This window comes from Agelaius tricolor, unplaced genomic scaffold (assembly GCF_023055355.1).
Source record: "Agelaius tricolor isolate 1412-34295 unplaced genomic scaffold, bAgeTri1.0.p SCAF_88, whole genome shotgun sequence".
Lineage (NCBI taxonomy): Eukaryota > Metazoa > Chordata > Aves > Passeriformes > Icteridae > Agelaius > Agelaius tricolor.
In genome coordinates, this window is record NW_027269348.1 from 214,338 (window position 1) to 336,233 (window position 121,896).

General features: G+C 55.0%; 5 protein-coding genes and 1 long non-coding RNA gene across 25 annotated transcripts in view; 4 read left to right on the top strand and 2 right to left on the bottom strand.

Moving 5' to 3' along the window:
- LOC139585704 (uncharacterized) overlaps positions 1-8,308 on the top strand; it is a 9,349-nt gene extending 1,041 nt beyond the window's left edge. The window contains exons 1-4 of one of the 12 annotated variants that reach the window (XR_011677213.1): positions 1-1,311; positions 2,385-2,944; positions 6,330-7,742; positions 7,777-8,308. The exon at positions 1-1,311 is cut by the window's left edge and continues 1,041 nt beyond it. Coding sequence is in view for 6 of the 12 variants with exons in the window: in XM_071418549.1 (XP_071274650.1) it covers positions 1-1,311; positions 2,385-2,944; positions 5,711-6,115 (2,276 nt within the window). In the remaining 6 variants the exon portion in view is untranslated. Of the gene's footprint in view, positions 1,312-2,384; positions 2,945-5,710; positions 6,151-6,329 lie in introns of those variants that run through there. The other 11 variants (XR_011677215.1, XR_011677216.1, XR_011677217.1 and 8 more) reach the window with 11 other exon arrangements.
- A 2,593-nt stretch (positions 8,309-10,901) lies between these two features.
- LOC139585699 (A.superbus venom factor 1-like) lies at positions 10,902-43,566 on the top strand. Its single transcript, XM_071418545.1, has 40 exons — positions 10,902-11,299; positions 12,097-12,289; positions 14,435-14,594; positions 15,196-15,266; positions 15,388-15,482; positions 15,566-15,648; positions 15,747-15,837; positions 16,149-16,251; positions 16,826-16,946; positions 17,539-17,654; positions 18,502-18,648; positions 20,038-20,250; positions 20,932-21,126; positions 21,690-21,848; positions 23,150-23,279; positions 24,024-24,095; positions 24,809-25,009; positions 26,529-26,643; positions 27,195-27,280; positions 27,860-27,999; positions 28,081-28,293; positions 29,322-29,388; positions 29,766-29,852; positions 29,946-30,149; positions 30,950-31,025; positions 31,108-31,267; positions 32,920-33,015; positions 33,104-33,254; positions 33,783-33,946; positions 34,517-34,675; positions 36,007-36,157; positions 36,273-36,324; positions 36,850-36,937; positions 37,322-37,408; positions 38,119-38,224; positions 39,424-39,513; positions 40,022-40,108; positions 40,624-40,707; positions 41,449-41,584; positions 43,065-43,566. Exons 1-40 carry the CDS (start codon positions 11,193-11,195, stop codon positions 43,204-43,206), a joined length of 4,998 nt encoding a protein of 1,665 aa, XP_071274646.1. The 5' UTR covers positions 10,902-11,192; the 3' UTR covers positions 43,207-43,566.
- Positions 43,104-43,933, bottom strand: LOC139585700 (uncharacterized). Its single transcript, XR_011677209.1, has 3 exons — positions 43,341-43,933; positions 43,290-43,307; positions 43,104-43,242 (listed from the first exon to the last, which is right to left on the bottom strand). It is a non-coding gene; the product is annotated as an uncharacterized lncRNA (long non-coding RNA).
- Positions 43,934-44,847: 914 nt separating this feature from the next.
- Positions 44,848-50,468, bottom strand: LOC139585710 (S-antigen protein-like). The gene is made up of 3 exons (XM_071418563.1): positions 49,557-50,468; positions 48,456-48,489; positions 44,848-46,675 (listed from the first exon to the last, which is right to left on the bottom strand). The coding sequence occupies exons 1-3, from the start codon at positions 50,466-50,468 to the stop codon at positions 46,224-46,226; spliced, it is 1,398 nt and encodes a 465-aa protein (XP_071274664.1). The 3' UTR covers positions 44,848-46,223.
- Positions 50,469-54,506: 4,038 nt separating this feature from the next.
- Positions 54,507-88,507, top strand: ILVBL (ilvB acetolactate synthase like). 3 transcript variants are annotated; one of them, XM_071418578.1, is made up of 17 exons: positions 54,507-54,589; positions 57,909-58,018; positions 61,279-61,480; positions 63,302-63,429; positions 65,369-65,507; positions 69,589-69,700; positions 76,057-76,156; positions 76,934-77,031; positions 78,270-78,406; positions 79,055-79,189; positions 80,836-80,950; positions 82,610-82,722; positions 83,564-83,620; positions 84,908-84,978; positions 85,492-85,563; positions 86,756-86,861; positions 88,154-88,507. In XM_071418578.1, the coding sequence occupies exons 2-17, from the start codon at positions 57,917-57,919 to the stop codon at positions 88,408-88,410; spliced, it is 1,944 nt and encodes a 647-aa protein (XP_071274679.1). In that variant the 5' UTR covers positions 54,507-54,589; positions 57,909-57,916; the 3' UTR covers positions 88,411-88,507. The 3 variants fall into 3 exon arrangements, with proteins under 3 accessions (XP_071274679.1, XP_071274677.1, XP_071274680.1); XM_071418576.1 differs by lacking the exon at positions 83,564-83,620 and having other exon boundaries at positions 82,610-82,779; XM_071418579.1 differs by lacking the exons at positions 83,564-83,620; positions 86,756-86,861 and having other exon boundaries at positions 82,610-82,779.
- A 7,994-nt stretch (positions 88,508-96,501) lies between these two features.
- On the top strand, positions 96,502-120,678 carry LOC139585718 (C-type lectin domain family 17, member A-like). Of its 7 annotated transcripts, none has more exons than XM_071418581.1 (10): positions 96,548-96,832; positions 101,095-101,183; positions 103,901-103,951; positions 105,710-105,784; positions 108,741-109,058; positions 111,363-111,425; positions 112,693-112,761; positions 115,763-115,927; positions 118,480-118,589; positions 120,454-120,678. In XM_071418581.1, the coding sequence occupies exons 1-10, from the start codon at positions 96,642-96,644 to the stop codon at positions 120,637-120,639; spliced, it is 1,317 nt and encodes a 438-aa protein (XP_071274682.1). In that variant the 5' UTR covers positions 96,548-96,641; the 3' UTR covers positions 120,640-120,678. The 7 variants fall into 7 exon arrangements, with proteins under 7 accessions (XP_071274686.1, XP_071274684.1, XP_071274682.1 ...); XM_071418582.1 differs by having other exon boundaries at positions 96,550-96,832; positions 115,758-115,927; XM_071418580.1 differs by having other exon boundaries at positions 96,550-96,832; positions 112,698-112,761; positions 115,758-115,927.
- Positions 120,679-121,896: the final 1,218 nt, after the last annotated feature.

Sequence of the window (121,896 nt, forward strand, 5' to 3'; positions counted from 1 at the left end):
CCTGGTCCAGCGCCGTTCCCATCCCCGGTTCCTCCCCGTTCCCATCCCTGTTACCCCCGGTCCATCCCCGTTCCTATCCCGTTCCTATCCCGTTCCCCCCGGCCCCTCCCCGTCCCCTCTCCCTCCCTCCTTCCCGATCCCCTCCCGGTCCCTCCCTGGCTCCAGCCCCGGTGCCTCTCCCGGTTCCTCCGCCCATCTGCCCCCCGCGCCCTCTCCCGACCCCTCCTCGTCCCCTCCGCTCCTCTCCCGGTCCCTCCCCGGTCCCTCTCCGGTCCAGCCCTCTCCCCCTCCATCTCTCGCTTCCTTCCCGGTCCATCCCCGGTCCGTCCCCGGTCCAGCCCTCTCCCCCTCCATCTCTCGGTCCATCTCCGGTCTCTCCCCCGTTCCATCCCCGGTCCCTTCCCGCTCCATCCCCATCCATCCCCGCTCCATCCTCGGTCCCTCCCCGGTCCTTCCCTCTCCCTGTCCATCCCCGCTCCATCCCCACCCATTCCCCGGTTTTTGCCCGGTCCCTTCGAGGTCTCTCTCCAGTCCCTCCGCGTTCCATCCTCATCCATCCCCGGTCCCTTCCCGCTCCATCCCCATCCCTCTCTCCATCCATTCCCGGTCCTTTCCCGCTCCATCTCCATCCATCCCCATCCATCCCCGGTCCCTCCCCGGTCCTTCCCCGGTCCCTCCCCGGTCCCTCCTCCGGTCCATCCCCGCTCTATCCCCAGTCTCCGCTCCATCCCCGACCCTCCCTGGTGCCTCCCCTGGTCCATTCCTCTCCCCCGGTCCCTCCCCGCTCCATCCCCGGTCCCTCCCCGATCCCTCCCACTCCCTCCCCGATCCCTCCCCGCTCCATCCCCATTCCTCCCCGTCCCTCTCATCCCTCCTCGGTCCCTCCCCATCCCTCCCTCTCCATCCCGGTCCCTCCCCATCCCTCCCCATCCCTTTCCATCCCTCTCCATCCCTTTCCATCCCTCCCCATCCCGGTCCCTCCCTCCCCATCCCGGTCCCTCCCCGGTCCCTCCCCGTCCCCCCCCGCCCCTCGGGGCTCCCTCCCCGTGCCCGTCCCGCGGATCCTCGCCGTGCCCGGTGCCAGAGCAGCGGGGGCGGCCATGGGCAAGGATTATTACCGCACGCTGGGGCTGTCCCGGGGGGCCTCGGCCGCCGACATCCGCCGCGCTTACCGGCGGCAGGCGCTGCGCTGCCACCCGGACAAGGACCGATCCCCGGGGGCCGAGCAGCGCTTCAAGGAGGTGGCCGAGGCCTACGACGTGCTCAGCGACCCCAAGAAACGGGAGATCTTCGACAAGTACGGGGAGGAGGGTGAGCGGCGGCACCGGGGGGACGGCCCGGGGGCAGGGCACGGGGTTGGGGGGCACGGGAGGGGTGAGGGGGTAGGTGGGGAGAGGGTCCGGGGGGCACGGGATGGGCAGAGGGGACGAGAGGGTCTGGGGTAGATGGGGAGGGCGCTCGGGGGCAGATGGGGAGGGGGTCTGGGGGGCACGGGAGGGGCAGTGAGGGGGTCAGGGGGTCCAGGGTTAGGTGGGGAGGGGTCTGGGGGTCACGGGAGGGGCAGGTGGGGGGTGAGGGTGGGGGGCTGAAGGGGAGATTGGGGGGAGAGTGAGGGGTGGGGGGGGCTTGGGGGTGACAGCAAGGAAGGTGAGGGGGTGAGAGGGTGGGGACAGGTGAGGGGGGCAGGTGACAGGGACAGGTGACAGGGCCAGATGAGGGGGACAGATGAGGGGACAGGGGGTGAGGACAGGTGACAGGACCAGGTGAGGGGGATGGGGCGTGAAGACAGGTGAGGGGGACAGGTGACAGGGACAGGTGAGGGGGACAGGTGACAGGGACAGGTGAGGGGGACACGGGGTGAAGACAGGTGAGGGGACGGGTGACACAGACAGGTGAGGGGACAGGTGACACAGACAGGTGAGGGGACAGGTGACACGGACAGGTGAGGGGGGCAGGGGACAGCGAGGACAGGCGCCAGTGCCCGGTGCCAGTGCCAGGATCGGCGGCTGGGGGCGGTGGGCACACACGGGAGGGTGGGCTCAGGGCTCGGGTGGCACCGAGAGGGGCACACGGGGAGGGGGCTCCGGGCCGGGCGCCCCGCGTGGCCCGGCGGGGCCGGCAGTGCCCGGGGGGGGCCGGGAGGGCGCCGGGGCGGTGCCGGGGGGGACCCGCTGGAGCCGGCTGGGCCTGTTGGGGCCCGTCCGGGACCGTCAGCGGCGTCGGCGCCACGGGCAGAACCGGTTCCCCACGGTTCCCCACGCCCTGGCCCTGCCCCACGCCCGGGCCCTGCCCTGCCCTGCCCGCGGCTCTCCCCGCGGCCGGGGGCGGGGAGGGGCTGATGGGCGCCTTCCCCACCTTCCTCCCAACGCCCCAAAATCCGCCAGGGCTGAAAGGGGGAGCCCCCACGCCCGGGCCGGGGGGCTCCAACGGGCCCACCTTCACCTACACGTTCCGCGGCGACCCGCACGCCATGTTCGCCGAGTTCTTCGACGGGCGCAACCCCTTCGACACCTTCTTCGTGCAGCGCAACGGCGACGATGAGGACGGCGACGAGACCTTCAACACCTTCCACGTGGGGGGATTCGGCAGCGTCAGCTTCCCGCGGGGCCGGGGCGGCGAGGGCCGCAAGCAGGACCCGCCCGTGCTGCACGAGCTGCGCGTGTCGCTGGAGGAGATCTACAGCGGCTGCACCAAGAAGATGAAGATCTCCCACAAGCGCCTGGGCCCCGACGGGAAGACGGTGAGGAACGAGGACAAGATCCTGACCATCGAGGTGAAGAGGGGATGGAAGGAGGGCACCAAGATCACCTTCCCCAAGGAGGGCGACCAGACGCCCAACAACATCCCGGCCGACGTGGTGTTCGTGCTCAAGGACAAGCCGCACGACGTGTTCCGGCGCGACGGCTCCGACATCGTCTACCCGGCCAGGATCAGCCTGCGCGAGGTCAGCGCGGCCCCGGGGCACCGGGGACATCGGCGTGGGTGGGATTGGTGGGGACCTTGGAGATGGGTGACAGTGGGGACACGGAGGGTGGGTGGGCTTGGTGGGGACATTGGAGATGGGGTGGGCTTGGGGACATCAGGGAGTGGGTAGGATTGGTGGGGATCTTGGAGATGGGGTGGGCTTGGTGGGGACATCAAGGAGTGGGCAGGCTTGGGGACATCAACAGGTCAGTGGGTTTGGTGGGGACATTGGAGATGGGTGACAGTGGGGACATCAGGGTGGGTGGGCTTGGTGGTGACATTGGGGTGGGTGGGCTTGGTGGGACATCAGCACTGGGTGGGCTTGGGGACATCAAGGGGTGGGTGGTGGTGGGGACAGTAGAGATGGGTGACAGTGGGGACATCAGGGAGTGGGTGGGTTTGGTGGGGACGTTGGAGATGGGGTGGTCCTGAGGACATCAGGGTGGGTGGGCTTGGTGGGGACGTTTGAGATGGGGTGCACTTGGTAGGGACATCATGAGCGGTGGGTGGTGCTGGGTGGCAGTGGGGACGTTGGAGATGGGGTGGGCCTGGTGGGGACATCAAGGAGTGGGTGGGCTTGGGGACATCAACAGGTCAGTGGGCTTGGTGGGGACCTTGGAGATGGGGTTGTCTTGGTGGGGACGTCAGGGAGCAGGTGGGTTTGGTGGGGACATTGAAGATGGGGTGGTCTTGGTGGGGACATCAGGGTGGGTGGGCCTGGTGGGGACGTTGGAGATGGGGTGGGTGACAGTGGGGACATCGGCATGGGTGGGTTTGGTGGGGACGTTGGAGATGGGGTGGTCCTGGGGACATCAGGGTGGGTGGGCCTGGTGGGGACGTTTGAGATGGGGTGCGCTTGGTAGGGACATCATGAGCGGTGGATGGTGCTGGGTGGGAGTGGGGACATTGGAGATGGGGTGGGCTTGGTGGGGACATCAAGGGGTGGGCGGGTTTGGTGGGGAGGTTGGAGATGGGTGACAGTGGGGACATCAGGGTGGGTGGGCTTGGTGGGGAGGTTGGAGATGGGGTTGTCTTGGTGGGGACATCAGGGTGGGTGGGCCTGGTGGGACATCAGCACTGGGTGGTCTTGGTGGGGACGTTGGAGATGGGTGACAGTGGGGACATTGAGGGTGGTTGGCAGGGGGACATTGGACATGGGGTGCGCTTGGTGCGAACATCAGAGGCTGGTGTTGGTGGGAACGCTGGAGATGGGGTGGTCTTGGTGGGGATACTGGAGATGGGGTGGGCTTGGGGACAGTAGAGATGGGTGACAGTGGGGACATTGAGGGTGGGCTTGGTGGGGACATAAGGGCTGGGTGGGCTTAGGGGGAATGTCAGGGGTTGGTGTTGGTGGGAACGTTGGAGATGGGGTGGGCTTGGTGGGAACATCAGGGGGAGGGTGGGCTTGGTGGGGATGTTGGAGATGGGTGACAGTGGGGACATTGAGGGTGGGCTTGATGGGGACGTCAAGAGATGGGGTGGTCTTGGTAGGGACATCAGGGCTGATGGGCTTGGTGGGGACATCAGGAGGTGGGTGGGCTTGGTGGGGACATCACGAGTGGTTGGGTGGTGCCGGGGTGGCAGTGGGGACATTGGAGATGGGGTGGTCTTGGTGGGGATGTCGGGTTGGTGTTGGTGGGGACATCAGGGCTGGGTGGGCTTGGGGGGGGGGGACATTGGAGATGGGGTGATCTTGGGGACATCAGGGCTGGGTGGGCTTGGGGGGACATTGGAGATGGGGTGATCTTGGGGACATCAGGGCTGGGTGGGCTTGGGGGGACATTGGAGATGGGGTGATCTTGGGGACATCAGGGCTGGATGGGCTTGGGGGGACATTGGAGATGGGGTGATCTTGGGGACATCAGGGCTGGGTGGGCTTGGGGGGACATTGGAGATGGGGTGATCTTGGGGACATCAGGGCTGGATGGGCTTGGGGGGACATTGGGGTTGGGGTGGTCTTGGTGGGGGCATCAAGGGTGGGTGGTAGTGGGGACATGGGGTGGGTGGCAGTGGGGTCGTCAGATGGGGACATCAGGACTGGGCTGGGTGGTGTTGGGGACGTCAGGGTTGGGTTGGTGGCAGTGGGGACACGGGTGGGCTTGGTGGGGATACCAGGGGGGACGTCACAGGTGGGACAGCTTGGGTGGGGGGACACAATGGGTGGCCAAGGGGTCACTCTGGGGTCACTCTGGGGTCACTGTGGGGGTCACTGTGGGGGTCACTCTGGGGGTTACTCTGGGGGTCACTCTGGGGCCATCCCAGGGGTGCCCCTTGGCCCAGCGCTGACATGTCCACCCTGTCCCCTGTCGGTGACCTGTCCCCCGTGTCCCCTGTGTCCCTGACCTGTCCCCATGTCCCCCGTGTCCCCCGTGTCCCCCATGTCCCCCATGTCCCTATGTACCTGACCTATCCCCGTGTCCCCCGTGTCCCTATGTGCCTGACCTGTCCCTGATGGGTCCCTTGCGTGCCCTGTGTCCCTGTGTACTTGATCTGTCCCCGTGTCCCCTGTGTCTCCCTGTCCCTGACGTGTCCCCCTGTCCCCTTCCCTGACCTATCCCTGTGTTCCCTGTCCCTGACCTGTCCCCATGTCCCTGACGTGTCCCCCTCTCCCTGATCTGTCCCTGTGTCCACCCTGTCCCTTGTCACTGACCTGTCCCCCCGTGTCCCCTGTGTCCCTGACCTGTTCCTGTGTCCCCTGTCACTGACCTGTCCCCGTGTCCCTGACGTGTCCCTGACGTGTCCCCAGGCTCTGTGTGGCTGCACGGTGACTGTCCCCACGCTCGATGGCTGCTCCATCCCCATGGTGTTCCATGACATGGAATGTCCCCCGTGTCCCTCTGTCCCTGACCTGTCCCCATGTCCCCGTGTCCCCCCAGGCTCTGTGTGGCTGCACGGTGACCGTCCCCACGCTCGATGGCCGCTCCATCCCCATGGTGTTCCAGGACATGGAATGTCCCCTGTGTCCCCATGTCCCTCTGTCCCTGACCTGTCCCTGACCTGTCCCCATGTCCCCGTGTCCCCAGGCTCTGTGTGGCTGCACGGTGACTGTCCCCACCCTGGATGGCCACTCCATCCCCATGGTGTTCCAGGACATGGAACGTCCCCCATGTCCCTGACATGTCCCAGTGTCCCCATGTCCCTCTGTCCCTGACCTATCCCCATGTCCCCATGTCCCCATCATGTCCCTGACGTGTCCCCAGGCTCTGTGTGGCTGCACGGTGACCGTCCCCACGCTCGATGGCCGCTCCATCCCCATGGTGTTCCAGGACGTGGAATGTCCCCATGTCTCTCTGTCCCTGACGTGTCCCAATGTCCCCTGTGTCCCCATGTCCCTGACCTGTCCCCGTGTCCCCGTGTCCCCCCAGGCTCTGTGTGGCTGCACGGTGACCGTCCCCACGCTCGATGGCCGCTCCATCCCCATGGTGTTCCAGGACGTGCTCAAGCCGGGGGTCAAGCGCCGCGTCCCCGGGGAGGGGCTGCCCCTGCCGCGCTCCCCGGAGCTGCGCGGGGACCTCGTCATCGAGTTCGAGGTCAAATTCCCGGACCGGATCCCGCCCGCCTCCAAACCCCTCCTGGAGCAGATCCTGCCCCCATAGGGACCCCCCAAACCCCCCCGGGGGTGCGGACTCGGGGGGGACCCCCTGGAACAGCCCCTGGCGCTGGGGGGATCCCGCTGGGCTCCTCCTCCTCCTCCTCCTCCTCCTCGGGGGGTTTGGGGTGTCCCTGTCCCTGATCTCAGGGGGGTTTTGGGGTCACCCCGCTGTCCCGGGGGGTTTTGGGGTCACCCCGCTGTCCTGGGGGGTTTTGGGGTCACCCCGCTATCCCGGGGGGTTTGGGGTGTCCCTGTCCCTGATCTCAGGGGGGTTTTGGGGTCACCCCACCATCCCGGGGGTTTTGGGGTGTTCCTGTCCCCAGTCTCAGAGCTCCAAGGGGTTTTGGGGTCACCCCGCTGTCTCGGGGGGTTTTGGGGTGTTCCTGTCCCCAGTCTCAGAGCCCTGAGGGGTTTTGGGGTCACCCCGCTGTCCCGGGGGCTTTGGGGTGTTCCTGTCCCCGAGCTCAGGGCGGTTTTGGGGTCACCCCACCATCCCGGGGGTTTTGGGGTGTTCCTGTCCCCAGTCTCAGAGCTCCAAGGGGTTTTGGGGTCACCCCACTGTCCCGGGGGGTTTTGGGGTCACCCCGCTGTCCCGGGGGTTTTGGGGTGTTCCTGTCCCCGAGCTCAGAGCTCTGAGGGGTTTTGGGGTGCTCTTGTCTCCAATCTCAGAGCTCAGAGGGGTTTTGGGGTCCTCCCGCTGTCTCAGGGGGTTTTGGGGTCACCCCGCTGTCTCAGGGGGTTTTGGGGTGTCCCTGTCCCCATTCTCAGGGGTTTTGGGGTGTCCCTGTCCCCAATCTCGGAGCTCCAAGTGGTTTTGGGGTCACCCCGTTGTCTCAGGGGGTTTTGGGGTGTCCCTGTCCCCGATCTCAAGGGTTTTGGGGTCATCCGCCTGTTCCCAGGGTTTTGGGGTCACCCCGAAGGTGTCCTGGGGGGTTTTGGGGTGTCCCTGTCCTCCCATCTCTGCTCTGGGTGTCCCTGTCCCCCAAATTCGGGGTGTCCAGGTCTCCAGGTGTCCTTGTCCGTCCCCCCCCCCATTTTGGGGGTCTCTGGGTGCCTCTTTCCCCCCCATTTTGGGGGTCCCCAGGTCTCCTTGTCCCCCCCAATTTAGGGGTCCCCACTTCCCCCCCCCCCCCCATTTTGGGGGTCTTTGGGGTGTCTCTGTGCCCCCCATTTTGGGGGTCCCCAGGTGTCCTCGACCACCCCAATTTTGGGGTCCCCAGGTGTCCTCGACCACCCCAATTTTGGGGGTCTCTGGGTGTCCTTATCCCCCCCATTCTGGGGGCCAAGGACACCTGAAGACCCCTCCCCATTTTGGGGGTCCCCAGGTGTCTCTGTCCCCCATTTTGGGGGTCTCTGGTTGTCCTTGACCCCCAATTTTGGGGTCCCCGGGTGTCCTTAACCCCCCCCTCCCAATTTTGGGGGTCTTTGGGTGTCCTTGTCCCCCCCCCAATTTGGGGATCTTGGGGTGTCCTTGTCCCCCCCCAATTTTGGGGTCCCCACGCCCCCCCCCCCCATTTTGGGGTCCCCCCCTGTCCTTGCCCCCCCTCCCCCCCCAGGGCTGTATTTAGGGGAGGGGTCCCCACATCCCCTCCCCCCCTTTTTGGGGTCCCCCCCCTCATCCTTCATTGGGGGGGGGGGCGGGGGGGCCGCGGGCGGCTCGGGGGGGGGGGGGAGGGGAGGGGCGGGGCCCTCGCGGATTTTTGGGGTGAAACCGCCCGGAAAAGGGGCCGAGATTAAAAAACCCTAAAACCCAAGCGGGGTCTGCTTTATTTGGGGAGGGGGCGTCGGGGATTTGGGGTGGGGAGGGGCACAGAGGGGGGGGGGCCACATTTGCCCCCTCCCCAAATCACACAGGGACCCCTCCCCACCCCAGGGTGTGCGGGACCCCAAATGGGGGCTGAAAACCCCCAGAAATGGGCATGGGGGAGACCCCTCCCCAAATGGGGGCTGGGACCCCCAGAAATGGGCATTGGAGACCCCTCCCCAAATGGGGGCTGGGACCCGATACCGTGTTTGGGACCCCTCCTCAAATGGGGTTTGGGACCCCAAATGGGGTTTGGGACCCTAAATCGGTTATGGGACCCCTCCCCAAATCGGGTTTGGGACCCCTCCCCATATGGGGTCTGTGACCCCTCCCCAAATCGAGTTTGGGACCCCTCCTCAAATGGGGTTTGGGACCCCAAATTGGGTTTGGGACCCTAAATCGGTTATGGGACCCCTCCCCAAACGGGGTTTGAGACCCCTCCTCAAATGGAGTTTGGGACCCTAAATCGGGTCTGGGACCCCTCCTCAAATCGGGTGTGGGACCCCTCCTCAAATGGGGTTTGGGACCCCCAGATGGGGTTTGGGACCCCTCCTCAAATGGGATCTGGGACCCCTCCGGAAATTGGGTTTGAGACCCCAAATCGGTTATGGGACCCCTCTCCAGATGGGGTTGGGACCCCTCCCCAAACGGGGTTTGGGACCCCCAGATGGGGTTTGGGACCCTTCCTCAAATGGGGTTTGGGACCCAAAATCGGTTATGGGACCCCTCCTCAAATGGGGTTTGGGACCTCAAATTGGGTTTGGGACCCCTCCCCAAATTGGGTTTGGGACCCTAAATCGGTTATGGGACCCCTCCCCATATGGGGTCTGTGACCCCTCCCCAAATCGAGTTTGGGACCCCTCCTCTAATGGGGTTTTGGACCCTAAATTGGGTTTGGGACCCTAAATCGGGTGTGGGACCCCTCCCCAAATGGGGTTTGGGACCCTAACTGGGGTTTTGGACCCTAAATCGGGTGTGGGACCCCTCCCCAAATGGAGTCTGAACCCCCCCTTTTGGGGTCTATTCCTGCCCCCTCCTCAAATGGGTGTGCCCAGGTGTCCCCATGTGTCCCCAGGTGTGTCTGAGATGTCCCCAGGTGTCCCCAGGTGTCCCAGGTGTGCCCAGGAGGGGTCCAGGTGGCCTGGACACGGTGGCTGTCCCCGCTGTCCCCTCAGTGTCCCCCAATGTCCCCCACTGCCATCTCAATGTCCCCAATGTCCCCCAGTGTCTCCCAGTGTCCCCAGTGTCCCCAATGTCCCCAGTGTCCCCTCAATGTCCCCAATGTTCTCAATGTCCTCAATGTCCCCAATGTCCCCAATGTCCCCAGTGTCCCCTCAATATCCCCAATGTCCCCCAGTGTCCCCTCAATGTCCCCAATGTCCTCAGTGTCCCCAGTGTCCCCTCAGTGTCCTCAGTGTCCCCCTGTGTCCCTCGTGCCACCCCGAGTGTCCCCCAGGGCCCCTCCACTGCCATCCCAGTGTCACCCAATGTCCTCTGGCTGTCCCCAGTGTCTCCCCAGAGCCACCCCAATTGTCCCCCAGTGTCCCCAATTGTCCCCCAGTGTCCCCAATGTCCCCACTTCTCCCCCAATGTCCCCAGTGCCACCCCAGTGTCACCAATGTCCCCTCCCCGTCCCTCGGGCCATCCCCAGCTCTCTCCCCGCTGTCCCCTCCCTGTCCCCTCCTGTCCCTGTGTCCCCCTCTGTCCCCGCTGTCCCCTCGTGTTCCCCACATCCCCCACTGTCCCCGCTGTCCCCTGGTGTCCCTGATGTCCCCTGTCCCTCTCTGATGTCCCCACTGTCCCCGCTGTCCCCACTGTCCCCGCACTGTCCCCCACTGTCCCCCACTGTCCCTCACTGTCCCCTTCTGTGCCCCACTGTCCCCGCTGTCCCCTCCTGTCCCTTGTGTCCCCTCTTGTCCCCTCTGTCCCCTCCTGTCCCCGCGCTGTCCCCGCTGTCCCCGCGCTGTCCCCGCGGTGTCGCAAGCCCCGCGCTGGCCCCGCGCCCGCTCCTTCCCCGAAATGAGGAGCGGCCGCCCCGCCCCTCCCCCACCGCGCCCCGCCCCTCCCCCACCCCAACCGCTGCCACCTCCCCCACCCCCCCCACCCCCCCTTTGTCACCGGGGTCCCCAAGGTGTCACACCCAGACCCACAACAGGCGGCCGCAGGTGACAGAAAGTGACCAAAGGTGGCCGGGAGTGACCAAAGGTGGCCGCAGGTGGCCGGGGGTGACCAAAGTGTCCGGGAGTGGCCGCAGGTGGCCGGGAGTGGCCGGAGCCACCCCCACTCCCCCTTTGTCACCAGGGTCCCCAAAGTGTCACCCCCAGACCCACAACAGGCGGCCGAAAGTGACCAACAGTGGTCGCAGGTGACCAAAGGTGTCCGGAGGTGGCCGAGGGTGACCAAAAGTGACCAAAAGTGGTCGGGGGTGACCAAAGGTGCCAAAAGTGACCAGAGGTGGCCGGGGGTGGCCGCAGGTGGCCGGGGGTGGCCGGAGCCCCCCTCCCCCACCCCCCCACCCCCACCTTGACCCCTCCCATGGGTGGGGGCGGGGCTCGGGTTACCCAATAACCCCCCCGGGGCCGCCCCCATAAAGGGACAAGGGACCCCCCCCCCCCCCCCCCGTGTCGCCGTCCCCGTCCCTGTCCCTGTCCCTGTCGCTGTCGCCGTTCCTGTCCCCGTCTCCGTCGCTGTCCCTGTCGCCGTCGCTGTCGCCGTCCCTGTCGCTGTCGCTGTCGCCGTCGCCGTCGCCGTCGCCGTCCCTGTCGCTGTCGCCGTCGCTGTCGCTGTCGCCGTCGCTGTCGCCGTCGCTGTCGCCGCCCCCTCCCTGCGGCCATGGGGGCTCCGGCGCTGCCCCCTCCTCACCCTCCTCATCCTCGTCCTCTCCTCTTCCTCCTCCTCGGATTCCTGGCGCTGCTCGGGACCCCCGCCCGCGCTCAGCTGTGAGACACTGGGGACCCCCACCCATGGGACCCCCACCCATGGGACCCAAACCCAAACCCACCCATGGGACCCTCATTGGGACCCCCACCCATGGGACCCCCACCCCAAACCCCATCCCCACCCATGGGAGCCTCATTGGGACCCCCACCCCAACCCCAACCATGGGACCCTCACCCCAAACCAAACCCACCCATGGGACCCCCACCCCATTGTCCATGGGACCCCCCAAACCATGGGACCCCCAACCCCACCCATGGGACCCTCATGGGACCCCCACCCCAACCCACCCCTATCCATGGGACCCCCACCCATGGGACCCCCACCCACCCATCCGTGAGACCACCAAACAATGGGACCCCCATGGAAGCCCCTTTTCGGGACCCCCCCACCCATGGGTGCTGTGGGGACAGATTTTGGGGTTTCTGGGTGCTCTGAGGTCACCAAAGGTTTATGGGGTCCCCAAGTTGATATCAAGACAGATGTTGGTGTTTCTGAGATGCCTGAGGTGTTTTGGGGCAGATTTTGGGGTTTCGGGGCAGATTTTGGGGTTTTTGGGGCAGATTTTGGGGGTTTCGGGGCAGATTTTGGGGTTTTGGGGCAGATTTTGGGTGTTTTGGGGCAGATTTTGGGCTTTCGGGGCAGATTTTGGGGTTTTGGGGCAGATTTTGTGGGTTTCAGGGCAGATTTTGGGGGTTTTGGGGCGGATTTTGGGGTTTCGGGGCAGATTTGGGGGTTTTTGGGGCAGGTCCCTGTGCCCCGTGCCCCCCCAGCCCCGGCCAGCCCCGGCTGTCCCCAGGGTGACCATGGTGACCCCGGCCGTGCTGCGGCTGGAGACGGACGAGCGGCTGCTCCTGGAGGCCCCCGGGGTGACCGCGGCCACCCAGGCCCTGCTGCTGGTCCAGGACTTCCCCCAGAAGCGCCAGGTCCTGTTCCGGAGCCACGTGGAGCTGAGCCCGGAGCAGGGCATGATGGCCACGGCCACCATCAAGGTACGGTCACTGTCACCGTGTCCTGGTCACTGTCACCGTGTCCTGGTCAGTGCCACCATGTCCTGGTCAGTGTCACCACCCCCTGGTCAGTGTCACCATCCCCCCCTGGTCAGTGCCACCATGTCCTGGTCACTGTCACCATGTCCTGGTCAGTGTCACCATCCCCTGGTCAGTGCCACCATCAAGGTACAGTCACTGCCACCATGTCCTGGTCAGTGTCACCATCCCCTGGTCAGTGCCACCATCAAGGTACGGTCACTGCCACCATGTCCTGGTCAGTGTCACCATGCCCTGGCCACGGCCACCATCAAGGTACGGGGTCACCTCCCTCTGGTCACTGTCACCGTGCCCTGGTCAGTGCCACCAGCCCCTGGCCACGGCCACCATCAAGGTACGGTCACTGTCACCATGTCCTGGTCAGTGCCACCATGTCCTGGTCACTGTCACCATGCTCTGGTCAGTGCCACCATCCCCTGGCCACGGCCACCATCAAGGTACGGGGTCACGTCCCCACCCTGGTCACTGTCACCATGCCCTGGTCAGTGCCACCATGCCCTGGTCACTGTCACCATGTCCTGGTCACTGTCATCATGTCCTGGTTAGTGCCACCATCCCCTGGTCACTGTCACCATCCCCTGGTCACTGTCACCATCCCCTGGCCACGGCCACCATCCCCTGGTCACTGCCACCATGCCCCGGTCAGTGCCACCATCCCCTGATCAGTGCCACCATCAAGGTACAGTGTCACCTCCCTCTGGTCGCTGTCACCATGCCCTGGTCAGTGCCACCATCAAGGTACAGTGTCACCTCCCCTTTCTGGTCAGTGTCACCACCCTCCGGTCACTGTCCCCTTCTGGTAACTGCCACCACCCCTTTCTGGTCACTGTCACCTCCCCCTGGTCACTGCCATCCCCCTGGGCAGTGTCGTCCCCCCCCCCGGTCAGTGCCACCCCCCTGGTGACCAGCACGGGTCACTGTCCCCTCTCTGGTCAGTGTCACCCCCTGGTGACCAGCACGGGTCACTGTCCCCTCTCTGGTCAGTGTCACCCCCCTGGTGACCAGCACCGGTCACTGTCCCCTCTCTGGTCAGTGTCACCCCCCTGGTGACCAGCACCGGTCACTGTCCCCTCTCTGGTCAGTGTCACCCCCCTGGTGGCCAGCACGGGTCACTGTCCCCTCTCTGGTCAGTGTCACCCCCCTGGTGACCAGCACGGGTCACTGTCCCCTCTCTGGTCAGTGTCACCCCCTGGTGGCCAGCACGGGTCACTGTCCCCTCTCTGGTCAGTGTCACCCCCTGGTGGCCAGCACGGGTCACTGTCCCCTCTCTGGTCAGTGTCACCCCCCTGGTGGCCAGCACCGGTCACTGTCCCTGCGGTCACTGCCCAGGACGGGAAACGGGAACTGACCCTGAGCGGGGGTGGGGAATGGCCAGGGGGGGGACAGTGGTCACTGCTGGGGACAGAGGGATGGTCAGTGCTGGGGACAGTGGTCAGTGCTGGGGACAGTGGTCAGTGCTGGGGACAGAGGGATGGTCACTGCTGGGGACAGTGGGATGGTCACTGCTGGGGACAATGGGCACTGCTGGGGACAGTGGGATGGTCACTGCTGGGGACAGTGGTCAGTGCTGGGGACAGAGGGATGGTCACTGCTGGGGACAGTGGGGTGGTCTCCTCCAGGTGACCCCACAGATGTCCCCAGTGTCGCCAATGTCCCCAATGTCCTCATTGTCTCCTGTCCCCGTGGATGTCCCCAGTGCCCCCTGTCCCCAATATCCCCAATGTCCCCAGTGTCCCCAGTGTCCCCATGTCCCCAATGTCCCCCCTGTCCCCAATGTCCCCCCTGTCCCCCCTGTCCCCAATGTCCCCACTGTCCCCACTGTCCCCAGTGTCCCCATGTCCCCAATGTCCCCAATGTCCCCCCTGTCCCCATGTCCCCAGTGTCCCCCCTGTCCCCATATCCCCAGTGTCCCCATGTCCCCACTGTCCCCAATGTCCCCTGTCCCCAGTGTCCCCATGTCTCCCCTGTCCCCAATGTCCCCACTGTCCCCACTGTCCCCCCTGTCCCCATATCCCCAGTGTCCCCCATGTCCCCACTGTCCCCAATGCCCCCCCAGTGTCCCCATGTCCCCTGTCCCCCTGTCCCCAGGTGCCAGCCAAGGCGCTGCCGCAGGCGCCAGGGAAGCCGTTTGTGGCGGTGACAGCGCGGGTGGGCGCGGTGACACTGGAGAAGGTGCTGCTGGTGTCCCTGCAGAGCGGCCACATCTTCGTGCAGACCGACAAACCCATCTACACCCCGGGCAGCACCGGTGAGGGACACCTGGGGACACCTGGGGACACCTGGGGACAGCTGGGGACAGCTGGGGACACCCTGGGGACAGTGCGGGGACAGCTGGGGACATTGGAGAGGATGGGGACACTGAAGGGATTGGGACACCCCCGGCAGCACCAGTGAGGGGGACACCCTGGGCACACTCTGGGGACACCCTGGGCACACCCTGGGGACACTCAGGGACGGGTGGGGACATTGGAGGGGATGGGGACACCAAGGAGATGGGGACACTGTGGGGACATTGAGGAGATGGGGACACCAAAGGGATGGGGACACCCTGGGCAGCACTGGTGAAGGGACACCCTGGGGACACCCTGGGGACACTGCGGGGACAGATGGGGACACTGCGGGGACAGCTGGGGACACCCTGGGGACAGCTGGGGACATTGGAGGGGATGGGGACACTGAAGGGATTGGGACACTGTGGGAACACCTCACGTTGTCACCTCACCTTGTCCCCTGTGTCCCCTCTCAGTCCCCTGTGTCCCCTCCCAGTGCTGGCTGTCCCCACATGTCCCCTGTGTCCCCTGACCTTGTCCCTTGTGTCCCCTGACCTTGTCCCCTGTGTCCCCTCCCAGTGCTCTGCCGCCTCTTCACCGTGAACCACCTCATGCAGCCGGTGGCCAAGACGGTCACCGTGGAGATCAAGGTGGGTGCCCTGGGGTGGCACGGGTGGGTGACACAGGTGGGTGACACGGGTGGGTGACACGGGTGGGTGACACGGGTGGGTGACACGGGTGTGACACGGTGCCACCCGCGTGTCCCCTCAGACGCCCGACAACGTCATCATCAAACAAGTTCTGGTGTCATCCCCGACCAAAAACGGGATCCTGTCCCTCACCCACAACCTGCCCGAGGTCATCAGGTGGGTGTCACCGTCCCCCGCGGTGGCCTGGGGACACCCCCGGCACTGTCACCTCCCTGTCACCTCCCTGTCACCTCCCCCAGCTTGGGCATGTGGACGATTTCGGCCAAATTCGAGGATTCTCCGGATCAGGATTTCAGCACCAAATTCGAGGTCAAGGAATACGGTGGGTGAGGGGTGAGGGTGGCCTTGGGGACATCGGGGGCTGTCCCCAGGGGGTGGCGGTGTCACCGTGTCACCGATGTCACCAATGTCACCCCGCAGTGCTGCCCAGCTTCGAGGTGTCCCTGGTTCCTGAGAAGAAATTCCTCTACATTGACCGCCAGCAGGACTTCAAGGTGTCCATCCATGCCAGGTGACACCAAAATGTCCCTTTTTGGGGACAATAGTGTCCCCTCCGGGGTCACAGCTGTGTGGGGGGACAGGGGACAGCTGGGCTTGGCTGGTGGCCCTGGGGGTGGCACGATGGGGACACGGCGTGGCTTGGGGACATCGGTGGTGGTGGCAGGGATGGGGTGGCAGAGATGGGGTGGCAGCATGGGGACACAGTGACACAGTGACAGGGTGACACGGTGACAGAGTGACATGGTGACACAGTGACACAGTGACATGGTGACACAGTGACACAGTGACAGGGTGGCACGGTGACACGGTGGCTGTCCCCAGGTACCTGTATGGGAGGAAAGTGGATGGGATGGCCTTTGTCCTGTTTGGGGTCATGGTGGACGATGAGAGGAAGAGCATCCCCCAGTCCCTGCGGCGCGTCCCGGTGAGCCTGGCACTGCCACTGTCCCTGTCCCCAGCGCTGCCACTGTCCCTGTCCCCAGCCCTGTCCCGGTGAGCCTGGCACTGCCACTGTCCCTGTCCCCAGCGCTGCCACTGTCCCTGTCCCCAGCCCTGTCCCTGTGAGCCTGGCACTGCCACTGTCCCTGTCCCCAGCGCTGCCACTGTCCCTGTGAGCCTGGCACTGCCACTGTCCCTGTCCCCAGCCCTGTCCCGGTGAGCCTGGCACTGCCACTGTCCCTGTCCCCAGCGCTGCCACTGTCCCTGTCCCCAGCCCTGTCCCGGTGAGCCTGGCACTGCCACTGTCCCTGTCCCCAACGCTGCCACTGTCCCTGTCCCCAACCCTGTACTAACCCTGTCCCCAACCCTGTCCCCATGTCCCCAACCCTGTCCCCAGGTGCAGGACAGTGACACCGAGGCCATGCTGTCCCCTGCTGTCCCTAACCCTGTCCCCAGTGTGTCCCCAATGTGTCCCCAGGTGCAGGACGGTGACGCTGACGTCCTGCTGTCCCTAACCCTGTCCCCAATGTGTCCCCAATGTGTCCCCAATGTGTCCCCAGGTGCAGGATGGTGACGCTGATGTCCTGCTGTCCATGGCTCAGCTGCGCGAGCGCTTCCCCAAGCCCCAGGAGCTGGTGGGACACTCCCTCTATGTCACTGTCACCGTCATCACCGAGTCGGGTCTGTGCGGGGACACGGGGGGACACGGGGGGACACGGGGAGACAGGGACAGCAGGGGGACATGGGGGGACACGGGGGAATATGGGGAGACAGGGACAGTGAGGGGACACGGGGGGACACGGGGGGACATGAGGGGACAGGTACAGCAGGGGGACCCAGGGGACAGGGACAACGAGGGGACAGGGACAGCTGGGGGACATGGGGGGACACAGGGGGACATGGGGGGACATGAACAGCAGGGGGATATGGGGGGACATGAGGGGACATGGGGGGACAGGGACATCGGGGGACCCAGGGGGACATGGGGGGACAGGGACATCAGGGGGACCCAGGGGGACAGGGACAGCAGGGGGACACAGGGGACAGGGACAATGAGGGGACAGGGACAGCAGGTGGCAGGGGGACAGTGAGGGGACAGGGACAGAGAGGATGTGGGACACCTGGGACAGGGCCCGGAGGTGACACGGCCGCCGCGGTGTCCCCACAGGAGGGTGGTGGGGGGACATGGGGGGACAGGGACAGTGAGGATGGAGGGACACCTGGGGTGGGGACAGGGCCCGGAGGTGACACGGCCGCCGCGGTGTCCCCACAGGCAGTGACATGGTGGAGGCCCAGCTTGGTGACATCAAGATCGTGACGTCCCCCTACAGCATCCACTTCACCCGCACCCCCAAGTACTTCAAGCCGGGGATGCCCTTTGACCTCATGGTTGGTGACATCCTGGGGACAGCGGTGGCCCAGGGTGGTGGCACGGGGACCCACGGGGTGTCCTGGGGTGGGGACAGGGCACAGCTGGGGCTGGAGGAGGAGTCGGTGCCTGGGTGATGTCCCCGTGTCACCTGAGAGGGGCTGGGGACCAAGAGCTGTCCCCGTGTCCCTGGGGTGGCACTTGCTGGTGCCAGTGTCCCTTTGCAGTGCCACCGCCCCTTCCCGGTGTCACCGCCCCTTCCCGGTGTCACCGCCCCTTCCCGCTGTCCCCTCCCAGTGCCACCACCCCTTCCCGGTGTCACCACCCCTTCCCACTGTCATTGTCCCCAGTGCCACCACCCCTTCCCAGTGTCCCTTCCCTCACTCCCACATCCCCCCATCCCTCAGTGTCCCCTCCAAGTTTATGTCACCAATCCCGGTGTCCCCTCCAGGTTTATGTCACCAACTCTCAGTGTCCCCTCCAGGTTTATGTCACCACCCCTGGTGTCCCCTCCATGTTTATGTCACCAATCCCAGTGTCCCCTCCAGGTTTATGTCACCAATCCCAGTGTCCCCTCCATGTTTATGTCACCACCCCCGATGTCCCCTCCAGGTTTATGTCACCATCCCCAGTGTCCCCTCCAGGTTAATGTCACCACCCCCAGTGTCCCCTCCAGGTTTATGTCACCACCCCCGGTGTCCCCTCCATGTTTATGTCACCAACCCTCAGTGTCCCCTCCAGGCTTATGTCACCAATCCCCGTGTCCCCTCCAGGTTTATGTCACCAATCCCGGTGTCCCCTCCAGGTTTATGTCACCCCTCAGTGTCCCCTCCAGGTTTATGTCACCACCCCCGGTGTCCCCTCCAGGTTTATGTCACCAACCCTGATGGGTCCCCGGCGCCGCGTGTCGCTATCGAGGCCGATGGCTTCCAGGGCCAGGTGTCCACGCGGGGCGATGGCACGGCCAGGCTGGTCCTCAACATGCCGGCCACCAGGGACAGCGTCCCCATCACCGTGAGTGGGGACACCGCTGTCACCTCACCAGGGTGGCCCAGGGCTGGGGAGGTGACCGGGCCTTGGGGTGGCTGAGGTGGTGATGACCATGGCTCAGGACAGCAGGACTGGACATTGGTGATGGTCAGTGCACTGTGGTGGTCAAGATGTCCAGAGACCTCCATAGTGGCCAAAATCTCCATAGTGGCCAAAATCTCCATGATAACCAACAGACTTCCATGATGGCCAAGACCTCTATGGAACCTCCATGGTGGCCAAGGCCTCCATGATGGCCAAGCCCTTTGTGGTGGCCAAGACCTCTATGGAACCTCTGTGGTGGCCAAGCCCTCCATGATGGTTCCTCTATGGAACCTCTCTGGGGGCCAAGCCCTCTATGATGGCCAAGCCCTCCATGATGGCCAAGCCCTTTATGGTGGCCAAGACCTTTATGGAGCCCCTATGGTGGCCAAGGCCTCCATGATGGCCAAGATCTCTATGGTGGTCAAGACTGCCATGATGGCCAAGCCCTTTATGGTGGCCAAGCCCTTTATGGTGGCCAAGACCTTCATGGAACCTCTATGCTGGCCAAGACCTCTATGGAACCTCTCTGGTGGCCAAGCCCTCCATGATGGACCTTTATGGAGCCCCTATGGTGGCCAAGATCTCCATGATGGCCAAGATCTCTATGGTGGCCAAGTCCTCCATGATATCCAAGACCTCTATGGTGACCAAGACCTTTATGGAGCTCCTACGGTGGCCATGCCCTCCATGACTGCCAAGCCCTCCATGATGGCCAAGACTTCTATGGAACCTCTCTGGTGGCCAAGACCTCCATGATGGCCAAGCCCTCCATGATGGCCAAGGCCTTTATGGTGGCGAAGGCCTCTGTGGAGGCTACAACCTCAATGGAACCTCAATGGTGGCCAAGCTCTCCATGATGTCCAAGGCCTTTATGGAGCCCCTATGGTGGCCAAGCCCCCCCATGATGGTTCCTCTATGGAACCTCTATGATGGCCAAGCCCTCCATGATGGCCAAGCCCTCCATGATGGCCAAGGCCTTTATGGAGCCCCTATGGTGGCCAAGGCCTCTATGGAACCTCTCTGGTGGCCAAGGCCTCTATGGAACCTCTCTGGCGGCCAAGGCCTCCATGATGGCCAAGCCCTCCATGATGGTTCCTCTATGGAACCTCTCTGGTGGCCAAGCCCCTCCATGATGGCCACGGCCTCTATGGAACCTCTCTGGTGGCCAAGGCCTCTATGGAGCCTCTCTGGTGGCCAAGGCCTCTATGGAGCCTCTCTGGCAGCCAAGGCCTCTATGGAGCCTCTCTGGCAGCCAAGGCCTCCCCGCTGCCCCCAGCCCGGCCCGTGTCCCTCCCCGCTGACCGAGTGCCCCCGTGTCCCCCGTGCCAGGTGCGGACGGCGCAGGAGGGGCTGCCCCCGGAACGCCAGGCCTCGCGGCAGATGACGGCCCAGGCCTATCGCAGCCAGGCCGGCTCGGGCAACTTCCTGCACCTGGCGGTGGCCGCCACCGAGCTCCAGCCCGGGGACAACCTGGCCGTCAACTTCCACCTCAAGACCAGCGACAACAACGTCCGCAACTCCGTCCCGTTCTTCACCTACCTGGTGGGTACCCGCGGTTGATCGGTGGTGCCCCCACCTTGGCCATCTGGACGTCCACGGACCTGGAGGACATTTGGATGAGCCTGGGGGGTCCTTGAGGGACTTGGGAGGTCCTTGAGGGGTTTGGGAGGTTCTTGAAGGAACTGAGCAGTCCTTGAGGGGTTTTAGGAGGTTCTTGGGGGTTCTGAGAGATCCTTGAGGGGTTTGGGAGGTTCTTGAGGGGTTTGGGAGGTTCTTGAGGGATCTGGGAGGTTTCACCTACCTGGTGGGTACCCGTGGTTGATCGGTGGTGCCTCCACCTTGGTGACCACCTGGACATCCAGGGACCTGGAGGACATTTGGAAGGTTCTTGAGGGGTTTGGGGGGTCCTTGAGGGGTTTGGAAGGTTCTTGAGGGAGCTGAGAGGTCCTTGAGGGGTCTGGGAAGTTCTTGAGGTGTTTGGGAGGTCCTTGGAGGTGTTTGGGAGGTCCTTGAGGGGTTAGGGAAGTCCTTGAACGTTTTGAGAGGTTCTTGAGGGGTTTGGGAGGTCCTTGAGTGGTTTGGAAGGTTCTTGATGGAACTGAGAGATCCTTGAGGGGTTTAGAAGGTCCTTGAGGAGTTTGGGAGGTTCTTGAGGGGTTTGGGAGGTCCTTGAGGGGACACTGAGGGGCGTCCAGGTGGTCACCAAGCCTGGGTTCCTGGCAGATCATGACCAAGGGCCGCATCCTCCGAGCCGGCCGGCAGCGGCACGAGCCCGGCCAGAGCTTGGTGACCATGACCCTGCCGGTGACGCCCGAGCTCATCCCGTCCTTCCGCATCGTGGCCTTCTACTACGTCCTGCCCGGCGAGATCGTGGCCGACTCCGTCTGGGTGGACGTCAAGGACACCTGCATGGGCTCCGTCAGTGTCCCCTGGTGGTCCCAGGGGGGTCCCAGGGGGTCTTGGAGACGTTGGAAGGGCCTTGGTGGTGGTGGAGTGGTCCTTGGGGTGGCCCTGGAGGCACCTGGGAGGTCTTGGAGGTGTTTGGGGGGTCCTTGAGGCACCTGGGAGGTTCTTGAGGGGTTTGGGAGGTTCTTGAAGGAACTGAGAGGTCCTTGAGGTGTTTGAGAGGTTCTTGAGGGGTTTGGGAGGTCTTGGAGGTGTTTGGGGGGTCCTTGAGGCACCTGGGAGGTTCTTGGAGGGGTTTGGGAGGTCCTTGAGGGACCTGGATGGCCTTGAGGTCCTTGAAGTGGCCCTTGAGGGGTCTGGGAGGATTTGGAGGTGCTTGGGAGGTCCTTGAGGGATCTGGAAGTTCCTTGAGGCGTTTGGGGGCCCTTGAGGGATCTGGAGAACCGGTGGCCCTGGTGGCCCTGGTGGCCCAGACATGAAGCCCATGTCCAAATGTGGTGTCTCCCGTGGTGGGGGGAGGACAAAAGTGTCTTTTGGGGACATCCTGGGGACGTCACCTCCTGTGTCTGTGGCAGCTGGTGGTGAAGGGGGCGACAGAACGTGACAACCATGTCCAAGAGCCGGGGGCACGGATAGGGCTGCGCCTCGAGGGCGACCACAAGGCCTACGTGGGGCTGGTGGCCGTGGACAAGGGGGTCTACGTCCTCAACAAGAACAAGTTCACCCAGGCCAAGGTGGGTGGCCCTGTCCTCCATGTCCCCTGGTGGTGGCCACCATGGTTGTCCCTGATGTCCCATGGTGGTGGCCACCATGGTTGTGCCTGTCCCCATCATCTCCTTGTGGTGGCCACCATGGTTGTGCCTGTCCCCATTGGTCCTTGGTGGTGGCCACCATGGTTGTGCCTGTCCCCATCATCTCCTTGTGGTGGCCACCATGATTGTCCCTGTCCCTGCTGTCCCTTGGTGGTGGCCACCATGGTTGTCCTTGTCTCCATTGGTCCTTGGTGGTGGCCATCATGGTTGTCCTTGGGCCTGCTGTCCCTTGGTGGTGGCCACCATGGTTGTCCTTGTCTCCATCATCTCCTTGTGGTGGCCATCATGGTTGTCCCTGTCCCCATCATCTCCTTGTGGTGGCCACCATGGTTGTCCTTGGGCCTGATGTCCCATGGTGGTGGCCACCATGGTTGTCCCTGTCCCCATTGTCCCTGGGTGGTGGCCGTGGACAAGGGGGTCTTTGTCCTCAACAAGAACAAGCTCACCCAGACCAGGGTGGGTGGCCCTGTCCTCCATGTCCCCAAGGGGTGGCCATGGCCATCCCCAGCATCCTTGGGTGGTGGCTGTCACGGCTGTCCCTGTCCCCATCGTCCCCTCCTGGTGGCCATCATGGTTGTCCCTGTCACCCCTGGTGGTGGTGGTGGCTGTCACGGGTGTCCCCCATCCCTGCCATCCCTGCGTGGTGGCCGTGGCCGTCACAGCTGTCCCCATTGTCCCCAGGGTGGGGTGGTGGCCATCACAGCTGTCCCCATCATCCCTGGGTGGTGGTGGCAGTGTCACAGCTGTCCCCATCACCCCTGGGTGGTGGCAGTGTCACAGCTGTCCCCATCATCCCTGGGTGGTGGTGGCAGTGTCACAGCTGTCCCCATCATCCCTGGGTGGTGGCAATGGCCATCACATCTGTCCTGTCACCTCTGGGTGGTGGTGGCAGTGTCACGGCTGTCCTGTCACCCCTGGGTGGTGGCACTGGTCACAGCTGTCCTGTCACCCCTGGATGGTGGCAGTGTCACAGCTGTCCTGTCACCCCTGGGTGGTGGTGGCAGTGTCACGGCTGTCCTGTCACCCCTGGGTGGTGGTGGCAGTGTCATGGCTGTCCTGTCACCCCTGGGTGGTGGCAGTGTCACAGCTGTCCTGTCACCCCGGGTGGTGGTGGCAGTGTCACGGCTGTCCTGTCACCCCTGGGTGGTGGTGGCAGTGTCACGGCTGTCCTGTCACCCCTGGGTGGTGGTGGCACTGGTCACAGCTGTCCCCTGTGGGCGCAGGTTTGGGACACGGTGGAGAAAAGTGACATCGGCTGCACGGCGGGCAGTGGCCGGGACAACGTCGGCGTCTTCGCGGACGCCGGCCTGAGCCTGGCCACCAGCGTCAAGGTCACCACGCCCCAGCGGTCAGGTGGGGACAGCTGTGGTGGCACCGCGGGGACAGGCGGGTGGCACCTCAGGGAGGTGGCATCTTACAGAGGTGGCACCTTGGGGATGGAGCAGGGGACGGGGATGGTGGAGGAGGTGGCACCTTGGGGATGGAGGAGGAGGTGACACCTCAGGGATGGTGGAGGTGGTGGCACCTTGGGGATGGGGATGGTGACACCTCAGGGATGGGGATGGTGACACCTCAAGGATGGTGGAGGTGGCACCATGGGGATGGAGGAGGTGGCACCTTGGGGATGGTGGAGGTGACATCTCAGGGATGGTGGAGGAGGTGGCACCTTGGGGATGGAGGAGGAGGTGACACCTCAGGGATGGTGGAGGTGGCACCTCAGGGATGGGGTAGGTGACATCTCCGGGATGGTGGAGGTGGTGGCACCTTGGGGATAGGAGAGGTGACATCTTGGGGATGGAGGAGGTGGCACCTTGGGGATGGAGGAGGTGGCACCTTGGGGATGGTGGAGGTGGCATCTCAGGGATGGTGGAGGTGGCACCATGGGGATAGTGGAGGTGGCACTTCAAGCATGTGGCACCTCAGAGACAGGAGAGGTGACACCTTGGGGATGGTGGAGGTGACACCTCAGGGATGAGGGAGGTGACACCTCAGGGATGAGGGAGGTGACACCTCGGGGATGGTGGAGGTGACGCTGAGCTTTGGGATGTGACACCTGGGACACCTTGGGGTCCTGACCAGTGTCCCCTCTGTCCCCAGAGCTCCTGTGTCCCCAGCCTGCCAAACGCAAGCGGCGCTCGCTGGCACTCGCCGAGTACAAGGGCACCAAGGGTGGGTGGCACTGGGGTGTCCCTTGTCCCCAGGGGTCACCAGGGTGTCCCTGGTCCCCAGGGGTCCCCAGGGTGTCCCTTGTCCCCAGGGTCCCCAGGGTGTCCCTTGTCCCCGAGGTCACCAGGGTGTCCCTTGTCCCCAGGGGTCACCAGGGTGTTCCTTGTCCCCAAGGTCCCCAGGGTGTCCCTTGTCCCTGAGGCTGCCAAAGTGTCCCAGACCCTGAGGGTCACCAGTGTCCCATGTCCCACAGCAACCCCTGTCCCAAAGGCCACCAGAATGTCCCACACCCCGAGGTCCCCATTCCCGAGAGCCACCAGAGTGTCCTACACCCCCGAGGGCCACCAGTGTCCCATGTCCCTGAGGGCCACCAGAGTGTCCCGTGTCCCAAAGAGCCACCGGAATGTCCCACACCCCGAGGTCCCCATGTCCCTGAGGGCCACCAGAATGTCCCACACCCCTGATGTCCCCATCCCCAAAGGCCACCAGAATGTCCCACACCCCGAGATCCCCATTCCAGAGACACCAGAGTGTCCCACACCCCTGAGGGCCACCAGAATGTCCCACACCCCGAGATCCCCATTCCAGAGCCACCAGAGTGTCCCACACCCCGTGGTCCCCATGTCCCAAAGAGCCACCAGAGTGTCCCACACCCCGAGGTCCCCACTCCCTCGAGCCACCAGGGCCTGTCCCATCCCACTCCTGGTGTCCACCAGCGGCCGAGTACTCGGACAAGCTGGAGAGGAGGTGCTGCGAGGACGGGATGAAGGACAACCCGATGGGACACGGCTGCGAGCAGAGGAGCGAGTACATCCTGGAGGGCGACGCCTGCGTCCGCGCCTTCCTCGACTGCTGCAGATACATCAAGGCCAAGCGGGACCAGCAGAACCTCTCGCCCAGCGCCGGCCTGGCCAGAAGCAAGTGTTGGGTCACGGAGGGTGGGAGAAGGTCGGGGAGCTTGGAGGAACCTCGGGTGGAGGTTGGTGGAGTGTCCTGGGTGGGTTTTGGGTGTTCCTTGGTGGAACTCAGATGAAGGTGAGCTTGAGCAGAGCTTGGGTGAAGGTTGGGTGTTCCTTGGTGAAGGTGAGGCGAAGCTTGGGTGTTCTTTGGGTGTTCCTTGGATGTTCCTTGAGTGTTCCTTGGTGAAGGTCAGGTGAATGTTGGGTGTTCCTTGGGTGTTCTTTGGGTGTTCCTTGGGTGTTCCTTGGTGAAGGTGAGGCGAAGCTTGGGTGTTCCTTTGATGTTCCTTTGATGTTCCTTGGATGTTCCTTGGATGTTCTTTGGATGTTCCTTGGATGTTCCTTGAGTGTTCCTTGGTGAAGGTCAGGTGAACCTTGGGTGTTCCTTGGATGTTCCTTGGGCGTTCTTTGGAATTTCCCTGGGGGAAGTTCAGGTGGAACTCAGGTGGAGCTTGGGTGAAGGTTGGGAGGGTCTTGGCTGGGTTTTGGGTGTTCCTTGGTGGAACTCAGGTGAAGGTGAGCTTGAGCAGAGCTTGGGTGAAGCTTGGGTGTTCCTTAGTGAAGGTCAGGTGGATCTTGGGTGTTCCTTGGGTGTTCCTTGGTGAAGGTCAGGTTTTGGGTGTTCCTTGGTGGATCTCAGGTCAAGGTGAGCTTGAGCAGAGCTTGGGTGTTCCTTGGGTGTTCCTTGGTGAAGGTCAGGTGAACCTTGGGTTTTCCTTGAGTGTTCCTTGGTAAAGGTGAGGCGAAGCTTGAGTGTTCTTGAGTGTTCTTTGGATGTTCCTTGGATGTTCTTTGGTGAAGGTCAGGTGAAGCTTGGGTGTTCCTTGGGTGTTCCTTGGTGGAATTCAGGTGAAGGTGAGCTTGACCAGAGCTTGGGTGAAGGTTGGATGTTCTTTGATGAAGGTCAGGAGAACCTTGAGTGTTCCTTGGGTGTTCCTTTGATGTTCCTTGGGCGTTCTTTGGACTTTCCCTGGTGGAAGGTCAGGAGAACCTTGAGTGTTCCTTGAGTGTTCCTTGAGTGTTCCTTGGGTGTTCCTTGGGTGTTCCTTGGGTGTTCTTTGGGTGTTCCTTGGACTTTCCCTGGTGGAAGGTCAGGAGAACCTTGGGTGTTCCTTGGGTGCTCCTCAGGTGGAGCTTGGGTGAAGGTTGGGAGGGTCTTGGGTGGGTTTGGGGCATTCCTTGGGTGAAGGTCAAGTGGCCCTTGGACAACCCATTGGGCAACGCTTGGGTGACAGGTGGGTGACCTTGGGCAAGACAAGGGGTGACACTGGGGTGACACTGGGTGACACTGGGTTGAGACTGGGTGGTGCTGGGTGACACTGGGGTGACACTGGGTGGCACTGGGTGACACTGGGTGGCGCTGGGTGACACTGGGTGGCGCTGGGTGACACTGGGGTGGCATTGGGGTGATACCGGCTCCACTCAGGGGTCTCAGCCCTGAGGCCACGTTCGAGAGTTCCGATGCCACCACCCCCAGGCTTTGAGGACGAGGATCCCTTCTTGGAGGAAGATGAAATCACCTCGCGGACCCTCTTCCCCGAGAGCTGGCTGTGGCAGGTGGAGCAGCTGACGGGGGATCCCAACGAGCTGGGGTGAGCCTGGACCTCCTGTGCCACCACCCTCCTGTCCCACCACCCTCCTGTGCCACCACCCTCCTGTGCCACCACCTCCCTGTGCCACCACCCTCCCACCCCACAGCCCAGCCTGGGCACCCTGTCCCCATCCAGCTTGGACATCTCTGGAGAGCAGTTATGGTCACCCCAAAGCCACACAAAGGTCCCTGCTAAACTCCTGATCCAGCTCAGGGGTTCTTGGTCCTCTCAGGGGTCATCTCCAAGCTCCTGGTCCTGCTTGGGGGTCCGTGGGGTGGGGACATCTCTGGGGACCAGGGAGGTGCCACTGTGGGTTTGGGACATCTCTGGGGACCAGGGAGGTGCCACTGTGGGTTTGGGACATCTTTAGGGACCATGGAAGTCCAGCTGTGGGGCTGGGACATCTTTGGGGACCAGGGAGGTGCCACGGTGGGTTTGGGACATCTTTGGGGATCAGGGAGGTCCCGTTGTGGGTTTGGGACATCTTTGGGGACCAGAGAAGTCCCATAGTGACACCCCCTGACCCCCTTGGTCACTCCTGTCCTCTCCAGGATCTCGGCCAAGACGGTGCCCGTGTTCCTGCAGGACTCCATCACCACCTGGGAGATCCTGGCCGTCAGCCTCTCCCCCACCAAAGGTAGGGGGTCATGGAGGACAAGGGGGTTCCTGGGGCCAGCAGAATGTCCCCAAACCTCGTGGGGGGTCCCTGAGACCTGAAGGGTCCCCTAAAGCCTGGAGGGGTTCACCAGGATTTGAGGGATCTCCAAAATCTGAGGGGGAGATGCCCCAAAGCCTGGTGGCCATCCTTGGGATTTGAGGGATCTCCATGGAACTTGAGGGATCTCCTAAACTTTGGGATTCAAGGGGTCTCCTAAACCTTGGGAGGACTCTGTGGGTCTTGATGGATCTCCCAAACCTTGGGAGGATCCCACAGTTCTTGATGGATCTCCTAAACCTTGGGAGGACTCTGTGGGTCTTGATGGATCTCCCAAACCTTGGGAGGATCCCACAGTTCTTGATGGATCTCCTAAACCTTGAGAGGATCCCACAGTTCTTGATGGATCTCCCAAACCTTTTGAGGGCTCTGTGGGTCTTGATGGATCTCCCAAACCTTTTGAGGACTCCCTGGCCTTCCAGGGACCTCTGAAGACCTCGGGGCTGCCTTGGGGGCACGAGGTGTCCCCAACCCCAAGGCCTCACGTGTCCCCAACCCCAGGGCTGTGCGTGGCCACCCCCTACGAGGTCACGGTGATGAAGCAGTTCTTCATCGACCTCCGCCTGCCCTACTCGGTGGTGAGGAACGAGCAGGTGGAGATCCGCGCCATCCTCTACAACTACATGCCACAAGACATCACGGTCAGCTGGGGACATTTTTTTTGGGGACGCCAAAGGTCACCCTGTCCAGACCTCAGGTGTGACCTCCTTGTCACCGTCCAGGTGCGCGTGGAGCTGATCTACAACCCCGACCTGTGCAGCCCCTCCACGGCCAAGCGGCGCTTCCAGCAGGTGCTGCGGGTGAAGGCCGAGTCCTCGCGCGCCGTGCCCTTCGTCATCGTCCCCCTCAAGCTCGGCCAGCTGGACGTCGAGGTCAAGGCGTCCGTCCGCGACCGATACATGGGTGATGGGGTCAAGAAGAAGCTCCGGGTGGTGGTGAGTGGCCAAGAGTGGTGGCATCTGTGTTCTTGAGATGTTCCCAGCATGGTGGCATCCATGGTGTTCTCCTTCAGTGTTGGGCGGCCACCATGGGTGGGCCAGGTCCACCACGGCAGAGGTGGGGGGTGGGTGGTGGCACGTCCAGTCAGCCGTGGTGGCACCAAGGGGTCAGCGTGTGTGGCCAGTTTGGTTTGGTTGCATCATTGATTTGGTGTTTTCAATCAATATCTTCATTGATCACCTGGATGGGGTCAGGCTGACCATGGGACTTGATGCTTGTAATCAATATCATCATTGGTGATCTGGATGGGGTCACCAGGGCCAGGCTGACCATGGGACTTGATGCTTTTAATCAATATCTTCATTGGTGATCTGGATGGGGTCAGGTTGACCATGGGACTCGATGCCCTCATTGATTTGATATTTTTAATCAATATCTTCATTGGTGATCTGGATGGGATCACCAAGCTCAGGATGACCATGGGACTTGATGTTTGTAATCAATATCTTCATTGGTGACCTGGATGGGATCACCAAAGCCAGGATGACCATGGGACTCGATGCCCTCATTGATTTGGTATTTTTAATCAATATCTTCATTGATGAGATCACCAAGCTCAGGATGACCATGGGACTCGATGCCCTCATTGATTTGGTGTTTTCAATCAATATCTTCATTGATGATCTGGATGGGGTCACCAGGGTCAGGCTGACCATGGGACTCAATGCCCTCATTGATTTGATATTTTCAATCAATATCTTCATTGATGATCTGGGTGGGGTCACCAAGCTCAGGATGACCATGGTGGCCACACAATGAAGTTGACCAAGACACAAGAGTGACCTTGGGGTCTCCAGGACCTCAGCGACCTGTGTGACCCGGTGTGGCCTCCTGGGGCTGTCCCCATGTGTCGCTGGGGGTACTGGTTTATACTGGGAGGCCTCTCCCAGTGGTCCAGAGGGGTTGGGACAGGGAGGACCCCAGAGCCAAGCCCACCTTCAGTGCCGGACTCTGCCCTGGACAGCCCGAGGGGATGCGGCTGGAGAAGACGGTGAAGATCGTGGAGCTGGACCCGCAGAAGAAGGGAGTCAGTGAGTGACATCTCTGGGCAGGTCCCACGGTGGCTTTGGGACATCTCTGGGGACTGAGGAGGTCCCACGGTGGCTTTGGGACATCTTTGGGCTCCATGGAGGTCCCACGGTGGGTCTGGGACGTCTTTGGGGACCAGGAAGGTCCCGTGGTGGGTTTGGGACATCTTTGGGGTCCATGGAGGTCCCACTGTGGGTTTGGGACATCTGGAGGGATCAAGGAGGAACCTCCAAGCTCAGGTTTGGGACAGCTTGGAGGACAGGGGACATCCCACCAGAGAACTGGGGCATCTCAAGGGACAAGGGACACCCTGATGTGGGGTGGGGCTGGGTCACCTCAGGGGAGGTTTTGGGGTCACCACCGCCACCCCACCCCACAGACGGCGTGCAGGAGGAGCGGGTGAAGTCTGCCGACCTCTCGGACATCGTCCCCAACACCGAGTCGGAGACCAAAGTCAGCATCCAGGGTGAGCACCACGGAGAAGACACGTGGGGACAAGCTGGCTGGGGAGGGGGACAGGTGGGACATCTTGGGCGTGACACGTCCTCTCCTGGCGCAGGCAACCCCGTGTCCATCATCGTGGAGAAGGCCATCGATGGGGCCAAGCTGAAGCACCTGATCGTGACCCCGTCGGGCTGTGGGGAGCAGAACATGATCGGCATGACGCCCACGGTCATCGCCGTCCACTACCTGGACAACACCATGCAGTGGGAGAACTTCGGCATCGACCGCCGGGCCGGCGCCATCGAGCTGATCAAGAAAGGTGGGAACGGCCCCAGAAGGGAGGGGATGTCCTCAAAATGGTGGGAATGGCAACAAAAGTGGTGGGAATCTCCTCAAAATGGTGGGAATGGCAACAAAAGTGGTGGGAAAGTCCTCAAAATGGTGGGAATGTCCTCAAAATGGTGGGAATGTCCTCAAAATAGCGGGAACATCCTCAAAATGGTGGGAATGTCCTCAAAATGGTGGGAACATCCTCAAAATGGTAGGAATGTCCTCAAAATGGTAGGAACATCCTCAAAATGGTGGGAACGTCCTCAAAATGGTGGAATGCCCTCAAAATGGTGGGAATGGCGCCAAAATGGTGGGAACGGCCCCAAAAGTGGTGGGAATGTCCTCAAATAGTGGGAACGTCCTCAAAATGTGGGATGGCAACGAAAGTGGTGGGAACTGTCCTCAAAATCGTGGGAGCAGCCTCAAAATGGTGGGAATGGTACCAAAATGGTGGGAAAGTCCTCAAAATGGTGGGAACATCCTCAAATTTGTCATTGCATTGACCAATGGTTGGAGAACGTTGTTGGCTTGAAGTCATCACTGGCCATCCCTTGCATTGACCAACGGCTGGAGAACGTTGGTGGCCCGTGGCCACCGCTTGCGTTGACCAACAGTTGGAGGCCATTGGTGGCCTGAAGCCCACCCAGGCCACCCCTCATGTTGACCAATGGCTGGAGAACATTGATGGCCTGAGGCCACCCCTCCTGTTGACCAATGGCTGGAGGGCACTGGTGGCCTGAAGCCCACCCAGGCCACCCCTCACGTTGACCGATGGCCATCTCCTCGCAGGTTACACCCAACAGTTGGCCTTCCGCAAGCCCGACAGCTCCTACGCCGCCTTCACCAGCCGCTCCTCCAGCACCTGGTGAGGGACCTGCTGCCACCACTGCCACCACCCAGCCCAGGTGACAGGGCCAGGTGTGACCCTCAGGTGTCCCCATGCCCAGGCTGACCGCCTACGTGGTGAAGGTGTTCGCCATGGCCAGGAAGCTGACGGACATCGAGCACAGCGAGATCTGCGGCCCCATGAAGTGGCTCATCCTCAACAAGCAGAAGCCGGACGGGGTCTTCCAGGAGGACGCGCCTGTCATCCATAAGGAGATGGTGGTAGGGGGACCCTGTCCCAGTGACCTCAACCCTGTCACTGCTGGTGGCCAAAGCTTGGGGGACCTCGGGTGGAGGGTGGGAGGTTTTGGGTGAAGGTCTGGTGAACTTTGAGTGTTCCTTGGACGTTCCTTGGGTGAAGGTCAGGTGTTCCTTGGGTGCTTTTTGGGTGTTCCTTGGGTGAAGATCAGGTGAGCATCAGGAATTCTTTGAGTGTTCCTTGGTTGAAGTTCGGGTGGGTTTTGGGTGTTCCTTGCCTGAAGGTCAAGTGTTCCTTAGATGGTTTTTGGGTACGTTCCTTGGGTGAAGGTCAGGTGTTCCTTGGGTGCTTTTTTGGTGTTCCTTGGGTGCTTTTTGGGTGTTCCTTGGGCGTTCCTTGGGTGAAGATCAGGTGAACCTCAGGAATTCTTTGAGTGTTCCTTGGTTGAAGTTCGGGTGGGTTTTGGGTGTTCCTTGGGTGGTTTTTGGGTGTTCCTTGGAGTTTCCTGGGGTGAAGGTCAGGTGAAGGTCAAACATTCCTTGGGTGCTTTCTGGGTGTTCCTTGGGTGTCCCTTGGGTGTCCCGTGGGTGTCCCTTGAGTGTTCCTCATGTGAAGGTAGGTGAAGGTCAGATATCCTTTGAATGTCCCTTGGGTGACATTTGAGTGTCCACTGGGTGTCCCTTGAGTGTCCCTTGGGTGTTCTTTGGGTGTCCCTTGATTGTCCCTTGAGTGTTCCTCACCTGAAGGTCAGGTGAAGGTCAGATATTCTTTAGATGTCCCTTGGGTGACGTTTGGGTGTCTTTGGGTGTTTCTTGATTGTCCCTTGGGTGTTCCTCACGTGAAGGTCAGATATCCTTTGGATGTCCCTTGGGTGAAGTTTGAGTGTCCCTTGGGTGTTCTTTGGGTGTCCCTTGGGTGTTCTTTGGGTGTCCCTTGGGTGTTCCTCACATGAAGGTCAGGTGAAGGTCAGATATGCTTTAGATGTCCCTTGGCTGTCCCTTGAGTGTTCCTCACCTGAAGGTCAGGTGAAGGTCAGATATTCTTTGGACACCCCTTGCGTGTTCTTTGGGTGTCCCTTGGGTGTTCCTCACATGACGGTCAGGTGAAGGTCAGATGTTCTTTGGGTGTCCTTTGGGTGAAGTTTGGGTGTCCCTTGGGTGTTCTTTGGGTGTCTCTTGAGTGTTCCTCACCTGAAGGTCAAGTGAAGGTCAAATATTCTTTGGGTGTCCCTTGGGTGTCCTTTGGGTGTCCCTTGGGTGTTCCTTGGATGTTCCTTGGGTGTTCCTCACCTGAAGGTCACATGAAGGTCAGAGACCCTTTGGATGTCCCTAAGGTGAAGTTTGGGTGTCCCTTGGGTGTTCTTTGGGTGTCCATTGAGTGTTCCTCACATGAAGGTCAGGTGAAGGTCAGATGTTCTTTGGGTGTCCTTTGGGTGAAGTTTTGGTGTCCATTGGGTGTCCCTTGATTGTCCCTTGAGTGTTCCTTACATGAAGGTCACAGACCCTTTGGGTGTCCCTTGGGTGAAGTTTGGCTGTCCCTTGGCTGTCCCTTGGCTGTCCCTTGGGTGTCCCCTCGGACCAGTCAAGGACACATCTTTGGAATGAGCTGCTGGTGGACCACTGAGCTCTTGGAAAACCCCAATCCCGAGGTTTTTTCCCTCTTTTTCATCCCGCAGGGAGGCTACGCCGGCGCCGAGCCCGAGGTGTCCCTCACCGCCTTCGTCCTCATCGCCCTGCAGGAGGCACGGGACATCTGCAAGGACCACATCAACGTGAGTGACCCCACAGGTGACATTCCTGAGCTTCCAGACCGTCGTGGAAGCCACCTGAGATGCCAAATTCTCCATCCTTGGTTCCCAGAGCTTGGACGACAGCATCAACAAGGCCGCCGGGTTCCTGGCGCGGCGCTACGAGCAGCTGGCCCGGCCCTACACGGTGGCCCTGGCGTCCTACGCGCTGGCCCTGGCCGGGAAGCTCAAGAGCGAGAGGGTCCTCATGAGGTTCTCCAAAGGTGACGTCTCAAGAGGGGTCAAACTGGGGTGAACGGAGGTGGGTTTGGAGGTTCTCAAAGGAGACACCGCAAGAGGGGTCAAATTGGGTTGAAAGGAGGTGGGATTGGGTCCTCATGAAGTTCTGCAAAGGTGAGACCTCAAGAGGGGTCAAAATTGGGGTGAAAGGAGGTGGTTTTGGGTCCTCCTGAGCTTCTCCAAAACTGTATCCTCACCCAGGGTTGGAATTTGGGGCCAGGGGAGGTGGTTTTAGGTCCTCCTGAGCTTCTCCAGAACTGATCCTCACCCAGGATTGAGATCTGGGGTCAGAGGAGGAGGTTTTGGGTTCTCATGAGGTTCTCCAGAACTGAATCCTCACCCAGGGTTGGAATTTGGGGTCAGGGGAGGTGGTTTTGGGTCCTCCTGAGCTTCTCCAGAAGTGCTTTAGGACCCTCCTGAGATAACGCCTCACCCGGGGCCATCATTTGAGGCCGGGCTGAGGTGGCCGTGGGGGTCCCTGGTGGCCGAAGGTGTCCCCGGTGTCCCCGCAGGCGGGGCCAGCTGGGAGGAGAGCAACGCCCGCACCTACAACATCGAGGGCACGTCCTACGCGCTGCTGGCCCTGGTGCAGATGGAGAAGGCCCAGCTGGCCGGGCCCGTGGTCCGGTGGCTGGCCCAGCAGAACTACTACGGAGGGGGCTACGGCTCCACCCAGGTGGGACACGGGACAGCCCCGGCCACCGCGGGGACAGCCCCGGGACCCCCGGCGGCGCTGGGGGTGACAGGGAGGGGCGTGGTCGTTTTGGGGACGTCCTGGGTGGCGCAGGAGCCAAAGGGCGCTCGGAAGAGTTTGGGGAGCTCCAGGTGATGTCACCAAGGCCTGGTGACACTGGTGTCCCCTCAGGCCACCCCGGAGCCCTTGTGGGTTCTCCACCAGTGTCCCCAAGCCCTGGTGACCCCAGTGTCCCCTCAGGCCACCCCAGAGACCTTGTGGGTTCTCCACCCAGTGTCCCCAAGCCCCGGTGACCCCGGTGTCCCCTCAGGCCACCATCCTGGTGTTCCAAGCGCTGGCCCAGCACCAGGTGGACACAGAGCTGGTGTCCCCAAGGCCTGGTGACCCCAATGTCCCCTCAGGCCACCCAGGAGCCCTTGTGGGTTCTCCACCAGTGTCCCCAAGCTCCAGTGACCCCAATGTCCCCTCAGGCCACCATCCTGGTGTTCCAAGCTCTGGCCCAGCACACACAGGTGGTGTCCCCAAGCCCCGGTGACCCCAATGTCCCCTCAGGCCACCATCCTGGTGTTCCAAGCGCTGGCCCAGTACCAGGTGGCCGCGCAGGCCCAGGAGCAGCTGGAGCTGGACGTGTCGGTGCTGCTGCCGCGCCGCGCCAGCCCCATCAAGTACCGCATTGAGAACCGCAACGCGCTGGTGGCGCGCTCCGCCGAGGTAACGCCCCTGGCACCTGTCCCTGGCACCTGTCCTCGTCACCTGTCCCTGTCACCTGTCCTTGGCACCTGTCCCTGGCACCTGTCCCTGTCCCTGTCCTTAGCACCTGTCCTTGGCACCTGTCCCTGGCACCTGTCCTTGTCACCTGTCCCTGTCCTTGGCACCTGTCCTTGGCACCTGTCCCTGGCACCTGTCCTTGTCACCTGTCACCTGTCCTTGGCACCTGTCCCTGGCACCTGTCCTTGGCACCTGTCCCTGTCCCTGTCATTGGCACCTGTCCCTGGCACCTGTCCTTGGCACCTGTCCCTGGCACCTGTCCCTGTCCCTGGCACCTGTCCTTGTCACCTGTCCTTGTCCCTGTCACCTGTCCCTGTCCCTGTCCTCGTCACCTGTCCTTGGCACCTGTCCTTGGCACCTGTCCTTGGCACCTGTCTCTGTCCCTGTCACCTGTCCTTGACCTTGCCTCCTGTCCCTGTCCTTGTCACCTATCCCTGTTCTTGTCTCCTTGTCACTTGTCCCTGTCCCTGTCCTTGCCACCTGTCCCTGTCACCTGTCCCTGTCCCCTGTCCCTCTCCCTGTCCCTGTCCCTGTCCCCTGGCATTGTCACCTGTCCCTGTCACCCCTGCATCTCCTCGTTGGACAATCCCCTCCCATCACCATGGCCACCGTTGTCCCTTCCGTGTCCCCTCCTGTCCCCTCTGTGGCCTCTCAAGGTTTGGGATGTCTCAGGCCCTTGTCACCTGTCACTTTGTCACCCTGTCCCCTGGCATTGTCACCTGGCGCTGTCACCTCTGGGTCTCCTCGTTGGACGATCCCGTCCCATCACCACGGCCACCGTTGTCTTTGTCCCTTCCCTGTCCCCTCTGTGTGCTCTCAACTCTGTGGACATCCCTGGTTCCTATCTCCTCCCAGTGTCCCCTGTCCCTCCTGGGGACGTCCCCTGCCTCCTTCCCAATGTCCCCAATGTCCCCTGTGCCCTCCCAATGTCCCCTGTCCCTCCTGGGGACGTCCCCTGTCTCCTTCTCAATGTCCCCAGTGTCCCCTGTCCCCTCCCAATGTCCCCTGTCCTTTCCCAATGTCCCCAATGTCCTCTGTCCCCTCCCAATGTCCCCTGTCCCCTCCCAATGTCCCCAGTGTCCCCTGTGCCCTCCCAATGTCCCCTGTCCTTCCCAACATCCCCTGTCCCTTCCCAACGTCCCCTGTCCCATCCTGATGTCCCCAATGTCCCCAATGTCCCCTCCCAATGTCCCCTCCCAATGTCCCCTCCCAATGTCCCCTCCCAATGTCCCCAGTGTCCCCTCCGATGTCCCCACCGTCCCCTGTCCCCTCAGACCAAGCACAACGAGGACTTCACGGTCAAGGCCGAGGGCGTGGGCAAGGGGACAATGACAGTGGTGACCGTGTACCACGCCAAGGTCCCCGAGAGGGAGGACAAGTGTGACAAGTTCCACCTGAGCGTGGACGTGGAGGAGGTCAACAAGGGTGGGTCCCCAACTGTCCCCTCCCTGTCCTGGCGGTGTCACCGCCAGCCCCTCCCCGCGTCCCCTCTGTGAGCGCCCCGTGTCACCTTCGATGTCACCTCGGTGTCCCCACCCAGGCAGGGAAGAGGAGGATATCATCAGGACGGTCAAGATCAACATCTGCACCAGGTGGGGACACTGGGGACACTGGGGACACTGGGGACAGGGAGGAGAAGGGGAGGAAGGGACACTGGGGACAAGGAGGAAAATGGGGACATTGGGGACATCAGGGACAGGGTGAGGACATTGGGGAGATTGGGGAGAGGGAGGAAAATGGGGACATTGGGGACAGGGACAGCTGAGAAAGTATGGGGACACTGGGGACACTGGGGACACTGGGGACAACGGAGACAGAGAGGGGATGTTGGGGACAGGGACATCGGGGAGAGGATGGGGACATTGGGAACATTGGGGACATTGAGGACATTGGGGACCATAGGACAGGGACATCAGGGAAAGGATGGGGACACTGGGGACACTGGGGACAGGGTGGGGAATGGGATGGAGGGACACAGGGGACATTGGGGACAGCGGGGACAGGGATGGTGACACTGGGGACAAAAAGCACTCACCTTGTCCCATGGGGGCGTTGGGGACATCGGGAGGGACAGGGGGGTGGGGACAGGCGGGGTGGCCTCAGCTGTGTCCCCACAGGTACCTGGACACCGTGGATGCCACCATGTCCATCCTGGACGTGTCCATGCTCACGGGATTCACACCGGACGTGCAGGACCTCAGGAGGGTCAGTGAGGGGACACGGGGACACCACAGGGGACATGGGGACACCACAGGGGGACATGGGGACACCACGGGGACATGGGGACACCACGGGGACACTGGGGGGACATGGGGACACTGGGGGGACATGGGGACACCACGGGGACATGGGGACACTGCGGGGACACTGGGGGGACATGGGGACACCACGGGGGGACATGGGGACAAAGACAAGGGACCCCAAGTCTTTGTGCCATCATGTGCCACCATGTCCCCTCGTTGCCACACGTGCGTCCTTGTGTCCCCACATCCTTGTTGTCCCCATGTGTCCCCACGGTCCTGGTGTCACACTGTCCCCAGTGTCACACTGTCCCCAATGTCCCCAATGTCACTGTGTCCCTGTCCCCAGCTGTCCGAGGGCGTGGACAGGTACATCTCCAAGTTCGAGCTGGACCAGGACAAAGAGCGGAGCAACGTCGTCATTTACCTGGACAAGGTGGGGACACTGGGGACACTGGGGACACTGGGGACACTGGGGTGGGGATGGGACTGGGATGGTGACAGGGACAAAGTGGGACAATGACAAGGTGGGACAGGGATAGGACGGATGGGGACACAGGGGTGGGGACATGATGGGACAGGAACAGGGACAGGGATGGGGACAGGGGCGGGGACAGGGACAGGGACAAGGGGGGACAGGGATGGGGACAGGGGCGGGGACAGGGATGGGGACAGGGGCAGGGACAGGATGGGACAGGGACAAGGTGGGGAGACAGGGACAGGGACAGGGACAATGTGGGGGGACAGGGATGGGGACAGGGGCAGGGACAGGGACGGGATGGCACAGGGGTCAGGATGGAGTTGGGGACATGGGTGGGGACAGGAGGGGGACAGGGCTGTGACAGGGCTGGGGACAGGGGTGGTGACAGCAACAGTGTCAAGGTGGTGACAAGGACAGGGATGGCTGGGGACAGCACGGGGACATGGCTGGGGACAGGACCGGGTGCGCTGGGGAGGTGGCTCGCAGCCTGTCTGAGTGCCACCCCCCTGTCCCTGTCCCTGTCCCTGTCCCCTGTCCCTGTTCCCTGCCTGTGTCCCCTGCCTGTGTCACCTGTCTCCCGTCCCTGTTCTCATCCCCATGGCTGTCCCTGTCCCCATCAATGTCCCCGTTCCCTGTCCCCGTCCCTGTCCCCGCGCTGTCCCCAGGTGTCACACAGGGCCCAGGAGTGTTTCGCCTTCAAGGCCCACCAGAGGTTCCAGGTGGGGCTGATCCAGCCCGCGGCCGTCAGCGTCTACAGCTACTACAGCATCGGTGTGTGACTGTCATTGTCATTGTCACTGTCACTGTCACTGTCACTGTCCCTGTCACTGTCATTGTCTACAGCTACTACAGCATCGGTGTGTGACTGTCATTGTCATTGTCACTGTCACTGTCACTGTCACTGTCACTGTCACTGTCTACAGCTACTACAGCATCGGTGTGTGACTGTCATTGTCATTGTCACTGTCACTGTCACTGTCACTGTCACTGTCCCTGTCACTGTCACTGTCTACAGCTACTACAGCATCGGTGTGTGACTGTCCCTGTCACTGTCACTGTCACTGTCACTGTCACTGTCTACAGCTACTACAGCATCAGTGTGTGATTGTCACTGTCACTGTCACTGTCATTGTCACTGTCACTGTCACTGTCCCTGTCACTGTCTACAGCTACTACAGCATCGGTGTGTGACTGTCATTGTCACTGTCACTGTCACTGTCACTGTCTACAGCTACTACAGCATTGGTGTGTGACTGTCATTGTCATTGTCACTGTCCCTGTCACTGTCACTGTCCCTGTCCCTGTCACTGTCTACAGCTACTACAGCATTGGTGTGTCCTTGTCACTGTCACTGTCCCTGTCCCTGTCACTGTCCCTGTCCCTGTCCCTGTCATTGTCACTGTCTACAGCTACTACAGCATCGGTGTGTCCTGGTCACTGTCACTGTCCCTGTCCCTGTCCCTGTCATTGTCACTGTCTACAGCTACTACAGCATCGGTGTGTCCTGGTCACTGTCACTGTCCCTGTCCCTGTCATTGTCACTGTCTGCAGCTACTACAGCATCGGTGTGTCATTGTCATTGTCACTGTCACTGTCCCTGTCCCTGTCCCTGTCCCTGTCACTGTCTACAGCTACTACAGCATCGGTGTGTGATTGTCATTGTCACTGAGCCCATCCCTCTCCCTGTCCCCAGTGCCTCCCAGGTCACCTGGGTCACCTCTGTCACCTGTGTCGCCATCTCCTTGTGTCCCCCTGCCTGATGTCCCCCGCTGTTCCCATGTCTCCTGCTGTCCCCGCTGTCCCAGCTATCCCCAGCTGTCCCCTGTTGTCCTCACTGTCCCCACTGTCCCTGCTGTCCCCCCCTGTCCCCCGCTGTCCCCTGATGTCCCCCGCTGTCCCCTGATGTCCCCCCCTGTCCCCCGCTGTCCCTGCTGTCCCCGCTGTCCCCTGATGTCCCCGTGTCCCCGCAGATGATCGCTGCACCCGGTTCTACCACCCGGACAAGGAGGGAGGGAAACTGAACAAGATCTGCCAGGGGGACGTTTGTCGCTGCGCCGAAGGTGACACGGGGACACGGGGACACGGGGACAGGGTGGGACACGTCATGGCCATGGTGGGGACGTGTCACGGTCATGGTGGGACACGGGGACAGGGTGGGACATGTCCTGGCCATGGTGGGGACACGTTGATGTGATGGGACACTTCATAGCCATGGTGGGACACGTCATGGCGATGATGGGGACATGTCATGGTCATCGTGGGACACATCAATGATGAGATGTCACATGTCACCGTGGTGGGGACATGTCATGGTCATGGTGGGACACGATGTGATGGGACACTTCATGGTCATTTTGGGGACATGTCCTGGTCATGGTGGGACACATCACGGCCATGATGGGGACACGTCCCTGCTGTGGTGGGACACGTCATGACCCTGGTGGGGACACGTCACTGATGAGATGTCACATGCCATAACTGTGATGGGGACACGTCCCTGCCACAGCTGACCTTGTCATGGCTGTGTCCCCGTGATGTCCCCACGATGTCCCCATGATGTCCCCACAGAGAGCTGCTTCAAGCGCCAGGAGGAGGCCAGGGACATCACGGTCAACCAACGCATCGAGAAGGCCTGCGAGCCCGGGGTGGACTTCGGTGGGACATGGGGACAGTGGGGACACTGGGGACAATGGGGACATTGAGGGCATTGGGACAATGGGGGCAATGGGGACATCAGGGATGTTGGGGACAATGGGGATACTGGAGGACAATGGGGACATTGAGGGCATTGGGGATGTTGGAGGCATCAAGGATATTGGGGACAATGGGGACATCAGGGACATTGGGGGTGGACATCAGGGACATTGGGGACATAGGGGACAATGGGGACATTGCAAGCATTGGGGGCAACAGGGACATTGGGGGACACTGAGGACATCAGGGACATTGGAGGACACTGGGGACATTGGGGACATTGGGAGTGGTCATTGGGGACACTGGGGACATGGGGTGATAAGGGATCATGGCGGGTGGCGTTAGGGACATCAGGGACATTGGGGACATCGGGGACATGGCAGGAGCAGGGAGGGACACGGTGGGGACAGGGGACACGGAAGGGCCACCCTGGCGGGGGTGACTGTCCCCATTGTCCCCAATGTGTCCCCTGGCAGTGTACAAGGTGAGGGTGCTGGCACAGGAGGAGACCCCGGCCTACGACAATTACATCATGGAGGTGCTGTCGGTCATCAAGATGGGTACGGCCACCACGGGGGGGACAAGGCCACCACGGGGGGGGGACAAGGCCACCATGGGCTGGGGACAAGGCCACCATGGGGGGGGGACAAGGCCACCATGGGCTGGGGACAAGGCCACCATGGTGGGGACAAGGCCACCATGGGGGGGGACAAGGCCACCATGGGCTGGGGACAAGGCCACCATGGGGGAGGACATGGTGGGGGTCACCTGGAGATGGGGACACTCAAGTGCGCTGGTTGGGGACAGCCAGGTGGGTCAGTGTCACCTGGGTGGGGTTGGTGTCACCCAACTGGGGTTGGTGTCACCCAACTGGGGTCGGTGTCACCCAGCTGGGGTCAGTGTCACCTACAGGGGGCTGGTGTCACCCAGCTGGGGTCGATGTCAGCCAAGAGAGTTTGGGGACACCCAGGTGGGTTGATGTCATCTGGGTGGGGTTGGTGTCACCCAGCTCTGGTCGGTGTCACCCAAGGGAGTACAGGGACACCTGGGTGGGGCTGGTGTCACCCAGGTGGGGTCAGTGTCACCCAGCTGGGGTCGGTGTCACCCCAGTACGTCGGGGACACCAAGGCTGCTGGCAAAGCTGGAGGCACCCGGTGCCACCACAGCTGGTGCCACTGTGGGGGTGCTGCCACCACGGCTGCCCTGTTTGGTGGGTGGAGGTGACACGGTGCCATCACGGTGCCATCACGGTGCCATCACGGTGACACCACGGTGACACCACGGTGACATCACGGTGCCAGGCACGGACGAGAACCCGGCCGGCAGCAACAGGACCTTCGTGAGCCACCAGCAGTGCAGGGACAGCCTGAGGCTGCAGAGGGGACAGGACTACCTGGTCTGGGGACAGGCCAGCGACCTCTGGGCCAGCGGCAGACAGTAGGACACGGGCACAATGTCCCCAATGTCCCCTGGGTCCCCTGGGTCCCCACTGACCCCATTGTCCCCTGGGTCCCCACTGTCCCCATTGTCCCCACTGACCCCATTGTACCTCTATCCCCACTGTCCCCATTGTCCCCCTTGTCCCTGGTGTCCCCATTGTCCTCTATATCCCCATGGTCCCCATTGTCCTCTGAATTCTCAATGTCCCCATTGTCCCCATTGTCCCCAACATCCCCTGAATTCCCAATGTCCCCATTGTCCCCACGGTCCCCACTGTCCCCATTGCCTCTATATCCCCGTTGTCCCCTGTGTCCCCAGTGTCCCCTACTGCCCCCATATCCCCACATTTGTCCCCATGTCCCCATCATCCCCATGTTTGTCCCCATGTCCCCAGCTGTCCCCATTGTCCCCTGAATTCCCAATGTCCCCATTCTCCCCTGAATTCTGGATGTCCCCACTGTCCCCATTGCCCCTCTATCCCCATTGTCCCCTGAATTCTGGATGCCCCCATTGCCCCATTGTCCCCTGTGTCCCCAGTGTTCCAACTGTCACCACTGTCCCCATGTCCCCATTGTCCCCTGAATTCCCAATGTCCCCATTGTCCCCATTGCCCCCTGTGTCCCCAGTGTCCCAACTGTCACCACTGTCCCCATGTCCCCACATCTGTCCCCAGCTGTCCCCTGTGTCCCCACTGGCCCCATTGTCCCTATTGCCCCTATATCCCCATTGTCTCCATTGTCCCCTGAATTCCCAATGTCCCCATTGTCTCCATTGTCCCTGCTGTCCCCTATATCCCCATTGTCCCCTATATCCCCATTGTCCCCTATATCCCCTTTATCCACACTGCCCCCACTGTCCCCACTGTCCCCATGGCTGTCCCCATTGTCCCCATATCCCCATTGCCCCCATTGTACACTGAATTCCCAATGTCCCCATTGCCCCATTGCCCCCATTGTCCCCATTGTCCCCTGTGTCCCCATTGTCTCCACTGTCCCTGTGTCCCCATGGCTGTCCCCTGTGTCCCCATATATCCCCTATATCCCTATAATCCCCACTGCCCCCATTGTCCCCATTATCCCCATGACTGTCCCTGCTGTCCCCCCGGCTGTCCCCACGTCCCCGGCTGTCCCGATGTCCCCCGCTGTCCCCATGTCCCCACGGCTGTCCCCATATCCCCATAGTTGTTCCAATGGCTGTCCCCATGTCCCCAGGGCTCTCCCCTGTGTTCCCATTGCCTGTGTATCCCCATTGTCCCCATGTCCCCCTGTCTGTCCCCGTGTCCCCCTGTCTGTCCCCAGGTACAGGTACCTGATGGGGAAGGACACCTGGCTGGAGCAGTGGCCCTCGGAGGCCGCCCCTATATCCCCACTGTCCCCACTGTCCCCATTGTCCCTATTATCCCCATTGTCCCCGTGTCCCCTGTCTGTCCTGTGTCCCCCTGTCTGTCCCGTGTCCCCAGCTGTCCCCGTGTCCCCAGGTACAGGTACCTGATTGGGAAGGACACCTGGCTGGAGCAGTGGCCCTCGGAGGCCGCGTGCCAGGACGCGCCGCTCCAGCGCCGCTGCCAGGACTTCGTCGAGTTCTCCGAGAACATGGCGTTCTTCGGCTGTCCCACCTGAGTCCCCGAGGTGCCACCACCCTGGGGTGCCACCACCCTGGGTGCCACCAACCTGGGGTGTCACTATCCTGGGGTGCCACCAACCCTGGGGTGCCACCAACCCTGGGGTGTCACCAACCCTGGGGTGTCACCAACCTGGGGTGCCACCACCCTGGGTGTCACCAACCCTGGGGTGTCACTATCCTGGGGTGTCACCAACCCTGGGTGTCACCACCCTGGGGTGTCACCAACCCTGGGGTGTCACCACCCTGCTGGTGGCACCCGGTTCTGGGGTGTCACCGCTCTTGTCCGGTCACTTTTTGTCCCCTCCCCGCCTTTGTTTGTTTGTTTGTTTTTGGTTAAAAAAGTCATTTCTGAGCAATTGGCTTTGGTGTGTCCTTGAAGGGGGGGACATGGCAGGGGACATGGGGACACCAAGGGGACATGGGGACATGGCAGAGGACATGGGGACACCAAGGGGACATGGGGACATCAGAGGGGATGTGGGGACATCACAGGGGTCACAGGGAGTCTGTAGGGGACAGGGGGACACCCACAAGGGACATGGGGACACCCTAGGGGATGTGGGGACATCACAGAGGACATGGGGACATCAGAGGGGTCATGGGGGCACCACAGGGGACACGGGGACATCACAGGGGATGTGGGGGATGCCATAAGGGACATGGGGACACCAAGGGGACATGGGGACATCATGGGAGATGTGGGGACACCATAACGGACGTGGGGACACCGGAGAGGTCATGGGGGCATGGTAGGGGACATGGGGACACCATGAGGGACATGGGGACATCACAGGGGAACACACATGGGGACATCCCCATAGAGGTCATGGGGACACCACAAGGGTCACGGGGACACCACGAGGGACATGGGGACACCACAGCAGTCAAGGACCCCAAACTCTGCCCCCCAAATTTCCCAACCCAAACCCTGCACCCCAAATTCTGCACCCCGGATTTCCCACCCCCCAAATTTGCCCCAGACCCCCCCCCAAATTTGCCCAAGACCCCAAAAATTGCCCCAGAGTCCCCAAAATTTGCCCCAGATTCCTCAAAATTTAACCCCATGATCCCCAAAATCTACCCCAGATCCCCCCAAAAATTGCCCCAGGTGCAGAGTGTGGGGTGGGAAACGTGGGGTGCAAAATTTGGGATGTGGGGATTGTGGGGTTCAGGGTTTGGGATGCAGAATTTTGGGTGCCAAATTTGGGGTGCAGAGTTTGGAGTCCCCACACCCTGGGGCAAATTTAGGGGTTCTGGGGTTAAATTTGGGGGTTTGGGGTAAATTTTGGGAGATCTTCAGCAAATTTTGGGGTTTCTGGGGCAAATTTTGGGGGACTCCAGAACAAATTTTTGGGGATTTTCAGCAAATTTTGAGGGGGTTCTGGGGTAAATTTGGGGGTTTGGGGTAAATTTTGGGGGACTCCAGAACAAATTTTCAGGGATTTTCAGCAAAATTTGGGGAGTTCTGGGGTAAATTTGGGGGTTTGGGGCAAATTTTTGGGGAGTTTTCAGCAAATTTTGGGGGGTCTGGGGCAAATTTTGGGGGATTTGAAGGTGGAGACCCCCCCCAATGTCCCCTCAGTGCCACCCCAGGGTTGTCACCCCCGCTTTTTTGGGGACAATCGAGGCGGTAAAAAGAATCTATAAATAAATTTATTCATGAACTAATAAATAATTAATTAAGGAGCATAATTAATAAATAATTAATTAAGAACAATAATTAATTAAGGACGAAAATTCGTTAAGGACAGCAGGGACCTCCCTCCCAAAAGTGTCCCCAATGTCCCCAAGGAGCTCCCAAGTGTCCAGCACCAGGTCCCCAAGTGTCCCCAAGTGTCCCCAAATGTCCCCAAGTGTCCAGCACTGGGTCCATGAGGTCCCCAAATGTCCCCAAACACCAGATTGGGGGGGGGTCAGTGATGTCACTCAATGTCCCCAAATCTTCAGGTCCGGAGGTCACCGATGTCACTTGGCGCCCCCAAGTTTCTGGGGACAGGGTTTTGTCACCCAAATCTTCGGCCATGAACGTCACAGGTGTCACTTGATGTCCCCAAATCTCCAGCCTTGGATGTCACCGATTTCCCCTGATGTCCCCAAATCTCTGAGCATGGGGGTCTTGTCCCCAAACCTTGGGGTTTGGACGTCACCAATGTCCCTTGATGTCCCCGAACCTTGGGGTTTGGAGGTCATCATTGTCCAATGTCCCCAAATCTCTGGCATTGTCCCCAAACCTCCAACCATGGATGTCACCGATGTCACCGATGTCCCTTGTCCCCAGATTTCTGAGCATGGGGGGTCTTGTCCCAAAACCTTTGGCTTTGGACGTCACCGATGTCCTTCAATGTCCCCAAACCTCCAACCATGGACGTCACCGATGCCCCTTGATGTCCCCAAACCTCCAACCATGGACGTCACCCATGTCCCTTGATGTCCCCAAACCTCCAACCATGGACGTCACCCATGTCCTTCAATGTCCCCAAACCTCCAACCATGGACGTCACCAATGCCCCTTGAAGTCCCCAAACCTCCAACCATGGACGTCATTGATGTCCTTCAATGTCCCCAAACCTCCAACCATGGACGTCACCGATGTCCTTCAATGTCCCCAAACCTCCAACCATGGACGTCACCCATGTCCTTCGATGTCCCCAAACCTCCACAGTCGGGACTCCCAGATGTCCCCAAGCCCCACCTCGGCTGGTGACCAACAGGACACGAGGCCCTCATCACCACCCCAGTGCCACCACCCTGGTGCCACCACCTGGTGCCACCAGCAGGACACGAGGCCCTCATCACCACCCGGTGCCACCACCCAGACACGAGGCCCTCATCATCACCCCGGTGCCACCACCCAGACACGAGGCCCTCATCATCACCACGGTGCCACCAGCAGGACACGAGGCCCTCATCATCACTGCAGTGCCACCACCCGGTGCCACCACCCGGTGCCACCACCCGGACACGAGGCCCTCATCATCACCCCAGTGCCACCACCCGGTGCCACCGGCCGCTGTCACCCCCCTGCGATCCGCAGCAGCCCCACGAAGTTCCCCTCGCGCTCCTCCTGCTCCAGCTGCCACCCACCCGTGTCCCCAGCGGTGTCCCCAGCGGTGTCCCCAGCGGTGTCCCCAGCCAGCTCGAGGCTCAGGACGTCCCCAGGCCGCAGCTGCCCCACGGCCTGGGCCAGCGCTGACCGCTGGCGGTGGCCGCCGGCGGCGGGCGGCAGGGACAGGGGCACGGCCAGCAGCGGCCGCGGGGCCGCGGCGCGGCGCAGCCGCAGGGTGATGGCGCCTTGGGGACAGCTGGCGGCCGTGCAGGTGACACCCAGCTGGCCGTAGAGCAGGTAGAGGCCGCCGGACGTCACCAGCAGCGAGGTCCCCGAGGCGTCCGGCCGGATGTCACCGCTCTGGAAAACGCCCTGGACGCCGTCCTGGTAACGCCAGCGGGGGGACGGGGACAGCGAGCCTGGGGACAGAGGGGACACGGTCAGGGGGACACTGGGGACACTGGGGACACTGGGGACACTGGGGACAGAGAGCCTGGGGACAGAGGGGACACAGTCAGGGGGACACTGGGGACACTGGGGACACTGAGGACATGGGGACAGCGGGGACAGCGAGCCTGGGGACAGAGGGGACACAGTCAGGGGGGGACACTGGGGACACTGGGGACACTGGGGACACTGGGGGACACTGGGGACACTGGGGACACTGGGGACAGAGAGCCTGGGGACAGAGGGGACACAGTCAGGGGGGGACACTGGGGACACTGGGGACACTGGGGACACTGGGGGACACTGGGGACACTGGGGACACTGGGGACAGAGAGCCTGGGGACAGAGGGGACACAGTCAGGGGGACAGCGGGGACACTGGGGACACTGAGGACATGGGGACAGCGGGGACAGAGAGCCTGGGGACAGAGGGGACACGGTCAGGGGGACAGCGGGGGACACTGGGGACACTGGGGACAGCGAGCCTGGGGACAGAGGGGACAGCAGTCAGGGGGACACCGGGGGACAGGGGGGACAGTGGGGACATTGGGGTCATGGGGACAGAGGGGAGGAGGGAGCCTGGGGACACAGGGGACACTGGGTGGGGTTGGGGACACTCTGGGACACTCTGGGGACCACAGGGACACCCTGGGGACATTCCAAGACAGCCTAGGGACATTCCATGACACCCTGGGGACACTGAAACCTTGGGGATGCTCCGTGACACCCTGGGGACACTCTGGGACACCTTGGGGACATTCCATGACATCCTGAAACCTTGGGGATATTCCGTGACATCTTGGGGACATTCCAAGTCATCCTAGGGACATTCCGTGACACCGTGGGGACAATGACACTGTGGGACAATGACACCCTGGGGACACTCTGGGACACCTTTGGGACATTCTGTGACACTGTGGGGACAATGACACCATGGGGACAATGACACTGTGGGGACACTCTGGGACACCTTCGGGACATTCCGTGACACTGTGGGGACAATGACACCGTGCTGACACTCTGGGACACCTTAGGGACATTCTGTGACACTCTGGGGACAATGACACCGTGGGGACAATGACACCGTGGGGACAATGACACTGTGGGGACAGTCTGGGACACCTTAGGGACATTCCGTGACACCGTGGGGACAATGACACTGTGGGGACACTCTGGGACACCTTAGGGACATTCCGTGACACCGTGGGACAATGACACCGTGGGGACAATGACACCGTGGGGACACTCCGTGACGCCGCCTTTGCCACCGCCGGATGTGGCGGGAGAGGTGACAGGGGGGAGGGGACATCAGGAGGTGGCACTTCCTCTGCGAGGAGCCCGAGTGACAATTTCGAGATGAGTGCGGGGAGGGAGAGGAGGGGACATGGGGGGGACAGGAGGGGACATCGGGGGACAGTGGGGGACATCAGGGGACATGAGGGGACAGGAGGGGACATTGGGGACATCAAGGGGACATCAGGGGACATCAGGGACAGGAGGGGACATCAGGGGACATGAGGGGACAGGAGGGGACATTGGGGACATCAAGGGGACATCAGGGGACATCAGGGACAGGAGGGGACATCGGGGGACAGGAGGAGACAGGAGGGGACATTGGGGGACATCAGGGGACAGGAGGGGACATTGGGGACATGAGGGGACATCAAGGGACATCGGGGGACATCAGGGGACATTGAGGACAGGAGGGGACAGGAGGGGACATTGGGGACATGAGGGGACATTCAGGACTTACCGGGGCTGAGCAGGATGTGGGCAGCGGTGGCAGCCTGAGGGGACAGGAGGGGACAACGTCAGCAGGAGGGTCCCCAGGGTGTCCCCAATGTCCCCAGGGTGTCCCCAGGGTGTCCCCAAGGTGTCCCCAATGTCCTCAAGGTCCCCAAGGGGTCCCCAATGTCCCCAAGGTGTCCCCAGTGTCCCCAATGTCCTCAAGGTCCCCAGGGTGTCCCCAAGGTGTCCCCAATGTCCCCAGTGTCCCCAATGTCCTCAAGGTGTCCCCAAGGTGTCCTCAAGGTCCCCAAGGTGTCCCCAGTGTCCCCAAGAAGGGAAGGTGGCAAACACAGGAAGGACCCCTGGATGGACAGACGGACACCGGAAGGGACGGACACCCGGACAGACGGACAAAGCCCAGGGCAAGGAGGGACACCAGGACGGACAAACACCTGGACGGACAGCTGGACACACAGCCGGACGGACGGACAGACGGACACCTGGACAGCCCCAGGCTGGTCACTGGACACACGGACAGATGGACACCTGGAAGGACAGACAACCAGACGCTTGGACAGACGGACAACCGGACACCAGGGCGGACAGAGGGATGGACACCGGGACACACGGACAGCTGGGCAGATGGACAACCGGACACGTGGGCAAGCAAACAGCAGGACAGACGGACACCTGGACAGACGGACACTGGGACAAACGGACACCGGGACAAACGGACACCGGGACACACGGACACCGGGACACACGGACACCTGGACAAATGGACACTGGGACAAACGGACATTGGGACAAACGGACACCTGGACAAACAGACACCGGGACAAACGGATGCCAGGGTAACTGGATAACCAGACACTGGGACAAACGGACACCGGGACAAACGGACACTGGGACAAACAGACACCGGGACAAACGGACACCAGGACAAACGGACACTGGGACAAACGGACACCTGGATAACTGGATAACCAGATACTGGGACAAACGGACACCAGGACACCGGGACAAACGGACACCGGGACATCCCGACCCCAGGACAAGTGGCCACCCGGCCCCCAGGAGGGACGGACAGACGGACAGACGGACAGACCCCTCCCCTCGTGCCCACCTTCGCCGGGGGCGGCCCCCGGAGCGCGGCCAGGGCGGCGGCGGCGGCTCCGAGCGCGGCCAGGGCGGCGATGGCGGCGAGCGCCGGGAGCAGGCGGCGGCACCGGCACCGGCACCGGCAACGGTCCCGGCCCTGCTCCGGGTCCCGGCTCTGGTCCCGGTCCCAGTTCTGCTCTCGGTGCTTTTCCCGGTTCTGGTCCCAGTTCTGGTCCCGGTTCTGGTGCCGGTTCATGTCCCATTTCTGGTCTCGGTCCCGGTTCACGTCCCGGTCCCAGTTCCCGTCCCAGTTTTGGTTCTGGTCCCAGTTCTGGTGCCCGTTCTGGTCCCGGTTCATGTCCCACACCCGGTCCCGGTTCCGGTCCCAGTTCTGGCTCTGGTGCGGGTTCTGGTCCCAGTTCCCGTCCCGGTTCCGATCCCAGTTCTGGTGCCCGTTCATGTCCCGGTTCTGGTGCCCGTTCATGTCCCACACCCGGTCCCGGTTCCTGTCCCAGTTCTGGTGCCCGTTCTGGTCCCGGTTCTGGTCCCGGTTCGGGTCCCGGTCCCAGCCTCGGTTCTGGTCCCGGTTCGGGTCCCGGTTCTGGTGCCCGTTCTGATCCCGGTTCTGGTCCCGGTTCTGGTCCCGGTCCCAGCCTCGGTTCTGGTCTCGGTTCTGATCCCGGTTCTGGTCCCGGTTCTGGTCCCGGTCCCAGCCTCGGTTCTGGTCCCGGTTCTGGTCCTGGTCCCAGCCCTGGTTCGGGTCCCGGTCCCAGCCCTGGTTCGGGTCCCGGTCCCAGCCCTGGTTCGGGTCCCGGTTCTGATCCCGGTTCTGATCCCGGTTCTGATCCCAGTTCGGGTCCCTGTCCGGCTCCGGGCAGAGGCACCGGCAGGGCCGCGCGGCTGCCGCGGGATTCTCGGGGTCGGCGAGCGGCGACATCGCGGCGACATCGGCGACAGAGCGGAGCGGGGCCGCTTTTAACGGGACGGGAACGGGGAGGGGACAGAGGTGACAGCGGGGAGGGGACAGAGGTGACATCAGGGAATGCACCGGGGATGTCGGGGAGGGGACTGGAACAACGGGGAGGGGACACGGGGACATCACGGAGGGGACATCGGGGAGGGGACCGGGGACAGCGGGGAGGGAACTGGAACAACGGGGAGGGGACAGGGACAGCGGGGAGGGACAACGGGGAGGGGACAGAGGTGACATCAGGGAATGCACCGGGGACAGCGGGGAGGGAACTGGAACAACGGGGAGGGGACACGGGGACATCGGGGAGGGACAGGGGACATCAGGGAATGGAGCGGGGACATCGGGGAGGGGATACGGGGACATCGGGGAGGGGACACGGGGACATCAGTAAAGGGACATCGGGGAGGGGACAGCGCGGGGGGGACATCAGGGAAGGGACAGCGGGGAGGGGACACGGGGACAACGGGGAGGGGACATCGGGGAGGGGGCGGCGACAGCGGGGAAGGGACAACGGGGAGGGGACAGAGGTGACATCAGGGAGCGGGACGTGGGGAGGGGACCGGGAAGGTGACATCAGGGAATGCACCGGGGACAGCGGGGAGGGGGCGGCGACATCAGGAAGGGGACAGAGGTGACATCGGGGAATGTCGGGGAGGGAACCGGAACAACGGGGAGGGGACAGCGGGGAGGGGACACGGGGACATCGAAGAGGGAGCGGGGACATCAGGGAATGGAGCGGGGACAGCGGGGAGGGGACAGAGGTGACATCAGGGAATGCACCGGGGGTGTCGGGGAGGGGACACGGGGACATCAGGGAGCGGGACATGGGGAGGGGATCGGGAAGGTGACATCAGGGAATGCACCGGGGACAGCGGGGAGGGGACAGCGACACCGAGGGGACATCGGGGAAGGGCTGGGGACATCAGGGAGGGGACAATGACACCGATGGGGGGGACACCAGGAAGGGGTTGGGGACACCGAGGAGGGGACAATGACACCGAGGGGACATCGGGGAGAGGCTGGGGACATCAGGGAGGGGACAGTGACACCGAGGGGACACCAGGGGTGACACTTTGGGGACACCTTGGGGTGACCGAACAGACCCCTCGGGGACAACGGCGACACCAGGGAGAGACAAACCCAACCCCGGGGGTGGCACCGGCGACAAAAGCGACACCGGGGGTGGGGACAAATCCGAGCGGGGGAGGGGGGAGGTGACAAAAGCGACAGCGGGGGCGGGGACAGAGGCGCGAGGAAGCGGCGACACCGGGGGAGGGGGGAGGGGAGGTTTTGGGAACCCTCCCGGCCGTGACGTCACGGATGGGAATTGTCCCCGAGTGTCCCCGAGTGTCCCCAAGCGCCACCCACGGGGGTTTCCTGCGGGGACGGAATTTTTGGCGCCTCCTTGGGGTTTTTGGGTTTTTTTGGGGGGGGGGAAGGGACAAGTTTGGGGACAGCCTTGGGGGGAGAGACACCCCCAAAAAAAGGGGATTCCCAAAAAACCCCAAATACCCCAAAAATAAACCCAAACACGTCCAAAAAAACCCCAAACTCCCCCAAAATGGGACCCCAAAAAACGCCAAACATCCCCCCAAGAAACCCCAAAACCTCCCCCAAAGACTCTAAAATGGGACCCCAAAAAAACCCAAAATGGGACCCCAAAAACCCCCAAACCCCTCCAAAAGGAGATCCCCAAAAAACCCCAAACTCCACCAAAATGGGGCACCCCAAAAAACCCCAAACATCCCCCCAAGAAACCCCAAAACCCCCCAAAGACTCCAAAATGGGACCCCAAAAAACCCCCAAACCCCTCCAAAAGGGGATCCCCAAAAAGCCCCAAACTCCACCAAAATGGGACCCCCTAAAAAACCCCAAATCCCCCTACAATGGGACCCCCAAAAAACTCAAACCCCCCAAAAATCTCCAAAAAAATCCCAAAGCGGGACCCTCAAAAAAACCCCAAATGCACCCAAAATGGGACCCCAAAAAACCCCAAAACAACCCCCCAAAAAACCCCAAACATCCCCCAAAATGGGACCCCAAAAAAACCCAAAACAACCCCCCAAAAAACCCCAAATCCCCCAAAAATGGGACCCCAAAAAACCCAAAATGGGACCCCAAAAACCCCCAAACCCCTCCAAAAGGGGATCCCCAAAAAACCCCAAACTCCACCAAAATGGGGCCCCCAAATTCCCCCAAATCCCCCCCAAAAACCCCCAAATCCCCCTAAAATGGGACCCCCCCCAAAAACCGCCAAATTCCACAAAATGGGACCCCCAAAAAAACCTCAACCACCCCCAAAAATGGGACCCCCAAAAACCTCCAAAAAAACCTCAAAGTCCCCAAAAAACTCCAAAAAAATCCCAAAACGGGACCCTCAAAAAAACCCCAAATGCACCCAAAATGAGACCCCAAAAAATCCCAAAACAACCACCCAGAAAACCCCAAATCCCCCAAAATGGGACCCCAAAAAACCCCAAACATCCCCCCAAGAAACCCCAAAACCTCCCCCAAATGGGACCCAAAACCACCCCCCAAAGCCTCCAAAATGGGACCCCAAAAACCCCAAAATGGGACCCCAAAAAAACCCCAAACCCCTCCAAAAGGGGATCCCCCCAAAAAACCCCAAACCCCTCCAAAATGGGGCACCCCAAAAAACCCCAAATTCCCCCCCAAAAAAACCTATATCCCGCAAAAAACTCCAAAAAAAACCAAAACGGGACCCTCAAAAAAACCCCAAATGCACCCAAAATGAGACCCCAAAAAATCCCAAAACAACCCCCCAAAAAACCCCAAATCCCCCAAAATGGGACCTCCAAAAGAACCGGAAATCCCCCAAAATGGGACCCCAAAAAGCCCCAAACATCCCCCCAAGAAACCCCAAAACCCCCCCCAAAATGGGACCCAAAACCCCCCCCAAAGACTCCAAAATGGGACCCCAAAAAACCCCAAAATGGGACCCAAAAAACCCCAAACCCCTCCAAAAGGGGATCCCCCCAAAAAACCCCCAAACTCCACCAAAATGGGGCCCCCCAAAAAACCCCAAAACAACCCCCCAAAAACCTCAAATCCCCCCCAAAAAAACCCAAATCCCCCTAAAATGGGACCCACAAAAAACCTCAAAGCCCCCAAAAAACTCCAAAAAAACCCAAAGCGGGACCCTCAAAAAAACCCCAAATGCACCCAAAATGGGACCTCCAAAAGAACCGGAAATCCCCCAAAATGGGACCCCAAAAAACCCCAAACATCCCCCCAAGAAACCCCAAACCCCCAAAAATGGGACCCCAAAAAAACCCAAACATCCCCCAAAATGGGACCCTAAAAAACCCCAAATCCCCCAAAATGGGACCTACAAAAAACCCCCAAAATGGAACCCTAAAAAGCCTCAAAATTCCCTAAAATGAGACCCCAAAAACCCCCAAAACAACCCCCCAAAAACCCCAAATCCCCCCCTAATGGGACCCCAAAAAACCCCAAATCCCCCAAAATGGGACCTACAAAAACCCCCCAAAATGGAGCCCTAAAAAGCCTCAAAATTCCCTAAAATGAGATGCTGAAAAATCCCACAACCCCAAAAAAACCCCAAACCTCCCCAAAATGGGACCCCCAAATTAGAGCCCCCTCCTCAAATAGGAAACTTTTAAAGTTTAATTTATGTTAATTTAATCTAAATTCAATTTTTATTTTATTTTATTTTATTTTATTTTATTTTATTTTATTTTATTTTATTTTATTTTATTTTATTTTATAATTTTTTTGTATTCCCCTCCTTGCCCCGCCAATTGGGAGCCCCCAAGGGGGCGTGGCCTCTGCACAAAGCCACGCCCCTTCCCTTTCGCCCCGCCCACTACCCGCCCCTCACCCTTAACCCCGCCCCCTTTCACAACCCACCAATCACAGCGCCGCGCCGGGGGCGCGAGCCCATGACGTCATCGCGCCGACCCGGAAGCGAGGCGAGCTCTGAGGGAACGGGGCGGGGAAAAGGCGGCGCGCGCGTCACGTGACCGCGAGGGGGCGTTCGGATTGGGCGGGGCCGGCAGGTGTGGGCGGGGCCACGGCGAGCGCGGCGCTTCCGGGAACGGCAGGTGAGGGGACGGGGAGGGGGTTGGGGACATTTGGGGACATTTGGGGACATTTGGGGACACCTGAGAGGGGGTCCGGGACATTGGCGGGGTCCTGGGGGGTTTTGGGGATATTTGGGGACACCGGGGGTGGGGGGGGCGGCGTTTGGGGACATCGGTGGGGGGGGGGGGGGTGTTGGGGACATTTGAGGGGGTTTGGGGACACTGAGGGGGCTTGGGGACACTTGGGGGTGTTTGGGGACACTTGGGGACACCTGAGAGGGGCGTCCGGGACACTGGGGGGGGGTTTGGGGACACCTGAGTACACCTGGAGGAGGTCCCGGCCATTGGGGTGGCTCTGGGGACAAAGGTGACAATCGGGGACCGGGGTGGCCTTGGGGACAGAGGTGACACTGAGGGACCAAGGTGGCTTTTGGGGACAGAGGTGACAAAAACCCCAAAACTGCCGGGACTGAGCTCCTGTGTCCCCTCATTGTCCCCTCATTGTCCCCTCATTGTCCCCTCTGTGTCCCCTCATTGTCCCCAGCCGGTACCAACCCCCCGGAAATGCCACAAAATTGGGAATTTTTATCCCCAAATTCGGAGATTTTCGCCCCAAATTCGGAGATTTTTGCCCTAAAATTGGGATTTCGAGCCTCAATTTGGGATTTATTTTTTTTTAACCCAAATTTGGAAAACTTGCTCCAAAATTTGGGATTTTTGCTCCAAAATTCAGGAATTTCATTCATAAATTGGGGGTTTTGCTTCGCAATTTGGGATTTTCACTCCAGAATTTGGGATTTTTGCTCAAATTTGGAGATTCTTGCCCCAAATTTGAGGAATTTTGACTCAAATTGGGGATTTTCTCTCAAAAATAGGGATTTTTGACCTAAAATTGGGATTTTTTTTGCTCCAAAATTTCAGAATTTAACCCCAAATTTGGGGGGTTTTGCCCCAAATTTGAGGATTTTTGCTCCAAAATTGGGATTTTTTTTTTGCTCCAAAAATTTGGGAATTTCACCCCAAATTTGAGGAATTTCGCCCCAAAATTTCTGATTTTTTTGCCCCAATTTGGGCCCTTTTGGCCCCATTTGGGCCCAGGGAGGGAATGCCAGGAATGTTTGGGGGAGGGGCGAAACCTCGTTAGGGGTAATTAAGCCTTTGCTGATTATGCAAATGAGCTGTGTGATTATGCCTGCATATGCAAATGAGCCCCGATTATGCAAATGAACGTGGGCGGGTGGAGGAATCTGGATAAACCAGGACTGGTTAAACTGGGACTGGTTAAACTGGGTTTAATTAATTAATTAAAGTTTAATTAATCCAGCTGAATTAATTGAACTGGGCCTAAATAATCCCAAGTTTAATTAATCCAGTCTAATTAATTAGGATGGGTCCAAATAATGCAGAGGTTAATTAATCCAATTGAATAATTAAACTGGCTTCAATCAATGCAGAGTTTAATTAATTCTGCCTAATTAATTAAATTGGGTTCAATTATTCCAGAATTTAATTAATCCAGTCTAATTAATTAAACTGGCTTCAGTTAATCCAGAGTTTAATTAATTCAGTCTAATAATTAAACTGACTTCAATTAATGCAGAGTTTAATTAATTCAGTCTAATTTATTAAACTGGGTCCAATTAACCCGAAGTGTGATTAATCCAGTCTAATTAATTAGGATGGGTCCGATTAATCCAGAGTTTAATTAATCCAATCTAATTGATTAAACTGTGTCCAATTAATCCAGAGTTTAATTAATCCAATCTAATTGATTAAACTGTGTCCAATTAATCCAGAGTTTAATTAATCCAATCTAATTGATTAAACTGTGTCCAATTAATCCAGAGTTTAATTAATCCAATCTAATTGATTAAACTGTGTCAAATTAATCCAGAGTTTAATTAATCTGGTCTAATTAATTAACCTGGCTTCAGTTAATCCAGAGTTTAATTAATGCAAAATAATTCATTAAATGGGGTTCAATTAATTCCTGGCCATTCCTGGTGTCCCCAGGGGTTCCCAGGGTGTCCCCAGGGGTTCCCAGGGTGTCCCCAGACCATTCCTGGTGTCCCCAGGTGTTCCCACAGTGTCCCCAGGTCATTCCTGGTGTCCCCAAGCCATTCCTGGTGTCCCCAAGCGGTTCCTGATGTCCCCAGGTGTTCCCAGGGTGTCCCCAGGCCGTTCCTGGTGTCCCCAAGCCATTCCTGGTGTCCCCAAGCAGCTCCTGGTGTCCCCAGGCCATTCCTGGTGTCCCCAAGCAGCTCCTGGTGTCCCCAGGGGTTCCCAGGGTGTCCCCAGGCCATTCCTGGTGTCCCCAAGCAGTTCCTGGTGTCCCCAGGGGTTCCCAGGGTGTCCCCAGACCATTCCTGATGTCCCCAAGCGGTTCCTGATGTCCCCATGTGTTCCCACGGTGTCCCCAGACCATTCCTGATGTCCCCAGGGGTTCCTGATGTCCCCAGGTGGTTCCTGGTGTCCCCAGGTGTTCCTACAGTGTCCCCAGGTGGTTCCTGGTGTCCCCAGGTCATTCCTGGTGTCCCCAGGCCGTTCCTGGTGTCCCCAAGCGGTTCCTGATGTCCCCAGGCCGTTCCTGGTGTCCCCAGGGGTTCCCATGATGTCCCCAAACCATTCCTGATGTCCCCAGGCCATTCCTGATGTCCCCAAGCCATTCCTGGTGTCCCCAAGCAGTCCCTGATGTCCCCAAGCAGGTCCTGGTGTCCCCAGGTGCTCCCAGGGTGTTCCCAAGCAGTTCCTGGTGTCCCCAGGCCGTTCCTGATGTCCCCAAGCAGTTCTTGGTGTCCCCAGGGGTTCCTGGTGTCCCACAGGTGGAACAAGGGGGACATGTGGCACAGGTGGCACTGGTGGCATGGAGGACACTCGGGACAGGTGTCACCGGTGTCACCACTGACCCCGTGGTGACCCTGTGGTGACACACGTGGGACAGGGGACATGGGCTCAGGTGGCACCGGTGGCACGGAGGACACTGGGGATAGGTGGCACTGGTGTCACCACTGAGCTTATGGTGACCCTGTGGTGGCCCTGTGGTGACACACGTGGGACAGGTGGGACAAGGGACAGGTGGCACTGGTGGCATGGAGGACGCTGGGGACAGGTGTCACTTGTGTCACCACTGACTCCATGGTGACCCCATGGTGACCCCATGGTGACACAGGTGGGACAGGGGACATGGGCTCAGGTGGCACCGGTGGCACGGAGGACACTTGGGACAGGTGGCACTAGTGTCACCACTGAGCTTATGGTGACCCTGTGGTGGCCCTGTGGTGGCCCCATAGTGACCCTGTGGTGGCCCTGTGGTGACAGAGGTGTCCCCGTTGTTTTGCAGCTCCTGCCATGGGTTTGGTGACCGTCCTGGTGGCCCTGGTGGCCTTGGTGGCCCTGGTCCTGCTGGTGGTGGCCCAGCGCCTCGGGCTCCTCTACCGCCTGCGCCACAAGGTCTGGGGACATGGGGACACATTGGGGACACTGGGGGCTGGGAGGACACTGGGGACATGGGGACACATTGGGGACATTGGGGGGGGAGGTTGGAGATGTTGGGGACATGGGGGACAACACTGGGGGCTGGGGGGACATTGGGGACATTGGGGGGACATTGGGGGCTGGGGGGAGGTTGGAGATGTTGGGGACATTGGGGACAATGTGGGCACACTGGGGACATTGGGGACATTGGAGATGTTTGGGACATTGGGGATGAGGAGCTGGGGGGACCTTGGGGACTGGTGGGACACTGGGGACATTGAAGACACTGGGGGGACATTGGGAGCATTGGGACATTGGGGACTGGGAGGACACTGGGGGGACACTGGGGACCTTGGGGACTGGTGGGACACTGGGGACACCAGGGGCTGGGGGTACATTGGAGATGTTGGGGACACTGGGGACATTGAGGAGACATTGGGGACTGGGAGGACACTGGGGACACTGGGGAATGGAGGACATTGGGGACATTGGGGATGTTGGGGACATTGGGACACTGGGAGGACATTTGGGACATTGGGGAATGGGGACACTGGGGACGTTGGGGACATTGGGGGGACATTGGGGACAGGTGACGCCCGTGGGATGGAGGACACTGGGGACAGGTGTCACCTGTGGCACTGGTGGGACAGGTGGAACAAGGGGGACATTGGGGACAGGTGGCACGGAGGACACTGAGGACAGGTGTCCGTGTGTCCCAACAGTGTCCCCAGGTGGACACTGGTGGCATGGGGGACACTGAGGACAGGTGTCACCGGTGGCATGGAGGACACTGGGGACAGGTGTCACCGATGTCCCCGGTGTCCCCCCCTGTCCCCTTGGCGTCCCCAGGTGGACATTGGTGGCATGGAGGACACTGAGCTCAGCTGTCACTGGTGACATGGGGGACACTGAGCTCAGCTGTCACCGGTGTCCCCAGTGTCCCCCTGTCCCCTTGGTGTCCCCAGCTGTCACCAATGGCATGGGGGACGCTGAGCTCAGCTGTCCCAGTGTCCCCACAGTGTCCCCAGGTGGACACTGGTGGCATGGAGGACACTGATTCAGCTGTCACCGGTGTCCCCGGTGTCCCCCCTGTCCCCTTGGTGTCCCCAGGTGGACACCGGTGGCATGGAGGACACTGAGCTCAGCTGTCCCTGTGTCCCCGCGGTGTCCCCAGGTGTCACCGGTGCCATGGAGGACACTGATTCAGGTGTCACCAGTGCCATGGAGAACATTGAGCTCAGCTGTCACTGGTGCCATGGAGGACACTGAGTTCAGCTGTCCCTGTGTCCCTGCGGTGTCCCCAGGTGTCCCCGGTGCCATGGAGGACACTGAGTTCAGGTGTCCCCGGTGTCCCCCCGTCCTCATGTGTCCCCAGGTGGACACTGGTGGCACGGAGAACATTGAGCTCAGCTGTCACCAGTGGCATGGAGAACATTGAGTTCAGCTGTCACTGGTGGCATGGAGGACACTGAGCTCAGCTGTCCCTGTGTCCCCGCGGTGTCCCCAGGTGGACACTGGTGCCATGGAGGACACTGAGCTCAGCTGTCCCCGGTGCCATGGAGGACACTGATTCAGGTGTCACCAGTGCCATGGAGAACATTGAGCTCAGCTGTCACTGGTGGCACGGAGGACACTGATTCAGCTGTCCCCGGTGTCCCCATGTGTCCCCAGGTGGACACTGGTGGCATGGAGGACACTGAGTTCAGGTGTCACCAGTGCCATGGAGGACACTGATTCAGCTGTCCCCGGTGTCCCTGTGTCCCCGCGGTGTCCCCAGGTGGACACTGGTGCCATGGAGGACACTGAGCTCAGCTGTCCCTGGTGTCCCTGTGTCCCCACAGTGTCCCCAGGTGTCCCCGGTGCCATGGAGGACACTGATTCAGCTGTCCCGGTGTCCCCGCGGTGTCCCCAGGTGTCACTGGTGGCATGGAGGACACTGAGTTCAGCTGTCACTGTGTCCCCGGTGTCCCCCCCATCCCCTTGGTGTCCCCAGGTGGACACTGGTGGCATGGAGGACACTGATTCAGGTGTCACCAGTGCCATGGAGGACACTGAGTTCAGGTGTCACCGGTGGCATGGAGGACACTGAGTTCAGCTGTCCCTGTGTCCCTGCGGTGTCCCCAGGTGGACACCGGTGGCATGGAGGACTCTGAGCTCAGCTGTCACCAGTGCCATGGAGCACACTGAGTTCAGCTGTCACTGTGTCCCCGGTGTCCCCCCCATCCCCTTGGTGTCCCCAGGTGGACACTGGTGGCATGGAGGACACTGATTCAGGTGTCCCCGGTGCCATGGAGGACACTGAGTTCAGGTGTCACCGGTGGCATGGAGGACACTGATTCAGGTGTCCCCGGTGTCCCCGCGGTGTCCCCAGGTGTCACCGGTGCCATGGAGGACACTGATTCAGCTGTCACTGGTGGCACAGAGGACACTGAGTTCAGGTGTCACCAGTGCCATGGAGGACACTGATTCAGGTGTCACCGGTGCCATGGAGGACACTGAGTTCAGCTGTCCCCGGTGACATGGAGGACACTGAGCTCAGCTGTTCCTGTGTCCCCGCGGTGTCCCCAGGCGTCACTGGTGCCATGGAGGACACTGAGCTCACCTGTCACCGGTGCCATGGAGGACACTGATTCAGGTGTCCCCGGTGCCATGGAGGACACTGATTCAGCTGTCACCAGTGCCATGGAGGACATTGAGTTCAGCTGTCACCGGTGACATGGAGAACATTGAGTTCAGCTGTCCCTGTGTCCCCGCGGTGTCCCCAGGTGGACACTGGTGGCACGGAGAACATTGAGCTCAGCTGTCACCAGTGCCATGGAGAACATTGAGCTCAGCTGTCACTGGTGGCATGGAGGACACTGATTCAGGTGTCCCCGGTGTCCCCGGTGTCCCCCCTGTCCCCTTGGTGTCCCCAGGAGGACACTGAGCTCAGCTGTCACCAGTGCCATGGAGGACACTGAGCTCAGCTGTCCCTGTGTCCCCAGGTGTCACTGGTGGCACGGAGGACACTGAGTTCAGGTGTCACCAGTGCCATGGAGGACACTGAGTTCAGGTGTCACCGGTGGCATGGAGGACACTGATTCAGGTGTCCCCGGTGTCCCCGCGGTGTCCCCAGGTGTCACCGGTGCCATGGAGGACACTGAGTTCAGGTGTCACCGGTGGCACAGAGGACACTGAGTTCAGGTGTCACCGGTGGCACAGAGGACACTGATTCAGGTGTCCCCACGTGTCCCCAGGTGGACCCGGCGAGTCCCCGGCACGGTGGCGAGCTGGTGGCCGAGGTGCTGCGGGCGCACGGCGTGCGCTTCCTGTTCACGCTGCCCGGGGGACACATCTCGCCCGTGCTGGTGGCCTGCGAGAAGATCGGCATCCGCGTGGTGGACACGCGCCACGAGGCCACCGCCGTCTTCGCCGCCGACGCCGTCTCGCGCGTCTCGGGTCAGCACCGGGCCCCGCTTGTCCCCAGCTGTCCCCATTTGTCCCCATTTTGTCCCCATTTGTCCCCATTTGTCCCCAAGGGATGGAGGTGGCCCCATGGCCAACATCTGCAGAGGGTTTTGGGGTGTCCCTCCTTGGTGGGTCTTGGGTGACTTCAGAGGGCTCCAAGACTTTGGGGTGTCCAGGGTGGCGTTTGTCCCCATTTTGTCCCCATTTGTCCCCATTTTGTCCCCATTTTGTCCCCAAGGGATGGAGGTGGCCCCATGGCCAACATCTCCAGAGGGTTTTGGGGTGTCCCATGTTGGTGGGGTCCTAGGTCACCTGAGAGGGTTCAAGGACTTTGGGATGTCCAGCGTGGCATTTGTCCCCATTTGTCCCCATTTGTCCCCAGTTTGTCCCCATTTGTCCCCATTTGTCCCCATTTGTCCACAAGGGATGGAGGTGGCCCCATGGCCAACATCTCCAGAGGGTTTTGGGGTGTCCCACCCTGAGGCCGTCTGTCCATCTTGAGGCCACCTTGGCGCCATTTTAGAGCCACCTTGGTGCCACCTTGATGTCATCACGATGTCACCATGGTGTCATCTTGGTGCCATTTTGGCTCCACCTTGGTGCCATCTTGGTACCACCATGATGTCACCTTGGTGCCATCTTGATGTCATCTTGGTGCCATCACAATGTCACCATGGTGTCATCTTGGCGCCATTTTGGAGCCATCTTGGTACCACCATGATGTCACCTTGGTGCCACTTTGGCTCCACCTTGGCGCCATCTTGATGTCATCTTGGTGCCACCATGATGTCACCTTGGTGCAATCTTGGGGCCATCTTGAGGCCATATTGGAGCCATCTTGATGTCACCTTGGTGCAATCTTGGTGCAACCTTGATGCCACCATGGTGCCACCACAATGTTACCTTGGCGCCATCTTGGTGCCGTTTTTGTGCCACCTTGGACGCATATTGATGCCACTTTGGTGCCACTTTGGTGTCATCTTGAAGCCATCTTGGTGCCATCTTGAGGCCACCTTGGTGCCACCTTGATGCCATCTTGCAGCCATCCTGAGGCCACCTTGGTGCCATCTTGAAGCCATATTGGTTCCATCTGGGTGCCACCATGGAGCCATCTTGGTGCCACCTTGATGCCACTTTGGTGTCACCTTGGCACCATTTTGAGGCCATATTGATGCCACCTTGTGCCACCATGGAGACATCTTGGTGCCACTTTCGCTCCACCTTGGTGCCACCTTGGCGCCACCTTGGCACCACCTTGGTGCCGTATCGGTGCCACCATGGAGCCATCTTGAGGCCATCTTGGTGGCACCTTGAAGCCATCTTGAGGCCATGTTGGTGCCACCTTAGCACCATCTGTAGGCCACCATGGTGCCACCATGGTGTCACCTTGCCACCACCTTGGTGCCACCTTGAAGCCACCTTGGTGCCACCTTGGCGCCACCTTGAAGCCATCTTGAGGCCATCTTGGTGCCACCTTGGCACCATCTGTAGGCCACCTTGGTCCCACCATGGTGTCACCTTGGTGCCACCTTGAAGCCATCTTGAGGCCATCTTGGGGCCATCTTGGTGCCATGTTGGTGCCACCTTAGCACCATCTGTAGGCCACCTTGGTGCCACCTTGGCGCCACCTTGGCGCCATCTGTGGGCCACCTTGGTGCCACCATGGTGTCACCTTGCCACCACCTTGGTGCCACCATGGTGTCACCTTGGTGCCACCTTGGTGCCGTCTTGGTGCCACTGTGGAGCCGATACGATGCCCCCGTGGTGTCCCCTTGGTGTCCCCGTGGTGCCCACCCCGCGCTGTCCCCGCAGGCCGCATCGGCGTGGCGGCGGTGACGGCGGGTCCCGGTGTCACCAACGCGGTGACGGCCGTCAAGAACGCGCAGATGGCCGAGTCCCCGCTGCTGCTGCTGGGCGGCGCCGCCGCCTCCCTGCAGAAGGTGGGCACTGCCCCAGGATGTCCCTCCCGGCGCCCATCCCGAATTCCCGACACCGATCCCGAATTCCCGGTGCCCCTTCCCGAATTCCCGACACCGATCCCGAATTCCCGACGCCCAATCCCGAATTCCCAGTGCCCATTCCCGAATTCCCGGCGCCCATTCCCGAATTCCCGCTGCCAATCCCGAATTTTCCATGCCCATTCCTGAATTCCCACTGCCCATTCCTGAATTCCCACTGCCCATTACCAAATTTTTGATGCCAATCCCAAATTCCTGGTGCCATTTTGAAATTCCCAATGCCACACAATGCCCATTCCCAAATTCCCAAATTCCCAAATTTTCAATGCCATTCCCAAATTCTCGATGCCAATCCCAAATTCCCAATTCCCTTGCCCAATTCCCTTGCCCATTCCCAAATTTTTGATGCCATTCCCAAATTCCCAAATTCCCAATGCCATTCCGAAATTCCCTGCACCATTTTGGATTTCCCTTTGCCATTCCCAAATTTTCGATGCCATTTTGGAATTCCCAATGCCCGTTCCCAAATTCCCAAATTTTCAATGCCATTCCCAAGTTCTCAATGCCAATCCCAAATTCCCAATTCCCTTTCCCAAATCCCTTTCCCGTTCCCAAATCCCCGATGCCATTCCCAGATTCCCAGTGCCATTTTGGATTTCCCAATGCCTATTCCCAAATTTTTGATGCTCAATCCCAAATTCCCACTTCCTTTCCTGAATTCCCAAACTCCTGATGCCCATTCCCAAATTTTTGATGCCCATTCCTGAATTTTCAATGCCATTCTCAAATTTCCACAATTTTGATGCCATTCCCGAATCCCCGGTGCCATTTTGAAGTTCCTGATGCCCATTCCCAAATCCTTGGTGCCATTTTGGAATTTTCGATGCCCATTCCGAAATTTTTGATGCCATTTGCAAATTCCCAAGGCCATTCCCAAATTCCCAGAATTCCCAGATTCCCAAATTCCCTCATTCCCTCATTCCAGGGCCATGGGGCTCTCCAGGACATCCCCGCAGCTGCCGCTGTTCCCAAATTCCCAGTGGCCATTCCTGAATCCCTGAGTTCCCAAATTCCAAATCCCCTTTGCCATTCCCGAATTCCCAAATTCCCGGTCCCCATTCCCCAATTCCCGGTCCCCATTCCCAAATTCCTTGCGCCATTTTGGATTTCCCTTTGCCATTCCCAAATTCCCTTTGCCATTCCCAAATTTTCGATGTCACTCCCAAATTCCTGGTGCCATTTTGGAATTCCCAATGCCCATTCCCAAATTCCCAAATTTTCAATGCCATTCCCAAGTTCTCGATGCCAATCCCAAATTCCCAATTCCATTTCCCAATTCTCTTTCCCGTTTCCAAATTCCCAATGCCTTTCCTGAATTCCTGAATTCCCAAACTCCTGATGCCAATTCCTGAATTTTCGATGTCCATTCCTGAATTTTTGATGCCATTCCCAAATTTCCACAATTTTGATGCCATTCCCGAATCCCCGGTGCCATTTTGAAGTTCCTGTTGCCCATTCCTGAATTTTCGATGCCATTCCCAAATTTTCGATGCGCATTCCCAAATCCCTGATGCCATTCCCGAATCCCCGGTGCCATTTTGAAGTTCCTGATGCCCATTCCCAAATCCTTGGTGCCATTTTGGAATTTTCAATGCCATTCCCAAATTCCCAAGGCCATTCCCAAATACCTGAATTCCCAGAATTCCCAGAATTCCCTGAATTCCCAGAATTCCCGGAATTCCCAAATTCCCTCGTTCCAGGGCCGTGGGGCTCTCCAGGACATCCCCGCAGCTGCCGCCGTTCCCGAATCCCCTTTGCCATTCCCAAATCCCAGAATTCCAGATTCCCCAGAATTCCCAGATTCCCCAGATTTCCCAGCATTCCCAGAATTCCCAGAATTCCCAGCATTCCCTCATTCCAGGGCCGCGGGGCTCTCCAGGACATCCCGCAGCTGCCGCTGTTCCGGTCCCTGTGCAAATCCGCGCTCTCCGTGCGCGCCGTGCGCGACATCGTCCCCACCCTGCGCCGCGCCATCGCCACCGCCATGGAGGGGACACCCGGTGAGCAGGGACCTGAATTCCCTCAATTCCCAAAAAATTCCCCAAAATTCCCCCAAAATTCCCCCAAAATTCTCCAAATTTCCTTGGAATCGGGAATTTCCATCCCCACCCTGCGCCATCGCCATGGAGGGGACGCCCGGTGAGCAGGGACTGGAGATCCCCAAAAATTCCCAAAAATTCCCCAAAATTCCCAAAAATATCCCAAAATTCCCCAAAAATTCCCCAAAAATTTCCAAAAATTCCCATGGCTCGGAATCAGGAATTTCCATTCCCACTCTGCGCCATCGCCATGGAGGGGACACACGGTGAGCAGGGAACGGAGTTCCCAAAAATATCCCAAAAATATCCCCAAAATGTCCCAAAAATATCCCAAAAATATCCCAAAAATTCCCCACAATTCCCATGGCTTGGAATTGGGAATTTCCATTCCCCACCCTTTGCCATCGCCATCGCCATGGAGGGCACGCCCGGTGAGGAGGAACCGGAGATCCCAAAAATTCCCCAAAAATATCCCAAAAGTATCCCAAAAAATATCCCAAAAATTATCCCAAAAATTATCCCAAAAATTCCCAAAAATATCCCCAAAAATCCCCAAAAATTCCCCAAAAATTCTCCAAATTTCTCTTGGGATTGGGAATTTCCATCCCCACCCTGCGCCATCGCCATGGAGGGGACACCTGGTGAGGAGGGACCGGAGATCCCCAAAAATTCCCCAAAAATTCCCCAAAAATATCCCAAAAATTCCCAAAAATTCCCTAAAAATTCCCCATAATTCCCATGGCTTGGAATTGGGAATTTCCATCCCCACCCTGGTGCCTGCGCCACGGCCATGGAGGGGACGCCCGGTGAGGAGGGACCAGAGATGCCCAAAATTCCCCAAAAATTCCCAAAAATCCCCCAAAATTCCCCAAAATTTCCATGGCTTGGAATCCCAGGGACCAGAGTTCCCAAAATTTCCAAAAAATTCCCCAAAATTCCCCCAAAATTCCCCAAAAATTCTCCAAATTTCCTTGGGATTGGGAATTTCCATCCCCACCCTGCGCCATCGCCATGGAGGGGATGCCCAGTGAGGAGAGACCAGAGATCCCCAAAAATTCCCAAAAAATTCCCCAAAAATTCCCAAAAATATCCCCAAATATATCCCAAAAATTCCCCAAAAATATCCCAAAAATTCCCCAAAAATTCCCCAAAAATATCCCCAAAAATATCCCAAAAAATCCCCAAAAATTCCCAAAAATTCCCCAAAAATATCCCAAAAATTCCCATGGCTTGGAATCAGGAATTTCCGTTCCCCACCCTGCGCCATCGACCATGGAGGGGACGCCCGGTGAGCAGGGACCAGAGATCCCAAAAATTCCCCAAAAATTCCCAAAAATATCCCAAAAATGATCCCAAAAATATCCCCAAAATTCCCCAAAAATTCCCCAAAAAATCCCAAAATTTCCTTGGGATTGGGAATTTCCATCCCCACCCTGCACCATCGCCATGGAGGGGACGCCCGGTGAGCAGGGACCAGAATTCCCAAAAATTCCCAAAAATATCCCACAATTCCCATGGCTTGGAATCCCAAAATTCCCATGGGTTCGAATCCCAACATTTTCTGGAATTTGGGGTTCCAATATCAGCCCCAGGATGGGGATTTGGGATGGGAGGAATCCCAAAATTTCCCTGCTTGGATCCCAAAATTTTCAGGGATTTGGGATTCCAAAAATGGCCCCAAAATGGGAATTTGGGATGGGAGGAATCCCAAAATTTCCTTGGGTTGGATCCCAAAATTGGCCCCAAAATGGGAGTTTGGGATGGGAGAAATCCCAAAATTCCCATTGGTCAGAATCCCAAAATTCCCATGGGGAGGAGTTTTGGGTTGGAAATCCCAAAATTTTCTGGGATTTGGATCCCAAAATCGGCCCCAGGATGGGGATTTGGGATGGGAGGAATCCCAAAATTTCCCTGGGTTGGAATCCCAAAATTCCCATTGGTCAGAATCCCAAAATTTCCTGGGATTTGGATCCCAAAATCAGCCCCAAAATGGGGATTTGGGATGGGAGAAATCCCAAAATTCCCATGGGTTGAAATCCCAAAATTGGCGCCAAAATGGGAGTTTAGGATGGGAAAAATCCCAAAATTCCCATGGAGAGAAGTTTTGGGTTGGAAATCCCAAAATTTTCTGGGATTTGGATCCCAAAATCGGCCCCAAAATGGGAATTTGGGATGGGAGAAATCCCAAAATTTCCTTGGGTTGAAATCCCAAAATTCCCAATGGAGAAGAGTTTTGGGGTGGGAATAATCCCAAAATTTCCCTGGGTCAGAATCCCAAAATTTCCTTGGGTTGGATCCCAAAATTGGCCCCAAAATGGGAATTTGGGATGGGAATAATCCCAAAATTTCCTTGGGTTGGAAATCCCAAAATTTCCTGGGATTTGGATCCCAAAATCGGCCCCAAAATGGGAATTTGGGATGGGAGGAATCCCAAAATTCCCTTGGGTTGAAATCCCAAAATTCCCAATGGAGAGAAGTTTTGGGATGGGAATAATCCCAAAATTTTCTGGAATTTGGATCCCAAAATCAGCCCCAAAATGGGGATTTGGGATGGGAGAAATCCCAAAATTTCCCGGGGTCAGAATCCCAAAATTTTCTGGGATTTGGATCCCAAAATCAGCCCCAGGATGGGAGAAATCCCAAAATTCCCATTGGTCAGAATCCCAAAATTTTCTGGGATTTGGATCCCAAAATTGGCCCCAAAATGGGGATTTGGGTTGGGAGAAATCCCAAAATTTCCTTGCTTGGGATCCCAAAATTTCCTTGGATTTGGATCCCAAAATTGGCCCCAAAATGAGAATTTGGGATGGGAGAAATCCCAAAATTTCCCGGGGTCAGAATCCCAAAATTTTCTGGGATTTGGATCCCAAAATCGGCCCCAAAATGGGGATTTGGGATGGGAGGAATCCCAAAATTTCCCTGGGTTGGAATCCCAAAATTCCCATTGGTCAGAATCCCAAAATTTTCTGGGATTTGGATCCCAAAATTGGCCCCAAAATTGGAGTTTGGGATGGGAGAAATCCCAAAATTTTCTGGGATTTGGGTTCCAAAAGTGGCCCCATTTGGGATTCCAAAATCAGCCCCAAAATGGGGACTTGGGCTGGGAGAAATCCCAAAATTTCCCGGGGTCAGAATCCCAAAATTTTCTGGGATTTGGATCCCAAAATCGGCCCCAAAATGGGGATTTGGGATGGGAGGAATCCCAAAATTTCCCTGGGTAGGAATCCCAAAATTCCCATTGGGAGAAGTTTTGGGTTGGAAATCCCAAAATTTTCTGGGATTTGGATCCCAAAAGTGGCCCCAAAATGGGGATTTGGGTTGGGAGAAATCCCAAAATTTCCCTGCTTGGGATCCCAAAATTTCCTTGGATTTGGATCCCAAAATTGGCCCCAAAATGAGAATTTGGGATGGGAGAAATCCCAAAATTTCCCGGGGTCAGAATCCCAAAATTTTCTGGAATTTGGATCCCAAAATCAGCCCCAGGATGGGAGAAATCCCAAAATTCCCATTGGTCAGAATCCCAAAATTTTCTGGGATTTGGGATTCCAAAATCGGCCCCAAAATGAGAATTTGGGATGGGAGGAATCCCAAAATTTCCTTGAGATTTTTGGGGATTTTTGGGGATTTTTTGGGGATTTTTTTTGGATTTTTGGGGATTGTTTTGGGGTCTTTCTGTGGGATTTGGGTTCTCAACTCCCTTGAAGGGATTTTGGGGTGATCCCCTGGATTTGGGATTTTTTTGGGGTTTTTTTGGTTTATTTTGGAGGGGATTTTTGGGGTTTCTTTTCTTTATTTTGAAGTGGATTTTGGGGCTTTCTTTTGTTTATTTTAAGTGGATTTTTGGGATTTTTTTCTTTATTTTAAGTGGATTTTTGGGGTTTCCTTTCTTTATTTTGGAGAGGATTTTTGGGGTTTTTTTGGTTATTTTGGAGGGGATTTTGGGGTTTTTTTGGGGTCCTGCTGTGGGGTTTGTTCTCTCCCCCCCTCGCAGGGGTTTTGGGGTGCCCCTGATGGATTTGGGGCCTTTCTGGGCTGTCCCCAGGCCCCGTGTTCGTGGAGCTGCCCATTGATGTCCTCTACCCCTTCCACGTGGTCCAGAAGGAGCTGGGGGGCTCCAAACCCGCCCGGGGGCTGCGGGGGAAACTCGTCCAGTGGTGAGAAAAGAACCCCAAAAAACACCCTAAAAACACCCTAAAAATACCCTAAAAACAGCCTAAAAACCACCTGAAAATAACCCCAAAAAACACCCTAAAAATACCCCAAAACCAGCCCCAAAACAACCCCAAATGACCCCAAAAACCACCTGAAAATATCCCCAAAAAACACCCTAAAAATACCCCAAAAACACCCTAAAAACACCCCAAAAACCACCTGAAAATAACCCCAAAAAACACCCTAAAAACACCCTGAAAATACCCCAAAACCAGCCCCAAACGACCCCAAATGACCCCAAAAAACACCTGAAAAAAACCCCTAAAAACACCCTGAAAACACCCTAAAAACAACCCTAAAAACAGCCCCAAACGACCCCAAAAACCACCTGAAAATATCCCCAAAAATACCCCAAAAATACCCCAAAAACAACCCCAAAAACCACCTGAAAATAACCCCAAAACAACCCCAAATGACCCCAAAAACCACCTGAAAATAACCCCAAAAAATCCCAAAATAACCCCAAAAAACACCCTAAAAACACCCCGAAAACACCCTAAAAACAGCCCCAAAACAACCCCAAAACCACCTGAAAATAACCCCAAAAAACACCGTAAAAATACCCCAAAACCAGCCCCAAAACAACCCCAAATGACCCCAAAAACCACCTGAAAAAAAACCCCTAAAAACACCCTGAAAACACCCTGAAAACACCCAAAAAACACCCTAAAAACAGCCCCAAATGACCCCAAAAACCACCTGAAAACAACCCCAAAAAATCCCAAAATAACCCCAAAAATACCCCAAAAAATAACCCCAAAAACCACCTGAAAATAACCCCAAAACAACCCCAAAAGACCCCAAAAACCACCTGAAAAAAAAACCCAAAAAACACCCTAAAAACACCCTAAAAATACCCCAAAACCAGCCCCAAAACAACCCCAAATGACCCCAAAAACCACCTGAAAACAACCCCAAAAAACACCCTAAAAATACCCTAAAAACAACCCCAAAACCACCTGAAAATAACCCCAAAAAACACCCTAAAAATACCCCAAAACCAGCCCCAAAACAACCCCAAATGACCCCAAAAACCACCTGAAAATAACCCCAAAAAATCCCAAAATAACCACAAAAAACACCCTAAAAACACCCCGAAAACACCCTAAAAACAGCCCCAAGCGACCCCAAAAACCACCTGAAAATATCCCCAAAAGTTCCCAAAATAACCCCAAAAAACACCTTAAAAACACCCTAAAAATACCCTGAAAACACCCCAAAAACCACCTGAATATAACCCCAAAAAACACCCTAAAAACAGCCTAAAAACAGCCTAAAAACACCCTAAAAACCACCTGAAAAGAACCCCAAAAACACCCTAAAAACAGCCTAAAAACACCTTGAAAACACCCTGAAAACACCCCGAAAATAACCCAAAAAAATCCCAAAATAAGCCCAAAAATACCCCAAAAAATAACCCCAAAAAACACCCTAAAAACACCCTGAAAACCATCCCAAAACCACCCTAAAAACAGCCCCAAAACAATCCCAAACGACCCCAAAAACCACCTGAAAATAACCCCAAAAATACCCCATAAAATAGCCCCAAACAACCCCAAATGACCCCAAAACCCACACCAAAATAACCCCAAAAAACCACCCCAAAACCAGCCCCAAACGACCCCAAATCCCCCCAAAAACCACCTGAAAATAGCCCCAAAAATACCCCAAAATAACCCCAAAAATACCCCATAAAATAACCCCAAAACCCACCTGAAAATAGCCCCAAAATTCCCAAAATAACCCCAAAATCCACACCAAAATAACCCCAAAATAACCCCAAAACCACCCTAAAAACAACCCCAAACGACCCCAAATCCCCTCAAAAACCACCTGAAAATATCCCCAAAAATACCCCAAAATAACCCCAAAAACCACCCCAAAACCACCCTAAAAACAGCCCCAAATGACCCCAAATCCTCCCAAAAAACCCACACCAAAATAACCCAAAAAAATCCCAAAATAACCCCAAAACCACCCTAAAAATACCCCAATGATACCCCCAAAAACACCCCAAAATAACCCCAAAAACCATCCCAAAACAGCCCCAAAAATACCCCAAAATAACCCCAAAAACCACCCCAAAAACAACCCCAAATGACCCCAAATCCCCCCAAAAACCACCTGAAAATAACCCCAAAAAATCCCAAAATAACCCCAAAAACCGCACCAAAATAACCCCCAAATAACCCCAAAAATACCCCATAAAATAACCCCAAAAACCACCCTAAAACCACCCTAAAAACAACCCCAAATCCCCCCAAAACCCACACCAAAATAACCCCCAAAAAATCCCAAAATAACCCCAAAAATAACCCAAAAAATAACCCCAAAAAATCCCAAAATAACCCCAAAAACCACCCCAAAACCACCCTAAAAAATACCCTAAAACCAACCCCAAATCACCCCAAAAACCACCCTAAAATAACCCCAAAAAATCCCAAAATAACCCCAAAAACCACAGCAAAATAACCCCAAAAATACCCCAAAAAAATAACCCCAAAAACCACCCCAAAACCACCCTAAAAACAACCCCAAAAATCCCAAAATAACCCCAAAAACACCCCAAAAAAACCCCCAAAAACCACCCTAAAAACAGCCCCAAATGACCCCAAATCCTCCCAAAAAACCCACACCAAAATAACCCAAAAAAATCCCAAAATAACCCCAAAACCACCCTAAAAATACCCCAGTAATACCCCCAAAACACCCCAACATAACCCCAAAAACCATCCCAAAACAGCCCCAAAAATACCCCAAAATCACCCTAAATCCCTCCCAAAAATTCCCCCAAAACCACCCCAAAACTTCCCCAAGTGCCCCCCAAAAATACCCCAAAAACCACCCCAAAACTGCCTAAAAAAAACCCCAAACCATCCCAAAATAACCCAAAACCCCCCAAAATAACGCCAAAACCTGATAAAAACCCCACAAAAACCCCAAAAATCAAACAAAAAACCCCAAATTCTCCCAAAACCTCAAAACCCCCCAAAAACCCCCTAAAATCCCCAAAAATCAACCAAACAAAAAACCCAAAGCCCATAAAAACCCCAAATCCTATGAAAACCCCAAACCCCACAAAAACCCCCAAAAAACCACCAAAAATCAAACAAAAAACCCCAAAATTCTCCCAAAAACCCCACAAAAACCCCAAAATCAGAGAAAAAAAAATGCCATAAAACCCCACAAAACCCCCAAAAATCAAACAAAAAACCCCCAAATTCTCCCAAAATCCCCTAAAATCCCACCAAACAAAAATCCCCAAACCCCATAAAAACCCTCTAAAACCCACCAAAAACCCCAAAATCCAATAAAAAAACCCCAGAAAACCTCACAGAAAACCCCACAAAACCTCCAAAAATTAAACAAAAAACCCCCAAATTCTCCCCAAATCGCCCCCAAACCCCAAAAACTCAACCAAACAAAAACTCCAAACCCCATAAAAGCCCCAAATCTCCCCAAAAACCCCCCCAAACCCCCCAAAATCCAACAAAAAACCCCCAAAATTCCCCCAAAAACCCCCCCAAAAAAACCCCATAAAACCTCACAAAAGCCCCAAAATCAAACAAAAAAACCCCAAAATTCCCCCAAAAACCCCACAAAATGCCCCAAAACCCAAACAAACAAAAACCCCCAAACCCCATAAAAACCCCAAACCCCCTAAAAACCCCAAAAATCCCCCAAAAAAGCCCCCAAATTCTCCCAAAATCCCCCCAAATCCCCCCAAAAATCCCCCAAACCCCAAAAAAGTCCCCAAAACCCCAAAATCAAAGAAAAAAACCCCATAAAACCTCACAAAAAACCCCACAAAAACCCCAAAAATCCAACCAAAAAACCCCCAAAATTCTCCCCAAATCCCCCCAAAACCAAACAAAAAACCCCAAAATTCCCCCCAAAAACCCCCTAAAATCCCCCAAAACCCAACCAAACAAAAACCCCCAAACCCCATAACAGCCCCAAACCCCCCAAAATCCCCAAAAAGCCCCAAAAATCCCCTAAAATCCCCCAAAACTGAACAAAAAAAACCCAAAATTCTCCCAAAACCCCATAAACCCTCCCCCAAACCCTCAAAAATCCCAAGGAAAAAAAACCCAAAATTCTCCCCAAATCCCCCAAAACCCAACCAAAAAGCCCCAAAACCCCTAAAACCCCAACATCAAACCAAAAACCCCATAAAACCTCACAAAAACCCCAAAAATCCCCCCAAAACCCCAAAAACCAAACAAAAAACCCCAAATTCTCCCAAAACCCCATAAAAACCCCTCAAAAAAACCACTAAAATCCCCAAAAATCCAATGAAACAAAAACCCCCAAACCCACCCAAAAACCCCAAAAATCAAACAAAAAACCCCAAATTCTCCCAAAACCCCCGAAAAAACCCCACCAAACCTCAAAACTCGAACAAAAAAACCCCAAAATTCTCCCAAAAACCCCCCAAACCCCCCCAAAATCCCTCAAAATCCAACTAAACAAAAACTCCCAAACCTCATAAAATCCCCAAAAAAGCCCCAAAAAGCCCCAAAATCCCATAAAAGCCCCAAACCTCCTAAAATCCCCCAAAATTCCCCAAAAGCCCCAAACCCCCCAAAAACCCCAAAAATCAAACAAAAAACCCCCAAATTCTCCCAAAACCCCATAAAATCCCCCAAAACCCAACCAAACAGAAACCCCCAAATCCCATAAAAGCCCCAAACCCCCCAAAAACCCCAAAAATTAATCAAAAAAAGCCCCAAAATTCTCCCAAAATCCCCCCCAAATCCCCCCCAAAAAAATCCCCAAAACCCCAAAAATCAAACAAAAAACCCCAAAATTCTCCCCAAATCCCCCAAAACCCAACCAAACAAAAAACCCCAAACCCCACAAAAACCCCAAAAATCCCCAAAAAATCCCCAAAATTCTCCCAAAATCCCCCCAAATCCCCCCCCAAAAATCCCCAAAACCCCAAAAATCAAACAAAAAACCCCCAAAAACCCCACAAAATCCCTCAAAAACCCAACCAAACAAAAACCCCCAAACCCCATAAAAGCCCCAAACCCCCTAAAATCCCCCAAAATCAACCAAAAAAAACCCATAAAACCCCCCAGAAAATCCCACAAAAACCCCAAAAATCCCCCCCAAAAACCAAACAAAAAACCCCAAAATTCTCCCAAAACCCCCTAAAATCCCCAAAACCCCAACCAAACAAAAACCCCTAAAAGCCCCAAATCCCATAAAATCCCCTAAAAAGCCCCAAAAAGCCCCAAAAATCAAACAAAAAAAACCCAAATTCCCCCCAAAAGCCCCCAAAAACCCCACAAAATCCCCAAAACCCAACCAAACAAAAACCCCCAAACCCCATAAAAACCCCAAACCCCATAAAAACCCCAAAATTCTCCCCAAATCCCCCTAAAATCCCTCAAAATCCAACTAAACAAAAACTCCCAAACCCCATAAAATCCCCTAAAAAGCCCCAAAATCCCTCAAAAACCCCAACATCAAACCAAAAAAACCCCATAAAACCTCACAAAAAACCCCCACAAAAACCCCAAAATCAAACAAAAAACCCCAAAATTCTCCCAAAAAGCCCCACAAAAAACCCCATAAAACCTCCCAAAAACCCCACAAAATCCCCCAAAACCCAACCAAACAAAAACCCCCAAACCCCATAAAACCCCCAAACCCCACAAAAACCCCAAAAAGCCCCAAAATCCCCAAAATTCCCCCAAATCCCCCCCAAAAAACCCCACAAAACCCCCACAAAAACCCCCAAATCAAAGAAAAAAACCCCATTGAAACCTCACAAAAACCCCAAAATCAAACAAAAAACTCCATAAAACCCCCCAAAATCCCCCAAAACCCAACCAAACAAAAACCCCCAAACCCCATAAAAGCCCCAAACCCCAAAAATCCCCAAAAAAGCCCCAAAAAGCCCCAAACCCCCCCAAAACCGCCCCCAAAACACCAAAAATCAAACAAAAAAACCCCAAAATTCCCCCAAAATTCCCCCCAAAACCCCCTAAAATCCCCCAAAACCCAACCAAACAGAAACCCCCAAATCCCATAAAAGCCCCAAACCCCCAAAAAACCCCAAAAATTAATCAAAAAAAGCCCCAAAATTCTCCCAAAATCCCCCCAAAAAAATCCCCAAAACCCCAAAAACCCAACTAAAAACCCCCAAAATTCCCCCCAAAATCCCCCTAAAATCCCCCAAAACCCAACCAAACAAAAACCCCCAAACCCCATAAAACCCCCAAACCCCACAAAAACCCCAAAAATCCCCAAAAATCCCCAAAATCCCCTAAAATCCCCCCAATTTCAGGTACCTGGGCCAGTACGTGGCCGAGCTCTTTGCAGGGGCCTGGGAGCCGCGGGAGCTGAAACCGATGGGGCTGAGCATCCCCAGGGCCACCCCACAGCAGGTGAGGGACAGCAAAAACCCCAAAAAAACCCCAAAAAATCCCAAAAGGGGGAAAACCCCAAAAATTTGGGGAAAAAACGGAAATTTGGGGGGGAAACAGAGAAATTTGGGGGGAAAAAGCTCAAAATTTGGGGGAAAAAACCGAAGGTCCAGCAGTGCTCAGAGCTCCTAAACCGGGCTCTGTTGGGTTAATCCTGGGTTAATCCCGGGTTAATCCCGGCTCTGTTTGGTTAATCCAGGTCCAGCAGTGCTCAGAGCTCCTAAGCCGGGCTCTGTTGGGTTAATCCCGGGTTAATCCCAGGTTAATCCCGGGTTAATCCCAGGTTAATCCCAGGTTAATCCCGGCTCTGTTTGGGTTAATCCAGGTCCAGCAGTGCTCAGAGCTCCTAAACTGGGCTCTGTTGGGTTAATCCTGGGTTAATCCCGGGTTAATCCCAGCTGTATTTGGTTAATCCAGGTCCAGCAGTGCTCAGAGCTCCTAAACCGGGCTCTGTTGGGTTAATCCCGGGTTAATCCCGGGTTAATCCCGGCTCTGTTGGGTTAATCCCAGGTTAATCCCGGGTTAATCCCGGCTCTATTTGGTTAATCCAGGTCCAGCAGTGCTCAGAGCTCCTAAGCCGGGCTCTGTTGGGTTAATCCCGGGTTAATCCCAGGTTAATCCCGGGTTAATCCCGGCTCTGTTGGGTTAATCCCAGGTTAATCCCGGGTTAATCCCGGCTCTGTTGGGTTAATCCCAGGTTAATCTCGGGTTAATCCCGGCTCTGTTGGGTTAATCCAGGTCCAGCAGTGCTCAGAGCTCCTAAGCCGGGCTCAGCGGCCGCTGCTGCTCGTGGGCAGCCAGGCCCTGCTGCCCCCAACGCCCGCAGAGGAACTGAGGTGAGAGGGACTGGGAGGGACTGGGATAAACTGGGATGGACTGGGATGGGATTGGGTTATACTGGGATGGACTGGGAGGGACTGGGATGGACTGGGATGGACTGGGAGGGACTGGGAGGGACTGGGATAAACTGGGATGGACTGGGATGGACTGGGAGGGACTGGGAGGGACTGGGAGGGACTGGGATGGACTGGGAGGGACTGGGAGGGACTGGGAGGGGTTTGGGGCCAAACCCAGGCAGTTTGGGCTCTGGATGGAGCCGCTTTTAGGGCCAAATGGGGTCTGGATTGAGCCATTTTTGGGGTCAAATGGAGCCAGTTTGGGGTCTGGATTGAGCCAGTCTGGGACCAAATCCAGCCAGTTTGGGATCTGGATTGAGCCATTTCTGGGGAAAGGCTTCAAATGGAGCCAGTTTTGGGGCCAAACTGAGCCAGTTCAGGTGCCCAATTGAGCCATTTCTGGGGCCAAACTGAGCCAGTTTGGGAGCTGGAATGAGTCACTTGTAGGGCCAAACTGAGACAGTTTGGGGACCAAATCAGACCAGTTTTGGGACCAAATCAGACCAGTTTGGGGCCAAATCAGACCAGTTTGGGACTCTGAATTGAGCCATTTTTGGGGCCAAATGGAGCCATTTTAGAGGCAAATGGAGCCGGTTTTGGGGCCAGTCTGGGGCTGAACGGAGCCAGTTTGGGGCCAGTTTGGGTCCGAACGGAGCCGGTCTGGGGCCAGTCTGGGGCCGAATGGAGCCAGTTTTGGGGCCAGTTTGGGGCTGAACAGAGCCAGTTTGGGGCCAAATGGAGCCAGTTTTGGGGCCAGTTTGGGGCCAAATGGAGCCGGTTTGGGGCCAGTTTGGGGCCAAATGGAGCCGTTTTGGGGCCATTTTGGGGCCGAACGGAGCCGGTTTTGGGGCCATTTTGGGGCTGAATGGAGCCAGTTTTGGGGCCAGTCTGGGGCTGAACGGAGCCAGTTTGGGGCCAAATGGAGCTGGTTTTGGGGCCAGTTTGGGGCCAAATGGAGCCGGTTTTGGGGCCATTTTGGTGCCGAACGGAGCCGGTTTTGGGGCCAGTTTGGTGCCGAACGGAGCCAGTTTGGGGCCAAATGGAGCCAGTTTGGGGCCATTTTGGGGCCATTTTGGGGCCAAATGGAGCCAGTTTGGGGCCATTTCTGGGCCAAACGGAGCCGGTTTTGGGGCCATTTTGGGTCCAGCTGTTGCCACCGCCCCCTCGCGTGTCCCCAGCTCGGCGCTGCAGTCCCTGGGTGTCCCCTGCTACCTCGGGGGCGCGGCGCGGGGGCTGCTGCCCCCCGAGTGTCCCCTGCTGCTGCGGCAGAACCGCCGCGACGCCCTGCGCGACGCCGACCTCGTGCTGCTGGCAGGTACCCCCAGTGTCCCCGCGTGTCACCCGTGTGTCACCCCTGAGCCACCCTGAGGCCCCCGTGTCACCCCCTGAGCCCCCCGTGTCACCCCTGAGCCCCCCGTGTCCCCCATGTCCCCCCCTGAGCCCCCCATGTCCCCCTAAGCCCCCGTGTCCCCCTGTGTCCTCCCCTGAGCCCCCCCATGTCCCCCTGAGCCCCCCTGAGCCCCCGTGTCCCCTCCTGAGCCCCCCATGTCCCCCTAAGCCCCCGTGTCCCCATGTCCCTCCTGAGCCCCCCTGAGCCCCCAGTGTCCCCCGTGTCCCCTCCTGAGCCCCCGTGTCCCTGTGTCCCCCCTTGAGCCCCCCGTGTCCCCTGTGTCCCCCTGTGTCCCCCTGAGCCCCCCTGAGCCCCCCATGTCCCCCCCTGAGCCCCCCGTGTCCCCCTGAGCCCCCCATGTCCCCCCCTGAGTCCCCCCCGTGTCCCCCCCTGAGTCCCCCCCGTGTCCCCCTGAGCCCCCCTGAGCCCCCTGAGCCCCCTGTGCCCCCCCTGAGCCCCCCGTGTCCCCCTGACCACCCCTGAGCCCCCCCTGGCCCCTCCTGAGCCCCCCATGTCCCCGTGTCCCCCCCCCTGAGCCCCCGGTGTCCCCCCATGTCCCCCCGGTGTCCCCAGGCACCGTCTGTGATTTCCGCCTGTCCTACGGGCGCCTCTTTGGCCGCGGCACCGCCGTGGTGGCCGTGAACCGGGACCGGGAGCAGCTGCTGAGGAATTCGGACGTGTTCTGGAAACCCCGGCTGGCCGTGCAGGGTGAGGGACAAATGGGGACATTGGGGACACAAATGGGGATGTTGGGGACACAAATGAACCGGTTTGGGGTTGGAATGGGGCAGTTTTGGGGTGAAAATGAAGCAATTCTGGGTCAAACCATCAACCTGACATCTTCTGGAAAGCCCGGCTGGCTGCGAAGGGTGAGGAGCTCTGGGGACACAAATGGGGACACAAAGGAACCGGTTTGGGGTCAGAATGAGGAGATTTGGAGTCAGAATGGGGCAGTTTTGGGGTTAAAATGAGGCGGTTTTAGGTCAAACCACAGCCCAGCGTTTTCTGGAGACCCCGGCTGGCCGTGCAGGGTGAGGGACTCTGGGGACTCTGGGGACACAAATGAGGCAGTTTGGGGTCGGAATGAGGCGGTTTGGGGTCAGAATGGGGCGGTTTGGGGTCGGAATGGGGCGGTTTGGGGTCGGAATGAGGCGGTTTGGGGTCGGAATGAGGCGGTTTTGGGGTCAGAATGGGGCGGTTTGGGGTCAGAATGGGGCGGTTTTGGGGTTAAAATGAGGCGGGTTTGGGTCAAACCATGACCCGATGAGTTCAGGAGACCCCGACTGGCCGTGCAGGGTGAGGGACACTGGAGACACAAATGGGGATGTTGGGGACACAAAGGAACCGGTTTGGGGTCGGAATGAGGCAGTTTTGGGTTAAAATGAGGGGGGTTTGGGTCAAACCATGACCTGATGACTTCTGGAGACCCCGGCTGGCCGTGCAGGGTGAGGGACAAATGGGGACACAAATGGGGACACAAATGAGGTGGTTTGGGGTCGGAATGAGGCGGTTTGGGGTCAGAATGGGGCGGTTTGGGGTCAAAATGAGGCGGTTTGGGGTCGGAATGGGGTGGTTTTGGGTCAAACCATGACCCGATGAGTTCTGGAGACCCCGGCTGGCCGTGCAGGGTGAGGGACACTGGGGACACAAATGGGGACACAAATGGGGGCATTGGGGACACCAATGAACCGGTTTGAGGTCAGAAGGAACCGGTTTGGGATCAAATGGAGCCGGTTTGGGGTGGGACTGAGCCGGTTTGGGGTCCCTGGTGTCCCTCGGGGTCCCTTTAGGTGACCCTGTGGTGTCCCCAGGTGACCTCATGTCCCTGCTGGTGACACTCTGGGGTCCTTTGGTGACACTGTGGTGTCCCTTGGTGGCACTCTGGGGTCCCTTGGGTGACACTGTGGTGTCCTTCCCTTGGGTGACACTTTGGGGTCCCTTTGGATCACACTTTGGGGTCTCTTTGGGTGACACTCTGGGTTCCCTTTGGGTGACCCTGTGGTGACCCATTGGGTGACCCTGTGGTGACCCCGTGTTGTCCCCAGGTGACCCCACATCCCTGCTGGTGACACTCTGGTGTCCCTTTGGTGACCCTGTGGTGTCCCTTTGCTGTCCCTTGGTGACACTCTGGTGTCCCCAGGTGACCCCGTGTCCCTGCTGGTGGCACTCTGGGGTCCCTTGGGTGACCCTTGGGGTCCCTGTGTTGTCCCTTTGGTGACACTCTGGTGTCCCCAGGTGACCCCGCGTCCCTGCTGGTGGCACTCTGGGGTCCCTTTGGGTGACACTGTGGTGTCCCTGTGGTGTCCCTTTGGTGTCCCTGTGGTGTCCCTTTGGTGACACTCTGGTGTCCCCAGGTGACCCCGCGTCCCTGCTGGTGGCGCTGTCCCGGAGCCTCCCGGGCTTCTCCTGCCCCCGGCCGTGGCTGCAGCGGCTGCGGGAGGCGGAGACGGAAAAGGAGCGGCTGAACCGGTGAGGGACGGACAGACGGACAGGGGGACACTGGGACACGGGGACAGGCTGAACCAGTGAGGGACGGACAGACGGACACGGGGACAGGGGACAGAGGGACAGGGGGACAGGGATGGGGACTGTAATGGGGACAGGGAGCGGCTGAACCAGTGAGGGACGGACAGACGGACAGACGGACAGGGGGACAGGGACAGAGGGACAGGGATGGGGACAGGGATGGGGACAGGCTGAACCGGTGAGGGACGGACGGATGGACGGACAGACACGGGGATGGGGACAGGGGGACAGGGATGGGGACAGGGATGGGGACAGGGAGCGGCTGAACCGGTGAGGGACGGATGGACGGACACGGGGACAGGGGGACACTGGGACACGGGACAGGCTGAACCGGTGAGGGACGGACAGACGGACAGAGGGACGGGGACAGAGGGACAGGGGGACAGGGATGGGGACTGTAATGGGGACAGGGAGCGGCTGAACCAGTGAGGGACGGACAGACGGACAGACGGACACGGGGACAGGGGGACAGGGATGGGGACAGGGAGCGGCTGAACCGGTGAGGGACGGACAGACGGACACGGGGACAGGGATGAGGACAGAGGGACAGGGATGGGGACAGAGGGACAGGGATGGGGACAGGGACACAGGGACAGGGGGGAATTTTGGGGGATCCCGTTCCCCATTTTGGGGCCACCGCAGCCCCTTCCCAACCGGCCCTGGGGGTGGGGGGGGCTTGGGATTTTTGGGCTCATTCCCCCTTTTTTGGGCATTTTTGGGGTCAGACCCCCCCATTTGGGATTTTTGGGGTCATTCCCATTTTGGGGGGGGGTCATTCCCATTTTTTGGGAGATTTTTGGGGAGATTTTTGGGCTCAGACCCCCCCCAATTTGGGATTTTTGGGTTCACAATGCCCAAAATTGGGATTTTTGGGTTCATTCCCTTTTCTTGGGGATTTTTTGTGGGGATTTTTGGGCTCATTCCCCCCATTTTGGGATTTTTGGGTTCAGAATCCCCCAGTTTGGGATTTTTGGGTTCAGAACCCCCATCCCCTTTTATTTTAGGATTTATGGGGTCAGACTCCCCTCAATTTGGGCTTTTTGGGTTAATTCCCCTTTTTTTGGGTTCATCACCCCAATTTGGGATTTTTGGGCTCAGACCCCCCCCTCACTCCCCTTTTTTTAGGAGTTTTGCCCCCATCCTCTCCCAGTTTGGGATTTTTGCCTCCATTCCCTCCCAGTTTGGGATTTTTGCCTCCATTCTCTCCCAATTTGGGTTTTTTGGGTTCTGACATCCCCAATTACAGATTTTTGGGTTCTGTCCCCCCCTCACTCCCCTTTTTTTAGGAGTTTTGCCTCCATTCTCTCCCCATTTGGGATTTTTGCCTCCATTCTCTCCCAGTTCGGGATTTTTGCCTCCAATTTGGGATTTTTGCCTCCATTCTCTCCCAGTTTGGGATTTTTGGGTTCAGGCCCCCCAAATTTGGGATTTTTGGGTTCAGACTCCCCCAGTTTGGGATTTTTGGGTTCAGGCCCCCCAAATTTGGGATTTTTGGGTTCTCACATCCCCAATTTGGGATTTTTGCCCCCATCCTCCCCCAGTTTGGGATTTTTGCCCCCATCCTCCCCCATTTCGGGATTTTCGGGTTCTGTCCCCCCGCAGGGCCAAGGCCTCGGTGCCCCCCCCGTGCCACCTGAACCCCCTGATGCTGCTCCAGGCCCTGGACCGGGTCCTGCCCCCCCAGAGCCTCCTGGTGGCCGACGGCGGCGACTTCGTGGGGACAGCGGCGTACACAGTGAGGCCCCGGCAGCCACGGGGATGGATGGACCCAGGTATGGGACAATGGGGACATTGGGGACACATTGGGGACATTGGGGACACACTGGGGACATTGGGGACATTGGGGACACACTGGGGACATTGGGGACACATTGGGGACATTGGGGACATTGGGGACAGCGGCGTACACGGTGCGGCCACGGCAGCCACGGGGATGGATGGACCCAGGTATGGGACATTGGGGACATTGGGGACATTGGGGACACATTGGGGACATTGGGGACACATTGGGGACATTGGGGACATTGGGGACACACTGGGGACATTGGGGACAGCGGCGTACACAGTGAGACCCCGGCAGCCACGGGGATGGATGGACCCGGGTACGGGGACATTGGGGACATTGGGGACACATTGGGGACATTGGGGACAGCGGCGTACACGGTGCGGCCCCGGCAGCCACGGGGATGGATGGACCCGGGTACGGGACACATTGGGGACATTGGGGACATTGGGGACACATTGGGGACATTGGGGACACATTGGGGACATTGGGGACAGCGGCGTACACAGTGAGACCCCGGCAGCCACGGGGATGGATGGACCCAGGTACGGGACACATTGGGGACATTGGGGACATTGGGGACACATTGGGGACATTGGGGACACATTGGGGACACATTGGGGACATTGGGGACACACTGGGGACATTGGGGACAGCGGCGTACACAGTGAGACCACGGCAGCCCCGGGGATGGATGGACCCGGGTATGGGACATTGGGGACATTGGGGACACATTGGGGACATTGGGGACACACTGGGGACATTGGGGACATTGGGGACAGCGGCGTACACGGTGCGGCCACGGCAGCCACGGGGATGGATGGACCCGGGTATGGGACAATGGGGACATTGGGGACACATTGGGGACAGCGGTGTACACAGTGAGACCCCGGCAGCCACGGGGATGGATGGACCCAGGTACGGGACAATGGGGACATTGGGGACACATTGGGGACATTGGGGACATTGGGGACACACTGGGGACATTGGGGACAGCGGCGTACACAGTGAGACCACGGCAGCCACAGGGATGGATGGACCCGGGTATGGGACATTGGGGACAATGATGGGACATTGGGGACATTGGGGACACATTGGGAACAGCGGCGTACACGGTGCGGCCACGGCAGCCCCGGGGATGGATGGACCCAGGTATGGGACACATTGGGGACACATTGGGGACATTGGGGACACATTGGGGACATTGGGGACATTGGGGACACATTGGGGACACATTGGGGACATTGGGGACATTGGGGACATTGGGGACAGCGGCGTACACAGTGAGACCACGGCAGCCACGGGGATGGATGGACCCAGGTACGGGACAATGGGGACATTGGGGACACATTGGGGACACATTGGGGACATTGGGGACACACTGGGGACATTGGGGACATTGGGGACAGCGGCGTACACGGTGCGGCCACGGCAGCCACGGGGATGGATGGACCCAGGTACGGGACACATTGGGGACACACTGGGGACATTGGGGACACATTGGGGACACTTGGGGACACAGCAGCGTGCACCGTGAGACCTCAGCAGCCCCGGGGCTGGATGGACTCAGGTGTGGTCATCTGGGGACACATTGGGGACACATTGGGGACGCAGCCACCCCTGCCTGGGGACAGCCTGGGGACACGGCCAGAGCGCATGGGGACATGCAGGGACACACAGGAACACATGGGGACACGGCCAGCGCGGTGGCACTGATGTCCCTGCTGTCCCCGCTGTCCCCAACGTCCCTGGCGCTGTCCCCGGTGGTGGCACTGATGTCCCCACTGTCCCCAATGTCCCCTGTGTCCCTGCTGTCCCCAGTGTCCCTGCTCGTGGCACTGCTGTCCCCATTGTCCCCTGTGTCCCTGCTGGTGGCACTCTGATGTCCCCATTGTCCCCATTGTCCCCTGTGTCCCTGCTGTCCCCGGTGGTGGCACTCTGATGTCCCCATTGTCCCCTGTGTCCCTGCTGTCCCTGCTGGTGGCAGTGCTGTCCCCATTGTCCCCTCTGTCCCTGCTGTCCCTGTTGGTGGCAATGCTGTCCCCATTGTCCCCTCTGTCCCTGCTGTCCCTGCTGGTGGCACTCTGATGTCCCCATTGTCCCCATTGTCCCCTCAGGTCCCTTTGGCACTCTGGGCGTGGGCGGAGGATTCGCGCTCGGGGCCAAACTCTGCAGGCCCGAGGCTGAGGTGACACCGGGGGACACTTGGGGGGTGGGGACACCGGGGGGGTGGGGACAGCGTGGGGGGTGGGGACACTTGGGGACACCTGGGGACAGCGGGGGGGGATGGGGATGATGGGGGTAGGGGGGCATTGGGGGCACTGGGGACATTGGGGGATGGGGAGGGATGGGAGCAGTGGGGACATGGGGAGACACTGGGGAATATTGAGGGGATGGGGACATTGGGGACACTGGGGACACTGGGGGGGATGGGGGAATTTGGGGACACTGGGGGGGGACAGGAGCAGGGGGGACAATGGGGACACTGGGGATGTGGGCAGCATGGGGACATTGGGGACATCGGGGACAGGGGGGTGTGGAGGGGATGGGGACATTGGGGACATTGGAGGGGCCAGAGAGTCCCCAGGGCCACCCATGGGTGACACTCGGTGACCCCGGGTGACCCTGGGTGACATTTGGGGACTGTCCCCAGTGTGGGTGGCCCTGGGTGACACTTGGTGACATTTGGGGACACTCCCAGGTGTGGGTCCTGTTCGGGGACGGCTCCCTGGGCTTCAGCCTGATGGAGTTCGACACCTTCGTGCGCCACAAGGTCACTGCCACTGTCACTGTGTCACTGTCACTGTGTCACTGTCACTGTCACTGTCACCGTGTCACTGTCACCGTGTCATTGTGTCATTGTCACCGTGTCATTGTGTCACCGTGTCACTGTCACTGTCATTGTCACTGTGTCATTGTCACTGCCACTGTCACCGTGTCATTGTGTCACTGTCATTGTCACTGCCACTGTCACCGTGTCACTGTCACCGTGTCACTGCCACTGTGTCACTGTGTCATTGTCACTGTCACTGTCATTGTCACTGTGTCACTGTCACTGTCACTGTGTCACTGTCACTGTCACCGTGTCTGTGTCACTGTGTCACTGTCACTGTCACGTGTCACTGTCACCGTGTCTGTGTCACTGTGTCACTGTCACCGTGTCATTGTGTCACTGTCACCGTGTCACTGTCACTGTGTCATTGCCACTGTCACCGTGTCATTGTCACCGTGTCATTGTCACCGTGTCATTGTCACTGTGTCACTGTCACTGTCACCGTGTCATTTTCATTGTCACTGTCACTGTCATTGTCAGCTATGCTTCTCACTGTCATTGGCACTGTCCCTGTCCCTGTGTCCCATTTGTGTCCCTTTGTCCCCTGCTGTCCCCAGGTCGCTTTGTCTCTGTCCCTGCTGTCCCTGTCCCTGTGTCCCATCCTTGTCCCTGCTGTCCCCAGGTCCCTGTGTCTGTGTCCCATCCGTGTCCCATCTTTGTCCCCTGTTGTCCCCAGGTCCCTGTGTCCCATCTTTGTCCCCTGTTGTCCCCAGGTCCCTGTGTCCCATCTTTGTCCCCTGTTGTCCCCAGGTCTCTGTATCTCTGTCCCTGTGTCCCATCCGTGTCCCTGTTGTCCCTTGTCCCATCCCTGTGTCATTGCCACCCCTGTGTCCCCGTGTCCCATCCCTGTCCCATCCCTGTCCCTGCTGTCCCCAGGTCGCTGTGTCCCTGTTGTCCCTGTGTCCCTGTCCCTGTGTCCCCGTGTCCCATCCCTGTCCCTGTTGTCCCTTGTCCCCAGGTCGCTGTATCTCTGTCCCCGTGTCCCATCTCTGTCCCTTGTCCCCAGGTCGCTGTGTCCCTGTTGTCCCTGTGTCCCTGTGTCCCTGTCCCTGTGTCCCCAGGTCGCTGTGTCCCTGTTGTCCCTGTTGTCCCTGTGTCCCTGTGTCCCATCTCTGTCCCCTGCTGTCCCCAGGTCGCTGTCATCGCCCTGGTTGGTAACGACGCGGGTTGGACTCAGATCAGCCGCGAGCAGCTCCCCCTGCTGGGCAGCGCCGTGGGCTGCGGGCTGCGCTACAGCGGTGAGCGACCAATGGGGAGAACTGACCAATGGGAGCTGAGGGACCAATGAGAACTGACCAATGGGAGCTGAGGGACCAATGAGAACTGACCAATGGGAGCTGAGGGACCAGGGACCAACTGACCAATGGGAGCTGAGGGACCAATGAGAACTGACCAATGAGAGCTGAGGGACCAATGAGAACTGACCAATGGGAGCTGAGCGACCACTGAGAACTGACCAATGAGAACTGACCCCTGAGAACTGACCAATGGGAGCTGAGGGACCAATGAGAACTGACCAATGGGAGCTGAGGGACCACTGAGAACTGACCAATGGGAGCTGAGGGACTAATGAGAACTGACCAATGGGAGCTGAGCGACCAATGAGAGCTGACCAATGAGAGCTGAGGGGCCAATGAGAGCTGACCAATGAGAGCTGAGGGGCCAATGAGAACTGACCAATGGGAGCTGAGCGACCAATGAGAACTGACCAATGAGAACTGACCAATGGGAGCTGAGCGACCAATGAGAACTGACCAATGGGAGCTGAGCGACCAATGAGAGCTGACCAATGAGAACTGACCAATGGGAGCTGAGCGACCAATGAGAGCTGACCAATGAGAGCTGAGGGGCCAATGAGAACTGACCAATGGGAGCTGAGCGACCAATGAGAGCTGACCAATGGGAGCTGAGCGACCAATGAGAACTGACCAATGGGAGCTGAGGGACCAGGGACCAACTGACCAATGAGAGCTGACCACTGACCAACTGACCAATGAGAGCTGAGGGACCAATGACCAACTGACCAATGAGAACGGACCAGGGAGTGACCAAGGAGTGACCAATGAGAACGGACCAGGGACCAATGAGGGACCAATGAGAGCTGACAACTGACCAATGAGAGCTGACCACTGACCAATGAGGGACCAATGAGGGACCAGGGACCAATGACCAACTGACCAATGAGTGACCAATGAGAACTGACCAGTGACCAGGGAGTGACCAATGAGAACTGACCAATGAGGGACCAGGGAGTGACCAATGAGGGACCAGGGAGTGACCAATGAGAGCTGACCAATGAGTGACCACTGACCAACTGACCAATGAGAACTGACCAGTGACCAGGGAGTGACCAGGGAGTGACCAATGAGAACTGACCACAGAGTGACCAATGAGTGACCTCTGAGTGACCACCTCCTTTTCCCCCTGATGACAGTGCCACCCCTTGGTGACAGTGCCACCCCTTGGTGACAGTGCCACCCCATGGTGACAATGCCACCCCACGGTGACAATGCCACCCCTGTGTCCCCAGATTACCACGCGGTGGCGGCGGCGCTGGGCGGGCGCGGCTTCGTCCTGGACAGCGCCGGGGACAGCGGAGGGGACAATGGCGGGGACAATGGAGGGGACAATGGAGGGGACAATGGAGGGGACACTGCCGGGGACACGGAGGCGCGGGTGGTGGCCGTGCTGAGGGCGGCGCAGGCCGAGTGCCACCGGGGCCACCCCGTGCTCGTCAACGCCCTCCTGGGGCCCAGCGACTTCCGCCAGGGCTCCGTGTCCGTCTGAGGGACACCAGGGGACACCGAGGGACACCAAATGTCACCGAGTGTCACCGAGTGTCACCAAATGTCACCAGAGTGTCACCAAATGTCACTGAGTGTCATTGAGTGTCACTGAGTGTCCCCAAAGGTCGTTAAGGGCCACCAAGGGTCCCCAAGGGTCCTGAGTGTCACCAAGGGTCACCAAGGGTCATCGAGTGTCCCTGAGGGTCACCAAATGTCACCTGGAGTCATTGAGTGTCCCCAAGTGTCCCCAAGTGTCCCCAAGGCCACCCCATGCTCGTCACCGCCCTCCTGGGCCCAGCGACTCCCGCCAGGGCTCCGTGTCCGTCTGAGGGACACCAAGGGACACCAAATGTCACCAAATGTCACTGTCATTGAGTGTCCCCAAAGGTCATTAACAGTCACCAAGGGTCCTGAGGGGTCATTGAGGGTCCCCAAGCAGCCCCGAGTGTCACCGAGTGTCCCCAAATGTCACCAGAGTGTCACCAAACCCCAATGAGTGTCATTGAGCGTCATTGAGTGTCCCCAAAGGTCGTTAAGGGTCACCAAGGGTCCCCAAGGGTCCTGAGGGGTCATTGAGGGTCCCCAAGCGGCCCCGAGTGTCACCAAGGGACACCAAATCTCACTGAGTGTCATTGAGTGTCCCCAAAGGTCATTAAGGGTCACCAAGGGTCCTGAGGGGTCATTGGGTGTCACCGAATGTCACCAAGGGTCACCAAGCGGCCCCGAGTGTCCCCAAGGGTCGTCAAATCTCACTGAGTGTCATCGAGTGTCACTGAGTGTCCCCAGGGGTCCCTGAGTGTTCCCAGGTGTCCCCAAGGGTCATCGAGTGTCCCTGAGGGTCACCAAATGTCACCTGGAGTCACCAAGTGTCATCAAGTGTCCCCGAGTGTCACTGAGTGTCCCCAAGGGTCCCCAAGAGTCAGCAAAGGTCCCTGAATGTCCCCAGGCGTCACCAAAGATCATTGAGGGTCCCCGAGTGTCACCAAATGTCCCCAAGGGTCATTGGGGGTCTCCAAGGCTCACCAAGGGCCATCATTTGTCACCAAGGGTCACCGAATGTCCCCAAGGGTGCCAGAGTGCCCCCAAGGGTCACCAAATGCCATTGAGGGTCATCAAGTGTCCCCAAGTGTCCCTGAGTGTCACCGGGGCCATCCTGTCCTTGTCACCGCCTTCCTGGGCCCAGCGACTCCCGCCAGGGCTCCGTGTCCCTCTGAGGGACACCAGAGCGTCCCCAAATGTCACCAAGGAACACCAAATGTCACCAGAGTGTCACCAAATCTCACTGAGTGTCATTGAGTGTCCCCAAAGGTCATTAAGGGTCACCAAGGGTCACCGAATGTCACCAAGGGTCCCCAAGCGGCCCCGAGGGTCACCAAGGGTCATCGAGTGTCACTGAGTGTCCCCAGGGGTCCCTGAGTGTTCCCAAGGGTCACCAAGTGTCCCCAAGTGTCACTGAGTATCCCCGAGGGTCATCAAGTGTCCCCAAGTGTCACTGAGTGTCCCCAGAGGCCATTAAGGGTCACCAAGGGTTGTCGAGTGTCCCTGAGGGTCACCGAGGGTCCCTAAGGGTCCCTGAGTGTCCCCAGGTGTCCCCAAGGGTCATCAAATGTCCCCAAGGGTCATTGGGGGTCTCCAAGGCTCACCAAGGGACACCAAATGTCACCAGAGTGTCCCCAGATGTCACCAAGGGTCATCAAGTGTCCCCAAGGGCCACCAAGTGCCACCTGACTGGCCCCAAGTGGTGGCAGGGGACACTTCGGGCAGTGCCACCCCCCCTTGGGGACACTTTGGGGACACTTTGGGGGCTGTCCCCTCCCCTTGGGGACACTTTGGGGGCTGTCCCCTGCCCTTGGGGACACTCTGGGCAGGGCCACCCCCCTGGCAGTACAGAGCCGTGTCCTCTATTGCGGTGACGATTTGGGGACAGTGACAAAACGGGGGGGAGGTGACACCGAGGGGACAATGGTGGCACTGGGGGGGGTGGGGAGGGGGGGTTTCACATTCCGGGGATTTGGGGGAAATTTGGGGATTTTTTAGGGGGATTTTTTTTTTATTTGGGGGGGGAATTTGGGGAAAATTTGGGGACTTTTTGGGGGGATTTTTTCAGGGATTTTTGGGGCAAGTTTGGGGAAAAATTTTGGGGAAAATCCCCCGGGATTTGGGGGAATGGGGGAGGGGGGGATTTTGGGGGGAATTTGGGATTTTTGGGGGGGATTTTGGGGATTTTTTGTGGGAATGTCCCAACCCCATGTCCAGCCTTGTCCCTTTGATGTCCTCAATGTCCCCTCAATGTCCCCTCAGTGTCCCCTCAGTGTCCCCTCAGTGTCCCCGATGTCCTCATGATGTCCCCAGTGTCCCCTCAGTGTCACAGCTCCACATCTGGCTGTGTCCCCTCGATGTCCCCAATGTCCCCTCGATGTCCCCTTGATGTCCTCTCGGTGTCACAGCCCCACATTTGGCCACGTCCCCTCAATGTCCCCTTGATGTCCTCATTGCCCCCAATGTTCCCGATGTCCCCTTGATGTCCCCAATGTCCCCAGAGTCTCCTCGATGTCCCCAATGTCCCCCTCAATGTCCCCTTGATGTCCTCATTGTCCTCGATGGTCATCAATGTCCCCAGTGTCCCCTCAGTGTCCCCTCAATGTCCCCAGTGTCCCCAATGTGTCCTCGATGTCCCCAATGTCCCCTCAATGTCCCCTCGATGTTCCCAATGTCCTCTTGATGTCCTCAATGTCCCCTCGCTGTCCCCTCAATGTCCCCTTGATGTCCCCGATGTCCCCAATGTCCCCTTGATGTTCCCGATGTCCTCTTGATGTCCTCATTGTCCCCTCATTGTCCCCTCAGTGTCCCCCCAATGTCCCCTCAGTGTCCCCTCAATGGCCCAATGTCCCCTCATTGTCCCCAATGTCCCCAGTGTCCCCAGTGTCCCCTCACTGTCCCCAGTGTCCCCAATGTGTCCTCGATGTCCCCGATGTCCCCTCGATGTTCCCTCACTGTCCCCTCACTGTCCCCTCAATGTCCTCTCATTGTCCCCTCATTGTCCCCTCGCTGTCCCTGCCCCTCTCCGCTCGTGTCCCCAGCTCCAGGATCAGCATCGAAACCTTCAGGGACAGCCGGGCCCGACCCCAAACCTGACCCTGACCCCAAACCCGACCCCAAATCTGACCCCAAACCTGACCCTGACCCCAAACCCGACCCCAAATCTGACCCCAAACCTGACCCTGACCCCAACCCTGACCCTGACCCCAAATGTGACCCCAAATCCACCCCTGACCCCAAACCCAGCAACAAATCCTCACCCTCATCTTCATCCTCACCATCCTCATCTTCATCCCCCTCCTCATCCCCATCCTCATCATCCCTATCCTCATCTTCATCCTCACCCTCATCCTCATCATCTTCATCCTCATCTTCATCTTCATCCCCATCCTCATCTTCATACCCTCCTCACCATCCTCACCCTCATCACCTTCATCCCCATCCTCATCCTCATCTTCATCATCCTCATCTTCATCCCCATCCCCATCTTCATCATCCCTATCTTCATCCTCATCCTCATCCCCTTCCTCATCCTCACCATCCCCATCCTCATCCTCATCATCCTCATCCCCATCCTCATCCTCACCCTCACCATCCTCATCTTCATCCTCATCTTCATTGCCATCCTCATCCCCCTCCTCATCCTCACCATCCTCACCCTCACCTTCATCCTCATCCCCATCCCCATCCCCATCTTCATCCTCATCTTCATCCTCATCCTCATCTTCATTGTTATCTTCATCGTCATCTTCATCGTTATCTTCATCCCCATCCCCATCCTCATCCTCATCCTCACCATCCTCATCCTCATCCTCATCCTCATCCTCATCCCCATTCCCATCCCCATCCTCACCATCCTCATCTTCATCCTCATCCTCATCATCCTCATCTTCATCCCCATCCCCATCTTCATCCTCATTACCCTCATCTTTATCCTCATCCTCTTTCCCATCCTCATCCTCATCTTCATCCTCATCATCCTCATCCTCATCCCCATCCTCACCCTCACCATCCTCATCTTCATCCTCATCATCCCCATCTTCATCCTCATCCTCATCCTCACCATCCTCACCCTCATCTTCATCCTCTCCTCATCCTCATCCCCATCCCCATCCTCACCATCCTCTTCCTCATCCCCATCTTCATCCCCATCCTCATCCTCATCACCTGCAAGGGGCCGTTCCCCTCATTCCCATTTTTGGGTTTTCTTCCCCCATTTTTGGGGATTTTCCCCCCATTTTTGGGGCTTTATTCCCAATTTTTTTGTGATTTTTTTCACATTTTTGGGTTTTTTTCCCTTTTTTTTGGGGTGGATTCATTCCCTTTGCTTTTGGGCTTTTTTCCCATTTTTTTCACTTTTCCCCCCTTTTTTGGGGTTTTTTTCTCTCCCATTTTCAGGTTTTTTCCTCGATTTTTGGGGTTTTATTCCCATTTTTTGAGGTGATTTTTCCCCAAGTTTTTGGGGCTTTATTAGCTTTTATTTTTAGATTTTTCCTGCATTTTTTTGTTTCCCCCCCTTTTTCTTTGTGTTTTTCCACTTGTTTTTTTGCTTTATTCCCATTTTTTCTTTTTTCTCATTTTTTCCCTTTTTTTCCCATTTATTATTTTTCCCTTTTTTCCCATTTATTTTCCCCTTAATTCCATTTTTTTTGCTTCATTCCCATTCATTTCCCCCTTTATTCCCATTTATTTTTCCTTTATTCCCATTTATTTTTCCCCATTTTCCCCATTTTTTTGCTTCATTCCCATTTATTATTTTTCCCTTCATTCCCATTTATTTTCCCCTTCATTCCCATTTTTTTTTCCCATTTATTTTTCCCTTTTTTTCCCGTTTATTTTCCCCCTTTATTCCCCTTCATTTTCCCCTTTTTCCCCATTTATTTTCCCTTTTTTCCCGTTTATTTTCCCCCATTTTCCCATTTATTTTCCCCTTTATTCCCATTTATTTTTTCCCTTTATTCCCATTTATTTTCCCTTTTATTCCCTTTTTTTTGCTTCATTCCCATTTATTATTTTTTCCTTCATTCCCGTTCATTTTCCCCTTCATTCCCATTTATTTTTCTCTTTATTCCCATTTATTTTCCCCTTCATTCCCATTTATTATTTTTTCCTTTATTCCCATTTTTCCCCCTTTATTTCCATTTATTTCCCCCTTCATTCCGGTTTATTTCCCCCTTTTTTCCCATTTATTTTTTTCCTTTATTCCCATTTATTTTCCCCCCTTTATTCCCATTTTTTTTTTGCTTCATTCCCATTTATTTTTTTATTTTATTCCCATTTATTTCTCCCTTTTTCCCCATTTATTCTTCCCTTTTTTCCCTTTTTTTCTCCCTTTTTTCCCCATTTATTTCCCCTTCATTCCCCTTCATTTTCCCCTTTTTTCCCCATTTTTTCCCATTTATTCCCATTTATTTCCCCTTTTTTCCCATTTATTATTTTCCCTTCATTCCCCTTCATTTTTCGCTTTTTCCCCCCTTTTCCCCCCTTTATTCCCATTTATTTTTTCCCCTTTATTCCCATTTTTTCCCCTTCATTCCCATTTATTTTCCCCTTTTTTCCTCTTCATTCCCCTTCATTTTTCCCTTTTTTTCCCCATTTATTTTCCCCTTTATTCCCATTTATTCTCCCCTTTTTTCCTATTTTTCCCCCTTTATTTCCCCTTTCATTTTTCCCTTTTTTCCCCTTTTTTCCCCTTCATTCACCTTCATTTTCCCCCATTTTTCCCCCTTTTTTCCCCATTTTTCCCCTTTATTCCCATTTATTCCCCTTCATTTTCCCCTTTTTTCACGTTTATTTCCCCTTCATTTTTCCCCATTTTTCCCATTTTTTTCCCATTTATTCCCCTTCATTTTCCCCATTTTTTCCTCCATTTTTTTCCCATTTATTTCCCCTTCATTTTTCCCTTTTTTTTCCCCATTTTTCCCCTTTTTTTTCCCATTTATTCCCCTTCATTTTTCCCTTTTTTTCCCCATTTTTCCCCCATTTTTTCCCATTTATTCCCCTTCATTTTTCCCTTTTTTTCCCCATTTTCCCCCCATTTTTCCCCCATTTTTTCCCCATTTTCCCCCCATTTTTTCCCATTTATTCCCCTTCATTTTTCCCCATTTTTCCCATTTTTTTCCCATTTATTCCCCTTCATTTTCCCCATTTTACCCCTTCGTTTTCCCCATTTTTCCCCCATTTTCCCCCCATTTTTTCCCATTTATTCCCCTTCATTTTTCCCTTTTTTTTCCCCATTTTCCCCCATTTTTTCCCCCATTTATTCCCCTTCATTTTCCCCATTTTCCCCCATTTTTTCCCCCATTTATTCCCCTTCATTTTCCCCATTTTTCCCCCATTTTTCCCCATTTTTCCCCCATTTTTCCCCCTTTTTTCCCCCATTTTCCCCCATTTTTCCCCCATTTTTTCCCTTTTTTCCCCATTTATTTCCCTTCATTTTCCCCATTTTTTCCCCCATTTTTTCCCCCATTTTCCCCCATTTTTCCCCCATTTTTCCCCCATTTTTTCCCCCATTTTTTTCCCCATTTTTCCCCCCATTTTTTGCCCTTTTTTGCCCTCCCTCTCCCCAAACCCCCGGAAATCGCCCGGAAGCGGCGGCGCCGCCTCCCCCTCGCAGCTTCGGCCCAAAAAAGCCCAAAAAAAGCCAAAAACGGGAAACGAAAATGGCCAAAATTCAAATTTTTCACCCGGAGCCGCTCGAGCGCAGCCCCGGCCCCGCCCGAGGCCAAAACTCGGAACGGACCCAAAAACCCCGGATCTGAGCCCAAAATTGGAATTATTGGGAGCTTGGGCCAAAAATTCGGGAGTTTTACCCAAAAATTTGGGATTTTTACCCAAAAATTTGAGATTTTTACCCCCAAATTTGAGATTTTTACCCAAAAATTCGGGATTTTTTACCCAAAAATTTGGATTTTTTTTTTACCCAAAAATCCCAGATGTGACCCCAAAATGGGGAATTATTGGGAGTTTGGGCCGAAAATTCGGGATTTGAACCCAAAAATTTGGGATTTTTACCCCCAAATTTGGGATTTTTTACCCCCAAATTTGGGATTTTTACCCAAAAATTTGGGAGTTTATGCCAAAAATTCGGGATTTTTTTCCCCCAATTTTGGGATTTTTACCCAGAAATTCGGGATTTTAACCCCAAAATTGGGATTTTAACCCCAAAATTGGGATTTATTTGGGAGTTTGGGCCGAAAATTCGGGATTTTAACCCAAAAATCCCAGATCTGACCCCAAAATTGGGAATTATTGGGAGCTTGGGCCGAAAATTTGGGATTTGAACCCCAAAATTGGGATTTTAACCCAAAAAATCAGGATTTTAACCCCAAAATTGGGATTTATTGGGAGGTTGTGCCAAAAATTCGAGGTTTTTTACCCCAAATTTTGGGATTTTTACCCCCAAATTTCCGTTTTTACACCAAATTTGGGATTTATTCTCCAGTTCGTGCCAAAAATTTGGGATCTTTATTTAAAAATTGGGATTTTTCACCTCAAAGTTGGGATTTTCACCCCAAAATTCGGATTTTTTACCCAAAAATTTGGATTTTCTACCCCAAAAATTTGAATTTTTCACCCCAAAATTGGGATTTTAACCCAAAAAAAAAATCGGATTTTTACCCCAAAAAATTCAGATTTGACCCCCAAATTTGGGATTTTCACCCCCAGAAAAATCGGATTTTTACCCCAAAAAATTCGGATTTTTTTTTTACTCCCAAAATTGGGATTTTTACCCAAAAATTTGAATTTTTACCCCAAAATTGGGATTTTTTTTACCCCAAAATTCGGAATTTTCACCCCAAAATTGGGATTTTTTCACCCCAAAATTGGGATTTTAACACCCAAACAATTCGGATTTTTACCCCCCAAAAAAATCGGATTTTTTTAACCCAAAATTGGGATTTTTTTCCCCAAAAAATTCGGATTTTTACCCAAAAAAATTCGAATTTCCACTCCCCAAAAATTGGGATTTTTTTTACCTCAAATTTGGGATTTCCCCCCCCCCCCAAAAAATTCGAATTTTTACCTCAAAATTGGGATTTTTACCCAAAAAAATCGGATTTTTTTAACCCCAAAAAATTCAGATTTGACCCCCAAAAATTCGGATTTTTACCCCAAAATTGGGATTTTTTTCACTCCAAAATTGGGATTTTTCACCCCAAAATTGGGATTTTTCACCCCAAATCTGGGCAGATGTTTTTGCTCCCCCCCCGTGGGAATTTGAGGATTTTTTTGGGGTCATTTTTGGGCTTTTTGGGCCTTTTTGGCTCCGGCGGGAACCGAAACCGAGCGGGGGCGGGGCCGGGGCGGGGCCGGGGCCGGGGGCGGAATTTGGGCTCAGAAAAGAAAAATTTGGGGTCAGAAAAGGAAAATTTGGGGTCCGGGTGAGGAATTTGGGGTCCGGGTGAGGAATTTGGGGGTCCCAGAGGCGATTTTGGGGTCACGGATGGGATTTTTGGGGTTGGGGGAGGAGAATTTGGGGTCACTGAGGGATTTTTGGGGTTTCTGGGGAGGTTTTGGGGTCTGGGAAGGGATTTTGGGGTTGGGGGAGGAGAATTTGGGGTTTCTGGGGAGCGCTCGGGGTCCAGGTGAGGAATTTGGGGTCCCCAAAGGGATTTTTGGGGTTTCTGGGCAGGGTTTGGGGTCCGAGTGAGGAATTTGGGGGTCCCAGAGGCGGCTTTGGGGTCACTGAGGGATTTTTGGGTTCCTGGGGAGGTTTTGGGGTCACCAAAGGCGATTTTGGGGTCAGGAGGAGATTTTGGGGTTGGGGGAGGAGAATTTGGGGTCCCAAAAGGGATTTTTGGGGTTTCTGGTGAAGCTTTGGGGTCACTGAAGGGATTTTGGGGTTCCCGGGGAGGGTTTGGGGTCCAGGTGAGGAATTTGGGGTCACGGATGGAATTTTGGGGTTTCCGGTGAAGTTTTGGGGTTTGGGAAGGGATTTTGGGGTCGGGGAGGAGAATTTGGGGTCCCAGAGGCGGTTTTGGGGTCCGGATGGGATTTTTGGGGTTTCCGGTGAAGTTTTGGGGTCACCAAAGGCGAATTTGGGGTTGGGGGAGGAGATTTTGGGGTCACTGAGGGATTTTTGGGGAGGGTTTGGGGTCCAGGTGAGGAATTTGGGGTCGGGGAGGAGAATTTGGGGTCCCAAAAGGGATTTTTGGGGTTCATGGGGAGGTTTTGGGGTCACTGAAGGATTTTGGGGTCGGGAGGAGATTTTGGGGTTTGCAGTGAATATTTGGGGTCACAAATGGCGGTTTTGGGGTCCATGGGGAGGTTTTGGGGTCCCAAAAGGGATTTTTGGGGTTTCTGGGGAGGTTTTGGGGTCACGGATGGGATTTTTGGGGTTTCTGGTGAATATTTGGGGTTTGGGAAGGGATTTTGGGGTCCTTGGGGCGGTTTTGGGGTCACTGAGGAGTTTTGGGGGTTTCTGGGGAGGGTTTGGGGTCACAAATGGAGATTTTGGGGTCGGGAGGGGATTTTGGGGTCACTGGAGGGGTTTTGGGGTCGCTGAAGGATTTTTGGGGTTCCTGAGGAGGAGATTTTGGGGTCACTGAAGGATTTGGGGTCTGGGAAGGGATTTTGGGGTCCTTGGGGAGGTTTTGGGGTCGCTGAAAAATTTTTGGGGTCGGGGGAGGAGATTTTGGGGTCCCCAAAGGGATTTTTGGGGTTTCTGGGGAGCGTTTGGGGCTCGGGTGAGGAATTTTGGGGTCGGGGAGGAGAATTTGGGGTCACTGCGGGATTTTTGGGGTTTCTGGGGAGATTTGGGGAGACAAAAGGGAATTTTGGGGTCACTGAAGGGATTTTGGGGTCGGGATGGGATTTTGGGGTTTCCGGTGAAGTTTTGGGGTCTGGGAAGGGATTTTGGGGTTTCTGGGGAGGATTTTGGGGTCGGGGAGGGGATTTTGGGGTCCATGGGGAGAATTTGGGGTCCCAAAAGGGATTTTTGGGGTTTCTGGTGAAGCTTTGGGGTCACTGAAGGGATTTTGGGGTTCCCGGGGAGGGTTTGGGGTCCAGGTGAGGAATTTGGGGTCACGGATGGAATTTTGGGGTTTCTGGGGAGATTTTGGGGTCTGGGAAGGAATTTTGGGGTCGGGGAGGAGAATTTGGGGTCCAGGGGGAGGTTTTGGGGTCACTGAGGGATTTTTGGGGTTTCTGGGGAGGGTTTGGGGTCCAGGTGAGGAATTTTGGGGTCCCAGAGGCGATTTTGGGGTCCCAGAGGGGATTTTTGGGGTTTCTGGGGAGGAGAATTTGGGGTCACTGAGGGATTTTTGGGGTTTCTGGGAAAGTTTTGGGGTCAGGGAGGAGCATTTGGGGTCACAAAAGGAATTTTGGGGGTTTCCAGTGAAGTTTTGGGGTCAGCAAAGGCGATTTTGGGGTCCGGGTGAGGAATTTGGGGTCACTGAGGGATTTTGGGGTTTCTGGGGAGGGTTTGGGGTCTGGGAAGGGATTTTGGGGTGGGGGAGGAGAATTTGGGGTCCTTGGGGCGGTTTTGGGGTCACAAAAGGGATTTTGGGGCTGGGAGGAGAATTTGGGGTCCCAAAATGGATTTTGGGGTTTCTGGGGAGGGTTTGGGGTCACAAAAGGCGATTTTGGGGTCGGGAGGGGGTTTTGGGGTCCATGGGGAGGAGAATTTGGGGTCACGGATGGGATTTTTGGGGTCGCTGAAGGGATTTTGGGGTCGGGAGGAGAATTTGGGGTTTCTGGGAAGGTTTTGGGGCTCGGGTGAGGAATTTTGGGGTCCCAGAGGCGGTTTTGGGGTCGGGATGGGATTTTTGGGGTTTCTGGGGAGGTTTTGGGGTCCGGGAGGGGATTTTGGGGTCACTGGAGAGGCTTTGGGGTCACTGAGGAGTTTTGGGGGTTTCTGGGGAGGGTTTGGGGTCGGGAGGGGATTTTTGGGGTCACGGATGGGATTTTGGGGTTCCTGGTGAAGTTTTGGGGTCAGGGAGGAGAATTTGGGGTTCCTGGGGAGGTTTTGGGGTCACTGAAGGGATTTTGGGGTTGGGGGAGGAGAATTTGGGGTCACTGAGGGATTTTTGGGGTTTCTGGGGAGGGTTTGGGGTCACAAATGGCGATTTTGGGGTCACCAAAGGGGATTTTGGGGTCGGGAAGAATTTTGGGGGTTTCCGGTGAAGTTTTGGGGTCACTGAAGGGATTTTGGGGTCCGGGTGAGGAATTTGGGGTCACTGAGGGATTTTTGGGGTTTCTGGGGAGGGTTTGGGGTCACCAAAGGGGATTTTGGGGTCGGGAGGGGATTTTGGGGTGGGGCTGAATATTTGGGGTCACCAAAGGCGATTTTGGGGTCCGGGTGAGGAATTTTGGGGTCACGGATGGGATTTTTGGGGTTGGGGGAGGAGAATTTGGGGTCGGGGAGGGATTTTTGGGGTTTCTGGGGAGGGTTTGGGGTCTGGGAAGGGATTTTGGGGTCCATGGGGAGATTTTGGGGTCACTGAGGAGGTTTTGGGGTTCCTGGGGAGCGTTTGGGGTCCAGGTGAGGAATTTGGGGTCACTGAGGGGATTTTTGGGGTTTCCAGTGAATATTTGGGGTCAGGGAGGGGATTTTGGGATGGGGGAAGAAATTTTGGGGTCCCTGATGAGGTTTTGGGGTCCCTGAGGGTTTTTGGGTCCCATTTTAGGGTTTTGGGGTCCCATTTTGAGGTTTTTAGGGTCCCGTTTTAGGGTTTTGGGGTCCCTGAGGGTTTTTTGGGTCCGTTTTAGGTTTTTAGGGTCCCATTTTAGGGTTTTGGGTCCCGTTTTAGGGTTTTGGGGCCCCAAAGGAGATTTTGGGGTCCCATTTTAGGTTTTTGGGGTCCCTGATGAGATTTTGGGGTCCCATTTTAGGGTTTTGGGTCCCATTTTAGGGTTTTGGGTCCATTTTAGGTTTTTTGGGTCCCATTTTAGGGTTTTGGGTCCAATTTAGGTTTTTAGGGTCCCATTTCAGGTTTTTGGGGTCCCAAAGGAGATTTTGGGGTCCCATTTTAGGGTTTTGGGTCCCATTTTGAGGTTTTTTGGGTCCATTTTAGGTTTTTTGGGTCCCATTTCAGGTTTTTAGGGTCCCATTTCAGGTTTTTTGGGTCCCATTTTGAGGTTTTTGGGTTCAATTTAGGTTTTTGGGTCCATTTTAGGGTTTTGGGTCCATTTTAGGGTTTTTGGGGTCCCAATTTAGGTTTTTGGGTCCCATTTTAGGGTTTTGGGTCCCATTTTGAGTTTTTTGGGTCCCATTTTAGGGTTTTGGGTCCGTTTCAGGTTTTTGGGTCCATTTTAGGGTTTTTAGGGTCCCTGATGAAGTTTTTGGGGCCCCAAAGGAGATTTTGGGGTCCCATTTTAGGGTTTTGGGTCCCATTTCAGGTTTTTGGGTCCCATTTTAGGGTTTTGGGTCCCATTTTAGGGTTTTGGGTCCATTTTAGGGTTTTGGGTCCCATTTCAGGTTTTTTGGGTCCCATTTTGGGGTTTTGGGTCCAATTTAGGTTTTTAGGGTCCCATTTTAGGTTTTTAGGGTCCCATTTTAGGGTTTAGGGTCCATTTTAGGTTTTTAGGGTCCCATTTCAGGTTTTTGGGTCCCATTTTGAGGTTTTTGGGTCCCAGTTTAGGTTTTTTGGGTCCATTTTAGGGTTTTTTGGGTCCATTTTAGGGTTTTTTGGGTCCATTTTAGGTTTTTGGGGCCGTTTCAGGGTCGCCCCATGGCCCTGCAGGAAACCTACGGGAATTGGTTGGGGCCGGGGCGCCTGCAGCGGCAGCCGGGTAAACACAAACCTCAATTGAATCCCAATTTCCCCTTTTAGTCCCAATTGAATCCCAAATTCCCCTTTTTTCCCAATTGAATCCCAAATTCCCTTTTTATTCCAAATTTAATCTCAAAATTTCCCTTTTTATTCCCAATTTAATCCTAAATCCCCTTTATTCGGAATTAAATCTCAAATTCCATTTTTATTCTGAATTAAATCCCCAATTTCCCCTTTTATTCCGAATTTAATCCCAAATCCCCTTTATTCGGAATTTAATCCCAAATTTCCCCTTTTATTCTGAATTTCATCCCAAATCCCCTTTATCCTGGATTAAATCCCAATTCCCCTTTATTCGGAATTAAATCCCAAATTTCCCCTTTTATTCTGAATTTAATCCAAAATTCCTTTTCTGAATTAAATCCCACATTTCCCTTTTTATTCAGAATTTAATCCCAAATTTTCCCTTTATCCTGGATTAAATCCCAAATTCCCTTTTCTGAATATAATCCCAAATTTTTCCCTTTATTCTGAATTTCATCCCAAATTCCTTTTCTAAATTAAATCCAAAATTTCCCCTTTTTATTCCGAATTTAATCCCAAATTTCCCCTTTTTATTCTGAGTTTAATCCCCAATTTTCCCCTTTTATTCTGAATTTAATCCCAAATTCTCTTTTTATTCTGGATTAAATCCCCAATTTCCCATTCATTTCCCAGTTAAATCCCAAATTCCCTTGATTTTCTGCATGAATTCCCCTTTTTCCCTCTTAAATCCCAAATTCCCTTTTCTGAATTAAATCCCAAATTTCCCCTTTTATTCTTGTTTAAATCCCCAAATTTCCCTTTTATTTTCCCTGTTAAATCCCCAATTTCCCTTTTCCCCACTAAAATCCCCATTTATTTCCAGGTTAAATCCCAAATTTCCTTCATTTTCTCCATTAATTCCCTTTTTCCCTCTTAAATCCCCACATTTCCCCTTTTATTTTCCCTGTTAAATCCCCAAATTTTCCCCTTTTTTCCTGGGTTAAATCCCCCAAATTCCCCTTTATTTCTGGGTTAAATCCCAAATTTCCTTGATTTTCTGCATTATTTCCCCTTTTTCCCTGTTAAATCCCCAATTTTCCCCTTTTATTCTGAATTAAATCTCCACATTTTCCCTTTTTTCTTGTTGAAATCCCCAAATTCCCCTTTTTTCCTGGGTTAAATCCCAAATTTCCTTGATTTTCTCCATTATTTCCCCTTTTTCCCCATTAAATCCCAATTTCCCCCTTTTATTCTGAATTAAATCCCCACATTTTCCCTTTTTTCTTGTTGAAATCCCCAAATTTCTCTTTTTTCCTGGGTTAAATTCCCAAAATTTCCTTCATTTTCTCCATTAATTCCCCTTTTATTTTCCCTCTTAAATCCCCAAAATTTCCCTTTTTTCTGACTTAAATTCCAAATTTTCCCTTTTTTCCAGGTTAAATTCCCAAATTTCCTTGATTTTCTCCATTAATTCCCCTTTTTCCCTCTTAAATCCCCAATTTTCCCCTTTTATTCTGAATTAAATCTCCAAATTTCCCCTTTTTTCTTGTTGAAATCCCCAAATTTCTCTTTTTTCCTGGCCTAAATCCCAAATTTCCTTCATTTTCTCCATTAATTCCCCTTTTTTCCCTGTTAAATCCCCAATTTTTCCCCAATTTTCCCCAAATTTCCCCAATTTTCCCCAATTTTCCCCAAATTTCCCCATTATTTTCCCAATTTTCCCCAATTTCCCCCCAGTTTTTCCCCCAGTTTTTCCCCCAATTTTTCCCCCAATTTTCCCCAAATTTTCCCAATTCTTCCCAATTTCGCCTCAATATTCCCATTATTTTCCCAATTTTTCCCCAAATTCCCCAATTTTCCCCAAATTTTCCCATTATTTTCCCATTATTTTCCCTTTTTTTCCCAATTTTCCCATTTCCCCCCAATTTTCCCAATTTTCCCAATTTTCCAATTTTTTTCCCAATTTTCCCATTATTTTCCCAATTTTCCCCCATTCTCCCCCATTTTTCCAATTTTCCCCAAATTTCCCCCAAATTTCCCCAATTTTTCCCATTAATTTCCAATTTTTCCCAATTTTTCCCCAATCTTTCCCAATTTTCCCCAAGTTTTCCCCAATTTTTCCCATTATTTTCCCTTTTTTTCCCAATTTTCCCCATTTCCCCCCAATTTTCCAATTTTTTTCCTAATTTCCCCAAATTTCCCCCATTTTCCCCCATTATTTTCCCTTTTTTCCCATTTTCCCAAATTTTTCCCAAATTTCCCCAATTTTCCCATTATTTTCCCAATTTTCCCCAAATTTTCCCAATTTCCCCAAATTTCCCCATTATTTCCCCATTATTTTCCCATTTTTCCCCAATTTTCCCCATTTTCCCCAATTTTCCCCATTATTTCCCATTAATTTCCCCCAATTTCCCCAAATTTTCCCATTTTTCCCAAATTTTCCCTTTTTTTCCCCAATTTTTCCCAATTTTTCCCAATTTCCCCCAATTTTCCCCATTATTTCCCATTAATTTCCTATTATTTTCCCATTATTTTCCCCCATTTTCCCCAAAATTTCCCATTATTTTCCCCCACTTTCCCCATTATTTCCCATTTTTCCCAAATTTTCCCTTTTTTTCCCCAATTTTCCCCAATTTTTCCCCATTTCCCCCCATTATTTCCCCAAATTTTCCCCAATTTTTCCCAATTTTCCCAATTTTCCCATTTTTGCAGGAATTTACTCAGCGCCCAGGACGATGCCCCCTCCAGGTGATTTCAGACCAGGTAAATTCTCATTTTTGTCCCCAAATTTTCCCAGGATTTTCCCCATTTTCCTCTTTTTTCCCCCAATTTTCCTCTTTTTTTCCCATTTCCCCCGTTTTATTCTCATTTTTTTCCATTTCCCCCATTTTATTCTCATTTCCCCCCATTTTTTCCCATTTTTCCCGTTTTATTCTCATTTTTCTCCCTTTTTCCCCCCATTTCTCCCTTGTTTTATTCTCATTTTCCCCCATTTTATTCTCATTTTCCATCCCATTTTCCCCTCATTTTTCCCCCATTTTATTCTCATTTTTTCCCATTTTTCCCCCATTTTATTCTCATTTTCCATCCCATTTTCCCCTCATTTTGCCCCCATTTTATTCTCATTTTCCCCCTCATTTTCCACCCCATTTTCCCCCCATTTTTCCCCTTTTTCCCCCCATTTCCCCCCTGTTTTATTCCCATTTCCCCCCATTTTATTCTCATTTTTTGCCTTTTTTCCCCCATTTCCCCCCCACTTTATTCTCATTTTTCTCCCCCCATTTCATTCCCATTTTCCCCCATTTTCCCCCCATTTCTCCCCCATTTTATTCTCATTTTTCATCCCATTTTCCCCCTATTTTTCCCCCCATTTTATTCTCATTTTTTCCCTTTTTCCCCTCATTTTCCCCCATTTTTCCATTTTCCCCCATTTTATTCTCATTTTCCATCCCATTTTCCCCTCATTTTGCCCCCATTTTATTCTCATTTTTCCCCGTTTTTCCCCCATTTCCCCCATGTTTTATTCTCGTTTTCCCCCATTTTATTCTCATTTTATTCCCATTTTTCCCCCCATTTTATTCTCATTTTCCCCTCATTTTCCCCCATTTTATTCTCATTTTTCATCCCATTTCCCCCCTATTTTTCCCCTCATTTTCCCCCCATTTTATTCTCATTTTTCCCTTTTTTCTCCCCATTCCCCCCATTTTATTCTCATTTTTTCCCCTCATTTTCCCCCCATTTCCCCCCTGTTTTATTCCCATTCCCCCCCATTTTATTCTCATTTTTTGCCTTTTTCCCCCCATTTCTCCCCCACTTTATTCTCATTTTCTCCCATTTTATTCTCATTTTTTCCCCATTTTCCCCCGTTTTATTTTAATCTTTTCCCCCCATTTCATTCCCATTTTCCCCTCATTTTCCCCCCATTTTTTCCCATTTTATTCCCATTTTTCCCCCTTTTTCCCCCCTCATTTCCTCCCCATTTTCCCCCCTTTTTCCCCCCCATTTTATTCTCATTTTTCCCCATTTTATTCTCATTTTTCCCCATTTTATTCTCATTTTTTCCCGTTTTTCCCTCATTCTTCCCCTGTTTTATTCTCATTTTCCCCCCATTTTTCCCCCCTCATTTCCCCCCATTTTCCCCATTCCCCCCCTGTTTTATTCCCATTTTTTCCCTTATTTTTCCCCCCATTTTCCCCCATTTTAGTCTCATTTTATTCTCATTTTCCCCCATTTTTCCCCCATTTTATTCTCATTTTATTCTCATTTTATTCTCATTTTATTCTCATTTTTCCCCCATTTCCCCCCTGTTTTATTCCCATTTTTTCCCTTATTTTTCCCCTCATTTTCCCCCATTTTATTCCCATTTTATTCCCATTTTATTCTCATTTTATTCTCATTTTTCCCCCATTTCCCCCCTGTTTTATTCCCATTTTTTCCCTTATTTTTCCCCCCATTTTCCCCCCATTTTCCCCCATTTTATTCCCATTTTATTCCCATTTTATTCCCATTTTCCATTCCCAGCCTCCCCTGACAGTTTTGAGGACGATTACGACGACGTTTCCATGGCGGGCTCAGAGCAGGGCCCCCAGCCCAAAGGTGACCCCAAAAACCCCAAAATTCCCCCCAAAATCCCCCAAAAAATCCCAAAAAATTCCCTGTAAAATCCCCCAAAATTCCCCCAAAAATTCCCCTAAAAATCCCCAAAATCCCCCCCAAAAAATTCCCAAAAAAATCCCCAAAATTCCCCCAAAAATCCCCCAAAAAATTCCCAAAATTCCCCCAAAAATCCCCCAAAATTCTCTCCCCAAAAATCCCCAAAATTCCCCCCAAAATTCCCCCCAAAAAAATCCCCAAAATTCCCCCAAACAATCCCTCAAAAAATCCCCAAAATTGCCCTAAAAATTAAAGAAAAAGTCCCAAAATTCCCCCAAAAATTCTCTGCAATTCGCCCCTAAAACCCCCCAAAATTCCCATAAATTCCCCCCCAAAAATCCCCAAAATTTCCCCCCAAAAATTCCCAAAATTCCCCCAAAATTCCCCCAAAAATCCCCCCCAAAATACCCCCAAAATTCCCCAAAAACCCCCAAAATTCTCCCCCAAAAATTCCCCCAAAAATCCCCAAAATCCCCCCCAAAAAATCCCCAAAATTTCCCCAACCCCCCCAAAATTCCCATAAATTCCCCCCAAAAAAATCCCCAAAATTCCCTCAAAAATCCCCCAAAATTCCCAAAAATATCCCAAAAAAATCCCCCAAAATTCCCCAAAATTCCCCCCCAAAAATCCCCAAAATTCCCCCCCCAAAATTCCCCAAAAATCCCCAAAAATTCCCCCCAAAAACCCCCAAAATTCCCCCAAAAAATTCCCCCCAAAATCCCCAAAATTCCCCAAAAAATCCCAAAAAATCCCCAAAAATCCCCAAAAAATCCCCCAAAATTCCTCAAAAAATCCCTCAAAAATCCCCAAAAATTCCCCCAAATTCTCCCCAAAATTCCCCCCAAAATTCTCTGCAAATTCCCCCTAAAACCCCCAAATTCCCATAAATTCCCCCCCAAAAAATCCCCAAAATGCCCCCAAAATCCCCAAAATTTCCCCCCAAAAATCCCAAAAAAATCCCCCAAATTCCCCAAAATTCCCCCAAAAAATCCCCAAAATTCCTAAAAAAAATCCCCAAAATTGCCCCAAAAATTCTCTGCAATTCCCCCTAAAATTCCCCCCAAAACCCCCAAAAATTCCCCCCCAAAAAATCCCCAAAATTCGCCCCAAAATCCCCAAAATTCCCAAAAAAATCCCAAAAAATTCCCCAAAAATTCCCCCAAAAATTCCCCCAAAAATCCCCAAAATTCCCCTAAAATCCCCCCAAAAATCCCCAAAATTCCCCCAAAAATTCCCCCCAAAATTCTCTGCAATTTCCCCGTAAAATCCCCCAAAATTCCCAAAAAATCCCCATAAATTCCCCCCAAAAAATCCCCAAAATTTCCCCCCAAAAATTCCCAAAATTCCCCCAAAATTCCCCAAAATCCCCCCAAAATACCCCCAAAATTCCCCCCCAAAAATTCCCCCAAAAATCCCAAAAAATTCCCCCCAAAAAATCCCCAAAATCCCCCCCAAAAAATCCCCAAAATTTCCCCAACCCCCCCAAAATTCCCATAAATTCCCCCCAAAAAAATCCCCAAAATTCCCTCAAAAATCCCCCAAAATTCCCAAAAATATCCCAAAAAAATCCCCCAAAATTCCCCAAAATTCCCCCCCAAAAATCCCCAAAATTCCCCCCCCCAAAATTCCCCAAAAATCCCCAAAAATTCCCCCCAAAAACCCCCAAAATTCCCCCAAAAAATTCCCCCAAAAATCCCCAAAATTCCCCAAAAAATCCCCAAAAAATCCCCAAAAATCCCCCTAAAATCCCCCAAAATTCCTCAAAAAATCCCTCAAAAATCCCCAAAAATTCCCCCAAATTCTCCCCAAAATTCCCCCCAAAATTCTCTGCAAATTCCCCCTAAAATCCCCCAAAAAATCCCCAAAAATTCCTCCAAAAAATCCCCAAAATCCCCCCAAAAATTCCCAAGAAATCCCCAAAATCCCCCCAAAAATTCCCAAAATTCCCCCAAAATCCCAAAATCCCCCCATGATAATTTTGAACAATCCCTAAATTCCCAAAAATTCCCATTCCCCCCTCAAAATTCCCATTTTCCCAATTTTTCCCCATTTTCCCCCCATTTTACCCCCAAATTTTTCCCAAATTCTCCCCAATTTTCCCCCAAATTTTCCCCCAACTTTCCCCTCCAAAATTTCCCCAATTTCCTCTCCAAATTTCCCCATCAATTTTCCATAAATTTCCCATCAATTTTCCCCAATTTTCCCCCCCAATTTCCCCCCACATTTCCCCCAATCTCCCCCATTTTTCCCCTCAAAATTTCCCCATCAATTTCCCATAAATTTTCCCCAATTTCCCCCCAAATTTTCCCAATTTCCCCCACAATTCCCCCAATTTCCAACCACTTTCCTCAATTTTCCCCCATTTCCCCCCCATTTTCCCGTTTTCCCCCATTTTTCCCCATTTCCCCCATTTTCCCCCCATTTTGCCCCCCTATTTTCCCCGTTTTTCCCAATTTCCCCCATTTCCCCCCCTATTTCCCCGTTTTTCCCAATTTCCCGCATTTTTCCCCCATTTCCCCCCCTATTTTCCCCCATTTCCCCCCATTTTTCCCCCATTTTTCCCAATTTCCCCCGTTTTTCCCCCATTTCCCCCCCTATTTCCCCCCTATTTTCCCCATTTCCCCCCATTTTTTCCCGTTTTTCCCAATTTCCCCTCATTTTCCCCCCATTTTTCTCAATTTCCCCCATTTTTCCCCCATTTTTCCCAATTTCCCCCATTTTTCCCCCATTTTTTCCCATTTTTCCCCTATTTTCCCATTTTTCCCAATTTCCCCCTATTTTCCCCCATTTCCCCCCCCGTTTTTCCCCCCTATTTTTCCCATTTTTCCCAATTTCCCCTCATTTTTCCCCCTATTTTTCCCATTTTTCCCAATTTTCCCCGTTTTTCCCCCATTTCCAGGCCTTTATCTCCTGGCGGGCGCTCCCGGCTCCTCCCCGGCCCCGTCCCTGCCGGACCCCGAGGCCAAAATCGCCGATTCCCACCCCAAAATCGCCGGCTCCGACCCCAAATTCCGCAATTCCGACCCCAAATTCCGCAATTCCGCCCCCAAATTCGGAATTTCCGACCCCAAAATTGGGGATTTTGACCCAAAATCGGGGGATTTTGCCCCAAAACTGGGGGATTTGGCCCCGAAGCGGCGGGGCCGGGCCGCGCTGGGGGCGCTGGCGCTGCTGGGCCTGGCCTGGGCCGCGGCCCTGGGGCTGGGGCTCGGCAAATGTGAGGGGAATTGGGGCGAAAAACCCGGATTTTGGGAAAATTGGGATCAAAACCGGGAATTTGGGCAAATGTGAGGGGAATTGGGGCGAAAAACCCGGATTTTGGGAAAATTGGGATCAAAAACCGGGATTTTGGGAAAATGTGAGGGGAATTGGGGCGAAAAACCGGGATTTTGGGCAAATGTGAGGGGAATTGGGGTAAATGTGAGGGGAATTGGGGCGAAAAACCCGGATTTTGGGAAAATTGGGATAAAAACCGGGATTTTGGGGTGAAAAACGGGGATTCTGGGCAAATGTGAGGGGAATTGGGGGGAAAAACCCGGATTTTGGGAAAATTGGGAGAAAAAACCGGGATTTTGAGGTGAAAAACGGGGATTCTAGGCAAATGTGAGGGGAATTGGGGGGAAAAACACGGATTTTGGGAAAATTGGGATAAAAACCGGGATTTTGGGCAAATGTGAGGGGAATTGGGGGGAAAAACCCGGATTTTGGGAAAATCCTGGGAAAAATGGGGAGTTTGGGCAAATGTGAGGGGAATTGGGGAGAAAAACCCGGATTTGGGGCAAATTGGGATAAAAACGGGGAGTTTGGGGAGAAAAACGGGGATTTGGGGCAAATGTGAGCGGGATTTGGGGCGAAAAACCGGGATTTTGGGCAAATTGGAATCAAAAACCGGGATTTTGGGCAAATCCTGATAAAAAACGGGGATTTGGGGCGAAAAACCCGGATTTTGGGCAAATTGTGATAAAAAAACGGGATTTGGGGCAAATCCTGATAAAAAACCGGGATTTTGGGCAAATTCTAATAAAAATGGGGAGTTTGGGGGGAAAAACGGGGATTTTGAGCAAACTCAACCAAAAATGGGGATTTTGGGGGCAAAATGGGGATTTGGGGGAAATTCTGATAAAAACCGGGGATTTTGGGCAAATTCCGACAAAAATGGGGATCGGGGGGAAAAAATGGGGATTTTGGGGGGGAAATGGGGATTTGGGGAAAAACCACCAAAAACGGGGATTTTGGGGAAATTCTGGGAAAATGGGGATCGGGGGAGGAAAATGGGGATTAAAATGGGGATTTTGGGCAAATGCAAACAAAAATGGGCATTTTGGGGGGAATGACAACAAAAATGGGGAGTTTGGGGGAAAAAAGGGGGATTTGGGGAAATTCTGACAAAAATGGGGACTTTGGGGGGGAAAATGGGGATTTTTGGAAAATTCTGACAAAAATGGGGAGTTTGGGGGAAAAACGGGGGTTTTGGGGAAAAATTCTGGAGAAAAATGGGGATTTTGGGGGGAAAGGCCACCAAAAATGGGAATTTTGGGGAAAAATTCTGGGGGAAAACCGGGATTTTGGGGAAATCCTGACCAAAATGGGGAGTTTGGGGGGGAAAATGGGAATTTTGGGGGGGAAAATTATGTTGAAAAACTGGAATTTGGGGGAAAATTGCATGGGAAAAAATGGGAATTTTGAGGGGGAAAATGGGGATTTTGGGGATGGATTTTGTGGGAAAATGGGAATTTTGGGTGGGAAATGGGAAAATTGGGATAAATTCCATGGGGAAAATGGGAATTTGGGGAGCAATTGCATGAAAAATGGGAATTTTGGGGGGGGAAATGGGAGTTTTGGGATGGATTGAATGGGAAAAAATCGGAATTTTTGGGGTGGATTTGATGGAAAATTGGGAATTTTGGGAGGGAAATTCCATTGAAAAATTGGAATTTTGGGAGAAATTGCATGGGAAAAATGGGGAATTTTGGGAGGGAAAAATGGGAATTTTGGGGAAATTTCCATCAAAACAAGAGAATTTTGGGTGGAAATGGGAATTTTGGGACAAATTTCATGGAAAATGGGAGACAAATGGGAATTTTGGGGGCAAAATTCCATTGAAAAATTGGAATTTTGGGGGAAATTGCATGGGGAAAATGGGAATTTTGGGAGGGAAATGGGAATTTTGGGATAAATTCCATGAGAAAATGGGGATTTTGGGAGGGAAAAAATGGGGATTTTGGGAGGGAAAAAATGGGGATTTTGAGGGGGAAAATGGGGATTTTGGGGATGGATTTTGTGGGAAAATGGGAATTTTGGGCGGGAAAAAATGGGAATTTTGGGATAAATTCCATGGGAAAATGGGAATTTTGAGGGGGAAAACGGAGATTTTGGGGATGGATTTTTTGGGAAAAATGGGAATTTTTGGGATGATTCCATGGGGATACAAAAGTTGGGATAATTTCCATGGGAAATGGGAATTTTGGGATAATTTCCATGGGAATTTTGGGGATAATTTGCTGGAATTTGCCTTGGCCAGACCTGGAGCTGCGGGAGGAGCTGGAGCTGCTGAGGGCGAATTTCTCCAGGATCTGGGACTCGGGTGAGAGGGGAAATCCAGAGGGGAAATGGGGGAAATTGGGAAAATTGGGAAAATTGGGGAATAATTCAAATATGGGAAATTGGGGAAATTGGGAAATAATTCCAATATGGGAGAATTGGGGAAATTGGGAAATTGGGAAAATTGGGAAATGATTTTAATGTGGGGAAATTGGGAACATGGGAGAAAATGGGGAAATTGGGGAAATTGGGGAATAATTCAAATATGGGAAACTGGGAAATAATTCAGATTTGGGGAAATTGGGAAAATTGGGGAATAATTCAAATATGGGGAAATTGGGGAAATTTGGGAAAATTGGGGAAATTTGGGAAATTGGGGAATGATTTTAATGGGGGGAAATTGGGAAATTGGGGAAATTGGGGAAATTGGGAAAATTGGGGAAATGGGGAAATTGGGAAATAATTCAAATGTGGAAAATTGGGAAAATTATTTTTATGTGGGAAATTTGGGGAATAATTTTAATATAGGAAAATTGGGCAATAATTTTAATGTGGGAAAATTGGGAAATGATTCCAATATGGGAAATTTGGGAAATGATTCAAATATAGGAAAATTGGGAAATTATTTCAATGTGGGAAAATTGGGAAAATTATTTTAATGTGGGAAATTGGGAAATAATTCCAATATGGAAACTTGGGAAAATAAATTTAATGTGGAAAATTGGGAAATGATTTTAATGTGGGAAATTTGGGCAATGATTCCAGTGTGGGGTTGGAGCCTTGGCCGGGTCTGAGGGAATGGGGAAATTGAACTGGGACGAACTGGGAGGGACTGGGGGGAACTGGGAGGGACTGGGGGGAACTGGGAGGGACTGGGTTAGGGTTAGGGTTAGGAACTGGGAGGGACTGGGTTATACTGGGTGGGGATTGGGACAAACTGGGAGGGGATTGGGATGGACTGGGATTGGACTGGGAGGGACTGGGACAAACTGGGATGGGACTGGTCCATACTGGGAGCACTGGTCCATACTGGTTTCTACTGGTCTGTACTGGTCCATACCAGCCCATACTGGTCCATCCTGGTCCATCCTGGTCCATCCTGGTTTATACTGGTCCGTACTGGTTTATACTGGTCCATACTGGTTTATACTGGTTTATACTGGTCCATACTGGTCCACACTGGTCCATACCCAGCCCATACTGGTCCCTACTGGTCTGTACTGGTTCCTACTGGTCCGTACTGGTCCCTACTGGTTTATACTGGTCCCTACTGGTCCATACTGGTTTATACTGGTCCCTACTGGTTTCAGTGCAGCAGGATCAGATCGGGCTCCGTTTCGGGATCCGGCAGCACCAACTGGAGCAGCAGGAGCTCGCTGGTAATGAACAGAATCCCCCCAAAAATTCCCCAAAATTCCCAAAATCTCCCCCAAAAATTCCCCAAACTCCCAACAATTCCTAAAAAAAAAAAAAAAAAAAAAATCCCTAAAAAAATTCCCCCAAAATTCCAAAAAAAAATCCCCAAATTCTCCCCCAAATGGCCAAAATTTCCCCCCATAATTAAAAATAAAATCCCCAAAAAATTCCGAAATTATCCCCCAAAAAATTCCAAAATTACCCCCAAAAAATTCCCCACTAAAATTCCAAAAAAATCCCCCCCCCCAAAATTCCCGACAATTTCCCCCCAAAAAATTCTCAAAATTGCCCCCAAAATCCCAAAATTCTCCCCCCAAAAATTCCCAAAATCCACCCTAAAAATTCCCAACATTTCCAAAGAAATTTCCCAAAAATCCCCCCCAAAAATCCCCTCAAAATTCACAAAATACACAAAAAAATCCCTCAAAAAATCCCCAAAAATTCCTGGGATTTTTCCCATTTCCCGGATATTTTCCTGGATCATTTCCTGATGTTTTCCTGGATAATTTCCCAGATTTCCCCGGTTATTTCCCTGGATTTTCCCAGATAATTTCCCTGGATTTTCTTGGATATTTTCCCAGTTTTTCCCAGTATAAATTTCCCATTTTTGGGTGGTTTTGCCCCAGAGTTGCTGTGCTGAGCCCTGGGCAGCTCCCAGAGCTTTGGGGCCGTTTCCTTGGGGCTTTCCCTGGATTTCCTGGATAATTTCCCAAATTTTCCCAGATAATTTCCCTGGATTTTCCCAGATAATTTCCCTGGATTTTCTTGGATATTTTCCCAGTTTTTCCCAGTAGAAATTTCCCATTTTTGGGTGTTTTTCCCTCAGAGTTGCTGTGCAGAGCCCTGGGCAGCTCCCGGCGCTGCGGGGCCGTTTCCCTGGGGTTTCCACAGATCATTTCCCCGGATTTCCCTGGATATTTTCCCAAATAATTTCCCAGTTTTTCCTGGATAAATTCCTGGATAATTTCCCGGTTTTTCCCGGGATAATTTCCCAGGATAAATTTCCCATTTTCGGGTGTTTTTCCCCCAGAGTTGCTGTGCCGTGCCCTGGGCAGTTCCCGGCCTTGTGGGCCGGGCCGGCTCCCTCATGGCTCCAGCTGGTTCCTGTTTCCGGTTTAAATTCCTGTATAAATTCCTGTAGAATTTCCCAGTTTTTCCCGGATAATTTCCCATATTTCCCACATTAAATTTCCCATTTTCCGGTGTTTTCTCCCCAGAACAGCTGTGCCGAGCCCTGGGCAGTCCCCAGCGCTGCGGCCCGGGCTGGCTCCCTCACGGCTCCTGCTGGTTCCTGTTTCCGGTTTCCTGTATAATTCCCCTGTATTTTCCCGGATAATTCCCACATTTCCCATATTAAATTTCCCATTTTCCCTGTTTTCTCCCCAGAACAGCTGTGCCGGGCCCTGGGTAGCTCACATCGCAGTGGGCCGGGCTGGCTCCCTCACGGCTCCAGCTGCTTCCTGTTTCCGGTTTCCTGTAGAATTTCCCTGGATTTTCCCGGATATTTTCCCGGTTTTTCCCGGATAATTTCCCACATTTCCCATATTAAATTTCCCATTTTTCCCTGTTTTCTCCTAAGAACAGCTGTGCCGTGCTCTGGGCAGTCCCCAGCGCTGTGGCCCGGGCTGGCTCCCTCACGGCTCCAGCTGGTTCCTGTATCCTGTGTAAATTCCTGTATAAATTCCTGTATAAATTCCTGTAGAATTTCTCTGTATTTTCCCGGATATTTTCCCGGTTTTTCCCGGATAATTTCCCACATTTCCCATATAAATTTCCCATTTTCGGGTGTTTTCTCCCCAGAACAGCTGTGCCGAGCCCTGGGCAGTCCCCGGCCATGCGGCCCGGGCTGGCTCCCTCACGGCTCCAGCTGGTTCCTGTTTCCGGTTTCCTGTATAAATTCCTGTAGAATTTCCCAGTTTTTCCCGGATAATTTCCCACATTTCCCATATTAAATTTCCCGTTTTTCCCTGTTTTCTCCCCAGAACAGCTGTGCCGGGCCCTGGGTAGCTCCCAGCGCTGCGGCCCGGGCTGGCTCCCTCACGGCTCCAGCTAGTTCCTGTATCCTGTGTAAATTCCTGTATAAATTCCTGTAGAATTTCCCTGGATTTTCCCGGATATTTTCCCGGTTTTTCCCGGATAATTTCCCACATTTCCCATATTAAATTTCCCATTTTTCCCTGTTTTCTCCTAAGAACAGCTGTGCCGTGCTCTGGGCAGTCCCCAGCGCTGTGGCCCGGGCTGGCTCCCTCACGGCTCCAGCTGGTTCCTGTTTCCTGTGTAAATTCCTGTATAAATTCCCGTAGAATTTCTCTGTATTTTCCCGGATATTTTCCCAGTTTTTCCCGGATAATTTCCCATATTTCCCATATTAAATTTCCCATTTTCCCTGTTTTCTCCTAAGAACAGCTGTGCCGGGCCCTGGGCAGTCCCCGGCCATGCGACCCGGGCTGGCTCCCTCACGGCTCCAGCTGGTTCCTGTTTCCGGTTTCCTGTATAAATTCCTGTATTTTCCCAGATATTTTCTCTGGATTTTCCCGGATATTTTCCCAGTTTTTCCCGGATAATTTCCCACATTAAATTTCCCATTTTCCGGTGTTTTCTCCCCAGAACAGCTGTGCCGAGCCCTGGGCAGTTCCCCGCATTGTGGGCCGGGCTGGCTCCCTCACGGCTCCAGTTGTTTCCGGTTTCCTGTATAAATTCCTGTATAAATTCCCTGGATTTTCCCGGATAATTTCCCACATTTCCCATATTAAATTTCCCTTTTTCCGGTGTTTTCTCCCCAGAACAGCTGTGCCGGGCCCTGGGCAGCTCCCAGCGCTGCGGCCCGGGCTGGCTCCCACACGGCTCCAGTTGTTTCCGGTTTCCTGTGTAAATTCCTGTATAAATTCCCTGGATTTTCCCGGATAATTTCCCACATTTCCCACATTAAATTTCCCATTTTCCGGTGTTTTCTCCCCAGCACAGCTGTGCCGGGCCCTGGGCAGCTCCCAGCGCTGTGGGCCAGGCTGGCTCCCACACGGCTCCAGTTGTTTCTCGTTCTCCCCGGACGCTCTGAGCTGGGGCCGGGCCCTCAACGCCTGCGCGGACCTGGGCGCGCACCTGGCGGTGATCAAAGAGCAGGAGGAGCAGGTGGGGCCTAAATCCCTGAGACAAGGGCCTAAATCCCGGAGACAGGGGCCTAAATCCCTGAGACAGGGGCCTAAAGCACTGAGACAGGGTCTAAATCCCTGAGACAGGGCCTAAATCCCCGAGACAGGGCCTAAATCCCTGAGACAGGGGCCTAAAGCACTGAGACAGGGGCCTAAAGCACTGAGCCTAAATCCCTGAGCCAGGGGCCTAAATCCCTGAGACAGGCGCCTAAAGCCCTGAGACAGGGGCCTAAATCCCTGATCCTAAATCCCTGAGACACGAGCCTAAATCCCTGAGCCAGGGGCCTAAAGCACTGAGCCTAAAGCACTGAGACAGGGGCCTAAATCCCTGAGACAGGGGCCTAAATCCCTGAGGCAGGGCCTAAATCCCTGAGGTAAGGCCTAAATCCCTGAGGCAGGGCCTAAATCCCTGAGGCGGTGCCTAAATCCCTGAGCCAGGGGCCTAAAGCACTGAGAGAGGGCCTAAATATCTGATCCTAAATCCCTGAGACAGGGGCCTAAATCCCTGATCCTAAATCCCTGCCCCTAAATCCCTACCCCTAAATCCCTGCGCCGGTGCCTAAATCCCTGAGCCAGGGCCCAAATCCCTGACCCTAAATCCCTGATCCCAAATCCCTGACCCTAAATCCCTGCCCCTAAATCCCTGATCCTAAATCCCTGCCCCTAAATCCCTGCCCCCAAATCCCTGCCCCTAAATCCCTGTGTCGGTGCCTAAATCCCTGCGTTGGTGCCTCAATCCCTGAGCCAGGGGCCTAAATCCCTGCCCCTAAATCCCTGCGGCGGTGCCTAAATCCGTGACCCCAAATCCCTGCCCCCAAATCCCTGCCCCCAAATCCCTGCCCCCAAATCCCTGCCCCTAAATCCCTGATCCCTAAATCCCTGATCCCAAATCCCTGTCCCTAAATCCCTGCCCCTAAATCCCTGATCCTAAATCCCTGAGGTGGCGCCTAAATCCCTGAGCCAGGGGCCTAAAGCACTGAGACAGGAGCCTAAATCCCTGCCCCTAAATCCCTGCGCTGGCGCCTAAATCCCTGTCCCTAAATCCCTGCCCCTAAATCCCTGTCCCTAAATCCCTGCCCCCAAATCCCTGCCTCTAAATCCCTGAGCCAGGGCCTAAATCCCTGCCCCTAAATCCCTGAGGCAGGGCCTAAATCCCTGCCCCTAAATCCCTGAGGCAGGGCCTAAATCCCTGCCCCTAAATCCCTGCGTTGGTGCCTAAATCCCTGCCCCTAAATCCCTGCCCCCAAATCCCTGCCCCCAAATCCCTGCCCCTAAATCCCTGCGTTGGCCCCTAAATCCCTGCCCCTAAATCCCTGTGTCGGTGCCTCAATCTCTGTGCCGGTGCCTCAATCCCTGTCCCTAAATCCCTGCGTTGGCGCCTCAATCCCTGTGTCGGTGCCTCAATCCCTGTGTCGGTGCCTCAATCCCTGCCCCTCAATCCCTGTGCCGGTCCCTCAATCCCTGCGCCGGTGCCTCAATCCCTGTCCCTCAATCCCTGTCCCTCAATCCCTGTGCCAGTGCCTCAATCCCTGTGTCAGTTCCTCAATCCCTGTGCCGGCGCCTCAATCCCTGTGTCAGTTCCTCAATCCCTGTGCCGGCGCCTCAATCCCTGTGTCAGTGCCTCAATCCCTGCCCCTCAATCCCTGTGTCAGTGCCTCAATCCCTGTGTCAGTGCCTCAATCCCTGTGTCGGCGCCTCAATCCCTTTGCCGGTGCCTCAATCCCTGTGCCGGTGCCTCAATCCCTGCGTTGGCGCCTCAATCCCTGCCCCTAAATCCCTGTGCCAGTGCCTCAATCCCTATGCCGGTGCCTCAATCCCTGTGCCGGCGCCTCAATCCCTGCGTTGGCGCCTCAATCCCTGTGCCGGTGCCTCAATCCCTGACCCCAAATCCCTGCCCCTAAATCCCTGTGCCGGTGCCTCAATCCCTGTGTTGGTGCCCCAATCCCTGTGTCAGTGCCTCAATCCCTGTGCCGGTGCCTCAATCCCTCAGTGCCTCAATCCCTGTGCCGGTGCCTCAATCCCTGTGTTGGTGCCTAAATCCCTGTGCCGGTGCCTCAATCCCTTTGCCGGCGCCTCAATCCCTGCGTTGGCGCCTCAATCCCTGTGCCGGTGCCTCAATCCCTGTGTCGGTGCCTCAATCCCTGTCCCTCAATCCCTGCCCCTCAATCCCTGTGTCAGTGCCTCAATCCCTGTGCCGGTGCCTCAATCCCTGTGCCAGTGCCTCAATCCCTGCCCCTCAATCCCTGTGTCGGTGCCTCAATCCCTGTGCCGGCGCCTCAATCCCTGTGCCGGTGCCTCAATCCCTGTGCCGGTGCCTCAATCCCTGTGCCAGTGCCTCAATCCCTGCCCCTCAATCCCTGTGTCGGTGCCTCAATCCCTGTGCCGGCGCCTCAATCCCTGTGCCGGTGCCTCAATCCCTGTGTCGGTGCCTCAATCCCTGCGCCAGTGCCTCAATCCCTGCCCCTCAATCCCTGTGCCGGCCCCTCAATCCCTTTGCCGGCGCCTCAATCCCCGTGCCGGGTGTGTTTGCAGCTCTTCCTGCTGGAGCACAGCAACCGCAGCAGCTCCTATTGGCTGGGGCTGAGGGACCTGCAGCGGGCGGGGCAATGGCGCTGGCTCACGGGAGAGGAGCCCACCGTGATGTAAGAACCCAATTTGGGGAAAAAACACCAAAATTTGGGGAAAAAAAAAATCACAATTTATGGGGGGAAAAATAATCACAGTTTTGGCCGAAAAAATCCCGATTTTGGGGGGAAAATTCTGATTTTTAGGCCAAAAAATTGGATTTTTTGGTCAAAAAATTCGGATTTTTTCCTGAGGTTTGAGGGAAAAAAATCGTGGTTTTCTTGTAAAAAATCAGATTTTGAGTAAAAAATCCTGATTTCCAGTAAAATTTGGAGTTTTGGGGGAAAATCCCAATTTTGGGGTAAAAATCCGATTTTTTGGTCAAAAAATTTGATTTTTCAATCAAAAAATTCGGATTTTTTCCTGAGGTTTGGGGTAAAAAAAATCCCAAGTTTTGGGGAAAAGTTCCAATTTTGGGGTAAAAAAAAATTAATTTATTTTGCTTTGAAAAAAATTTTTCTTTGAAAAAAATCCAGAACTCCAGGAAAAATTCCAGAGTTTTGGTTAAAAAATCCCAAACATTTGGGGAAAAAACCCAAAACTTTGGGAAAAAAAATCACAATTTATGGGGAAAAAAATTTCACAATTTTGGCCAAAAAAATCCCAATTTTGGGGGAAAAAATCCAATTTTTTGGTCAAAAAATTTGATTTTTTCAATCAAAAAATTCGGATTTTTCCTGAGGTTTGAGGGGAAAAAATCAGATTTTGAGGAAAGAAATCCTGATTTCCCATAAAAATTTGGAGTTTTGGGGGAAAATCCCAATTTTTGGGTAAAAAAATCCCAATTTTTAGAAAAAAAAAAAAAAATCAGAATTTTTCTTTGAAAAAAATCCAGAATTCCAGGAAAAATTCCTGAGTTTTGGTTAAAAAAATCCCAATTTTGGGGAAAAAAAAAAAATCGGATTTTTTGGGGAAAAAATTAAATTACTAAAAATTGCTTTAAAAATCCATTTAAAAATTTTCAACTACTAAAAATTATTTTAAAAAATAAACATCAATAAAAAATCCTTTAAAAAATTAAATTATTAAAAAATTGCTTTAAAATCCATTTAAAATTTTTAAACTACTAAAAATTACAAAAAAATCAATAAAAATCCTTAAAAAAATTTAAATTGCTAAAAATTGCTTTAAAATCCATTAAAAATTTAAACTACAAAAAAATTATGAAAAAAATTTAAAAATAATTTTAAAAATCCATTAAAAATTTAAATTATTAAAAATTATGAAAAAATTTGATAAAAAATTCTTTAAAAATTTTAAATTACTAAAAATTGCTTTGAAAATCCATTAAAAAATTAAAACTACTAAAAATTATGAAAAAAAATTATAAAGATAAATAAAAATCCTTTAAAATTAAATTATTAAAAAATTAAACTACTAAAAATTACAAAAAAATCAATTAAAAAATCCTTTAAAATTTTGAATTATTAAAAATTGCTTTAAAAACCCATTAAAAATTTAAACTTCTAAATTATTAAAAAATTGTTTTAAAAATCCATTAAAAAAATTTCAGCTACCAAAAATTACAAAAAAATTTATAAAAATCAATTAAAAAATCCTTTAAAAATTTAAATTACTAAAAATTGCTTTAAAATGAACTAAAAGTCAATTAAAACTCAAATCAATTCCTACAAATCATAAAACTCATTACCATTAATAAAAACTACCCCATAAATCCAATTTTTTACTCCATTTCTACCATGAAAAAATTGGATTTCCAGCCTCGTTTTCCCCTCAAAAATCGCTTTATTTGTGCCTTTAAACCCCTTTTTTGGGGTTATTTTCATCCCTCGATTTTACTTTATCATGTTTGTGATATTTGAATTTTGTAATTTGGTTTTTTTTGTGGTTTTTTGTGTTTTTTTGTGGTTTTTTTTCCAGGTTTTGGGACGTGTGGCTGCAGGAGGAGCAGCGGGAGCTCGGGGGCTGCGGGGCCCTGGGGCCCAAGGGGCGCTGGGTGAGCGTGAGGTGCTCGGAGCCGCTGCGCTGGGTGTGCCAGAGACCCAACCGCTGCTGAAACCGGGATTGGGGGCAAAAATCGGGGTTTTATTAATGGGATTTGTGTAAAAAATCGGGATTTTATTAAAGGGATTGCTGTAAAAAATCGGGATTTTATTAAAAGGATCGGGGTAAAAATCCTCGGAGCCGCGGCGCTGGGCGTGCCAGAGACGGAATCGCTGCTGAAACCGGGATTTGGGGCAAAAAATCGGGGTTTTATTAATGGGATTTGTGTAAAAATCGGGATTTTATTAAAGGGATTGATGTAAAAAATCGGGATTTTATTAAAGGGATCGGGGCAAAAATCCTCGGAGCCGCGGCGCTGGGCGTGCCAGAGACCGAATCGCTGCTGAGGGCGGGATTGGGGGAAAACATCCGGGTTTTCTTAAAGGGATCGGGGCAAAAGATCCGGGTTTTTTAAAGGGATTGGTGTAAAAAATCCGGGTTTTTAAAGGGATCGGGGCAAAATGTGAGGGGGAAAATTTGGGAAATGTGAGGGGGGAAAAGGGTGGGAAACATGAGGGGGAAAGGGCAGGAAGCGTGAGGGGGAAAAGGGCGGGAAATGTGAGGGGAAAAAGGGTGGGAAATATGAGGGGGAAAGTTGGGAAATGTGAGGGGGAAATGGTGGAAAACATGAGGGGGAAAAGGGTGGAAAATGTGAAGGGAAAAAGGTGAGAAACATGAGGGGATAAAAGGGAAATATGAAGGGGGAAAGGGTGGGAAATGTGCAAAAGATCCGGGGTTTAAAGGGATCGGGGCAAAAATCCTTGGAGCCGCTGCGCTGGGTGTGCCAGAGACGCAACCGCTGCTGAAACCGGGATTTGGGGCAAAAATCGGGGTTTTATTAAAGGGATTGGTGTAAAAAATCGGGATTTTATTAAAGGGATTGGTGTAAAAAATCGGGATTTTATTAAAGGGATCGGGGTAAAAATACTCGGAGCCGCTGCGCTGGGTGTGCCAGAGACGGAATCGCTGCTGAGGGCGGGATTGGGGCAGAACATCCGGGTTTTCTAAAAGGGATTTGTGTAAAAAATCGGGATTTTATTAAAGGGATTGGTGTAAAAAAATCGGGATTTTATGAAAGGGATTGGGGCAAAAATCCTCGGAGCCGCGGCGCTGGGCGTGCCAGAGACGGAATCGCTGCTGAGGGCGGGATTGGGGGAGAACATCCGGGTTTTTTTAAAGGGATCGGGGCAAAATGTGAGGGGGAAAATTTGGGAAATGTGAGGGGAAAAAGGTGAGAAACATGAGGGGAAAAAAGGGAAATATGAAAGGGGAAAGGGTGGGAAATATGCAAAAAATCCGGGGTTTAAAGGGATTGGGGCA

Excerpts from the sequence above, each read along its gene's own strand:
- LOC139585699 (XM_071418545.1), top strand. The coding sequence starts at position 11,193 with ATGGGGGCTCCGGCGCTGCCCCCTCCTCACCCTCCTCATCCTCGTCCT. Across the intron at positions 14,595-15,195 it reads CTACACCCCGGGCAGCACCG|TGCTCTGCCGCCTCTTCACC; the intron begins GTGAGGGACACC and ends GTCCCCTCCCAG. Across the intron at positions 40,708-41,448 it reads GCTGTCGGTCATCAAGATGG|GCACGGACGAGAACCCGGCC; the intron begins GTACGGCCACCA and ends TCACGGTGCCAG.
- LOC139585710 (XM_071418563.1), bottom strand. The coding sequence starts at position 50,468 with ATGTCGCCGCTCGCCGACCCCGAGAATCCCGCGGCAGCCGCGCGGCCC. Across the intron at positions 48,490-49,556 it reads GGGGGCCGCCCCCGGCGAAG|GCTGCCACCGCTGCCCACAT; the intron begins GTGGGCACGAGG and ends CTGTCCCCTCAG. Across the intron at positions 46,676-48,455 it reads CCACATCCTGCTCAGCCCCG|GCTCGCTGTCCCCGTCCCCC; the intron begins GTAAGTCCTGAA and ends CTCTGTCCCCAG.
- LOC139585718 (XM_071418581.1), top strand. The coding sequence starts at position 96,642 with ATGTTTTTGCTCCCCCCCCGTGGGAATTTGAGGATTTTTTTGGGGTCA. Across the intron at positions 109,059-111,362 it reads GGGGCTGGGGCTCGGCAAAT|ACCTGGAGCTGCGGGAGGAG; the intron begins GTGAGGGGAATT and ends TGCCTTGGCCAG. Across the intron at positions 118,590-120,453 it reads GGAGAGGAGCCCACCGTGAT|GTTTTGGGACGTGTGGCTGC; the intron begins GTAAGAACCCAA and ends TTTTTTTTCCAG.
- ILVBL (XM_071418576.1), top strand. The coding sequence starts at position 57,917 with ATGGGTTTGGTGACCGTCCTGGTGGCCCTGGTGGCCTTGGTGGCCCTG. Across the intron at positions 65,508-69,588 it reads CGCCATGGAGGGGACACCCG|GCCCCGTGTTCGTGGAGCTG; the intron begins GTGAGCAGGGAC and ends GGCTGTCCCCAG. Across the intron at positions 76,157-76,933 it reads CCAGGGCCACCCCACAGCAG|GTCCAGCAGTGCTCAGAGCT; the intron begins GTGAGGGACAGC and ends GGGTTAATCCAG.